A 136,625-nucleotide genomic window follows, 5' to 3' on the forward strand; every position below is an offset into this window, starting at 1 on the left:
GCTGATGTAACTTTATCCTTATGTCTGATGCACACTGGGACAGGAATTTGTCCTTTAAAATCACCTGGCCCTCGTAAGAGTCTAAGTCCAGATTGGTAAACTTTTGGAGGGCCTATAGTGTTCAGAAAGGCAATAGTGTTCTGGTTGGGCTCATGAGTTATTGCTGAGACCCGGGCACAGCACCATAACTAATACATTTCCTAATAGGGTGGATTTCCTTAGGATGCGTCTTACTGAAGCCGATCCAACCCAGTACTGTTGCCTCCTGGGAGCCAGACGTCCCCAGGTCAGGGTGAAGATCCCCAAGGAGACTGTGGCCTATCAACCTCCTGGAGATCAAATCCTCAAGCTGGTCAAGGTAGGTCGGCCTCCCAGGAATTGAGTCCCTGGGCAGGTCGAGGTATGTTGACCTCCTGGGACCCCCGGACTGGTGGATCCCTGAGCAGGTTGAGGCATGGCAACCTCCCAGGGACCAGATCCCTGGGCATGTTGCAGCAGGTCGACCTCCTGGGATCCTCGGGCTGGTGTTGGGCATCCCCAAGATCTCCAGCATGACTAGTGTTGGGAAGGATGAAGGGGTTATAATCAGAGTCAGGCATCCCAGGTCAGGAACTGGGTGTCCCCAGGGATTCCAGCAGAGGGGTGTTGGATGGGCCTGACTCTTTGCTGGTTTGTCCACCTGGATGGGAATAAATAGCATGATGCAAAGCAATCTAAGCTTGTGGCCTGAGACTGGGAACCTGGCAAAACATCCACAAGACTAATTCTCTTATCACCTTGAAGGAATGTATGTCTCTGACTTCCTCCCATAGTCCTCCATAAGGTCAGTTTAGGGTGGAGATTTCATCCAGGGGGTTCGTTCACAGCTTTAGGAGAAGAGTGGTTTGGGTGCAAATGGCCTGCAGAGATAACTCCTACAGCAGCAAACATTGTTTCTGGAAGCTCAATTGCCCTTGAAGGGATGTCACCAACAGGTGGACTTCTAGCAGGCATTGGGTGCCTGCCACCTGCCCAGCGGTTCCACTGAGAGATGCTGTTTTCATACATGTTGTAGGGAACCTGGACGTGAAGGCCTGAATCTCTAGAGAGATTGGGTACTATACAATATTTCCCTTCCAAGGGCCAACCATTTTCTGGTTGTCCTGCCAGAAAGTTGCAGAGGCAACAGCGTGGGCCAGACAGGGCTCACGAAAAGAGCACACCTTCCAGAAATAGAAAGCTGATAACCCTCCCAATGCTTTGCAGAGAGTGGCATTGATGGAGGGAAGAGCTGGAGGACAGGAGGAGAAAGCAGCGGAAGACCGTGCTGAGGAATCCCCTTCACAACCTGCTGGGAAAGCGGCTAAATGACTGACCTGTGCCCACACAGTTTTCATTGGCCTGAACCTCGGCACAGGGGAGACTAAGGACAGAAGAACCCTCATCCACTTGGGCAACAGCTACTGGGGTGCAACAGACAGTGGGGCCTTCAGGTCATGCTGGGGAGTAGCCTAGCCAGAGTCCCTCAGTTCCATCCACAGCTGCTCGCCTGCTCGCTGACTGTTGAGGAGACAAGAAATGAGCAATTGTAAAGGAATTACGATTTTGTTAGCCATATGGTCCTTCCAGCCATGGAGGCGAGGCCCTCCTATCTTAACCAGAGGTTTTCTGGAATCTGAGACTGAGCTGCAGGAGCCTTCCGCAGAGTACGTTTTTGCTCTGCCAGTTCCTGCCACATTCTGCTTCCCGTCACTTCCGATGCCCTTGGCTTCCTCTGCACTGGGTTTCCGCCGCTTTCGGCCACGTTGGACTTCTGCTGCAGTTTGTTCCTACTGTGTGAGCTTTCGTTTCATTGGGCGGGCTGAGACAGAGAACATCATGTAAAGTAGAGAGTGTAACTGTCTAAGTGGAAGGGATTGAGAACCAGTGTACAAATGTTAGCAGACAGGATCATGGTTAGTTCAATCCCAGTAACACGAAGGAAGAGAGAATATATACATAGGACAGGTTAGTTGACATGGTGGTAGCAGAACAGCGGAGATATCTGTTAATTGTTCTAGATTACAACCAAGGACCTGAGTAGCTGAAGTAGAATGGAAGTGAGAAATGGAATATTTCCTGCCATATCAATAAACAAAACATGTTGCTGTCATCAACAATTGCAACCACCATCAGTAGCAGCCAACACCGAGGGTGAGTTGGTGAGCCCTAAGGGAACTTAGGAGGGAAAGAATAACTGCCATTTAGCAGCCATCAGACTTCAGTCGCTTCCTGTGTACATTAATTGCTCATTTGTGTTCGACTCTTTGCGACCCCATGGACTGTAGTCCACCAGTCTCCTCTGTCCGTGGAATTATCCAGGCAAGAATACTGGAGCGGGTTGCCATTTCCTTTTCCAGGAGATCTTCCTGACCCAGGGATCGAACCTGGGTCTCCCACATTGCAGGCAGATTCTTTATGATCTGAGCCAACCAGAGAAGACTTCCTACAGTGTGCCCTGAGGAAATTCAGGATGTGAGAACACAGGATACTGGTCCCAGAAAGCTTATCTGCATATCAAAAGAAAGATTTCAGTGAGCCCAGACTCTTGCATCTTCCCACACAGAGAAAGGATTGATGCTGAAGCTGAAATTCCAATACTTTGGGCACCTGATGCGAAAAGCTGACTCATTAGAAAAGACCCTGATGTTGGGAAAGATTGAGGGCAGGAGGAGAAGGGGACTACAGAGAATGAGATGATTGGATGGTATCACCAACTCAATGGACATGAGTTTGGGCAAGCTCCAGGAGATGCTGAAGAACAGGGAAGCCTGGTGTGCTGCAGTCTATGAGATCTCAAAGAGTCAGACATGACTGAGTGACCGAACACTGCAATACACAGATGGAAAACCATGAAATATTTTGACTTGAGATATCTGGTTTTCCTTTAATAAACAATAATCTTTTGACATTCATACTACCGGACCTCTGTTGCAAAACTTCTATATAACCTGAGTCCCCACTTCCCCTCACCTCCACCTCCTCAGAGCAGTTCTCTCAAGTTTGCTTGAGATGCTGCCTCCCGGGCTTGAAGTCCTAAAAATTCCCACCGAATAAAACAGAACTCTCAACAGTTAGGTTGTGAGTATTTTTTTAAGTTGACAGAAGTTCTCTGAAGAGGTCAGGATTTTGGAAATTTAATCCATGGACATTAATCCAGATTTATGACAGGAGTGTTGCAAAAACTGATATGACACACAGGAGTGTTGTAAAGACACACATGATACAATCCTGAAGTAATAAAGAAAAGCAAAAGTAATAAAATCTGATGATATGAGCGAGCATCATGCTGGGGGATTTTTAAGACAGACAGAATGAAAATGATCTGGAAGGGTCCAGTAGGAGAAAGAAGGACAGATAACGTCTCCACGTCTAGGTCCAATGACAGATGAGGCAGGGGAAACAGAGACCCCTTGAGAGCATGTGTGCCCTAAATTGGTTATTGATACTTTTATAACTGCAAGCGTTACTGCCCAAGCTGTCTTTGGTCAGTGCACAACAGGCCAATAAATCAGAGATGAGGTGTTGAGACAAGAAATAATGACTTTATTTGGAAAGCCAGCAAACTGAGAAGATGGTAGAAGAAAATCTCCAAAAGACCATCTGGGAGTCTGGATGCCAGTATCTTTTACAGAACAGAGAGAGGTGGAGGTGAGAAAGTAAAGTAAAAAGGCCATTAATCTTGCAAATCTCTCCTTGAATGGTCAGCCCCAAGGAGGGGATGTGTTCAGGCAGAGAGGCAGAGTCCCAGGAGGCAGACCGTTATGTATAGACAGCATTCTTTTTGAAAACAAAAGCAACGGGAAACAGAAGTTAAAGAAACAGATCCAACACAGAGTCAGATTTTGTTCTTCCTTGTGACACAGATATTTATTAGAATGCTGAATACATCCATGTCAATAAAATGAGGGGTACGTACATAAGGGTTTCAGCATTGTTTGCTCCTGCATTTAACGTTTCACTCTATTCATATCTGTTGGAATCTAGTGTGTTTCACAGAAGAAAGACACTCACATCCCTGCGTTCTAGTGAATTTTCAACTCAGGAAACCATATTGTGCTTCTCTACATGTCTTTCTGCTATTTCAATGGAAAGAAAACCTCTTCTCTGCTTCCTCTTTGGCGCTCAGCAGAAGGAATGCTGCCTGCGTGTTTCCAGAGAGGGAGGCTCTAATCAAATGGAGCTTTATGTTGTCTCCTAATGGTGACGCAGTCTTTTCAAAGTGCTTTCAGAGTCTGTAGAGGAATAGTACCCAGCAGACATAAAACCTGCTAGGAACTTAATCATGCACTCTGAGCAGCAGATCACTCAAATATAATTGGCCTGAGATTTTATTTAAGCTCGTTTTGTTGGACACATATAACCATCCCTGTATCCCACGCCTTCTCTCTCCCAGATGTACAAATAGTGTTTTCTTGAATATATTCTCTTTTCCAATTCAAACAATTCTAATGATTCTTCTTTGACAAGAGTCTTTCACTTTGACAGTTCAATTCAATACATCCACATGGTTATTATGAGCAAGATCTCAGGTCCTAGGGGAAAAAGGAATGAAAAGATGAATGAATTCTGGTCCCTGCAGGCCAAGGCTTGCTGTGAAGAAGTAAATGTAGTTCACACTGCTTCACTAATCTCTTGGCTAAGTGAGAACAGAATATTGTCTCAAGCCTCCTCACAGCAACAATTCCCTGGGTAGTGACTGGAAATAGGAATTATTAACAGACTCCTCAGATGCTTCCTGTGCACGTTAAGCCATTCTAATACACCTGTATTTCTCATCTGGATCTTCCTTTTATTAAGGCCTAAGGGATTTTATCTTTTTTGGGAGAGTCCCTTGGACTGCAAGGAGATCCAACTAGTCCATTCTAAAGGAGATCGATCCTGGGTGTTCATTGGAAGGACTGATGCTAAAGCTGAAACTCCAATACTTTGGGCACCTCATGCGACGAGTTGACTCACTAGAAAAGAGTCTGATGCTGGGAGGGATTGGGGGTGGGAGGAGAAGGGGACGACAGAGAATGAGATGGCTGGATGGCATCACCGACTCGATGGACATGAGTTTGAGTGAACTCCAGGAGTTGGTGATGGACAGGGAGGCCTGGCGTGCTGTGATTCACGGGGTTGCGAAGAGTTGGACACGACTGGATGACTGAACTGAACTGAAGGGATTTTATACTCCTCAATTTATTCCTGCCTCAGTGTTTTAGGATGTACATCATTTGGCCACCTGATGCGAAAAACTGACTCATTGGAAAAGACCCTGAAGCTGTGAAAGATTGAAGGCAGAAGGAGAATGGGGTGGGGGAGGGGAGGATGAGATAGTTAGATGGCATCACAGACTTAATGGACATGAATTTGAGCAAACACTGGGAGACAGTGAAGGACAGGGAAGCCTGGCATGCTGAAGTCCATGGGGTTGCAAAGAGTCAGATGCGACTTAGTGACTGAAAAACAAAATTACCAAATCACTTTAAAGGTCATGTTATCATTTTGCCAAAGTTCTATTTCTCCCTTTGTTTACTCTAAAGTAAACTTTACAGTCTTTATCTAGGAATAAAAAGTATTCTGAAAATCTGCTTGCAACCTATCCTCTGACTATATGGCAGGGAGCAGAGGGAACCGCCCTCTTTCAGGAATAAACAGTGCATTGGAATTAGAGACCTCCTTCCAAATCATAGTTATTCCTTTGAATCAGTCTTGATGACATGTAGTGTGGTATAAAGATGTTGCTGAGAAACCTGACCTCTATTCACCAGTGCCAAATAGAAGTACGGAGACAGAACTTTGGAGGAGTAGAAAGGAGTAGCTTCATTACTTTGCAGGCAAAGTGGCCATAGCAAGCTAATGTGCCCTCTTCCCTGGGAAGCTAGGAGAGACCTTATAGTTTTACGATGTGAAATAGGGCTGTAGATAAGGATCAGGGCTGATGTTGTCTTGCACATTTCTTCTCCTTCTAGAGGCATTGAGACCATTAGGGTTGGTGTCTTGTGATTCTGGTGGTCCTTGGGTTACCATCCCATGACATTCCTTCTAGAATGAAGAGTGCTCCTAAAAAATTTCCTAAAAAACAACTAGAAATAAAACTACCATGTGACACAGCAATCCCACTTCTGGGCATATACCGTGAGAAAATCATAATTAAAAAAGACACAAATACTCCAATGTTCATAGCATCATAATTTACAATAGTTATGACATGTACGCAATCTAGATATCCATTGACTGATGAATGGATAAAGAAGTTGTGATATATATGTACAATGAAATATTATTCAACCATGAAAAGGAACAAATTTGAGTCAGTTCTAATGAGGTGGGTGAACCTAGAACCTGTTACACAGAGTGAAGTAAGCCAGAAAGAGACAAACAAATATCATACATTAATGGAATGAAAGGAATCTAGAAGAATAGTACTGACGGACCAATCTGCAGAGCAGGAATAGAGATGCAGACACAGAGAACAGAGTGGTGGACACAGTGGGGGGAGGAGAGGGTATGAGGAATTGAGAGGGTAGCTTCGAAACACATACATTAATGTATGCAAAATAGATAGCTAGTGGGAAGTTGCCCTGTAACACAGGGAGTTCATCCCAGTGCTCTGTGACAATCTAGAGGGGTGGGATGGAGTCGGGGTGTGGGAGGGAGGTTCAAGAGGGATGGGATATACATTTACTTATGGCTGATTCATGTTATTGTAGGGCAGAAACCAACACAACATTGTAAAGCAATTATCCTCCAATTAAAAATTAAAAATAAAAGAAAGAATGCTCCCAGAGGAAAGGAGTGTTAGGGAATGCTGTCTTGGACGAGGTAAACATCAGGCTCACGGTACGACTTTAACTGGAGGGCAAGCATTTTCACGGTCTGTAGTTTGAATGGATGGAGAGAATAAAGGCTGAATAAAGGGTAACATGGGCTTCCCAGGTGGAGTAGATGGTAAAGAATCCACCTGCAATGCAGGAGACCTGGGTTCAATCCCTGAGTCAGGAAGATTCCCTAGAGAAGGGAATGGCTACCCACTCTAGTATTCTTGCCTGGAGAGTTCCATGGACAGAGGAGTCTGATGAGTACATGAGACTGCAAAGACTCATGAAATATATATATATATATACACACACACATACAAAGATATATATATATATATATATATACACACACACAAAGATAGACGACTGAGCAAAGGTCAGATATGACTGAGTGACTAACAGTATTCAACAACAAGGGCTAACATAATGGGGTGCCTCAAATAGTTTCTTCTACAATAACATGAGATTAAAGCAATGTTTGAGCAGTCTTCAACATCCTTATCTGTAAATTGAGACAACTATCAGTCAGTTCAGTTCAGTCGCTCAGTTGTGTCCGACTCTCTGCGACCCCATGAATCACAGCACGCCAGGCCTCCCTGTCCATCACCAACTCCCGGAGTACACTCAAACTCATGTCCACAGAGTCGGTGATGCCATCCAGCCATCTCATTCTCTGTCGTCCCCTTCTCCTCCCACCCCCAATCCTTCCCAGCATCAGAGTCTTTTCCAGTGAGTCAACTCGTCGCACTATAGGACATGTCAAAAGAATGTGAAAGTAAATAACATAATATAAACCTTTATTTAAGTTCCTGGCACTTCAGGTCAGTGGCTCAGTCAAGTCCAATTCTTTGTGACCCCATGGACTACAGCACGCCAGGCTTCCCTGTCCATCACCAACTCCCAGAACTTGCTCAAACTCATGTCCATCTCATTCTCTGTCATCCCCTTCTCCTCCTGCCTTCAATCTTTCCCAGCATCAGGGTCTTTTCCAATGAGTCAGTTCTTCACATCAGGTGGCCAAAGTATTGGAGTTTTAGCTACAGCATCAGTCCTTCCAATTAATATTCAGGGCTGATTTCCTTTAGGATTGACTGGTTTGATCTCCTTCCAGTGCAAGGGACTCTCAAGACCACAGCTCAAAATGACCAATACTTCAGTGCTGAGCTTTCTTTATTGTCCACCTCTTACATCCATACATGACTACTGGAAAAACCAGAGCTTTGACTATGTGGACCTTTGTTGGCAAAGTAATGTCTCTGCTTTTTAATAAGCTGTCTAGGTTGGTCATAGATTTTCTTACAAGGAGCAAGTGTCTTTTAATTTCATGGCTACTGTCACCAATTGCAGTGATTTTGGAGCTCAAGAAAATAAAGTCTGTCACTGTTTCCATTGTTTCCCCATCTATTTGCCATGAAGTGATGGGACCAGATGCCATGATTTTCATTTTTTGAATGTTGAGTTTTAAGCCAAATTTTTCACTCTCCTCTTTCACTTTCATCAAGAGGCTCTTCTGTTCCTCTTCACTTTCTGGCATAAGGGTGGTGTCATCTGCATATCTGAGATTATTGATATTTCTCCCATCAATCTCAATTCCAGCTTGATTCCAGCTTGTGCTTCATCCTGCCTGGCAATTTGCATCATGTATTCTGCATAGAAGTTAAATAAGTAGAGTGACATATAAAATTTTTTATTTCATAAGATATATATATATTAAAAATTTTAAATCTAAATTTTATAATTTTATTTTATATAATAAAAATATAAAATTTATAAAAGTTTTTATTTTATATTTTAATCTGTAACCAAACTAAATATTGTCATACATATTCAGAATGTTGCTCACTTAACATTTCAGTTGTTTTCAATTATCCATGTCAGTGATTTATTGCAATCCCAGACACATAGAAAATAAGCAATAACTGTTATAACATCTTTATTTCTGCTATTCAAAAAAAACTATCGTTACTATATGCTGTTTTATTTTCAAAGATTATATCAGAATTTTTACAGTAGCTATTACAGCTTGTTAAGCAAATAATTAAGAATGAAAGTACCAAGAAGTTTTAAGTAATTTTAAAAGCTAAATAGTTATGAAGTGAGAGGAATTGACATTCTATTACCACTTCTTTTAAGCCACAGCTCTTGATTCTTGATCTGGTGTTCTTTTCATTAAACAGCAAAGTCCAGTTAGTTGGCCTAATTCTTCAACCATTCAAGAGAATGTCACCTCGAAACGTCACTTTCAAGTCTTTGTCACACTCCCCACTGCTCCCCCTGCTCCTATGACTCACTTGCTATGAAAAGGAAAAGTTAGGACAGAAGAACAGATTAAGTTCCTCATCAGAAAAAGCAAAAGACAATGATCTGAATTATAAAAATTGCATCAATATCACTTCATATGATCATGTTAGAGCCACAGGTGGATGAGCCAATGCTGAGGAACAGCTTGATTTCCCTGCCACTTCTGAAAGATAAAGAGATCTTTCTCCTCCAAAGCTAGTCTAGGTAGTAAACTTACATTGCACAAAGAACACTTTTTTTAAGCATATTATTGACCAATAGCTCAAAACACATCTTGTTTGGTTCAGTTGCTGGAGGAAAAAAAGCATGGAAATTCATAAAATTTCTTAACTGAGATATAGTACATTTTGGAAATGGACTCAATCATAGTTTCTGAAGAAAATAACAAGTATTCTAGTACCCCACTATATCAGAAAAGTGTGAAACAGCTCACAAACCACCTCTTCTAAGCCCTCAAAGGGTTGCTTGATAAACTACTACTCCAACGACAACGACAAAGTCCTTATAAGCCTAAATAACTTGCATTAGAGATATCATTGGCAAGGGACCCTTGCCTGATACTGACTTGACTTACAATAAAATCCAAAATCCTGAACAGATAAATGAGCAGTGTTAAATATATTAAGCCAGAAAGCCATTAGACTTCGTGACCCTATTTCATAGTGGCCCGTGTAAGCAAACCCAAATCTAGCCCTATACATGCTTCAATCAAAATGCTAAGCACAACCAGTCATAAGCAGGGAACAAACCTCAACCTATACCCAAGAAGTAATCTTCTTACTTCACTTCCACCTTTTCTCTAGAAAAGCATCTTCCTGCACTCCTGTCTGTGGAGCATTCCTAACCACTTCTGGTTTGGTGCTGCCAGATTCCATTTGATTTTTGCTTGAATTAACTCTTAAAAATTTTAATATACTTGAGTTTATCTTTTAATGGTTCTGGTATCAGAAGAGGGAAGCAAAGGAGATTCCCTTCAGCTAAAGCTCCCAGGAGCAAGAAGCAACCAACCAATCAAGGTAACTGCTGAGACCCCTGAACTCTCTGCTTTCTCAGTGCCTCTGTAGATGGTGAGTTGTTGTTGCATAGTCGCGAAGTCATGTCCAACTCTTTGTGACCCCATGGACTGTAGCCATGTCAGCCTCCTCTGTCTATGGGATTTCCCAGGCAAGAATAATGAAATGATTTGCTATTTCCTTCTTCAGGGGATCTTCTAGACCCAAGGATCGAACTCTCATCTCCTACACTGGCAGCCAGATTCTTTACCACTGAGCCACCTGGGAAGCTGGAGATGATAGTTACCTCCTCTTTAATCCTAGCTCTGTGGCTTTTGTATAATTAGCTTCCAGACTTTATCTGTGCACTTCTTTTTCCAGATCAGGTCCAGAAATTGGCCAGAGTCAGATTGGGTTTGACCAACTGGACTGCATCTGGAGTTGGGCTGGGTCTGAGTTAAGTCATGGATAAGTAAATTTTGTCTTAAGGCTTAACAAGCAGTTGAGCTTACCAAAGAAACTTCTGAAGTAGAGTGACCATAGTGGAGTAACTTTAATTTAGATAAACTTATCTATTTATGAGGTGTCTTAGAGAAAAAGAGGTATCAGCCAAGAACTCATCATAAAGGATCAGTTCAGTTCAGTTCATTTCAGTCACTCAGTCGTGTCCGACTCTTTGTGACCCCATGAATCACAGCACGCCAGGCCTCCCTGTCCATCACCAACTTCCGGAGTTCACTCAAACTTATGTCCATCGAGTCTGTGATGCCATTCAGTCATCTCATTCTCTGTCATCCCCTTCTCCTCCCGCCCCAAATCCCTCCCAGCATCAGACTCTTTTCCAGTGAGTCAACTCGTCGCATGAGGTGGCCAAAGTATTGGAGTTTCAGCTTTAGCATCAGTCCTTCCAATGAACACCCAGGATTGATCTCCTTTAGAATGGACTGGTTGGATCTCCTTGCAGTATAAGGGACTCTCAAGAGGCTTCTCCAACACCACAGTTCAAAAGCACCAAATCTTCGGCGATCAGCTTTCTTCACAGTCCAATTCTCACATCCATACATGACCACAGGAAAAACCATAGCCTTGACTAGATGGACCTTGGTTGGCAAAGTAACGTCTCTGCTTTTTCATATGCTATCTAGGTTGGTTATAACTTTCCTTCCAAGGAGTAAGTGTCTTTTAATTTCCTGGCTGCAATCAGCATCTTCAGTGATTTTGGAGCCCAAAATAAAAAAGTCTGACACTGCTTCCACTGTTTCTCCATATATTTCTCATGAAGTGATGGGACCAGTTGCCATGATCTTTGTTTTCTGAATGTTGAGCTTCAAGCCAACATTTTCACTCTCCTCTTTCACTTTCCTCAAGAGGCTTTTGAGTTCCTCTTCACTTTCTGCCATAAAGGTGGTGTCATCTGCATATCTGAGGTTATTCAGATTTCTCCCATCAATTTTGATTCCAGCTTGTGCTTCTTCCAGCCCAGTGTTCCTCATGATGTACTCTGCATAGAAGTTAAATAAGCAGGGTGACAATATACAACCTTGATGTACTCCTTTTGCTATTTGGGACCAGTTTGTTGTTCCATGTCCAACTCTAACTGTTGCTTCGGGAAAATTTTTATTTCTGTTACCCTTTCTGGTGACCAAGATGGGACCTGCTAGGATGTCCTATTATTTCCAGAGCCTGCAGATGGGATCTTAGGAAAACTGTCAGAAGCCAGCAAAGAGTGAGAATTCTTACCTAAGTCAGCTCTCTCATAGCTCTGTCTGTGGTGCTTAGTAGAAAGAAAAGTAAATTTTATATTGTTACTTCCTTTTCAAATTCAGATTTGAAGGAAAAAAAATGGTAAGAATTAGATCTTTGAATTTTGATTCATGAATTTGCTTTCAGATACTCACTGGTTGTCAGGCCTTTCTTTCCCAGGAAGAGCTATTACCTTTCTCTGTCTTGTCTTGTGTCCTGAGAACTTGGCTTGACAACTGTCAGGTTGGGCCCCACAAATATGGCCAGAAAGAAATATGAGTTACACCTTATTTGTGACTGGATATAGAGGAACAGCCTGGAGCAGGGCATGGCAACCCACTCCAGTATTCTTGCCTGGAGAATCCCATGGACAGAGGAGCCTGGTGGGCTACAGTCCATGGGGTCACAAAGAGTCGTACAGGGCTGAGCAACTAAGCATAACACAGCATAGAAGAACAGAAATGTGGGTTGCACTTCATTTGTAGCTAAGGTCCTACCATTGTGAAGAGGAACTCAAAAGCCTCTTGAGGAAAGTGAAAGAGGAGAGTGAAAAGGTTGGCTTGAAGCTCAACATTCAGAAAACAAAGATCATGGCATTTGGTCCCATCACGGGAAATAGATGGGGAAACAGTGGAAGCAGTGTCAGACTTTATTGTTTTGGGCTCCAAAATCACTGCAGATAGTGATTGCAGCCATGAAATTAAAAGATGCTTACTCCTTGAAAGGAAAGTTATGACCAACCTAGATAGCATATGAAAAAACAGAGACATTACTTTGCCAACAAAGGTCCATCTAGTCAAGGCTATGGTTTTTCCCGTGGTCATGTATGGATGTGAGAGTTGGCCTGTGAAGAAAGCTGATAGCCGAAGTATTGATGTTTTTGAACTGTGGTGCTGGAGAAGCCTCTTGAGAGTCCCTTGGACTGCAAGGAGATCCAAACAGTCCATTCTAAAGGAGATCAATCCTGGGTGTTCATTGGAAGGACTGATGCTAAAGCTGAAACTCCAAAACTTTGGCCACCTCATGCGACGAGTTGACTCACTGGAAAAGACTCTGATGCTGGGAGGGATTGGGGGCAGGAGGAGAAGGGGATGACAGAGAATGAGATGGCTGGATGGTATCACCAACTCGATGGACGTGGGTTTGAGTGAACTCTGGAAGTTGGTGATGGACAGGGAGGCCTGGCGTGCTGTGATTCATGGAGTTGCAAAGAGTTGGACATGACTGAGCGATTGAACTGAACTGAACCTGAATTTTGTTCCAATCAATAGGCTTAAGAAAAGCTACTCTAAGAGCTGTATCGATTTCTTAGAAAATGTCCTAGCTTCTTGCCAAATGTTAGGAGTTTGTTTTTCTAAATCTTTTTCAGGAAGTTCTCACTGGACAAATTTCGTGCAATGTTTAGCTTGATTCTCACCAACAAGCATGTAAAGTAACAGACGTAGATCAGAAAAACAAACAAACAGACAAAGAATCATGTTGGAAAGTTTGACAACCAAGTTCAGTTCTTCAGCAAACCTGTGCAGAGGGGGTGGTCCTTAGTTACTTTAGGAAACTCTTTAATTATGGCTCACAATTTCGCATTAGTCCAGGGAACATAAAAACTTGGGGTTTGTTTCACTTCTCAGAAGACTTAACTTTATTTATTTATTTTGAATAGACAATTCACCATTTAATTTATTTATTTTAAAATTTATTTATTTTAATTGGAGGCTAATTACTTTACATTATTGTATTGGTTTTGCCATACACTGACATGAATCCACCCCAGGTGTACATGTGTTCCCCATCTTGAACCCCCCTCCCACCTCCGTCCCTCCAAATATGGAACTCTTCATGAATTTGTGTGTCATCCTTGCGCAGGGGCCATGCTAATCTTCTCTGTATCGTTCCAATTTTAGTATATGTGTTGCCGAAGCGAGCACTGACTTCTCAGAAGACTCAACTTTAAAGGACAGGTTCCAATCAGTCCATAGGAGCAGAAAGTGGGGAAAGGTTTAGGGAAGAAAAGGGAAATTTGGTGAGAGAATTGGAATGAAGAAGTAGAAGTTATAGAGAAGGTGGAGACAGTGCAGGACAAAAAGAGAAAGATGGCCCTGGAGGGGGGCCTGAGCACAAAGATGGCGGCCATGCATCTGGATAAAAAGATCTGGAGCGTTGGAGGGAGAGAGAGGCCTCAGAAGCCATCTTGTCTTCAACTATTTGTTTGCCTCAGTTAATGTAAAACTTGTATTTTGCATAGAGACTATTTTAGATGTCTGATAAGACATGGAAGTCTTGAAATACCAATTGAAATAAGCATCCCATTCATTTCTGACAATTTCAGAGCCATGGCTGTCCAATTTAGGTTTAAGAAAAGTATGTTTGGGGAGTTAAAAAAAGTTCCCCATAATCGAGATCAATGTTCTACATTACTTTTGGTTAAGCAGGTCCATTTAGATAGAAATTTGCATGAGGAGGGACTATTGTTTTTATTCATAAAACGAGCTGGAGTCTCTGAAATGAGAGGGCGAGCTGAAACCTTTAAGATAACTTGGATTCCATTTCTTGGAGGTTTTACTCTAGAGAAAAGGAAAGAAAAATCCTAAGCTGCATAGTTTCAATAGGAACAGCCTGGTTCCAAAGGAATCCGACTAAAGGCTTAGCACACATTTTCAACAGAAGCAGCCCAGTTTCAAAAGAGTCAGGTCAAAGTGCCAAATGAGTACTCACAAAAAAGGCAAAGCCTTTAACAGAAAGAACAAAGCCTTAAAAAAAAAAAAATCAGGTCCCTTGAATAAAGACTGAAAAGTTTTAAAATGCAAATAGAGCAGAGCTCCAGGGTCTGCAAAAAAAAAAAAAACACCAATGAGTTAAAACACAATTTGGATCCAACTACAACTCTTTCCTAAACTTGTGAGTGTTGTATTATTATACTGTTACCAAAAGTTAGGATTCGCCTCCTGGTGGGTGTAAGGTTGCGGAAACGGGCATCTCAAGCTGTAAGGAAATAACTCAGACACCAGGCTTTATTGGCAGTGCGCTCCCGGGCAGAACCCACTGACCGCAAGAATGGCCACAAGGAGTTCTGCCCCAACAAAGGCAGGGTGCGATTTTTATGCCTTCGGGGCAGGAAGTGGTATCATATAACCTGGACAGGCCTAAGATAAGGTAAAGCTCAGGAATGCGAGATTGTGAGTGGTCAGCTAGACCGGGTTGGTCACTCTGGAGGTCAGGAAGCGGGGGATAGATCTCGGCAGAGGGTTATTACGTCAGAAATTCCTCAGCGGTTTGGCGGGACTTTTTCCCTCAGGCGGGGGATGGAGAGGGGAAGAAGGAGACAAAATAGCCACCGGGAAAGGAAAGCCAAGAAGGCCACCAGGGTCCGACCTTACAGTGGGTGTCAGCCAAATGGCACAACCAAGTGAAGGGTGGGGAGAAGGAAGTATTTAATACTAGCAGCAAGTACAGAGAATGCTGGGGATCTTTCTCGCAAGGACGTTTCTTTCTGAACAGCAAAATAGGGCAAATTTTAAACTAAGGGTACATACATACTCATGAAGGGATTTGAGCAGAGGAGAATTCAGTATAGATTTGGGGCAAAGTTTGACAGAATCCAAGTTGTAGTTGATGTAGTTCAGAAAGGGTCAACATCATCATTTCCTAGGTTCCAGCTGATTAAGTGGTTGGGACCTCAAGGGGGTTTGAATTCTGTAAAAGAGCTAAAAAATGTGTTTCTGGTTAATGTTTACCATTGTGACAGTCTTTACAACTGATTTATTTTCTTTGTTATTGTTACATCTCTTGCCTGATAACAATCATTTGTTCCTGAATTAGTTTGTTCTTATAAGATCATTAATTACTGAGACCTGTCCAAGAACAAGCATTGTGGCCAAGCTTTGATCACAAAAATGGCTTTTCTTACACCAAGAAATCCTTGTCCGGTTTTCTTTCTTCAGGGACCCCTACCCTATCTGCTTCTTGGCTAAAAGTTTAGAACTATAAGGTCTCTGTGTCTGTCTGTATATTTATGTATGTCTATGTATGTATAAGTATGTGATATTTTTCTACTTCCAATGATATTGCCAAAGTTAATTTTTAAAGAACTCTATTTGATTGGCTTAAAGACAAGCATTTCCACACATTGGAAATACTCTCAGAAATATAGAGACTAACTCAAATGGTTTCCAGAATTAAAGGCCATTCCTGCACTTGAGTTAGTCTAATATGGAAGAAAAGCTTTCTAGAGTGATTTTGTTTCCTTCACACTGTAACAGATATGTAGATGGAGTACTATAGCAACACAGAAAACGAAAACATCTTCTTACCAAAGTCCAGAAAAAGTGAAAAGCAAAGATGGTATTTGACAAGAACCTTAATACATAACCAGAACACTCCCAGAAAGTTAAGTGGTAATGGACATTTGAGGCAAATGAGACAAATTTTACAAAGTTTGGTGCCACAAAACAGCCAAGGATGTTTCAGAAACCACTTACAATTCTGTGTGACAAGTTTTTTATGATAGGTGATAGCAGAAGAGAATGGGGGAGTAGTGCTGAATAAGAGATGTGGCTGGAGAGCTTAATTATTGAGGGTTAAATGTTGCAAATAAAATAAACTAAAGTTAGTTTCACAAAAAGGGAGCGTGGGCAAAAGGGCAGGTGTTTATCACAAGGATAAAACAAGATTATCTCGGAACCCAAAGGCGGGAACAACACTGGGTCTCAATAAAACCTGGAATAAAGATCTTGAAGGTCAGGTGTTAAGGGAATACTCCATTTCTAATACTATTTATGCTCCTCCCTGGTCATGTGCTTTATTCTACTTTCTAGTTAACCTGAGTTCTCTGTGAACTAACCTTAGTTCTCTGTGAACATGTGGTAGCCGGAAGCTGACTGGTCACACACATAACACTTCCAGCCACCTCAATCTCCAATTCAACAACACAGCAAAGAAAGACCTTCCTCTAAGCTGAATTAGGTATCTATTCTTCATTTAACTATTAATAACTGCACCCATAAGCATGAGGTTTTCAAGGTGTCCACTATAAGAATAGATTTGTATAAGGTCTTGGGAAAAAATTACATATATATCTTGATGATAAAAATTACACTTTATTTTGTAGGGAAAAAAGAGTAAAGGTGAAGATTTTCAAGCAAGAAATCAAATGTGAAGGACTTCCCTGGTGGTCCAGTGGCTAAGACTCTGAGCTCCCAATACAGGCAGCCCAAGTTCAATCCTCAGGCAGGGAACTAGATCCCATGCACTGCAAATAGAAATCCCATGTGCTGCAATCAGGACCCAGCAAAATAAAATAAAATAAATAAATAAAACAAATATTTTTTAAAAAATCAAATGTGATTGTATTTATCTTTCAGGAGGACCCTGTTGGTGGTTGGGTTTGACTGAAAGAGAGAAAAACAACCCGGTTTGCTTTGTTTACTGTTGTATATGCTGTACCTGGGGTACTTCCTGATGCAGAGGAGACTCTCAATAAATATGTCATAAGTAAGTGGATAAAGAATGACTTCGACGTTTATCCTGAGCAACAATGGAGAATGGTGTCATTTATTCAGATAGAGCAGACAGAGAAGTCTGGCTAGAGATGGGGTGATGTTGGAGAGTGGAAAGTGAAGGTGTTGGGGGTGGTGGTGAAGTGACTAAGGGATGCCCACAGAGCTGCAGAACATTAGTACTGGTTGTATTTGTGAAGGTGTCTCTGGAAGAGACTAGCATCAGTTCAGTTCAGTCGCTCAGTTGTGTCCGACTCTTTGAGATCCCATGAATCACAGCACGCCAGGCCTCCCTGTCCATCACCAGCTCCCAGAGTTCAACAGACTGGTTCCAAACAGAAAAGGAGTACGTCAAGGTTGTATATTGTCACCCTGCTTATTTAACTTATATGCAGAGTACATCATGAGGAACGCTGGGCTGGAAGAAGCACAAGCTGGAATCAAGATGGCTGGAAGAAATATCAATAACCTCAGATATGCAGATGACACCACCCTTATGACAGAAAGTGAAGAGGAACACAAAAGCTTCTTGATGAAAGTGAAAGCGGAGAGTGAAAAGGTTGGCTTGAAGCTCAACATTCAGAAAACAAAGATCATGGCATCTGGTCCCATCACTTCATTGGCAATAGATGGGAAAACAGGGGAAACAGTGTCAGAGACTAGCATCTTATCCAGTAAACTGAGTAAAGATTCACCTGTGATCGGGGTCTTAATTGAACAAGCAGGTGAAGTAATGGTGAATTTCTTCTTGTTCTTCTTTTCCTGATCTCAGACATCAGAGGAAATGGTTTCTGGGCCTCAGACTTGAAGACTAGAAACACACACCCCCTACACACCCCTTCTCAGGCTCTCAGACCAGGACTAGATTTTACCATCAGCTCTCCTAGCTCTCTAGCATTCAGACAGCAGACTGTGGAACTTCTTGGCCTCCATAACCATATGAGCCAATTCCCATGATAAATCTCCTCTTCCGAATATTTCTACATAGCCTATCAGCTTTGCTTCTCTGTAGAGCCCCTACTAACACTGGTTGTCAGTCACTCAGCTACTCTCTGTTCATGTGAAGTTTGAGTGGCCTGGTAGACACTCAGGTGGAGATCTCAATTCAACAATGGAACGTTTAATTCTGGATCTTGGGAGTAAAGTCTCGGCAGGCAACAAATGTGAAAAACTAGAGGATTCTATCGAGATAAGTGATGTTTAGTGACACTGACTTCTGTGATGTATCTGTTGGTTTAAAAAATTAGAAGGTTTTTTTTTTTTTTTTCATAAAGTCCAGTGGACATTCTTGATTGCTGGTCATTCCTCCAGTGATTCAGAAATTGATGCTTTTTGTGTCTTGAGGCTATACCATTCCCTAAAGCCTCTGATATCTCTGCTAGATCTTGTGTACTCAACCACATAATTGAGGTGAATAGAAAGAGGATTATGTAGGAAGTATTAAGGGCTAGGCTTGGCAGTGGTATATAACACTTCCTTCTACATTTTATTAACTCTTACACATTAATATAGGCCTACTTGACTTCAAGGGAGAATGAGACTTGTGATCTAAGCTGTATGCCTAGGAAATAGGAAATATGTGTGGTGAACAATTTCTGCCAGGGCATGATGGTGCTGGGAGTTTAAAATCACCTCAAGGGATGCTACAGAAAGAAGAGAATCCAGAGCCAAAGGCAGAGGTTTCAGACAGCCTAACAGTTAAAGGGCTGATAAAGGAGGAGCTCGGAGAAGGAAATGACAACCCACTCCAGTACTCCTGCCTGGAAAATCCCATGGACGGAGGAGCCTGGTAGGCTGCAGTCCATGGGGTCACAAAGAGTCCTACACAACTAAGCGACTTCACTTTAACTTTTCACTTTCATGCACTGGAGAAGGAAATGGCAACCCACTCCAGTGTTCTTGCCTGGAGAATCCCAGGGACGGGGGAGACTGGTGGGCTGCCGTCTATGGGGTCACACAGAGTCAGACATGACTGAAGTGACTTAGCAGCACCAGCAGCAGCAAAGGAGGAGCTGGCAAAGGAAGCTGAGAAGGAATACCAGACAGTTTAAGAGAAGTGATGTCATCTAGTCCAGAAGAGAAAGTGTTCATTGGGGAACTAGCATTTCACACCTTACTAAACTCTCTGAGGATCTGTGTTGCAATATTTTAAAAATCTTTTTAAATGTCCTTAAGGGCAGGTTTTATGTATATATAAAAATCTATTCAGAATTTTACTTTAACTTTTATAATCATTCAGTTGATTAAAATTAGAAATTAAAAAAAAACTTGTTCTTTAACTTCTTTAATTTCTGCATATCTATCTTATTCAATTTATAAATCTAATAAATTTTAACAATAACTCTGGGATCTTTTATAATTTTAGTATTATGTTTACACAATTAATTAAATACTCTTAAACATTTAAACAGCATTTATACATGTAATGATTCTGTTAATTTTTAGGTAATTCAATCATCTAACAAATCTTATCTAGTACTTAAAATTAATTCTCATCAGTCTAAAATTTAAATTTATAATTATGGAGGGAGGGAAGAAGATGGTGGAGGAATAGAACGGGGAGACCACTTTCTACCCCACAAAGTCATCAAAAGAACATTTGAATGCTGAGTAAATTCCACAAAACAACTTCTGAATGTCAGCAGAGGACATCAGACACCCAGAAAAGCAGCCCATTGTCTTCAAAAGGAAAAAAAAAATAACAGATAAAAAGAGGGACAAAAGAGGTAGGGACAGAGCTCTGTCCCGGAAAGGGAGGCTTAAAAAAGAGAGAAGTTTCCAAACACCAAGAAACACTCTCACTGGCAAGTCTGTGGCGAGCCTTAGAACCTCAGAGGGCAACATAACTGGGAGAAAAAAGAAATAAATAATTAAAACCCACAGATTACGTGCCCAATGGTAACTCTCAGCAGAGAAGCAGTGCAGATGCCCACATCCGCCATCAGCAAGCAGAGTCTGGGCAGGGAGGCGCAGGCTGCATTGAGGACCGGGCCTGAATGCCACGAGGGCACTCTGAGTGAGCTAACTGGAGATAGCAAAGCAGACTGTGGGAGAGCTACCCCACGAAAAGGAGAAAAGCCCTAACCTAAGACTCCAACAGACCCATTCACAGAACAAAGGACTGAGCAGAGCTTGCCGGATGCGGATGGCCCATTTCCCACCGAGACAGGTAGGGGAGGGCAGCCAGAGCTGGAAGGGAACAACTGTGGCCCCAGAGAGGCAGCTGATACCAAACTGCAAGCAGTCTTCGTTGCTAACCAGGACTTCTTGGGTTTCTGGCCAGTCGACATCCACCTGAGAAGGTGCGCTGGTTGTACACCCAGAAAACCGAGTAGCAAGGACTAGGGAGGCGATAAGTTGCAGCGACCGCACTTGCCAAACACCTGGTCACCTGAGCTGCTCAGACCGGGGAAGGGCACAAATGCAGGCCCAACCAAGTCTGCGCCTTTGTGGAGTACTCGAGTACCCGGAACTGAGCGGCTTAGACCTGGGATGTGCATGCAACCCAGCGCCAGCCTCAGACAGTTCCTGGCAGAGCAACCTACAGCCTGTGCAGTGTAGACTGGGACAGCACACACGCCGTAAGCAGGGGCAAACCCAGTGTGGCCGAGACACTGCGAGCACTCCCCACAGACGCCAGTGATCTTTGTCTGCAGTGTTCCTCCCTTCCCACAGCACGAATGGACAAGTGAAACTTTAAAAGTGCCCACCACCGCCCCCTAGTGTCAGGGCGGAAATTAGACACTGAAGAGACCAGCAAACAGAAGAAGCTAAAACAGAGGGAACCACCTTGGAAGTGACAGATGGAGAAGTCTTGAGGCTACTGCAAAAATAAGACTGAAAACCAGAGGCAGGAGGCGTAAGTCCAAATCCTGAGAACACCAGAGAACTCCTGACTCCAGGGAACATTAATCAATAGGAGCTCATCAAACGCCTCCATACCTACACTGAAACCAAGTTCCACCCAAGGGTCAACAAGTTCCAGAGCAAGACATACCATGCAAATTCTCCAGCAACACAAGAAAATAGCCCTGAGCTTCAATATACAGGCTGCCCAAAGTGACTCCAAACCCATTGACATCTCATAACTCATTACTGGACACTTCATTGCACTCCAGAGAGAAGAAATCCAGCTCCAACCACCAGAACACTGACACAAGCTTCCTAACCAGGGAACCTTGACAAGCAACCCATCCAACCTTATCCAGAGCGAGGAAACTCCACAATAAAGAGAACTCCACAAACTGCCAGAAGATGGAAAGGCCACCCCAAATACAGCAATATAAGCAAGATGAAGAGGCAGCTCAATCCTGGGTGTTCATTGGAAGGACTGATGCTAAAGTTGAAACTCCAATACTTTGGCCACCTGATGTGACGAGTTGACTCACTGGAAAAGACTCTGATGCTGGGAGGGATTGGGGGCAGGAGGAGAAGGGGATGACAGAGAATGAGATGGCTGGATGGCATCACCGACTCGATGGACATGAGTTTGAGTGAACTCTGGGAGTTGGTGATGGACAGGGAGGCCTGGCATGCTGTGATTCACAGGGTCGCAAAGAGTCGGACATGACTGAGCGACTGAACTGAACTGAAGAAGCAGAGAAATACCCAGCAAATCAAGGAAAAGGATAAATGCCCACCAACCCAAACAAAAGAGGAAGAGATAGGGAACCTACCTGATAAGGAATTCGGAATAATTATAGTGAAAATGATCCAAAATCTTGAAAACAAATTGGAGTTACAGATAAATAACCTGGAGACAAAGATCGAGAAGATGCAAGAAAGGTTTAAAAAGGATGTAGAAGAAATAAAAAAGAGTCAATATACAATGAATAATGCAATGGATGAGATCAAAAACACTCTGGAGGAAACCAACAGTAGAATAATGAAGGCAGAAGATAGAATAAGTGAGTTAGAAGATAGAATGGTAGAAATCAATGAAACAGAGAGGAAAAAAGAAAAACGAATTAAAAGAAATGAGGATAATCTCAGAGACCTCTGGGAATCATAGGAGACATCTGAATCATAGGAGTCCCAGAAGAAGAAGACAAAAAGAAAGACCATGAGAAAATACTTGAGGAGATAATAGTTGAAAAATTCCCTAAATTAGGAAGGAAATAATCACCCAAGTCCAAGAATCCGAGAGTCCCAAACAGGATAAACCCAAGGCAAAACACCCCAAGACAAATATTAATCAAATTAACAAAGATCAAACACAAAGAACAAATATTAAAAGCAGCAAGGGAAAAGCAACAAATAACACACAAGGGGATCCCCATAAGGATAACAGCAGATCTTTCAATAGAAACTCTTCAGGCCAGGAGGGAATGGCAGGGGATACTTAAAGTGTTGAAAGAAAATAACCTACAGCCCAGATTACTGTACCCAGCAAGGATCTCATTCAAATATGAAGGAGAAATCAAAAGCTTTACAGACAAGCAAAAGCTGAGAGAATTCAGCATCACCAAACCAGCTCTCCAACAAATGCTAAAGGACCTACTCTAGACAGGAAACACAGAAAGAGTGTATAAATTCGAACCCAAAACAAGAAAGTAAATGGCAACGGGATCATTTCAATTTCAATTCAGTTGCTCAGTCGTGTCCAACTCATTGCGACCATATGAATCACAGCACGCCAGGCCTCTCTGTCCATCATCAACTCCCAGAGTTCACTCAAACTCATGTCCATCGAGTCGGTGATGCCATCCAGCCATCTCATTCTCTGTCATCCCCTTTTCCTCCTGCCCCCAATCCCTCCCAGCATCAGAGTCTTTTCCAGTGAGTCAACTCGTCGCATGAGGTGGCCAAAGTATTGGAGTTTCAGCTTTAGCATCAGTCCTACCAATGAACACCCAGGACTGATCTCCTTTAGAATGGACTGGTTGGATCTCCTTGCAGTCCAAGGGACTCTCAAAAGTCTTCTCCAACACCACAGTTCAAAAGAATCAGTTCTTCGGAGATCAGCTTTCTTCACCGTCCAACTCTCACATTCATACATGACCACGGGAAAAACCATAGCCTTGACTAGACGGACATTTGTGGGCAAAGTAATGTCTCTGCTTTTTAATATGCTATCTAGGTTGGTCATAATATAAAAAACTATAAAACACTGGTGAAAGAAATCAGAGAGGAAACTAATAGATGGAGAAATATATCATATTCATGGATTGGAAGAATAAATATTGTGAAAATGAATATATCATCCAAAGTAATTTATATGCTCAATGCAATATCTATCAAACTACCAATGGTATTTTTACAGAGCTAGAACAAATAATTTCACAATTTGTATGGAAATACATAAAACCTTGAATAGCCAAAGCAATCTTGAGAAAGAAGAATGTAATTGGGGGAATCAACCTGCCAGACTTCAGGCTCTACTACAAAGCCACAGTCATCAAGACAATATGATACTGTCATAAAGACAGAAATATAGATCAATGGAAAAAAATAGAAAGCCCAGAGATAAATCCATGCGCTTATGGACACCTTATCTTTGACAAAGGAGGCTAGAATATTCAATGGAGAAAAGACAATCTCTTTAACAAGTGGTGCTGGGAAAACTGGTCAACCACTTGTAAAACAATGAAACTCGAACACTCCCTAACACCTTGCACAAAAATAAACTGAAAATGGATTAAAGATCTAAATGTAAGACCAGAAACTATAAAACTCCTAGAGGAGAACATAGGCAAAACACTCTCTGACATAAATCACAGCAGGATCCTCCATGACCCACCTCCCAGAATATTGGAAATAAGAGCAAAAATAAACAAATGGGACCTAATTAAAATCAAAAGTTTCTGCACAGCAAAGGAAACTATAAGCAATGTGAAGAGACAGTTTTCAGAATGGGAGAAAATAATAGCAAATGAAGCAACTGACAAAGAATTAATCTCAAAAATATACAAGCGACTCCTGCAGCTCAATTCCAGAAAAATAAACGACCCAATCAAAAAATGGGCCAAAGAACTAAACAGACATTTCTCCAAAGAAGACATACAGATGGCTAACAAACACATGGAAAGATGCTCAACATCCCTCATAATCAGAGAAATGCAAATCAAAACCACAATGAGATAGCATTTCACACCAGTCAGAATGGCTGCTATCCAAAAGTCTACATGCAATAAATGCTGGAGAGGGTGTGGAGAAAAGGGAACGCTCTTACACTGTTGGTGGGAATGCAAACTAGTACAGCCACTATGGAGAACAGTGTGGAGATTCCTCAGAAAACTGGAAATAGAACTGCCATATGACCCAGCAATCGCACTCCTGGGCATACACACCGAGGAAACCAGAATTGAAAGAGACACATGTACTCCAATGTTCATCGCAGCACTGTTTATAACTGCCAGAACATGGAAGCAACCTAGATGTCCATCTGCAGATGAATGGATAAGAAAACTGTGGTATATATACACAATGGAGTATTACTCAGCCATTAAAAAGAATACATTTGAATCAGTTCTAATGAGGTGGATGAAACTGGAGCCTATTATACATAGTGAAGTAAGCCAGAAAGAAAAACACCAATACAGTATACTAACACATATATATGGTATTTAGAAAGATGATAATGATAACCCTGTATATGAGCCAGTAAAAGAGAGACATATGTATAGAACAATCTTTTGGACTCTGTGGGAGAGGGCGAGGGTGGGATGATTTGGGAGAATGGCATTGAAACATGTATATTATCATATGTGAAACGAATTGCCAGTCCAGGTTCGATGCATGATACAGGATGCTCGTAGCTGGTGCACTGCGATGAACCAGAGGGATGGGATGGGGAGGGAGGGGGAGGGGGGTTCAAGATGGGGAACACATATGCACCCGTGGCAGATTCATGTCAATGTATGGCAAAACCAATGCAATAATGTAAAGTAATTAGCCTCCAATTAAAATTAATTAATTAAAAAAATTAAAAAAAAGACAAAAAATTAAAAAATTGTAATTTTGGAGAATATTACATATTTTACATATGTAATATGTAAAATTTTACATATTTTAGAAAAGCTGCATATAAAGATAGTAGGTAACTGAGTTATTCAATTATATAGCTTATATTAGAATCAAGTCTAATTTAATAGACCAAATTCTCTTAAATATCTCAAAGCATGGTTTTGAAGTACTAAATAGTTACTGGAATAATACATAATCTGATTGCCTAAACGTTTCTATGTTTAAATATAAATATTCTAGAGTTTAAAATCTACTTTCTCACAAATGAAACATTGGTGCCATTTCAAAGATTCTTCAAGGATACGCTCTTCCGTGTTTGGCGTATTTACCTGAAATACTGACCAGAGACACTGTGCTTATAAAGCTCTATGTATAGTCACTATATCAACTCACTTAACAGTCTTGTAGATCTAATAACCAACAGAGATTACATACTTGGGTTTAGATTTTACTTAATTTTTCTTCTCACAAGACTTCGCAACCTGTTTTTACCAAAGTTCCAGGAGTAAGAAATCCCAAATGAAGCAAAGAAAAATCTTATTAGTTTGGTGTTTCTGTGACCCAGGCCAGTTATTGGCAGTTTGTGATAATTTTAAGAAATGTTTTTCAGATTGAATAAAATACCTTTATGAGCATATATTAGTAAAGGACAAAAAGGCTTTTTCTCATTACTGAATTAAATACTTGTGTTTTGCACCATACTGTTTATTGTTTAATAGAGTTTTGTAACTAGGTGATAACTACTCATCATCTAGTAGTTGCTATATAGTTCATTCATTTAAAAGCTTTTATCGTGTAAGTATTATGTGACAAAGCCTTCCCAAGTGGCGCTAGTAGTAAAGAACCTGGCTGCCAGTGAAGGAGACATAAAGAGACCCAGGTTCAATCACTGGGTCAGGAAGATCCCCTGGAGGAGGTCAAGGCAACCCACTCTGGTATTCTTATCTGGAGAATCCCATGGACAGAGGAGCCTGGTGGGTTAAAGTCGATAGGACATAGGGTTGCAGAGATGGAAATGACTGAAGTGATTTAGCATGCATGCATTATGTGAGAAGCACTCTGCCAGGACTAGCAGGCAGAGTTTTCAGTCTAGAGATGCTGTAAGAGTTGGTGACTAGTACAGATGCAAATACTACGCGTGCATGTACAAACAACATACTTGCATGTGCTGTGCTTCCTTCATTTAATATTTCTATTCTAAATATATTACTTCATGCACTGGGAGATGAAGAGGATGGTCAGGTCACATTTTAGCTTATCTTGTCCACCTACCTACAAAGTAATGCCACACAATTTTTGTGTGTATGGATGGGCATATGACACTATGAAATATTTCAAGGTATTCTTCAGACAAACACTAATGAGGTTAATATGAATCATTAGGTATAAATGTGAGCCCATAATGTTTTCTGAACAGCAGCTATTGCTATTCTTTTTGCCTCGTAATCTCTGCTTTCTTGTATTATTATTTTTCTTTCTTTTTAGGCCCTATCTTCCCCCTTTGAATAAAGTTCTTCAGTAATAGAAATCATCTCTTATATCTCGTAATTGCTTCAACTCTTAGTATAATGTCATCCAATCATTCAAAAGGATGTTTCTATATATGAAGCATTGTGATAACTCTGGAAAATCGATGGGAACATGATATTGTTCCTGGTACCAAGTAGCTTAAAATCTGAAAGGGATAAGAGAGTAAAATGTGCAACAAAAGGCTAATACATAAAATTAAGGAAAACTAGAGATCAGCGTGTTAGTAGCAAACGTCTATGAATATCAAGAATGCAACATAAGTGTTTTTAAGCAGGCGCTTTAAAGAGAGAATATACAAATAAAAGTGGAAATAAGATATCGAAATAGAGGAGTACATTTGCAATTTTGAACACTTTCAAATAAAGCATTGTTAAAAATTTTTATATTTGTTTTTCCTTGGGAATTTGTGAATCATAATAAATGTGTGGAGGAAGTAAGTGATTCAGGGTTGGGGAGAGTATTGTATGAAATCAGTGCTTTTGAAAACTCAAATAGGCACTTAGCGAAGTGTAGAGATGACAGAGTCTTCATTTGTCATTAGATCATGGCATCTGGTCCCATCACTTTATGGCAAATAGATGGGGAGACAGGGGAAACAGTGTCAGACTTTATTTTGGGGGGGCTCCAAAATCACTGCAGATGGTGATTGCAGCCATGAAATTAAAAGACGCTTACTCCTTGGAAGGAAAGTTATGACCAACCTAGATAGCATATTAAAAGCCAGAGACATTACTTTGTCAATCAAGGTCCGTCTAGTCAAGACTATGGTTTTTCCCGTGGTCATGTATGGATGTGAGAGTCGGACGGTGAAGAAAGCTGATCACCAAAGAATTGATGCTTTTGAACTGTGGTGCTGGAGAAGACTCTTGAGAGTCCCTTGGACTGCAAGGAGATCCAACCAGTCCATTCTGGAGGAGACCAGTCCTGGGTGTTCATTGGAAGGACTGATGCTAAAGCTGAAACTCCAATACTTTGGCCACCTCCTGCGAAGAGTTGACTCACTGGAAAAAACTCTGATGCTGGGAGGGATTGGGGGCAGGAGGAGACGGGGACGACAGAGAATGAGATGACTGGATGGCATCATGGACATGATGGCATCATGGACATGAGTTTGAGTGAACTCTGGGAGTTGGTGATGGACAGGGAGGCCTGGCGTGCTGTGATTCATGGGGTCGCAAAGAGTCGGACATGAATGAGCGACTGAACTGAACTGAACCCTAACCTGTCCTAGGTCATCTGGTAGTTAACTTGGTTCACTGTTGACATTTTAATTCTCCCATATGTCTTCACTTAGTTCAGAAATTCTTCATATAATGTACCTGAGATTCTCTACCATATAGCCCTGTCTCTCCTCACTCTCTCCCTGTCCTCTGCCTTTCCCAAAGGAACCTATCTGCCTTTCCTTGACTACCCCTCCAGCAGCTTCCAGGGCCCAAAGTTTCATGTTATCTTCAGCAGGTTCAAGCTCTGCTATTTCCTGGATTTGTTAAATACAATGTTCCCATTAAGTGCTCCTAGCTAAAGGCCATGCATGCAGTTTCCCTTACATATTTTAAGAACATCATTGATTTTATAAAGCCTGTGGTTACTGTCATCCTTTAGATACCATTGTTATAATTTTTTAAGAATTTATAACAAGGGTAGAATTATGTGCTATTGACTCCTCGGGTTAATTCGACAAAGACTGATTTCACGCCCACAGTGTAATAGAGTGCCAAGTGCATATGAAACGAGATAAAGTTTCTGCCTTCCGCAAATTCCAGTATCATTTCTTGAAAAATGGTTGTGTAATGTAAAGGCAGGAATAATTTCCTAATAGTTTATTAATATCAGTGATCTTCATTAGGAAAAACTGCACAGTGGTAATTCACATTGACATCGAAATTCACTCTTTGAATCCAAATCAGTGCCAAAATAGGGCACCACCGTTTTCTACTCGATTTTCCTCATTACAGGGCTGTATAGTATTTAATGGGGCTTCCCTGATGGCTCAGTTGGTAAAGAATCCTCCTGCAATTCAGGAGACTCTGGTTCCATCTCTGGGTTGGGAAGATCCCCTGGAGAAGGGACCGGCTTCCCACTCCAGTATTCTGGCCTGGAGAATCCCATGGAGTATACAGTTCACGGGGTCGCAAAGAGTTGAATGGGATCTCAGGTTCAAGAAAAAGTTATTGAGAAATAATTTAGTCTACCAACTAGCCTGGAATATGTATTTTCCTAGACAGAAAATAATAGATGACCCTTTCATTGAATTCCGCGGGAAGCAGTTTTCTTTCTGTCCATAGGACTGTGGCCTGGGAGTGCAGAAAGGAGAAGCGTTTGTCCTCCGCTTCCTCCTTCCCTTTGTTCATCCTTTTCCCTTCATCTTAAAATAAGGCCTAGAAATCTTCAAGCTAAACCTTTTTTTTTAAGCACTTCGCGGAGTCGGGGTTTGCTCCGGGTCGGCTCCGCCTCTCGCTCGCCCGGATTGGTTGAGAGTCGAGCGGGCCGAGTCTCGGGGCGGAGTCCGCGGAGCCGGGCGGGGAGCGCAGTCCCGGCGGCCAGGCTGATCCGCGCAGCGCTGGGGAAAGGGACCCTTTCCCCGCCTCCCACGAGGCTGCAGCGGGGCCGCCGCCGCGCGCCGAGATGTGGAACCCGCTTCACGAAACCGACTCGGCCTCGGTGGCCTGGCCCCGTCCGCGTCGGCTGTGCGCGGGGGCCCTGGTGCTGGGCGCCGGCCTCTTCGTCCTCGGCTTCCTCTTCGGTACGAGGGGGAGGACGGGGGTCCGCGCCACGCTCGGCCCCCAGCCCGTCCGGCAGCCCCGCGACCCGTGGGGCTCCGGAGCCCCCTGCCCAGGGGGGTCCTGCTGCTGGGCTCCGGGACGGGGGTCGGGCTGAGGGGCGTGCGGACCAGCTACCGCGAGTTAGGTGGGACTTAGTTGCCGGGGACGGTGCACATTTGCGTTCTGGACCGGCTGCTTGTAGGACAGGCACCCAGGGTCAGGAGGAGAGTGTAGAAACCCTGAAACTGAACTTGAGAAAGTTCCACCGGCTGCAGGCCTGCGAGAAATTGGCAACTTTCCGCGGGATCTCGGGGCATTTGCTAGATCGTCCAAGGAGCTTTGTAAGAAACGACTCTTACCTCTTTGGGGTCTTTATCTAGTCTTATGCCTGAGACTGCTTCATGTGTGCGGTGGGGGGAGCGCTAGGCATTGCTTCTCGGGAGCCCCTTTCTCTCTTTTTGGAATTGAGCGACTGAACTGAATACAGGAACAGTTAGTAACTGGCTGACCTTATTGTCAGTGCTCTGAACAGAACTTTAACAGCAGTGCTTTCAAGTTTTCCCCTGTGTACTAATTTGCAGACTTAACCCAACTCTCCAAGGTAATCAGGGAGCAACGCGATTTTTCTTAAAGACTCTGCAACTTCTTCCTGACCTTGAGCAAGTGAGGGAATCTCTTAGCCGCAGTTTGTCAGTCTTTGTAAGAATAATAGGCTGTAACTTACTGGGAATAGTAGATTGGCATTTTATTCTTTCCTGGTGAGATGCCTCTAATTGGACTTTAATGCGTAAGGTATCGCCAGGTAGTTTACCCCTACTATGAATTCTGGGCTCCCTTTCTGGGATTTAGAAGACCAGGGCATAAACTTGCTAGGAATAGTAGTTTAGTCGCTAAGTCGTGTCGGACTCTTGCAACCCCATGGACAGAGGAGCCTGCCATGGGATTCTCCAGCATAGAATACTAGAGTGGGCTGCCATTTCCTTCTCCAATAAGCCTGCTGCTGCTGCTGCTAAGTCACTTCAATCGTGTCCGACTCTGTGTGACCCCATAGATGGAAGCCCACCAGGCTCCCCCGTCCCTGGGATTCTCCAGGCAAGAACACTGGAGTGGGTTGCCACTTCCTTCTCCAATGCATGAAAGTGAAAAGTGAAAGTGAAGTCGCTCAGTCGTGTCCAACTCTTAGCGACCCCATGGACTGCAGCCTACCAGGCTCCTCCATCCATGGGATTTTCTAGGCAAGAGTACTGGAGTGGCTTGCCATTGCCTTCTCCGAATAAGCCTGCTAGGTTGGCTCAAACTCAGTCTCTTTTTGCTTGCTTTGTGCCCTTTGAACCACTTTCTGCTCATAACTAGTGTGGATATCAGGGTTGCTGTGGGGCTTAGGTGAGATAAGTGTGCTCATTAAGGACACCCGCCAACTTGAGTTTCAGTTGTCTCAACTGAAAATGTGGGGAATTCACTTGGCAAGGTTAGCACAAAGATTAGGATCTTATGTGTCTTTTTTTCTTTTTTCTTTTTGGCCACGCTGGGTCTTGCTGTGCTCGAGCTTTCTAGTTGCCAGGAGTGGGGGCCACACTGCTCAACAGTTGGACCTCTTGGCCTCCAGGCTCAACAGTTGTGGCACTGAGGCTTAGTTGCCCCTGGCGTGTACAATCTTCCCGAACCAGGGATCCAGCTTTTGTCCCGTGTGTTGGCAAGTGGATTTGCATCCACTGTACCACTAGGGAAGACTTCTCTGTCTTTTAGAAGCATTTTGTGCTTCTTAGTGTTGTCCTTGGGCTTCCCAGGTGGCTCAGTGGGTACAGAATCAACCTGCAGTGCAGGAGACTCGGGTTAAATCCCTGGGTTGGGAAGATCCCCTGGAGGAGGGCATGTCAGCCCACTCCAGTGTTCTTGCCTGGAGAACCCCGTGGACAGAGGAGACTGGCAGGCTACAGTCCATGGGGTTGTAAACAGTCAAACACGACTGAAGTCACGAAGTGTGTACCCCGTGTTGCCCTCGGCCCCATACAGTGGCTTACATAGAGTGCGTTCTTTATTAATGTTAATTTTTCCCTAGGATTCTCTGCTCCTTCCCTCCCACAGGCCTCCATCCTCTTTATCCAATTCATTTTTCAGATCTCGATTCAAGCATTTCATCCCCCGTGTGCCCTGTTCTTAAAGTCGTTTCCAAGTCCCTTTTTTTTTTTAACATACTGGTGGAACTGTATTTCCATTTGCTGCCAACAATGTGATTAATAATTGGAAAGCTCTATGAAAGCTAGCTGGGTGGTTTTGGTAACCGTTTTATGCACAAACCGTATCATTTAGCTGAAGATCTGTCAGGAAGCCAACTACAAGGGCTCATGGTCCTGGGCTAACTGCCTGCCCCTTGCCTCTAGCCTCTGTCTTGCAGAGATGTTGGGTGTCTTGCAGTTTCATTGTAGTTCTCTGAAGTTGTACTTCTCAAGCCTGCCTTCCACTAGAAGCACAAAATATTTTATCACACTTTGTTTTAGTTTCAGAACCAGAACAAATTACAAGACTGAATTGCCTTCAACTCTTTGAAATGATTTATATACGTGAAATATGTTCATAATTAATTCATTAAACATCTACTAAATGTTTCTTCTGGGTCAGCAGAGGAGTAGTCACTGGGAATAGAAGCTTGAAGGAGAAAGAAGTTGGATCTCCTTTCTGCTTTCCTTTTCCCCATCAGTTGAAGAATATTTAATTTTAGTGCTAATATCATAAAGCATTTCTTAGAATAACAGCAATACAAAATGAAATTGGGTTAAAAATATATTGTGACTGATTTGTAATTGTCTGCATGATTTTTTTTCCGATGGAGGTAGGCAAGAGAAAACTTCAGAAAATCTCAGTTAATGCCAAAGGTCATGGACAATTTGTGTTTTACATATGATAAATAAAATAATAAGGAAAAATAGGCTCTGTCTGTAAGCTCATACCCCATTCCTATATTTGTTTGTCTTTTGCAGGATGGTTTATAAAGTCCTCCAGTGAAGCTACTAACATTTCACAGCGTAATGTAAAGAAAGCGTTTTTGGATGAGTTGAAAGCAGAGAACATCAAGACCTTCTTGTAGTAAGCAGATACTTCAAAGTTTATATCAAGTTGGAAAATTTTGTTATTCTGTTTAGAAGGTTGATCCACTCTTTCATAAACAGAAACTGACTTTAAAAAAAGTCTTATTATTGAAGATCTTGTATCACATTTCATCTCAAAAGGATTGTACCCGCAGCTGAACTTTATCGTGATAGATGTTTTAAAGCAGGTGTCAGCATACTTTTCCTGTAAAAAGCCAGCTTTTGTAGACTGGCTGATCTCTGTCACGACTACTCAACTCTGCTATTGTAGCGCCAAAGAAGTGATAGGAAATACATGTTGGAATAAGGATCAGTTTTGATAAAACTTTATATTATCAAAATAAAATTTGAACTTTGTATAAATATGTCACAAAATATTATTCCTCTTGCTTTTTGTCACCTATCTAAAACATGATAGCCATTTTTAGCTTGTGGGCTGTACAAAAAAAAAGGAAGTGAGCTGGATTTGGTCAGTGAAACATAGTTTGCTGACTCCTATTTTAGAGGAAGATAATGTATTTAAGTCAAAAGAATAAATTTGGACTTTGAAGTTGGACACTGACAAGTTTAAATTCCATCTTTGCCTGTTGATATTAACATAGCTTTGAGTGAATATGTAAACTTCCTGAGCTGTCATTTTCACATCTATAAAATGGGAATAGTGATACTTTGTTATGATGAGCATGGAATTAGAGAGCGTATGTGTGACCTAGTGTAAAAACCTGCTGCCTATTTCCTGAAATAGCTATCCCTGGTATAGAGAAAAAGAGTAAATGAATAAATTTAAAAGGTATTTGCAAGGCAACTAAAAATAAAACAGTTTTATTGAATAATTGATTGGAATACTTAGACTCTCTCAAAGCAAAATACTTGAAGTCCTGATAATGATTAAAGTTATATTATAATTTTATATAAAAACAGGCAAGTGAACAGATAGATAGATAAGCAATGCAGCAGACCCGGGTTCGATCCCTGTGTTGGGAAGAATCCCCTGGAGAAGGGAATGACCACATTTTCCAGTATCTTGCCTAGAGAATTTATGGACAGAAGAGTCTGGTGGGCTACAGTCCATGGGATCTCAAAAAGTTGGGCATAACAAGGCAACTAACACCAGAGAGAACATACACATAGTCTTTAGAATTAAAACTATGAATAAAATGTGCTAGGGCATCTGTCAAGTCTTCATAAGGGCCATTTCTGGTGAGAGATACGGAATTTAAAATTTTTTTTGTGGAAATTTTTCTGCTTCTTGTATGTCTTTTACTGTAGTTATGTATAATAGATGTAATGAAAGTGGAAGTCTGGCTAGACATAATCTTCACTCCTAGACAGGTGCTACCTCTGCTTCCTTTTTCCTTTTCTGACCTGTGACATGTTGTCATTCAGTCGCCAAGTCATGTTCTGACTCTTTGGGACCCCATAGTCAGCAGCACGCCAGGCTTCCTTGTCTTTCACTATCTCCCGGAGTTTGCTCAGACTTATGTCCATTGAGTCGATGATACCATCCAACCATCTCATCCTCTGTGACATGGAGTGACCAGCAAAGGAGAAAAATGAATACCTTCCTCTCTCACTTTCTGGGCCCTCAGCTTTTTGCTTATTCTCCATGGCCTTGACCAAGATCTGTTTATGCTGCCAAAATCTTGGCTCTCTGTGTACCGATGACGAATAGGATATGGAGACAGTAATGGAGGAGGAAAGAGTGACTTTATCTCTTTGGCAGGCAGAGGGGGAGTACCTCAAGAACTGTGCTCCTCTCCCTGGAGAATAGGATAGTGTATAGTGTTAGTTGCTTAGTTGTGTCCGACTCTGTGACCCCATGGACTATGACCTGCTAGGATCCTCTGTCCATGGGCATTCTCCAGGCAAGAATACCAGAGTGGGTAACCATTTCCTCCTCCAGGGGATCTTCCCGACCCAGGAATCGAACCTAGGTCTCCTGCCTGGTAGGCAGACTCTTTACCATCTTAGCTACCAGAAAAGCCCTGGAGAATGGAAGAGGTTAAATAGTCAGATAGGGTTATGTGACAAGGATCAAGGTATTGGCATTCTTCTGCAAAGTGACAAGGTTAGGATGTGTGCAGAGTCTCAGGTGGTTGGGTCTCCTAAACTTGATGAGTTTTTCTGCTTCCTTTAATCTCACCACGTCTCAGGTGGTTTCCTGGCTGTTCCTTTCTTGATTAGCAGCTGTTTGAGTCTAACCTTTGGAACTCAGGGAAGGTCATGAAGGTAGAGTCTTGCCTACAGAAGTGGGGGACATAAAGGCCTCCATGCCTGAAACCCCACAGGGCCCTGCTTGGCATCATTTAGAACTCAAGAATTTTCACAATTAACACAAAAGGAGATGAACAGAATCCCCACTCACCCCTCCAAGGGCCACAGAATCTCCAGAAGCCTCCTGAACTCCCTATAATTCCAGTTTGCCATTTGTCCATTGGAGCTGTTCAGTCTTTTTATACCCTTAGGTCAGGGTCATTAAAGGCTCAGATCTGTCTTCTCCCCTTTTCTAACCCTTTGCTTTACTGCTAAAGATTCTCTACTGTTTCGAAGTTGTGTGACTCTGACTGGGAGGATTTCTGTCTCCCTTACTGTGCAAGGTTGCCCTGTGTTTTGCTTGTAACACTTGGTTAAAGTCTCAGATTTGTTCACTATTTTGCATTCTTCCTCCAGGTGTGCTGAAAGACATGATTATTTTAGAGGAATGTTTTAGAATTTCATTGATCTGCATTTGAATACCAGTTCTACCTTTCACTGGTTGTCTTTAAGTCACCTAATGTCGCTAAGCATTGCTCATTCATAAACCAAATGTAGTGTATTAAAACATACATCAATAGGTCCCTTTATTAATTGAGATGACATAATGATACTTAGGACATATTGAAAGTTTTCCAGCCAGACAGAGATGTATGTGCCTATTTTCTTAAATGCACGATGTTGGCTATTTTGGATAGTTAGTAAATTATTCAAATAAATTAAAAAATAACTTGATATTCTAGTAGATCAAGAAATTGTGACACACTTCTCAATTGATTAAAACAAAAAAATAGGAACTTCTGTTTATTACGAGTTGTCTCATTGAGCCTCAGATCTTTGTGTATTAGTGAGGTAGCAATTTTCTCCTTCTGTATGAATGAGAGGGCTTCTCTGATGGCTCAGAGGGCCAAGAATCCTGTCGTCTGCAATGCAGGAGACACTGGAGCCTTGGGTTCCATCCCTGGGTTTCAAAGTTCCCCTAGAGGAAGAAATGGCAACTGATTCCAGTATTCTTGCCTAGAGAATCCCATGCACAGAGGAGCCTGGTGGGCTATAGTCCATGGGGGTCTTAAAGAGTCAGACATGACTGAGCCACTAAGCACGCACAATGAATGAGAAATTTAAGACATGGCCAGGATCATACAACAAGACGGTGGCAAAACCTGTAGCACACTGATTTTGTGCCAATTGATTTTATTTATCCTTGGAAACAAATCTTTTTTCCTACTCATCATTTTTAGGATCAGCTTTTCTCCAAATGAATGGATTCTAAGGCTGATCATAGCATGCTTGTTGTATGTCAATTGATAACAACAAAACTTTTACCAGGAATTTCACTTATCATGTTACCTGATGAAACTTGGGTCTACTAGCCTGCTGGGCAGCAAAGTCAATCTACTGACACCGGGTTGAGGTGAAGGAGTACAGTGTTTATTATAGGGTGCCAAATAGAGAGAACAGACACCTCATACTCAAGTGACGGCTTTCAAAAGGAGGGTTTTTAAAGACAACATTTGAGATGCTGGTTGCAGCTCATGGACTTTCTTCTGATTGGTTGGTGATGAGGTAACCAAATGATGTTTCAGAAATCTGAATCATCAACTTTGTGGTTCTAAGTAGTCTCAGGTCTATGTCCTAGTGGTCAGTACGTAGTCACCATCCTCCACCTATGTGGGGGTCTCAGTTTCTGCAGAACAGCTCAAAGATATGCATCAAATTGTTATATTGTTTAAACTGTCATTACTTTTCTTGCTTTACTGTTTTTCCTTTGTTTCTGTATTTGCTCACTTCCATAATAGTAATTGCTTGTGTCTGCTCTTTGGAACTCAGGGAAGGTCTAGGAGATTAAAGCCTTTTATTACAAAAAATAAACAGGGGACACTATGGGGCTTTCGTATCCGGGAGGGCCTTTGGAGGTACTGCTTGGTTTCAGTCCCCCTTTTCCTTTGACACTCCTTAATCCTGACAGGAATAGAGACCGAATGGGAAAAAGGAACAAGGCTTTTTGGATAGAGAGGTTCATCATGAACTTAGCAGGGGAACTTAGTTTTAGGGGAGTCATTTCGATAATAAAGTCTAATAATGATCTCGTGTGTGTGTGTGTGTGTGTGTGTGTGTTTGTGTGGGCAGGGTCAAGCCTCCCGTAACAATTCTTTCATGTAAGAACAGAGTTATAGCTATGACTTCAGGAAATTTGCATACTTTGCATCTATTTTAGTTAGTTATGTTACAGTTTGGATTTGTGTAATAGGGAATAAAATAGCAACATGTTGGCTGTTGTTTTCTTTCCAGGTCGATGAGGGATGAGGAAATGCATAGATGCCTCAGCTGTCTCTTAAAATTGTGTTCTTTTCATTACTTTATTTGCAAATACACACTAGAAATCCTATGTGAGGTTTTAAACATTAAATATTTATTGAATGAGCATTGTAATACTGTTTTTGTAAATAACAATTTAAATGACTTTAATTGTAAAATTAATCCCAGGACTCCCCTTCCTCCCTTATTTTTTTTAAGATACACACGTTGATTCAACACTTGAAATTAGGATGACTATAGCTATGTTGGTTATTCGTTTTTTTTGTTTTTTTAAAATCACTGTAAGAATGGAATTAGGTTGAATTTAGAAAAACCTACATAATTAGAATGAGAAATTCATGAAGCTCAAGACATTTATAAGATAGAAATGAATAAATGTCGTTTCACGACACATTATGCTTTGCATATGGGATTTTTTTTCTTGAAACGATTTAAATTGAAAATAACAGTGAACTGAATCTTCAAGTAAACAACAAATTTCCAAGACAGAGAACTTTAAAACAAAAGCCCCAGTATCTGCACATATTAAACGAGAAATTAGTCTATTCTTGAAAATATTTGTGGTAGCTAAAATTTTAGCCACATAGTTTGTTATTTGTTAAAGATATTCTTGGTCAGACTAATTCTCATTGTTGATTTTTAGTATTATACTTAGAATGCATGGTGAATGGAATACAAAAGATTCAGAATGAGCTTGTGTAAATATGTCCAAATTACTTCTTAAAGAAGACAGTTTAAAATGATTGCTAATCAAAAGGTTTCTCACTTGGCTATAATGTTCATTTATTTTAAAATAAATGTGATTATCAGTAGTTCTTGGAATGTCACAGCTTGATCTTTGGCTGAAAATATTTTTATTTTCCAATTATATTTTACAAGGTGAAATAAATAGATAATTCCATGAAAGTTCAAATATGCCTGAGTCTTAAGGAAAGAATAGAACACTTTCCTCATCTACAGGCGTACACATACCAGTTCTCTATGAAGATCAGTTTTTCTGATTTTTCTCTTGAATGAGTACAAATTAGAGCATGAAGATTTAAAAACACACTTTAAAATCTATTTGACATGATAATGGTACCACTTTGCATTTTTAAGGTGTAGCATTTCAAAGTGTGTTTTTTTTAATGTAAATCTGCTTTATTTGGTTGTTGATTTTAGACAAAGGCTGACTAAACAATTTCTAACCACTTTCAATTTTTGTTCAACAGTAATTTTACACGGACACCACATTTAGCTGGAACAGAACAAAACTTCCAGCTTGCAAAGCAAATTCAAGCTCAGTGGAAAGAATTTGGCCTGGATTCTGTTGAGTTAGCCCATTATGATGTCCTGTTGTCCTATCCAAATGAGACTCTTCCCAACTACATCTCAATAATTGATGAAGATGGAAATGAGGTAAAAAGAAAGAAAAAAATCAGCTCCCCCATCTTCTCTTTTGAAATACCTTCTGTAAAAGAATGCCCTGTGCCATCTCCAAACACTGATGGAAATCCGTATTGACACTTGTGAATGATGCCTTTAATGATCTTACTATTGGTGCCAACTCTTAATGATGTTTGAATTTAATGTGATGTTGAAAAGATTCTGAGAAATTGATACTTGATGACAGTTGCTATTTTCTACTTTTTAACTATTATTCACTAACAAAATATTATATGTTAGTAAACAACAGCTAAATTAGATACACTTTTGATTGGTTCAGATGATAGAAGATCATGTATCAATTTAAGGATGCTAGGAAATTGAGAGATGTGTTGTTTGAACCAGTAGGTTTTTATTGGTAATTCATGATTATATTTCCTGTGAACATGTATTCAGCTGTGTACCCAGTACTTGGGTGTGGGCATTTGGAAAAAAAGAGTTTGGAGAGAAACACTAGAGAATTACACCTATGCTAAAAATTTACAATCTTCTTTGCTAGTTAGGGCACATAATTGGAAAAGAAGATGATACAAGTAGTTGAGATATTTCATATCATGATGTATAGTCAGGATGAAAGCTCATAAAATATAACATATATTCATCACTATTTGCCTTAGAGCTACCATATCCATATCTAAAATAGCTCTTTTCCTCTCGATAGCTTTCTTGAGTCCCTTTTGCTGAAGCTTCTAAATTACATATAGCTTCAAATGTATCCAGTTTGATTGGTCAGCCCAAAATGTCATGTGATTTTGGTACATAAAAATTTTTAATCACCTCTTATTGACTAATGAATCAACCTCTTCTTAATGATTAATATGCTATTTTGCCGTCAGTGATATAATCCCATGGTAAATTTCCTAATATGAGTTGAAACTTTCCATATTCACTGTTTTAAAATTATAGGAGTTAATGCAGTTTAACTTTTAAAAATACTCTCAAACTGTTTCACAATTATAAAAATGATTTTAAGGTTGGTATGGGGAATACCGATCTACTCCATAAAATTCCATAGCCTTTATAAGTGGTGACGTTATCTATATAATTATTAAAGAGTCTTTAAAAGTATATTTAGGAAGAGTATTTGATCACATAATAAAATGCCAGTAATACTAAACAATACGTGGAAGCAGTAGGGGAGGGAGAGAGTGAGATGAGTGGAGAAAGTGGCATCAACATATATACACTGTCTGGTGTCAGATGGACAGCTGGTGAGAAGGCCCCGTGTAGCACAGGGAGCCCAGTCTGGTGCTCTGTGATGACGTGTATGTGTAATTAAGACTGATTTGCATTGTTGTATGTCAGAAACCAGTGAAACACTGTGAAAGTAAAACAAAATAAAAAGGTTAAAAAACTACATGGTTAAAAAAAAATACATTAAACCAAATTTGATCTCTCAAATTTGGTGATTGTGTACGATAAGGAAAATAACAAACTTTCATTTTTCTTCTCTTTTTCTTCCTCTTCCCAGTTTCATCCCTACTTTTGTTTTTATTCCATTGCATTATTTGTTTTTGCTATTATAAGCATTTATGAAATGTCTAAAGCCTGCCCCATAATATAAACATATAATGTAGCGGTTTCATTTTGGAGGTTTTGCTGAGTGGGGTTAGCTGCCAAAAGCTTATTAACTTTTTTGAAAGTTATATCATTAATTCAATTTTGTTTTTATTCAAGTTATACCTGCACATGAATATTCACACAGTTCTTCAAAGGGCCTTGCTTCTTCCCTATTTCCCTCTTCCCTGAGGGAATCACTGTTCAGCCCTGAGTTGATTCTTTTGATATTTGGCTCTGTTTCTTTAAATGATGTGCTTGTATTGCTTGTGTTTCAGATTCAGGCATTTTCTTTTGACCCTGTGACAGTTCAGCTCTATTCTTACCCCTCTGCCCCAACTACAGATGCCCTCTTACTGGGCCCCATTTCCCAGATCAATTAATGTGACTGACGGTTCATAGCCAAGCTAGGCGAACTGCGAACTTTACTGTCCCGCACGACATAGACATGTTCCCCTTCCCACAGACAACAAATATGATTAATATTTTATATTCTACCAGAAATGTTTTCAACACATATTATACATTATTTTCTCTTTATTTATATAGGGACAATGTGCCATATAGATTAAACTATATATATATTGCCATATATGCATATTGCCTTTTTATGTTGCAAAAGTTAAATAGAAATAAATAGAAATTTGTAAACCAAAATTATTTTAGTTATACTCAGAATACATAGTTTGAGGCTATGTTAGTGAATGTTGCATAGTGAACATTGCTCACTGGTGTATTGTCTGTCTTTGATGAAGTCACCCAAAAGAGTCATTTCCTTGACTGTAAGGAACTTTTCCCAGTTGTTGGAATAACTCATAAACTTGATGTGAAGTCCACCTGCTCAGTGATGCTGTAAAATTGAAGGTTACCATAAAGGCAAATCAAGTGAGACCAGCTTGAATTCTCCCTTGGCTGAAAGACTTGCTGATGTGATGACTTTGTCTCAAGATGTATTTTTATTGCACTTTAGTATAGTTTTTCTTAGAATTTTCCCCAGTGATTCAGTTCAGTTTGTTCTCCATGTGGACCAGAGAAAAATTACAGGAAAAATGGAAGATGTGGGAGTTTTTGAAGAGTAGTAGTTGATTTGGTTTCATTTTAGATTCTGTCAGCATCTGAAGTAGGTAACTGGTGCTTTAGTATAGTGTCAGCTCAGATTCACTCTCCATCTCCCAGCACCTGCAAATTACTGCACTGGCCAGGACCTATAGTTTAATATTGAAAGGAAGTGAAGACAGCAGGTGTCCTTGACTTGAATGTCTGTAATGTTTCACCTTGATTTTGACATTTATGTCAGGTTACCTTAATTCAGGGCTTTCCAGGTGGCTCTAGTGGTAAAGAACCCACTTTCCAATGCAGGAGACATGAGACGTGGGTTTGATCCCTGGGTTGGGAAGATCCCCTGAAGGAGGGCATGGGAACCCACTCCAGTATGCTCTTCTGTCCGTGGGATCACAGAGATTGGAGACACTGAATCGACTTAACACAGCATGCACTAATTCACTTTTCAAGTTCACTAAGACTTTTTTGTCATGAATTTATATTGAATTTTATCAGAACTTTTTTCTTTTTCTGGGTAACTTTTGAGATGAACATATAAGTTTTCTTTTTCATAAGGATAATTATAATAAATGATATAGTATTAGATTAATTTACATTTTTTAAATGTATAATATTAGTCTGTAGTAGAATTTTCAACTCATATCTGTATACATTTATTATATTGATAACATGTTTGGCCTGTATTTCTGCAATTTGCATATTCAGTTATAATTTCTAGATTATACTTGCCTTATGAATTTTTAATCCCTGAAATAGGTTGTGTTATATTTAAAAAAAATTTTTAGTATTTCCAATCAAAGGAAAACCACTTGGTTTTGATACTTTGTTTTATGAAAGATTTTAAGCTACTGATTCAATTTCTTTTTTGTTGTGGGACTATTTAGATTTGTTTAAAATGCAGTTATGTCAGTTTTAATTTTTTTTAAATGCATGCATTTTTCCATTTCATCTAAGTTTTCGATTATTGGCATAGTTCTTCCTAGCATTTTCTTACTATCTTTTTTGCAAGATCTATATATATGCCTGTTTTTCTACTCCTAATATTAATTATTTGTATTACATTTTTTCCTTAAGTTCCCCTTTTATCTTCCTAGTCTCTATTTTGCTGTTCTTTGTAAATTTTCAATTGAATACTTAATTTATTGATGTTGGACCTTTCTTCTTTTCTGAGTATTTAAAACCATACATTTCCTTCTAAGAACTACTTCAGCTAGATCTCACAGGATCTGATTTTCTAACTACATTGTGATCAAATAATTGCGATTTGTATGACACTAATCCTTTGCAATCATTCCTTTACAGTCTGTTATGTCATCGATTTTTATAAATGTTCTCTTGTTATTTGAAAAAAATATTTTCAGTTGTTGAGTTTAATAATTTTATATTTGTTCATTAGTTAAAATTTGTTGTTTGGCTAAAATATCCTTTATCCTTGATGTGCTCTCATTTTGTCTATTATTATTAATTACTGGGAAAGGAATATTAGATTTTTATCACCATAATGGTGGATTATTTTTATTTCTGTTTTGAATTCTGTCAATTTCTATGTCCTGTAGTTTGGTGCTCTTCCATTAGACATAAGCAGTATTTGCTTAGTGTTTCTTTTCCTACATTGTTACTTTCAGACTTACTGTGATCATATCTTTAAGTCACTTCTTGTAAAATGGTACACAGTTGAGTTTATCTAGTCTGACATACTAAGCTTTTTAAAAAAATTAAACAAAATTTGTTATTACTGACTTACAGTAATAATACTTATATGATTTTTCCTTTTACTTTTCCTCCCTAATGTTCCTTTTTCTCTTTTTTTTTTTTTTCTTCTTTTTGGGGGTGGGGTAATAGTTATTTTATTAATCATATTTCTTTTTTTTTCACTTTTTATTTTTTATTTATTTTTACTTTACAATATTGTATTGGTTTTGCCATACATTGACATGAATCCGCCCTGGGTGTACATGTGTTTAATTATATTTCTTTTAGTAGCTTGGAAAGTAAAACAATGTTGATTCCCACTTAACAGCGTCAGTGATACACTTGAAAAATTATATTATGTTTGGTTAGAATTGAATTTAACCTTTAATTTGTTTATAAGTAATTAGCATTTTTATAAGTGACTAATAACACTGCTGCTGCTAAGTCGCTTCAGTCGTGTCCGACTCTGTGTGACCCCATAGACAGCAGCCCACCAGGCTCCCCCGTCCCTGGGATTCTCCAGGCAAGAACACTGGAGTGGGTTGCCATTTCCTTCCCCAATGCATGAAAGTGAAAAGTGAAAGTGAAGTCGTTCAGTCGTGTCCGACTCTTCGCGACTCCGTGGACTGCAGCCCACCAGGCTCCTCCGTCCATGGGATTTTCTAGGCAAGAGTACTGGAGTGGGTTGCCATTGCCTTCTCCAACTAATAACACTACTTGATGTTATTTTTTTATTTGGAAGGTGAAGTTTTCCTTCTAAATCAAAAGCTGGTGCTTGTAGGCCCTCTAAGGGTCTGTAGTTTATTCACCTCATGAACTCCTCACAGCTTCTAGCACAGGGCTGGCTCTTTGACCTGCATCTTTAAAATACGAAAGTCTTGATTAACCCTCTCCTGGCAAAAGAGATGATACACATTTCTTTGCTCGATTGTAGTAATTAACTTTGCCTGATTTGCTTCTGATTATTATGTTTTGCTTCTCTAGATTTTCAACACATCATTATTTGAACCGCCTCCTCCAGGATATGAAAATGTCTCAGACGTTGTGCCACCGTTTAGTGCTTTTTCTCCACAAGGAATGCCAGAGGTAAAAATGCATGTGATAAAAATAACAAATAGAACTTTCTTGTACATGCAGGCAGTAATTAAAGGGGCATTGAGGAGGTTTTAAATGTAATCCAAATTTATCTTTTTCTACATTTAAGAAATAGAATTTCTTAGTAATAAGAAAGAATATACATTTTGTGTTCATAGTGTTTTTTAGGATAAAATTTACCACATTGAGATGGGGAAATCCAAAGTATACATTTATTTGACAAATGCGTACACCTGTGTAAATAAAGCACCATCTACACGTAGAATATTACTGTCACTTCAGAGTGTACTTCTAAGTCCCTTCTCAGTCAGCCCTACACACTCCCAAGGCAGTCATTCTCCTGATTTTATTTTTTTTGGTCACCTTTGATTAGTTTTGCCTATACTAGAAATTCATATAAATGGAATTGATAGCATTTGTAAGTATAGGACCTGTGAAAATTCACATGTTTTGCACTGATCCATAGATTGTTCCTTTTTTTATTGCCGATTAATTTCCACTATATGAAAATACTACATATTTTGCTATCATTGTAAGCCTTGGATTAATTTTATAAAGAACTTGAATGAGAATTTGAAATTGTTGCCATTTTCAAATGAAGAGTACAGATATCCTTTTTAGAAAATTTGTATAGTTTACTTAATAAGGCAGTGTGCATATTTATTATCTGAGTTTTCACAGTAAATCCCCAGATTCTTGGATAGTACTTTGTTTTTTATAAGAAAGCTAAACTTTAAAGAGTTGAATATAATTTATTAATGTCTTTTAAAAAGTTACCTTTCCTGCTATAGTATTTGACATCAGGTAGATTCAGTTTTGGACATATAGAGTTTGAGGTACCTAGGATATACCAAGAAGTTGGAATATTGAAGAAGTATCACTCAATAGAGAGATAAACACTTGATTATCATCGGAAACATCCATAGTGAAAAATTTACATTTAGAACTGAATTGATATTTAAAGCTCCAGGGAAATAGCAGCCCACTCCAGTGTTCTTACCTGGAGAGTCCCAGGGACGGGGAAGCCTGGTGGGCTGCCATCTATGGGGTCACACAGAGTCGGACACGACTGAAGTGACGCAGCAGCAGCAACAGCAGCAGCAGCTAACGTTCTTGCCTGGAGAATCCCATGGACAGAGGAGCCTGCCAGGCTACAAAGGGGTTGCAGAGTCAGACACAACTGAGCGACTAAAACACTTCACCAGTCAGTTAATGTTTATTGTAAAAACATAGGCATTAAACCTGTGTTTTTAATTAATATTAAACCTATGATTTAATATTAGGCAATGTTATATTTTTTAATATGTAAAGTTAAAAAAATACTATTTTTTATTATTTTCTAATGCATTTGATTAACTTATATTTAAAAACTCTCACAGGTTTAGATTATTTTCTACCGGTTGTATGAAATTTGCATCAAATGAATAGTTAACATTATAGTTAATGGCACAATATTAGAAGACTTCTCCCCCAAATGTGCACATAAATAGGTTGCTTACAGTCATTTTAGTTACTTCATAATTGACATGACATAGAAATAAAAGATATAAAAACTGGGAATGAAGAGATAATATATTTTAGATCTCAGGTATCTAGAGATTACATAGACTTTATCTTCGGGGTAAGGCACATTACTGTCATGGGTCCATGTAAGATTCCTAATTTAATTTCTTTCCTTTCATCTCTTATCCTTATTTTCAATCTGATTCCTTTTCTCCACATCCCCTACACCCTGCCACCATCTGTAGTGTATTTATATCTTTAGGAATGTTTGTATTCTTATAAAAACATGGGCTTATTAGTGATTGGTATATTTTGAATATATGCAAATAATATTATCCCTTAGGTCTTGGTCCATGACTATTTTCAGTTAGCTATTTTTAAAAAATCTATTTTATGTCAGAGTGGTTCATTACTTTCTGCTGTTGTATAGTACCCCATGTTATGTGCACATCACGTGTAGCTTCTCCATTCTCTTAGTGGCAGACAGGTGGCTTGCCTCTGAATCTAAATTACCACAGTGTTGGAGTGCGTGTGCTCATACATGTCCCTGTGTAGGCTTGCAAGGTTTTCTCTGTGCACAGCCAGCCAGTAGTGGGATTGTGGTTTGTAAGGAACACGGCATTTTACAGTGTTCAGACTGTGGCAGTTTATTGCTCCCTGCAACACTATATACGGGTGTTCCTTTTTCCTCCCATTTTCATCAACAATTGCGGTTATATAACTTTCTAAATTTTGCCTATTTAATTGTGTTGTTTTGTTAGTTTGGGCTTCTCAAGGCAAGAATGCTGAAGTGGTTTGCTATTTCCTTCTCCAGTGGCCCACGTTTTGTCAGAATTCTCCACCATGACCCATTCATCTTGGGTGGCCCTACATGGCACGGCTCATAGTTTCATTAAATTAGACAAGGCTGTTACCCATGTGGTTAGTTTGGTTAGTTTTATGTGATTCTATGAACAAAGCTAGTGGAGGTGATGGAATTCCAGTTGAGCTATTTCAAATCCTAAAAGATCATGCTGTTAAAGTGCTGCACTCAAATGCCAGCAGATTTAGAAAACTCAGCAGTGGCCACAGGACTGGAAAAGGTCAGTTTTCACTCCAGTCACAAAGAAAGGCAATGCCAAAGAATGTTCAAACTACTACACAATTGTACTCATCTCACACACTAGCAAAGTAATGCTCAAAATTCTCCAAGCCAGGCATCAACAGTACATGAACTGAGAACTTCCAGATGTTGAAAATGGGTTTAGAAAAGGCAGAGGAACCAGAAATCAAGTTGCCAACATCTGTTGGATCATAGAAAAAGCAAGAGAGTTCCAGAAAAACATCTATTTCTGACTACAGCCAAAGCTGTGCATTGACTTCACCAAAGCCTTTGACTGTGTGGATCACAAAACACTGTGGTAAATTCTGAAAGACATGGAAATACCAGACCACCTTACCTGCCTCCTGAGCAATCTGTATGCAGGTAAAGAAGCCACGCTTAGAACCAGACATGGAACAGCGGACTGGTTCCAAATCGGGAAAGGAGTATGTCAAGGCTCTATATTGTCACCCTGCTTATTTAGCTTCTCTGCAGAGTACATCATGCGAAATGCGGGGCTGGATTAAGCACAAGCTGGAATCAAGATGGCTGGGAGAAACATCAATAACTTCAAATATGAAGATGACACCACCTTCCCCGGTGGCTCAGATGGTAAAGCATCTGCCAGCAATGTGGGAGATCTGGGTTCGATCCCTGGGTCGGGAAGATCCCCTGGAGAAGGAAATGGCAACCCACTCCAGTACTCTTGCCTGGAAAATTCCATGGACAGAGCAGCCTTGTAGGCTACAGTCCATGGGGTCGCAAAGAGTCGGACACGACTGAGCAACTTTACTTTACTTACCACCCTTATGGTAGAAAGTGAAGAGGAACTACAGAGCCTCTTCTTGAAGGTAAAAGAGGAGAGTGAAAAAGCTGGCTTCAAACTCAACTTTCAAAAAACGAAGATCATGGTATTTGGTCCAGTCACTCATGGCAAATAGATGGGGGAAACAATGGAAACGGTGACAGACTTTATTTTCTTGGGCTCCAAAATCACTGCACATGGTGACTGTAGCTATGAAATTAAAAGATGCTTGCTCCTTGGAAGAAAAGCTAAGACAAACCTAGACAGCATGTTAAAAAGCAGAGATGTCACTTTGCCCACAGAGGTCCATATAGTCAAAGCTATGGTTTTTCTAGTAGTCATGTATGGATGTGAGAGTTGGACCATAAAGAAAGCTGAGCACCAAAGAATTGATGCTTTTAAACTGTGATGTTGGAGAAGACTCTTGAGAGTTCCTTGGACAAAAAGGAGATCAAAACAGTTAATCCTAAGATGCTGAAGCTAAAACTCCAATACTTTGGCCACCTCATGGGAAGAGCTGACTCATTGGAAAAGACCCTGATTCTTGGAAAGATTGAGGGCAGGAGGAGAAGGGGACAACAGAGGATGAGATAGTTGGATGGCATCACCGACTCGGTGGACATGAGTTTGAGCAAACTCCAGGAGTTGGTGATGGAAAGGGAAGCCTCGTGTGCTGCAGTCCACTGGGTCGCAAAATGTTGGGCACGCCTGAGCAACTTAACTGAACTGAATTGTGTTATTGTTGTTTTAATTTATTTTGATTCACATTTTTGATTAAAAATGAGATCATACATATCTAAGCATACTTATTTGTTAGCTATTCTGTTTTGTTTTGTTTTTATGCTGTGAAATGATTGCCAGCCATCTTTTCCTGTTGAATTTCTGGCCATTTTCTTGCTAACTTCAGTGGTTTCTTAAATATTTTAGTTATTCATCCCATATTGGTTTAAATACTGCAAACAGCTTCTAATTTTATTCATATTTGTTCATGTTGTCTATAATGCTTTTTACCGCAAAGAATTCTTTTATTGTGACATTGTCCAGTACTCTCTTTATATTTTCACACTTTGGGTCTTTCTTAATTTCCTCATTCTTCATTTACAGTGATACAGTCAGAATATCTCCAAAATACCAATAGCTCTTTATTTAAAAATAGCCTTGATATTACCAATTAAATATGTAATAGCAGAAAATATAACAAATATGTAGTTTAAAATAGCCATCAAATATAAAATGAATTGTAAAAATTATTAAATGAGTGTGAACTGGTTGAAAAACAGTGAAATTTTTTGAGCAGTGAAAATATTATGTATAAAGAAGATCATGTTTCTGGCTGGGAAGACAGAGTTTTATAAGATAAATGCTTATTAGTTTGTGGGTTTACTCTATGATCAATTAAAATTCCCCAATTAGTTTTTGTACATTGTTTTTTGTTTCTTTTTGTTTCTTCATTTGTTCTCTAGTTTTACTGAGGTATAATTGGTATCTCAATAAGACTATAAGTTTGGGGCTTCCCCTGTGGCTCAGTAGTGAAGAATTTGCCTGCAATGCAGAAGACATGGGCTTGATCCCTGTGTCAGGAAGATACCCTGGAGAAGGAAGTCACAACCCACTCCAGTATTCTTGCCTGGAGAATTCCATGGACAGAGGAGCCTGGCAGGATACAGTCCATGGGGTGACAAAAGATTCATACACGACTCAGCAACTAAACAAGAACAAGTGTATGAGCTTAAGATATACAGCATAATGATTAGACTTTACATACATCATGACAAAATTATGACAATAAATTTGTGATAAAGATATAAAATAGAAAAAATTTTTTTTCTTGTGATTAAGACTCTTAGGATTTACTATCTTGACAACTTTCATATATAAGATACAGCAGAATTAATTTTATTTATCAGGTACATTTCAAATCTAGTATTTATTTTTTATCTGGAAGTTTATACCCTTGGACTGCCTTTCTCCAGTTCCCCCTACCCCTCACCCTCCGTCTCTGGTTACCACAGTCTGATCTTTGTGCATTTGTTTTTGAAGTACAGTTGACCCATAACACTCTGTTCGTTTCAGTTATGCAACATGATGCATTATTTTTGTGTACTTCAAAATGACCACCACAGTGAGTCTAGTTACCATTTATCACTACACAAAAATATGATGTATTAATAGTTACTGATTATATTCTCCAGATGGTACAATTCATACCTGTTTCTTTATTGTGTAACTGGAAGTTTATACTTCTCAATCTTCCTCATGTATTCTCTCGTCCTTCCTCTCCCTCCCCTTTGGCAACTACCGGCTTGTCCTCTGCATCTATGACTGTTATTGTTTTGCTTTGTTTATTCATGTGTTTTTTAGATTCCACATATAAGTCATCAGGCATTTGTCTTTCTTACTCTGACTTATTTCACTCAGTCGAATACCCTCTAGGTCCATCCGTGTTGATGCAAATGACAAGATTTCATTCTTCTTATGGCTGAGTAATACTGCATTGTAGATCATATTATATTTACCACATCTTCTTTATCTGTCTTCTCTGATGGGAGTTTAAGTTGCTTCCATTTCTCGACTGTTGTAAATGATGATGCAGTGAACATAGGGTTGCATGTGTCTTTTTGAATTGGTGTTTTTGTTTTCTGATAAATACCCCAGGATTGGATATGCCCCAAGAGTGGAATTCCTGCATTGTATGGCAGTTCTATTTTTAATTTTGGAGGGAACCACCATGCTGTTTTCCATAGCAACTGCCCGTGCCAGGGTGTGTGTGCTCAGTTGTGTCCGACTCTTGGCAGCCCTATGAACTGTAACCCGCCAACCTTCTTTGTCCTTGGGATTTTCCAGGCAAGAATATTGGAGTGGGTTGCCATTTCCTTCTCCAAGGGATCTTCCTGACCCAGTGATCTTTTCTCGCATTTCCTGCATTGGAAGGCAGATTCTTCACCGTGGAGCCTCCTGGGAAGCCCACCAGCTTTGCCAGTGTTCCCTTTTCTCTGCATCCTCACCATCACGTTATTTGTTGTCGTTTTGGTGGTAGCCATTCTGATAGGTATAAAGTGGTATCTCACTGTGTTTTTTCCTTTTTTGGCGGTGCCTCACAACATGTGGGATCTTTGTTCCTCCCTGACCAGGGAGCACACCTGTGCCCCTTCAGTGGGACCACAATGTTACCCACTGGACTGCTTGGGAAGTAAGTCCCTTGTTGTGGTTTTAGTTTTCATTTCTCTGGTGATTAATGATGTTGAACATCTTTTTATGTGCCTGTTGGCTATCTGTATATCTTTTTTGGAAAAATGACTACGTTTTCTGCCCATTTTTTCAATCGGATTATTTGTTTGTTTATATTCTTTGCAAATTTTGGATATCAGCCTCTTATCAGATGTATCATTTGCAAACACATTTCCCCATTCAGTAGGCAGCCCTTTAGTTGTATTGAAAGTTAGTTCCCTTTGTTGTGCAAAACTTTTTTAGTTTGAGGTCGTCCCATTTGTTTACTTTTGCTGTTGTTTCCCTTGCCTGAGGAAACCTATCCAAAAAAAATATATTGCTAAGACAGATGTCAAAGAGTGGCCTGCCTATGTTTTCTTTTAGATGTTTTATGGTTTCAGGTCTTACATTTAACTCTTTAATCCGTTTTGAATTTATCTTTTTTAAATGGTGTGAGAAAGTGGTCCAGTTTGATTCTTTGAAATGCAACTGTCCAGTTATGACAGAATTATTCTGCTCATAAGAAAATTATGTTATAGAGATGATTAACTCATTTCTTTCAAGTAGATTTAAACTCTTCTACATTAATGGGAGGCTGGAAAATGCATGTAATTCTCCAAGGTACATTAATGGGAGGCTGGAAGATGCATGTAATTCTCCAAGGAATTCTCCAAGCACTTGTCTATGTTTAAATACTAAATTGATTTGCTGGCTGGTGTGTTTCATTGGATTACCCATAACCCAGGCAGTGGAATGTTAATTTTGTTTTTTAATTATGTATGTCTGTATGTGTTCTTAGGATATTTCACTGTGAGCGTCTATGGATCTCAGGTAGCTCAGCTGGTAAAGAATCTGTCTGCAATGCAGGAGACCCTGGTTCGATTCCTGGGTGAGAACTTACCCTGGAGAAGGGATAGGCTACCCACTGCGGTATTCTTGCCTGAAAAATCCCTGTGGACAGAAGATCCTGGTCTTAACTAAGTGACTAAGCATTCACAGTCTGTGGATCTACATCTGAATCCTCTGAAAGTGAAAGTCACTCAGTTATGTCCGACTCTTTGCGACCCCATGGACTATACGTTCATGGAATTCTCCAGGCCAGAATACTGGAGAGGATAGCCTTTCCCTTCTCCATGGGATCTTCCCAACCCAGGGATCAAACCCAGGTCTCCCACATTGCAGGCGGATTCTTTACCAGCTGAGCCACAAGGGAAGCTCAAGAATATGGGAGTGGGTAGGAGAAGGAAATGGCAGCCCACTCCAGTGTTCTTGCCTGGAGAATCCCAGAGACGGCGGAGCCTGGTGGGCTGCCGTCTATGGGGTTGCACAGAGTCAGACACGACTGAAGCGACTTAGCAGCAGCAGCAGCAGCAGCCTATCCCTTCTCCAGAGGATCTTCCCAAACCAGGAATTGAACTGGGGTCTTCTGCATTGCAGGCGGATTCTTTACCAACTGAGCTATCAGGGAAGTTTTGCTTTAGGTTATTTGAAATTAGGAATTCAACAATGTCTGTTCAGTTCAGTTCAGTCGCTCAGTCGTGTCCAACTGTTTGCGACCCCATGAATCACAGCAATGTCTGTAATTATAGTTTAATTCAGTGGTTCTCGAACTTAGCTTGTATCACAATAATCTAGAGGGCTTATAAAACACAGATTCTGATTCACACCCCCTAAATTTCACTACTTGCGTGAAGCCTGAGAGTTTCTTTCTGGTAAGGTTCTAGATGGTGTTGACTCTGGGTTCAGGAACCATGCTTTGAGAACCACTGGTCTTATGTCCCAATTCTGTCTCTATTAACAAGAGCAGGAAGATGGAAGCTTGAAAGAAATGGAAAATCCTAACAGTTCAACATTGTTAATTATTTCCAGTTATAGAACAATTGTGCAGTGTAAATTTTATAAGAAGGTCATTGTCTGAAAACAAAGATTTTTTTCTAACTAGCAATGACAGCTTGCATTTGTGAAGTGCCAAGAGGACCTGTCTGCCACACTTGTTTTCATTTTCAAAGTTTTCTGTCATTTTCAAACTAATTTCTTCTCCTATCTCTTCTCCATCCTAATTTGTCTTTTGAGATGTGCAGATTAAAAGATAGCTACAATTTATAGGCATTTAAAGAAGTAGTCAGTTTTCCCAAAGTTGGTGATATTAAATATGAATACATTTCAAGTAGAACATTTATGCTAAACAGAATTCACTGGAACCAAGTTGGTTAGTGGCTGTGTATTCACAGTTGTAATGAACGTGTGCTCTAAAGAGGCTGCTGCTGCTGCTGCTAAGGAGGCTAATGATTATAAAGCAGAAATACAATGCTATCATCAATAGTTTATTAATCTTGCATCGATCTTGGGAAGAAAAATAATAGCTAAAAGTAATCCTTTTCCTGAAGCAAAGATTCAAATGTCACTTTCTCAATAAGCTTTCTTCATTTTTTTTTTTTGGAAATTGCACGCAACTGAGTATAAGGTCCATGTTTGCCTACTATATTTAAACTTAAATTTTTTTCTCTACAGAACTCATCACCTTTTAATATTGTATACAATTTGCTTATTACTTTTATGGTTTATTGTCTCTGCTTTCCACCTGAACATAAATTTCTTCACAGACAGGGATTCACTGTATCTGCAGTTCCTAGAATGATATGTCTTCAATACATTTGTGGAAGGAATCTGAGAGTCAGCTTGGAGACTACCTTATTGCAATATGTTATAAATTTCTTGTGCACATGTTATGAGACATAGTCAAAGAGGAAAACAATAGCCAAAATAAAGTGATGGTATACTAGAAATAGTGTGAGACAGGGATAGGATATTAGAAGGAGTGTAGGAAGGGGACTTCAAGCACTAGGGTATGTAAAGACTTTCCAAAGGCAGATATAGGATCATTTAAAATAAAACAGTTGCATTATTTGTTTCTCAGTGGACTCTTCATGGAATTGAGAAATAGCCTGTGGTAAGGCTCTGCTGGTCCCCTGTTCCCACCTCCCTGATTTATAATTATTTATTTCTTATTTTATGAATGAGAGACATCACTCATCCATCCTGAAACATATCTCTGAGTTGTAAAAAAAAAAAAAAATCTCTAGGCCTCCAAACAAAGAGATGCTAGTGAAAGATTCTAATAGCTAGGTAACAGAAATTCTTCAAGTCAAATGGTTTACAGTTGAACAAAATTAAAGATGAGTATAATTGAGTTTCCAGTTAATACCATTAGACTTAACTTGGATAACAAATCAGTGTGAGAGTTAGGGGTTGTAACTTGGAAAGAGTTAAAATAATTCAGGGGAAATTCCTTAACAACATTTTTTTCATTCATATCCTAAAATTTCTCAAAACATGTCTAAAAATGAGAAATGTGAATAGAACTGAGTCCCGACTTATTCTGGAAATAATTTATTCATCCATAGATCCATGACCAAATGTTTTAACATCCCATAGCACTGAAAGATGTATTTCAAGCAAAATTTTATGCTTGCTGCTGCTGCTGCTAAGTCACTTCAGTCGTGTCCGACTCTGTGTGACCCCATAGACGGAAGCCCACCATGCTCTCCCATCCATGGGATTTTCTAGCAAGAACACTGGAGTGGGTTGCCATTTCCTTCTCCATTATAAGTCTCTACCCAGCCTATTACCTTCTCAATTCAAATTCATTTCTCCCTTGAATCTCTTATCAGAGGCTTTTTTGACCCTCTTACATACTCTTGCTTCTTTCTTCTTTCAAAAACGCGAAACAGTCTTCATGCCGAGAAACCTCTTTTATGAACTCTTTCTTGTACTAAGTCATCTATGTTCTCAACAGGGTGACCTAGTGTATGTTAACTATGCACGAACTGAAGACTTCTTTAAACTGGACCGGGACATGAAAATCAATTGCTCTGGGAAGATTCTGATTGCCAGATATGGGAAAATTTTCAGAGGAAATAAGGTAAAAAAAAAATCTTTTTTTTTTTCTTTTCAATAAAAATTAAAAGTTATATTGTATCTTGGGCTTTCCTGGTGGTTGAGATGGTAAAGAATCTGCCTGCAATGCAGGAGACCTGGGTTCAGTCCCAGGCTTGGGAAGATCCCGTGGAGAAAGGAATGGCTACTCCGGTGTTCTTGCCTAGGGAATCCCACGGACAGAGGAGCCTGGTGGTCTACAGTCCATAGGGTTGCAGAGAGTCAGACATGACTGAGGGACTAATACTTTCTGTTTTTCATAGTGTATCTTACATGGTTAGAACCACATCCTTAAAATTTTTTGATGACCGTGATCTTCCCATACTCTTTACCATGCCCGCCTAATAGGGAGGGTACATGTGCTAGTTTATAGGCAGATTTTAAACTGGGTCATTGGAATTTGGCCAGTGTAGAAGTTCAAGGAGAGCAGCAGAGGTTTTTCCATACCTACATATTGTTGTCCCTGTGGTCTATGAAGTAGCGTGCATTGCATTTGTTGTTAGTCTTTAGTATCTTTAAATATTATCTTTGAAAATATTTACTAAATTAAATTTTGGTGTTAATTCTTTGTTAGAGGTAATGAGACAAGCCAATCTATGCACAGCAGTTTTGAATGTTACCAGCACTTGATGTGGGGCCTCCCAGGCAGTACAGTGATAAAGATTGCCAGTGCAGGAGATGCCAGAGATAAGGGTTCGATCGCTGGGTTGGGAAGATCCCTTGGAGTAGGAAACGCAGCCCACTCCAGGATTCTTACCTGGGAAGTCCCATGGACGGAGGCGCCTGGTGGGTACAGACCATGGGGTCACAAGGAATCAGATACGACTGAGTGACTGAGCACATACGGCACTTGATTTTTTTTTTCCTCTTATGTGGGAAATTAATTTAAAAAATATTCTCTTTCAACCATAGAAGAAATGGGAATCTAGTCTGTGAAATCTACTTGCTTATTGTGCTTCTAGACTAGAGGAAGGAAACAGCAGGTACCTGTTACCACTGATATGTACATTTTTAAAATCTGCTCTGAGGGCTCATCCAGCCCTAGAAACTAGGTTTTAGAGCTTGCATAAGAAAAAGACAAAACCAGTTCTCTGTGAGATGTCCTTTGTTTTAAGCATAAGGAGTAAAGATAAGGACTGAAGATAAGCTTTAGCTTCTTATTTAAGTGTAATTTCAAATAACAATCCTAAAATAAGAAAGACTGTTTTCCAGGTTAAAAATGCCCAGCTAGCTGGGGCCAGAGGGATCATTTTGTACTCAGACCCTGCTGATTACTTTGCTCCCGGGGTGGAGGCCTATCCGCATGGTTGGAATCTTCCTGGAGGTGGTGTTCAGCGTGGAAATATCTTAAATCTTAATGGTGCAGGAGACCCTCTCACACCTGGCTACCCTGCAAATGGTGAGTGATCAGGCTTCAATCATCACAGAAACTTTTAACATTTTGAAGTGATTTTATCAAAAGATTTCATTTGACCAAAGGATAAAGTGTGTCATTTTCTTACTGTCTTTGCATCTAAGAATAAACTAAAGGGTTTTGAAGTCAGAAAATTATTGGTTTGGGTCCCTTATCCCTTGTTTGGAACCATTGCATCTGGTAGGTTTTGAAATGCAGACATTTTCAGATATTTAAAAGTAAGATGTTTTATACATCTGTATAACACAGATGTATAAAACAGTCTTTGGGACTCTGTGGGAGAGGGTGAGGGTGGGATGGTTTGGGAGAATGGCAGTGAAACATGTATATTATCATATGTGAAACGAATCGCCAGTTGAGAGTCGATGCATGTTACAGGATGCTCGGGGCTGGTATGTGGGGATGACCCAGAGGGAGGATAAGGGGAGGAGGGAGGTGGGAGTGGGGTTCGGGAGGGGGAACTCATGTACACCCGGGGCGGATTCATGTCAATGTATGGCAAAACCAACCAATATAATATTGTAAAATAATTAGCCTCCAATGAAAATAAAAATAAATAAATAAATGAAAGTAAGATGGTGCGTATGCCTTACTGCATACATTCACGTAGGCTGGGACAAAATGTGGGAAGCAAGCATGTAAATATTTTACAGTAAAATGTATGAATAATCATTTTAAGCAGAGGGTACATAAATAAATAATATAAATAACCTCATGTCTGCTCAAGTCAGATCTTGCTTCCAAATTAGTTTATATCATATCATGTTTTATTACCAAGTTTTAATAAATGCCCTCTTCCAATTAATGGATTTCACAGTTTTTAAAAATTTCTAATTGTAGATAAGGGACAGCAAAACATTCTATAAATCCCTGAAATGGCATATTTTGAATACAGAGTCTGGAAAATGCATATTGTGTCATTACTGTATAAAGACAATAGTGATCACTTTGGGAGGAGTGTTTGCAAAATACTAGTTTTTTAATGCATTAACGACCCTATAAGCTTTGTTGTATTATTATCTCTACTTGACAGAGGAGGAATGTGAAACCAGAAAGAAGTAAACAGTCTGCCTTGTTCATCGCACCACTAAGTGAGGAGTGGGGATTCAAATTCAGATTATCTGGCTCCAGAGTCCATGTATTTGTCTCATGCTGAAATGCCCTGCTGTATAACAGTAGATCATTAACAAGGGAACTTCGAGCATATTTTTAATGTACTCAGCTATTTGATGACATTTACAAAAATCTGTCATCATTTAGTTTGTGTGGTTTAAAATTAACAAAGGTTTATAACTTGGATAAAGTAGATTACCAAAGTATTGGTGGCATTTCCATATTTATTTTTCATCTTGGGTCCTTCTATCTAATTGTAGACTCCTTTAAAGCTTACGTGTTTGGCTTTGTAAATTTTTGAACATAGTACATTGTCATAGTTTTTTTTTAAGCAATACATATTATCCTGTGATAAAATCATGTGTCTACCTGAACTTTACTAACTTAGCCTTTTTATTCTCAAGTTTTGAAAAATGCAACTTCTCCTAAGCTCTGTTTGTTATGCAAAGCTAAAATTATGAACATAAAATAAGATTAACTGGAATATTTCTGTTTACTATGCTCAGATTTAAAAGATGACATTGTAGAAATGTTATCCCTATGAGGCTTCCATTTGTTGACTTCCCTTTTGTGCCCTATTCTTTCTTATTTTTCTTTTAATGTCACTCTTTATTATGGAATAGTTCTAACACAAAAAAATATAATACCATTTTGTCAGTCTTACTTTACCTATTCATTTCCCTTTTTTGATTATGGCTCTAAATTAAAAAATTCCCATGTAATGTATTATTATGTCATTTTTCCATAAAAAGGCTAGCTTTAACAATCTCCTACACCAAGAGAGTTCCCAAAAAACATTTACTTCTGCTTCACTGACTACACTAAAACCTTTGACTGTGTGGATCACAACAAACTGAGGAAAATTCTGAAGGAGATGGGAATACCAGACGACATTACCTTCCTCCTGAGAAACCTGTATGCAGGGCAAGAAGCAACATTTGGAACCAGACATGGAACAACAGACTGGTTCCAAATCGGGAAAGGAGTACATCAAGGTTGTATGTTGTCACCCTGCTTATTTAACTTATATGCAGAGTAAATCATGTGAAATGCCAGACTAGATGAAGCACAAGTTGGAATCAAGATTTCCAGGAGAAATATCAATAACCTCAGATATGCAGATGACACCACCCTTATGGCAGAAAGCAAAGAGGAACTAAAGAGTTTCTTGATGAAGGTGAAAGAGGAGAGTGACCAGCTGACTTAAAACTCAACTTTCAAAAAGCTAAGATCATGGCATCCGGTCCCATCTCTGCATGGCAAATAGATGGAAATCGAGGCAGATTTTATTTTCTTGGGCTCCAAAATCACTGCAGATGGTGACTGCAGCCATGAAATTAAAAGATGCTTGCTCCTTGGAAGAAAAGCTATGACAAATCTAAACAGCATATTCAAAAGCAGAGAAATTACTTTACCAACTAAGGTCCATCTAGTCAAAGCTCTGGTTTTTCCAGTAGTCACGTATGGCTGTGAGAGCTGGACAGTAAAGAAGACTGAGTGCGGAAGAATTGATGCTTTTGAACTTTAGTGTTGGAGAAGACTCTTGAGAGTCTCTTGGACTGCAAGGAAGTCAAACCAGTCAATCCTACAGGAAATCAACCTTGAATATTCATTGAAAGGACTGTTGATAGAGCTGAAGCTCCAATACTTTGGCCATATCATGTGAGGAGCCAAGTCATTGGAAAAGACTGATGCTGGGAAAGATTAAAGGCAGGAGAAGAAGGGGATGACAGAGGACAAGATGGCTGGATGGCATCACTGACTCAGTGGACATGAGTTTAAGCAAGCTTTGGGAGATGGTGAAGGACAGGGAAACCTGGCATGCTTCAGTCCATGGGGTTGCAAAGAGTTGGACACAATTGAGCAGTTGAACATTAATAATAAATTTCTTGTGATTTGAAATTTTGGAGAAAAAGATGGAAGAATAGCTTTTATTTTTCTTAAATCTGGAGAAATGACAGGATGTGTGTTTTTATTTTGAGGTAGAGTTTACATGTAATAACATGCACAGATCTTAAGTGTTAATTCAATAAAAAAAGGTGTATGTATCTGTGTCACTCAAAATAAGATATAGGGCATTTCTGTGACTTCAGAAAGTTCTCTGGTGCCCATTTTTGGTCAGTTTTTACCATAGCCTCATCCCTAGAAGCAGCTATTTTCTGATATCTTTTATCATTCATTAGTTTGGTTTTGAACTTCTTATAAATTGAATCAGATTATATCTGTTCTTTTGTGTGTTGACAGAAAATCAAGTAACAGTCAAGCTAAAAAGAAAAGAGAATGTTATTTATCCCAAACTGAGGAGTATAACCCAGGGAACAAGTTCTTGAAAGCTCTGAGAACCATTCCACTGGTCGGGAGTTAGAGATGTAATTTTATGTTTTTGAGAAAACAATTTATGTATCATACTGACAGATTAGAGTTGTACATAAAGTTGACCAAAGATATTTTGATCCAGTAATGCATGTATAGAATAAGCCTTTGGTCAATACTACTCCATGTGTGGTGTGAAAAAGAAATATTAACCTTAAAATGACAATACTGACATCATAAGAAAGGATCCATTTTTCTCAGAGGTTGACATTATTCTGCCTTGAGGAGGTCTGGTTGATGGTACAGTGCAGATGCACATCCCACACTTGGAAAGACTGCCACAAACAGAGCATGTTATCCTTTTTCCTTCTTAGTTTAATTGTCTTGTCATAGAAAAATTTGTGATTTTTTTTTCCTCATCATTTGTTTTGCTGCATTCACTCCGTATAACAAGTAGAGATTAGTCATGTTATTGTGTGTATTGATAGTTCCTTCCCTTTAATTGCTGAATAGAATTCTATTATGGGAGTCCTCTATAAATGCTTATCATTTTCCTCTTTATGAACAGCAGGATGGTTCCCAGTATTGGCTACCCAGATTCAGCTGCTATGAGCAGTTTTGTGCAGGTCTTTCTGTGAACATGTGTTTCTGTCTTTCTTGGGTAAATACTAGGAATGTAGTTGTTGTGCCATAGGGTATAATTTTCTACATAACATTAATTTTCAAAGAAGTTGTTTAAAGTGACTGTAAAGAGTATATACACTCTTAGAAGAAATGTATGAGAGTTTCAGTCCACAGTTTTGTTAACATTTGAAGCTGTGTTTTTAATTTTAACAGTTCTAGTATATGCAATTTAAAAGTGTGTTTAGTGTGATTTGGCTCAGCTGGTAAAGAATTCACCTGCAATGTGGGAGACCTGGGTTTGATTCTTGGGTTGGGAAGATCCCCTGGAGAAGGGAAAGGCTACCCACTCCAGTGTCCTGGCCTGGAGAATATCATGGACTGTATAGTCCCTAGGGTTCCAAAGAGTCAGACATGACAGAGACTTTCACGTTAGTGTGATTTACAGAGAACGTTTTGAAAGGGACTCCATTTTTATTAGAAATATGTTCAACTTTTTCAGAATATGCTTATAGACGTGAAATCTCAGAGGCTGTCGGTCTTCCAAACATTCCTGTTCATCCAATTGGATACTATGATGCACAGAAGCTCCTGGGGTAAGTTTGTAAGAAACAAACAGATGGCTATTTGAGTAATTCTCTACTGACATTCTTCAGGTGTCATGCTTTTATCTTCATTATTCCATACTGAAGTTCTCTGTGGTGGGTGGAATATACAATTTTATCACCCTTTTATACAACAGTGATTCTAATCTGGGATTTGCTTTAAATACTGATATTAAACTGAAATACCACCGTGAAAGTGAGTCTTTCCAGATCATCAACTTCAGGGATTGTAACGATCATTTGCTCCACTGTGCTTATTTTTTTTTTAGTTTTTTTTTTAAAGTGAATTTATTTTAATTGGAGGCTAATTACTTTACAGTATTGTAGTGGTTTTTGCCATACACTGACATGAATCAGCCACGGGTGTACATGTGTTCCCCATCCTGAAGCGCCCTCCCACATCCCTCCCCATATCATCCCTCTGGGTTGTCCCAGCCCTGAGCACCCTGTCTCATGCATCGAACCTGAACTGGTGATCCGTTTCACATATGATAATACACATGTTTCAAAGCTATTCTCTCAAATCATCCCACCCTCGCCCTCTCCCACAGACTCCCACAGTCTGTTCTTTATATCTGTGTCTCTTTTGCTGTCTGGCATACAGGGTTATCGTTACCATCTTTCTAAATACGATATATATGCGTTAGTATACTGTATTGGTGGTTTTCTTTCTGACTTACTTCACTCTGTATAATAAGCTCCAGTTTCATCCACTCATTAGTAGTGACTCAAATACATTCTTTTTAATTGCTGAGTAATACTCCATTGTGTATATGTACCAAAGCTTTCTTACCCATTCATCTGCACATGGACATCTAGGTGCTTCCATGTCCTGGCTATTATAAACAGTGCTGTGATGAACATTGGGGTACATGTGTCTCTTTCAATTCTGGTTTCCTCGGTGTGTACGCCCAGGAGTGCGATTGCTAGATCATATGGCAGTTCTATTTCCAGTTTTTTGAGGAATCTCCACACCATTCTCCATAGTGGTTGTACTAGTTTGCATTCCCACCAACAGTGTAAGAGGGTTCCCTTCTCTCCACACCCTCTCCAGCATTTATTGCTTGTAGACTTTTTGATAGCAGCCATTTTGACTGTCATAAGATGGTACCTCATTGTGGTTTTGATTTGCATTTCTCTGATTATGAGTGATGTTGAGCATCTTTTCATGTGTTTGTTAGCCATCTGTATGTCTTTGGAGAAATGTCTGTTTAGTTCTATGGCCCATTTTTTGATTGGGTCGTTTGTTTTTCTGGTATTGAGCTGCATGAGCTGCTTGTATATTTTTAACATTCTTTGTCAGTTGTTTCATTTGCCATTATTTTCTCCCATTCTGAAGGCTGTCTTTTCACCTTGTTTATAGTTTCCTTCATTGTGCAAAAGCTTTTAATTCGGTCCCATTTGTTTATTTTTGCTTTTATTTCCATTACTCTGGGAGGTGGGTCATAAAGATTTATCTGTGATTTATGTCAGAGAGTGTTTTGCCTATGTTTTCCTCTAGGAGTTTTATTTTTTCTGGTTCTACATTTAGATCTTTAATCCATTTTGAGTTTATTTTTGTGTATGGTTAGAAAATGATCTAGTTTCATTCTTTTACAAGTGGTTGACCAGTTTTCCCAGCACCACTTGTTAAAGAGATTGTCTTTTCTCCATTGTATATTCTTGCCTCCCTTGTCAAAGATAAGGTGTCCATAGATGTGTGGATTTATGTCTGGGCTTTCTATTTTGTTCCATTGATCTATATTTCTGTCTTTATGCCAGTACCATACTGTCTTGATGACTGTGGCTTTGTAGTAGAGACTGAAGTCAGGTAGGTTGATTCCTCCAGTTCCATTCTTCTTTCTCAAGATTGCTTTGGCTATTCGAGGCTTTTTGTATTTCCATACAAATTGTGAAATTATTTGTTCTAGTTCTGTGAAAAAATACCATTGGTAGCTTGATAGGGAGTGCATTGAATCTATAGATAGCTTTGGGTAGTATAATCATTTTCACTATATTGATTCTGCAGATCCATGAACATGGTACATTTCTCCATCTATTTGTGTCATCTCTAATTTCTTTCATCAGTGTTTTATAGTTTTCTATATATAGGTCTGTCTTTTGTTTCTTTAGGTAAATTTATACTTAAGTATTTTATTCTTTTCATTGCAATGGTGAATGGAACTGTTACCTTAATTTCTCTTTATGTCTTCTCATTGTTAATGTATAGGAATGTAAAGGATTTCTATGTATTAATTTTATATCCTGAACCTTTACTGTATTCATTGATTAGCTCAGGTAATTTGCTGGTGGTGTCTTTAGGGTTTTCTATGCAGAGGATCATGTCATCTGCAAGTAGTGAGTTTTATTTCTTCTTTTCCAATCTGGATTCCTTTTATTTCTTTTTCTTCTCTAATTGCTGTGGCTAAAACTTCTAAAACCGTGTTGAATAGTAGTGGTGAGAGTGGGCACCCTTGTCTTGTTCCTGATTTTAGGGGAAATGCTTTGAAGTTTTCGCAGTTGAGGATAATGTTTGATGTGGGTTTATCATATATGACTTCTGTTATATTGAGGTATGTTCCTTCTATGCCTACTTTCTGGAGAGTTTCTATCATAAATGGATATTGAATTTTGTCAAAGGTTTTCTCCACGTAGATTGAGATAATCATATGGTTTTTATCTTTCAATTTGCTATGTGGTGTATCATATTGATTGATTTGTGGATAGTGAAGAATCCTTGCATCCCTGGGATAAAGCCCACTTGGTCGTGATGTATGATCTTTTTAATATGTTGTTGGATTCTGTTTGCTAGAATTTTGTTAAGGATTTTTGCATCTATGTTCATCAGTGATATTGGCCTGTAGTTTTCTTTTCTGTGGCATCTTTGTCTGGTTTTGGTATTATGGTGATGGTGGCCTCATAGAATGGGTTTGGGAGTTTACCTTCCTCTGCGATTTTCTGGAAGAGTTTGAGTAGGATAGGTTTTAGCTCTTCTCTAAATTTTGTTAGAATTCACCTGTGAAGCCATCTGGTCCTGGGCTTTTGTTTGTTGGAAGATTTTTTATTTCCGTGCTTGTGATGGGTCTGTTAAGATTTTGTGTTTCTTCCTGGTTCAGTTTTGAATAGTTATACTTTTATAAGAATTCATCCATTTCTTCCAAGTTGTCCATTTCATTGGCATGTAGTTGCTGATAGTAGTCTCTTAGGATCCTTTGTATTTCTTTGTTGTGTGTTGTGATTCCTCCATTTTCATTTCTAATTTTGTTGACTTGATTCCTCTCCCTTTGTTTCTTGATGAGTCTGTCTAATGGTTTGTCTATTTTATTTATCTTCTCAAGGAGCCAGCTTTTAGTTTTGTTGATTTTTTTTCTATAGTCCCCTCTGTTTCTTTCTCATTTATTTATGCTCTGATTTTTATGATTTCTCTCTTTCTACTAACTTTGGGGTTCTTCATTTCTTGTTTTTCTAGTTGTTTTAGGTGTAGAGTTAGGTTATTTGTGTGATTTTTCTCTTTTGTCTTGAGGTAAGCTTGTATTGCTATGAACCTTCCCCTTAGCACTGCTTTTACTGAATCCCAAAGTTTTTTGGGTTGTTGTGTTTTCATTTTCATTTGTTTTCATTAATATTTGTATTTCCTTTTTGATTTTTTTTTGTGATTTGTTGGTTATTCAGAGGTGCGTTGTTTAGCCTCCATATGTTTGTATTTTTAATAGTTTTTTCCTGTAGTTGATATCTAATCTTACTGCGTTATGATCAGAAAACATGCTTGAAATGCTTTCAATTTTTTTGAATTTACCAAGGCTAGATTTATGGCTCAGAATGTGATGTATCCCAGAGAATGTTCTGTGTGCACTTGACAAAACGGTGAAATTCATTGTTTTGGAGTGACATGTCCTATAGATATCAATTAGGTCTAACTAGTCCATTGTGTCATTTAAAGCTGTGTTTCCTTGCTAATTTTTTGTTTGGTTGATCTATCCATAGGTGAAAGTGGGGTATTAACGTCTCCCTATTATTGTGTTACTATTAATTTCCCTTTTCATACTTGTTAGCATTTGCTTTCCGTATTGAGGTGCTCCTATGTTGGGTGCATATATATTTATAATTGTTACATCTTCTTTTGGATCAATCCTTTGATCATTATGTTCTGTCCTTCTTTGTTGCTTTTCAGTCTTTATTTCAAAGTCTATTTTATCTGATATGAGTATTGCTACTCCTGCTTTCTTTTGGTCTCCATTTGTGTGAAATATCTTTTTCCAGCCCTTCACTTTCAGTCTGTATGTGTCCCTTGGTTTGAGGTGGGTCTCTTGTAGACAGGGTATATAGCAGTCTTGTTTTTATATCCATTCAGCCAGTCTTTGTCTTTTGGTTGGGGCATTCAACCCATTTACATTTAAGGTAATTATTGGTAAGTATGATCCCATTGCCATTTACTCTGTTGTTTCAGGTTCAATTTTATAAAACTTTTCTTTGTTTCCTGTCTAGAGAAGATACTTGAGCCTTTGTTGAAGAGCTGGTTTGGTGGTGCAGAATTCTGTCAGCTTTTGCTTGTCTGTAAAGCTTTTGATTTCTCCTTCATATCTGAATGAGATCCTTGCTGGGTATAGTAATCTAGATTGTAGTTTATTCTCTTTCATCACTTTATGTCCTGCCATTCCCATCTGGCCTGAAGAGTTTCTGTTGAAAGATCAGCTGTTATCCTTATGGGGATCCCCTTGTGTGTTATTTATTGCTTTTCCCTTGCTGCTTTTAATATTTGCTCTTTGTGTTTGATCTTCATTAGTTTGACTGTTATGTGTCTTGGGGTGTTTCACCTTGGGTTTATCCTGTTTTGGACTCTCTGGGTTTCTTGGACTTGGGCGGCTATTTCCTTCCACATTTTAGGAAAGTTTTCAACTATTATCTCAAGTATTTTCTCATACCCTTTCTTTTTGTCCCATCTGAGACACCTATGATTTAACATTGTCCCAGAGCTCTCTGAGGTTGTCCTCATTTCTTTTAATTCTTTTTTTCTTTTTTCCTCTCTGCTTCATTTATTTCCACCATTCTATCTTCCATCTCACTTATCCTATCTTCTGCCTCAGTTATTCTGGTTCTGTCCAGAGTCCTGTTGATCTCAGCTATTGCCTTATTCATTATTGATTAACTCTTCTTTATTTCTTCTAGGTCCTTGTTAAACATTTCTTGCGTCTTCTCAATCCTTGTCTTTAGTCTATTTATCTGTAACTCCACTTTGTTTTCAAGATTTTGGATCATCTTTACTATCACTATTCTGAATTCTTTTTCAGGTAGCCTTCCTATCTCCTCCTCTTTGGTTTGGTTTGGTGAACATTTATCATGTTCCTTTACCTACTGAATATTTCTCTGCTTTTTCATTTTGTTTGGACTGCTGTGTTTGGGGTGCCCTTACTGTAGGCTGGAATTCGTGGTTCCTCTTTATTGTGGAGCCTGCTCCCTGTGGGTGGATTGGACTCGTGGCTTGTCAGGGTTTCCTGCTTTGGGGAGTTTGCACCTGTGTTCTGGTGGGTGGAGCTGTATCTCTTCTCCCTAATGTGCAGTGAAGTGTCCAGTAATGAGTTTTAGGGTGTCTATGGATTTGCATGGCTTTGGGCAGCCTGTCTTTTAATGCTTTGCTGGAGAATTAGTGTGGTGTGTTTTGCACTGGAACTTGTTGGCTTTTGGGTGGAGCTTTGTTTCAGTGTAGGTATGGAGACTTTTGGGTGAGTTCTTGTCTATTAATGTTCCCTGGAATCAGGAGTTCTCTGATATTCTTCAGTTTTGGAGTTAAGCCTCTTGCCTCTGACTTCATTCTTTCTCTTACAGTAGCCTCAAGACTTCTCCATCCATACATCACAGATGATAAAACACCTAGGTTAATGGTGAAACAATTCTCCACAGTGAAGGACATCCCAGAGAGGTTCACAGAGTTACATGGAGAGGAGAAGAGGGAGGAGGGAGATGGAGGTGACCAGGAGGACAAGACGGGGAATCAAAGGTGAGAGAGCAGTCTAGCCAGTAATGAGTTCCCTAAGTGCTCTCCACAGTCTGGAATGCCCAGGGAGATTCACAGAGTTAAGCAGAGAAGAGAAGGTGGAGGAAGGAGATAGAGGTGACCTGCAGGAGAAAAGGGCGAGTCAAAACGGGAGAGGGCAATCAAGGCAGTAATAACATCCCTAAGTGAAAATGCATACTGGAGATTAGATTCTTACAGGTACAAAATTGATAACAAATACCAAAAAGCAAAGATTAAAAATGTAGAGTAGAGGTTAGACTCAAAAATACAATATAAAAAATACAAAGCAAAATCAATCACAAAATTTAAAAAACACAATATATGAAATTTGGTTTAAAAATAGTGTCTTCTTTTTGCAAGGTAATAGTAGGTTATAAAAATGAAAATTAAAGGAATAATAAAGAACTTAAATTTAAAAAAATTAAAAAGTGATAGTAGTAAAAATATATCTAGGAATTTCTCTGGAGCTGTGTGGGCAGTGTGGTGTGAGTTCAGTTGCAGATAGTTCCTTGTTCCAGCTTGTACTTCTTCTCAAAGTCTATAGGCCCCTCCAGTGCTTAGTCAGTGTTAGCTACAGGGTTTTAATATGTTGCACCTGTCACTTCCAGAGAAATTACCTCTTCTTTGTTTATTTTGCTTCCTCTGTTTTCAAGTCTCTTCAGTGACTAATTTCCACTCTGACACAAGGCTCACTTGTTCAGTTGTGTTGTGGGGAGGGAGGAACAGTGCAAACAAATATCACTGGTGTGTGTGGGGAGTGCTCACAGTGTGTGGACCACACTGGGTTTGCCCCAGCTCACGGCAGTGTGTGCTTCCCGGGTCTACACTGCTCAGGCTCCAGGGTGCTCTGGAAGGGAACTGTCCAAAGCAGGCCCTGTGTTTCGTGCACTTCCCAGGTCTAAGCCGCTTAGGTTCTTGGGTACTCTGAAGGGCACAGACTCAGTTGGGCTTGCGTTTTGTCCTCTTCCCAGGTTCGAGCAGCTTACCTGACCAGGTGCTTGGGGAGTGCACTGTCCCAGATGGGCTGTGCATGTTAATCACCTTCCTGTTCCTGGCCGCTCTGTTTCCTGGGTGCACTGCGAGAGCACCATCTCAGGTGTGCCATGTGTCTCCTATGGGGAGCTGATCTCAGGCTGCGACCCTCCTGGCAGATGTCAACCGTCCAGGATCTCAGGAAGATGTGGTTAGCAGCTGGGAACCTGCTCACAGTTTGGTGGAGGATGCCGTCTCTGGGGCCGAGATTGCCTCACCTTCCAAGGCTGGCTGTCGCCCACCTGCCTCTCTGCCTCCGGTGGGGGGAGGGCCTGTGTGCAGCTGGCCAGCTCTCTTTGGTGATCGTTCAGTCCTTTGTTCTGTGAGCTAGAGTCTTTTGCAGGAAAATTCTTTTTTCTTTCTGGTGATTCCACAGTTTGGGTTGCTATCTCATGTTAGCTTCCTCAGATTGTCCTCAGGGCATTCGGGCCTGGTCCTTACCCTCAGCATGCAGTCCGTGCCTCCCTGTATGTTGCCTTCTGAGATTCCAAAACTCCCCACAGACCTGCCTGTGAGAGGGTTTCCTACTGTGGCAAAACTTCACAACTCCCTCCCAGGACCAGTCTCCATCCCTAATTCTTTTGCCTCTCCTTTTGTCTTTTATATTTTGTTCTACCTTGCCTTTCTGGGTGCCTGGTGTCCTCTACCAGTGTTCAGAAGTTGTTTTGTGGAACTTGCTCAGCATTTAAATGATCTTTTAATGAATTTGTGGGGAAGAAAGTGGTCTCCCTGTCCTATTCCACCATCTTGGGACTGCCCCTCCACTGCGTTCTTTTTTTAATTAATTTTTGGCTGTGCTGGGTCTTTGTTGCTGCACATGGGCTTTCTCTAGCTGCTACGAGTGGGGGCTACTCTTCATTGAGGTTCATGAGCTTCTCATTGTGGGGGCTTCTCTTGTTGAATAGCACAGGCTCTAGAGTGAGGATCAGTAGCTGTGGCTCATGGGCTTAGTCGCTTGGCTACACGTGGAATCTTTCAGGATAAAAAATCGAACCCACATCCCCTGCATTGGTAGGAGGATTCTTAACCACCCGACCACCAGGGAAGTCTGCTGCACTGTGCTGAAGCATTGTGCTAAATCTATTACCCTATTTATATCAAGTCCATGCTTCCATTAGGTGCTCCCAGTCAGGAACTAGATGCCGCAAGGATATTAAATGAGGCCCATTACTGGGAGACATGGGACTCCTCTGATGGGAGAGTTAAGTTAGAAAGGCTGAGAGCAAGCCTCTTGGGATTCTGCAACCAACACTCTTCTCTCTTTCTCTTTTACTACATATCTGGCTTTCTTGGCCTTTCCTAGCTCCCTTGTTATTTCTTTCACTGGTCTTTCCCCTGATAAATCTCTTACTTACTGAATTCTCTTGTTGACTACTTTTTCATGGACCTAGAATAACACCCTTTGAAAGCGTCTTCCACTGATTATCATTTTAATTCATTCCTCTTCTTCTTCTGCTTTCATCATTGAAGCTTCTCCAAAGTTGCTATTGTTTAACTTGATGTGGGAGCTCTTTCTTTGTCCTGTCCTGCTTTCTACTGTCTTCCTGTCCTTTCTTCCCCACTAATCTTGAGCAGGATTCAAGAAGTCATCACTGATTTCTCTAGTGACTTATCACTAGAGACCAAAGCATTTGGCTAATTTCTTTGAATTCAAGGCAGTCTTAATAACTGCATTTTAGAATGGATGAGAAAACTTATCATGACCTTGTGCAATGCCCTCTTTGCCGGTAAGGAGGCTGTCATCAGACAGCTGGAGGAATTTGTCCAGTTTAATGAGGTTTCCCAGGTGGCGCTAGTGGTAAAGAACTCACCTGCCAAGGCAGGAGACACAAGAGACTTGGGTTCTATCCCTAGGTGTGAAGATCCCCTGGAGGAGGGCATGGCAGCCCACTCCAGTATTCTTGCCTGGAGAATCCCATGGACAGAGGAGCCTGGTGGGCTACAGTCCATAGGGTTGCAAGGAGTTGCATATGACTGAAACGACTTGGCATGCACTCATGCACGTCCCTTTGAAGGGCAGATTAAGGAATAGCACCCTGGTCTGTTTTTCTTTTGAGCTCTGAGCTTTGCCATGTGGGTTGAGATTCAGGATGGAGCACAACTTTTGAGGGCACCATGGACTATGAATTTGTCTAAATATTGAGTCTAAGTATTCATTACGTTTAAAAGATGAGTGTGATTATAGCATTACTTGTAATAGTGGAAAACTGTAAACAATACAGAACTTCATTCATTGATAAGTAGTTAAATACATTACTATGAAGACTCTTGAGAGTCCCTTGTACTGCAAGGAGATCCAACCAGTCCATTCTAAAGGAGATCAATCCTGGGTGTTCATTGGAAGGACTGATGCTAAAGCTGAAACTGCAATACTTTGGCCACCTCATGCGACGAGTTGACTCACTGGAAAAGACTCTGATGCTGGGAGGGATTGGGGGTGGGAGTAGACGGGGATGACAGAGAGAATGAGATGGCTGAATGGCATCACCGACTCTGTGGACATGAGTTTGAGTGAACTCCGGGAGTTGGTGATGGACAGGGAGGCCTGGCGTTCTGTGATTCATGGGGTCGCGGAGAGTTGGACACGACTGAGCGACTGAACTGAACTGATGATAGTACATGAAGCTATTAAAATATATATTGTACAAGAGTATTTAATGTTGTGGCTATATGCTTATAGTATTGAATGGGAAAAACAGTTTTAAAAATATGTATGGTGGTGGTTTTTTGGTGATGTTTTGTCCAACTCTTTTGCGACTACATGGACTGTAGCCTGTCAAGCTCCTCTGTTCATGGGATTCTCCAGGGAGGAAGACTGGAGTGGGTAGCCATTCCCTACTCCAGGGGATCTTCCTGACCCAGGAATCAAACCCCGGTCTCCTGCATTGCAGGCGGATTCTTTACGAGGGAAGTCCATAACCCTAATGCTGTATAAAAGTAAACCTGTATTATCTTTGTAGTTAGAAGAAGAATGCATGGAAGGATTTTACAGAGTTAGACATGAGGTTTGTTTAATCTAGTGTCTACCATTTGACTAGGGTAAACTAGTCAAATTTGGCTGTGCTCTAACTGTGTTACTACAGGAATTACTTGATGAAAAAAAATTACCAAATGTGTTTAAGTCAGCTTTAGTAAGTTATTTTGTAAATGCGGTCATTAATAGCATAAGTTCTATGGAAATATATTTTGCATTCAAGACAGTGATTAAAAATGAATTTTGGAAAGTACAACATAATTTTTGGAAGGAGGCAATGATCTGCATATATGAAAGCAGTAAGGTAGTTTCTATTTCTCCACCCATATCCATACTTTGTAAGGGCTTCCCTGGTGGACAGTAAAAAATCTGAGTCAGACACAACTGAGCGACTAACACTTTATTTTATACTTTGTAAGGTATAATGAAACACTATACATGATTAGAATTTCATCTTGTTAAAAATGTAAGAACATACAATTTGTGAATTTCACTGTGAAAATTTACTCCCTCTGCATAATTAAGGAATGTGCTACTTGTCCCTGATGGTCAATTCTCATATTCCCACAAATGGTTAGCAATGTAATACTATGTATTAATTAGAAAAGACAGTATTTTATAAATTAGATATATCATAAAATGAAAGTATCTTAATAAGTGTTTAAAATGAAAAGAGACATAAAGTTATATAATGGCCCAGGAATGCTGAAACATTATAAAAAGTTGACAAAATTTGAATTATAATTAAATTTTAATTTACATGGGTGGGATGTTCATATTCTTTTTCACTTTTATACTAAAGTAAATGGGATTATATGGCTTCTATTTTCCTCCTTGAGTAACTACCAGGATTATAATGACAGCAGCAACCATCATAATAAAGACAATGACAATAGCATTAACATACATAAAGTACGAATTAGTTTCTAGCACTTACTCTGTGCTAAATGCTTCACATTTTTTTTTATCAATTTACTCATAAAACAACCACATGAGTTAATATTGTGATAACTTATTTTGCAAATAAAGAAATCAAAGTTCAGAGAATATGTGAGATCTGGGATCCAAATTCACATCAGATATAAAAGTCAACTTTGTTCTTGTTATTGTTCAATTGCTCAGTCATGTCTGACCCTTTGCAACCCCATGGACTGCAGTTCACCAGACTTCCCTGTCCTTACCTATCTCCTGGAGCTTGCTCAAATGCATGTCTATTGAGTTGATGATGCCATCCAACCATCTCATCCTCTGTCACCTTCTTCTCTTCCTGCCCTCAGTTTTTCCCAGCATCAGGATCTTTTCCAATAAGTCGACTCTTCCATCAGGTAGCCAAAGTACTGGAGCTTCAACTTTACCTTTCAATGAATATTCAGAGTTGATTTCCTTTAGGATTGACTGTCTTGATCTCCTTACTGTCCGAGGGACTTTCAAGAGTCTTCTCCAGCACCACAGTTTAAAAGCATTAATTCTTTGCCACTTAGGCTTCTTTATGGTCCAGCTCTCACAACCATACATGAGTACTGGAAAAACTGTAGCTTTGACTATACGGACCTTTGTTGGCAAAGTAATGTCTCTGCTTTTTAAGATGCTGTCTAGGTTTGTCATAGCTTTTTTTTCCAAGGAGCAGGCATCTTTTAATTTCACATCTGCAGTCACCATGGTGTAAGGGTTAAATGGTATATCCTATGCAAATTGTACTAGAAGCTATTATAAGCTGGCATTCAAGAAAGCAAGTTCAGGAAACTGCCTGGCAGTCCAGTGGCTAAAGCTTTGCCTTCCAGTGCAAGGGGCTCAGGTTTGATTCCTGGTCAGAGATTAGGATTCCACATGCTGCACAGTATGGCCAAACAAACAAACAAAAACAGAAAGCAATGTCTTTGACATTTTAACTTATAACCTCAGAATTTTCCATTAGCTAATAATATTTTTTATGTTCAACAGAAAAATGGGTGGATTAGCACCCCCAGATGACAGCTGGAAAGGAGGTCTTCAAGTGCCCTACAATGTTGGACCTGGATTTATTGGAAACTTTTCTACACAGTTAAGAGATTATTTTTATTGTAACCCTCTTTAGGGGGAGGAAACCTTTTTTCAAAAAACAATAATAGAAGATGACTGAAAAGTAAAATCTACTATCAGCAGGAGACATAACAGCAGGTTGGAAAGGGTATTACACTTATATCCTCACAGTTGGACAATTCTTGCTTATGTGCATTTAGAAATATTCAAAACAATGGAAGATTTAAAAAATGTGGGTGGCAAGCTGTTAACCAATATTGTTAGCCTGTGTCCTCTGTTTTTGCGTTAGAAAAGTCAAGATGCATATCCATTCCAACAATAAAGTGGAAAGAATTTACAACGTGATTGGAACTCTCAGAGGGGCAGTGGAGCCAGGTAATTTAGTTATTTGTTCAGCAAATACGGATTGGGCAATTCTTTGGTGCCAGATACTGCTCTGAGCTCTGGGAATGTAGAGTGAACAAAGCAAGGCAATTCTTAGTCCTAATGGAACTCATTTAAACACAAAGCAGATCCATAGGAGGTAATTTTGCATTGTGATGCATGTTGTGAATGAAGGTTGGGACTTGATTGGTCAGATGAACAAGGCTGGTGAAAAACTATGCATGCTTCAATTAAAGGAACAAGGGAGGAGGAGCAGGGAGAGATGGTTTCTAGGTGTTTAATCTGAGCATTTTTTCTTTTTAAAGAACTCCAGATTTCTTTACTGCATATTTTACATAGAGAAATATCTTCATAATAATGATAAATAGCACTCTTGGGAAGTTAAGATAACTTCGAGTTAATGAATCCTGTACATGGATTTATTTTTTTTTACACTGAAATTGGTAAAATACATAGACATGTGATTTTCATGATTTCAGATAACCTGCTCAGTGATACATTTGAAAATAATCTTACTTTATTACATTTTGATTCCTTAGGACCTATAGATTTGTAACCAAAATAGAATTAAACTGCATGTCTTTCATACAAGCAGCCAGTATTTTCTTTCAGGGATAAAGAATACTGATATGCCTTCCAGTGAACACTAAGTGATATGCAGCTATTTATTGAACCTCACTGAGTACATGTTTTGTGCCAGCTCTGTGCTAGACTTTGGGGATGGAAGGATTTTTATAAAAGACCCAGACCAGGGACAAGGAGCCCCCTACATTTAAGTGTGGTAAATGCTTTATCAACATGAAAAGACTGCCCTGACAGCAGGGTAGTGGTGTGATTCCCTCTGCTGGTAAAAATGGGAGCAGATTATAGAGAGGTAGAATCTTTGAGCTGTATCTTAAAAACTAAGTAGAAAGAGTAGAACGTAGAGAACTCATTACGTGGCCACTCTATTCTTTTACTCTGAAAATACTGAAAGCAGTGTAAATCGGTAAAAGAGGAGTAACAGAGAATTATATAAAGAAGTGAAAAAGGATACTTTTATGTTTACTTACCATTACTTATTTAGTTATAATCACTATAATTCATTGACGTACTTACATTTGCTTATCGCATGTATATTTTCTTCATACATCAAATTCAGAATAGTGATATTTTTATGTAAGTCTTTAGGAATGTTGCTATCTTGAGTCCTTAGTGCCATGTGTTTAGATGCTATTGAGTCATTTGCAGTTTGCTCTGTTCTTGACCTGGAATGGCAGGTAATTTTGCAATGATGCTTTCTAGACAGATATGTCATTCTTGGAGGTCACCGTGACTCATGGGTGTTTGGTGGCATTGACCCTCAGAGTGGAGCAGCTGTCGTTCATGAAATTGTCAGGAGTTTTGGAAAGCTGAAAAAAGAAGGTAATGTAAGCAAAAAGTAAAAAGACTATTTTTTCTGAATCTTAGTTTGGTCTTCAGTAAAGTGAGTGTAAAATCACCACCTCAGTGGTTTGTGTGAAACAGCAGAGAGGCTGCATGCAAATTAAATCATAGTAGTAGCATATAGTTGGAGGAGTAAATGGCAACCCACTCCAGTGTTCTTGCCTGGAGAATCCCAGGGATGGCGGAGCCTGGTGGGCTGCCATCTATGGGGTCGCACAGAGTCGGACACGACTAAAGCGACTTAGCAGCAGCAGCAGCAGTAGCATATAGTATGTAATAGTGGTTAGGAGTAGAGAGTAGCTTTCAGTAACTAGCAGCTATATTACTTGTGTTCAGTTGCTCAGTCAGGTCCAACTCTTTGTGACCCCATGGACTGGAGCCCACCAGGCTCCTCTGTCCATGGGATTCTCCAGGCAGGAATATTGGAATGAGTTGCCATGTCCTCCTCCAGGATATCTTCCCAACCCAGGGATCGAATCTGCATCTCCTGCATTAGAGGTGGATTCTTTACCAACTGTGCCACCTTATGTTGGTTAATAATATTGTTTATCCCTTTATATATTGATTTGTAATAATTCCTTTATATATAATGTTCATGTTATTTATATTTAGATATTAAATTATAATCTGAAATAAAGGAATTATACTGTTCATGGTTTCTTTTGGCAACAAAGAAGATGGAAATGGGTTTCTTTCCTGGAGAATAGACACCAGAATTAGGTTATAAGCCATTGTGTCCTAGTCTGAGAAATGTGAACAGGAGTTCCTTCGGCTCTTCCAACCTCAGGCTTCAGGTCAAGGGCACTAAGTGACTGAGGAGATGAAAGTTTATTCAGAAAAATGCTGGTCTTCTTACTTAATAGGATGCTGACAAAAGTTTCATATCTGTATTCTCACACTCCAGCTTTGGTTTCTCTCACGGACTTTTGGATTATACTATACTATTAGACTGACCATTACTTCAGTCATTTTAGAACCTTTTTATGAAACCAAAATAAAATTTAGTTCAAATGGTTGTTTTTTAAATGAACATTGCACACTGAGAACAGAAGGTCTACTTTGTTTACTGTTCCTGCAGACAAGGTATCTGTGGCCTTGAAATGTGATCCATGATTCTTCTTTTTTTTTTAGCAATAATGAAAATAGTAAAAATATGTTAATTTTAGTAAAAATATGTTATGTTTGCGTGGAACCTACTTTCTCAGAGAAACAAAGTTATTATGTGTGCTGTCTGTTTTGAACTCATAGAACCAGGGAGATGTTTACCTAGTTATTTTTCATTTCGATTTACAAATATATTAACTGATGGACTTCCCTGGTAGTCTAGTGATTAAGACTCCACGCTTCCAGTGAAGGGGGTACAGATTTGATCCCTGGTTGGAAAGATCCCACATGCTGTGAAGTGTGGCCAAAAACAAACAAAAACCAAAAATAAATTAACCGAAGTGTTTAGGATTCAGTATGGTTTTACCCGTGGTCATGTATGGATGTGAGAGTTGGACTGTGAAGAAAGCTGATCGCTGAAGAATTGATGCTTTTGAACTGTGGTGCTGGAGAAGACTCTTGAGAGTCCCTTGGACTGCAAGGAGATCCAACCAGTCCATTCTAAAGGAGATCAATCCTGGGTGTTCATTGGAAGGACTGATGCTAAAGCTGAAACTTCAAATCTTTGGCCACCTCATGTGATGAGTTGACTCACTGGAAAAGAGTCTGACGCTAGGAGGGATTGGGGGCGGGAGGAGAAGGGGACGACAGAGAATGAGATGGCTGGATGGCATCACTGACTCGATGGACATGAGTTTGAGTGAACTCCGGGAGTTGGTGATGGACAGGGAGGCCTGGCGTGCTGTGATTCATGGGGTTGCAAAGAGTCGGACACGACTGAGCGACTGAACTGACCTGAACTGAAGGTTGTGTAGCAGGTGTGTGACAGAGTCCGGGATTGAAATTCAGATTTCTGGCTCCCAGTCCAAAAAACCGTGACATCTCTCTTTGAAATCAAATCTAAGGGTGCTCTATTCTTTTTACCAGACAGTTTTCTTATTCTTTAAGAAAACAGAATTATGGAAACTAGAATTTACATAGTTTGTGAATTAGGTTGTACTTAATATTATTAAGAAATGTTTCATTATTTTGCAGGAAGGATCCCTGTGGTAAATATAAAACATGAGTATGACAGTTACAGAGTATGCCTACAGACTGCAGTGATGAGAGATAATAATTAATTGGGGATTTGAATAATAACTGTTAATACACTTAACAAAAATGAAGCACTTGACTCAATAGCCAGAGGGATATTCAGTCTTAATAAGCACAAATGAAATATGTACTCAAACAATGAGAACTTGCACTCTTTGGAGCACTTGTTTAGTGCTATCTTTATAACTATTATGCCATTTAATCCTCCCAACAGTCAAAGAGTATCTTTATCTTTTCTCTGCTCTTCCTGGTATACAGATGATGAAACAGGGATTTAGCAAGTTTGAGTAACATTCCTTTGGTCATACTGCTAGTAAGTGAAAGAACCAGGGCTTGAATTAAGATCTTTTAAACTCCAAGGTCAGTGTTTATAAATCCAAGCCATATGACCTTCATACTGAATGGTGTACTTTTTAGCAGCAGCAGACACTGTTGCGAACGGAGCTTCTGTTGACTAATTCTGGCAGAGAATGGAGTGAAGTCACACAACCAGCTGACACTGAGCAATTGTTTTGCCTGATGCCAGGGCAGCTCGGGAGAGTTGTGAAGGATGTTCTCGCAGTTCTATTGGCTATAAGAGCATAGTCTACATCTCGCACTTTCTTTCACTCCAGGCAGCTGCAGACCACAGATGGCTTCCTATTCTTAGCCAGTCATTGTAAACCTATTAGAATGTTTTATGAACTCATAGAATATTTTAAAAAATTATTTATTTAAACTTATTTATTTTTAATTGAAGGATAATCACAATATTGCTTTGGTTTCTGCCATACATCAACATGAATCAGTCATTTGTTTACATATGTCCCCTTCCTCTTAAGCCTCCCTCCCACCTCCCATCCCATCCCATCCCTCTAGGTTGTCACAGAGCCTCTGTTTGAGTTCCCTGGATCTCACAGAATTTTTACCATGTCTACATTCCCCCCTTTTTCAATACAAATGCTCTACTTTATATTGACAGATCAGCTTTAAAATCATTGAGAAGGAAATTAAGATTATCACCATAATTCACCCTTCCAAAACAACCAATGAATTTTTGCTGTTGTTATGCTGTTGGGCATGATGATATCTTGACTATATTATGCATTTTCCAAGCTTTTATCAGTTCAGTTCAGTTGCTCAGTCATGTCCAACTCTTTGCAACCCCACGAACTGCAGTACGCCAGGCTTCCCTGTCCATCACCAACTCCCGGAGTTTACTCAGACTCATGCCCATTGAGTTGGTGATGCCATCCAACCATCTCATCCTCTGTCGTCCCTTTCTCCTCCCGTCTTCAGTCTTCCCCAGCATCAGGGTCTTTTTCTAATGAGTCAGTTCTTCACATCAGGTGGCCAAAGTATTGGAGTTTCAGCTTCAGCATCAGTCCTTCCAATGAATATTCAGAAATGATTTATTTTAGGATGAACTGGTTGGATCTCCTTGCAGTCCAAGGGACTCTGAAGAGTCTTCTCCAACACCATAGTTCAAAAACATCAATTCTTCGGTGCTCAGCTTTCTTTATGGTCCGACTCTCACATCCATACATGACTACTGGAAAAACCATAGCTTTGACTAGATGAACCTTTGTTGGCAAAGTAATGTCTCAGCTTTTTAATATGTTGTCTAGAATGGTCATAACTTTTCTTCCAAGGAGCAAGCGTCTTAATTTTATGGCTGCAGTCACCATCTTAGGTATGCACATATATTTCAGGATGGAGGCCTCGAAGAACAATTCTGTTTGCAAGCTGGGATGCAGAAGAATTTGGTCTTTTTGGTTCCACTGAGTGGGCAGAGGTTAGTTGATAATTCAATGTAAGATACATTTTAATAATAATAAAACAGATAATATTTAATTCACAAGAATGTAAGAATAATGTCAATCCAGCAAGAAAATATTCAAACATTTTTTTCAAGAGTCTGAAACACAATGTATTCATATTCAAAAATCTTGACACGTGAGAACTAAATTGTACTTGAACCTTTAAAGTCACTTAATGTCAATTGTGGAAATAATTTCTGCTTTCTGAGAATGTGCTGGTAGCTAAATAAATCCACTAGAAACTGTACATCATAATAAGATATCAGGTTTCAGGTTTTTCAGGTTAGCTGCTAAAGCTATTCACATTTAAATACTCCTTGAGCTTGTACTGTCTTCCTCATATCATAATGGCCTACTTTAAATCATGCTAAGAATGAGATGGAAAATCTCACCACAGAATATTTATGAGGCTTCCTGTAAAGTAATTTTACCTGCACGCATTGTTGGCTGTGGGTAATAGAAGCATTGCTGGTAAAGTAAATATGTGAAAAATAACACTTATTACATTAACTTCTAGTCATGATATAAAGATTTACTTATCTCCCATTATCTTGAAATTATGAGAAACCATGTGTACTTATATTTTCTTTGAAGTTTATCAAGAAAAAAAATGGTGTTCCTGTAAATGAAGATTTATGCTGGTGTCAAGAAGTGCCGAAATATTTTGATTTGCCTCTTTCATATTATTTTCTTCACTTAGTTTCATGTTTTTCCACTTTATTTTTTATAGTCAGGACACAGAAAATTGCTTGTTTTGGAGGTTCAGAATCCACTTCTATCAAAAAAATTTTTGCTACTCTGTCAGTGTTTTAAAATTGAAAACCAGGTTTTAAAGTTTTGACCAGTAGGTGGTACCATAACACAGGAGAACTTAGCTTTCAGGATTATGTGATTAAGAAGTCAACTTTTCAGTTCACCATATTAAGAATGTGGACAGTTTCATCTCAAATTTTAGTCTTAAAAATGTTTTGCTTGTTATTTCTTGCCAAATTCTTTCAAACATTGAAAATCTTGAAAGTCTTATATGTCAGATTTGGGGTGAACTTGGGCCAGCTTCATTCACAGACCATATAGTAAATGTATATGTGCATTTTTTTTAAAGAAGGGAGTTATGACTATATGTTTATTTATTCATTTATTTAACTTTATTTATTTATTATAGGAAAATTCCAGACTCCTTCAAGAGCGTGGTGTGGCCTATATCAATGCTGATTCTTCTATAGAAGGTGAATATCATCAGTTTCATAGGAAAATATATATGATCTTGGTAGTAGCAGCAGTTTAGTTCATAAATCATGCGCTGACAAGGAATAGAAATCCCGTGACAGGTGGTGAGGGAATCGCCTGCTGGTTTGTTGTGCTCATGGCAACTGTGAGCTCTAGGATGCTAATTTGGACTCTGTTGAAACAGCACCCTTTGATTTGTTTCATCTGGCAGATACCATATCTATGGTAGGAATTCAGTGACTGTCAAATGATTAAATCAGTTATGGAACTAGAGATTTCTATAATTTTGCAGTGGGGTATCAAAAAGCTATGATTTATGTTTAACTCCTGTCATTATCATATCATGCATACAAATTTTGAGGTTACTAAGCACCTCTCTTTGCAATGAACTTTCCAAGATTTCAAAAGAATTAGGGGTTGATAAAGAACATTCTAATACTTGAGAGTTTAAGATTTAGTATGTGCTGTGCTGTGCTTGGAGAAGGAAATGGCAACCCACTCCAGTGTTCTTGCCTGGAGAATCCCAGGGATGGGGGAGCCTGGTGGGCTGCCGTCTGTTGCGTCGCACAGAGTCGGACACGACTGAAGTGACTTAGCAGCAGCAGCAGTGCTGTGCTTAGTCACTGAGTCATGTCAAACTCTTTGCAACTCCATGGACTGCAGCTCACTAGGCTCCTTTGTCCATGGGGATTCTCCAGGTAAGAACACTGGAGTGGTTTGCCATGCCCTCATGCAGGGGATCTTCCCAACCCAGGGATCGAACCCAAGACTCCTGCATTGCAGGCATATTCTTTACCATCTCAGTCACCAGGGAAGCCCAAGATTTAGTATAGATGATAAAGTAAATCAGTCTAGGATTCTGATATATGCAGGTACTCTTAGAAAGATATTATTGTACTGATCTTGGAATTCAGAGGACAGAATGATAGCAACTTCAGGAAAGGCTTGAGAAATGAGATAAGCATTGAAGACATGACTTTTAGAATGGGTTTATTTTGATAAACAGAGATTCAAATGAAGAGACAACCTCAAGTCAGTTTCCAAGAAACCCAAATAGTCCATTGTCACTCACTGCACCGTGGTATTGGTTTAGTCACTAAGTTGTGTGCGACTATTGGGACCCCATGGACTGTAGCCTGCCAGGCTCCTCTGTCCATGGGATTTTCCAGGCAAGAATACTGGAGTGGTTTGCTGTTTCCTTCTCCGGGGGATCTTCCCAACCCAGGGATTGAACCCAGGTCTCCTGCACTGCAGGCAGATTCTTTACTGACTGAGCTACCAGGGAAGCTGGTACGAATCACAGTACACCATAGCCCCGCCCATCTTTCTGTTCCTTGACCACATGCAACTTGTCAGCCACCATGACTGCTGTTCTCTATACTCAGATTTCTATTCAACACACCATCTGTTTAATTCTTAGAGTCTCCTTAGGAATGCCATTTTTTTCCAGGAAACCGTATCTTTGTAATACTCATCACTGCCATTATTAAGTAATGATTTGTTTTACAAACTGCCTTCCTTTCTAGACTATATTCTTCCACCAGGAACAGGTGGAATCATACTTCTTCATCCCTGGATTCTTAATGTCTCATTAAATAAATGTCATTTGCATGGGTGCAGCAAATGAATGGATACATGAATGAAGGGTGGACTATAGAATATTCTCTTTAGTTTATTAGCAAGTCTGCCATGTCGAAAACAGTTGGGACATTGCATATGATGGAGACACACTGGCATTTCCATTTTCTTCTTTGTCCATGTATCTGAGCTGCGTTGTCTCCTAAGTTAGTGCATTTTGGTTATCTTCCCTCCTTCCTCTGACTTTCCTTAGTTAGTGGCTCAGGGGTTGGGCTTATATCTGGCCCTGCTACTTCTTAATTATGACCTCAGGTTGTTGCCTGTGTCTCAGTTTTCTCAGCTCTCAGTAGAGTTACTAAGATCACATATCTCAAAGGTTCTTGTAAGGGCGGAAGAAGTTAATAATTACAAAACTCCCAGAGTTGTCCCTTGCACAGGGTTAATGTTCAGAAATGTTAACTTGGATTATTATCATCCTTGTTTAAACACACATGAAGGTGAAACACCTTGTCCCACAGAATAAGTTTTCCTAACATATATTCTTCAAAAGTAGAATAACGTTCTATTGCTGTTTTTTTAAGACTCGATTTTAATGCATTTTTTTTTAATCTGTGGATTTTGCTGATCATATCGTTCTCTGACTTAATGCTGTTTTGTTGTCTCCCCATCCTTTTTAGGATCAAAAGCAAATAACACCCCCATTAGTCTGTGATTGGAACACAGCTTATCTAACTTTGATTTGTATTTAAAGTTTTATTAACTGTTCCTTTCTCAAATAATACAGTAAATCATGTATTGGCTTCATAATGTTAAGATGCAGAATTTACGAAGAAAAAATTTCTACTGAAACCATTCTGAAATAACTCTCTCTTTAAAGACACTACTATCCTCTGTTTGGGGTGTTTCTATCATGTTGACATTCATATATAAAATTTAGCTCAAAGTGCCAACAACGGCAAATGCTGTTAAATATAAACATTTACTTTAAATATTTTAAAGTAAAGCTTTAAATATAAGCATTTATTTGACACAGTAATCCTGTGAGGGAAGTCTTTATATTATCTCTGTTGTATAGAACGTTTGCTATGGCAGAGTAGAAGGTGAGGATTTGGAAAGGTGAGAGGTGATTGGAGATTGTTTCATGTGTTGCACCAACAGTCAAGATAAGGATGAATTTTATCCAGGGATGACTTGGAGAGTTTTGATCAGATTTGAATTCTATTTAATCATTTTTGGCTGCACCTCAGGGCTCGTGGGATCTTAGTTTCTGGTCAGAGATCAAACCCGTGCCTCCTGCAGTGGAAAGGCAGTGTCCTAACCGTTGGACTGCCACGGAAGTCCCCAGTCAGATTTTAAAAGGGTCATTCTGGCTAAGGAGTTAGGAATGGTCTTTGAATGGAAGAATAAAATAAAGTAATGAAATAGAAAACAATCTTCTCCTTGTCTTTCAGGAAACTACACTCTGAGAGTTGATTGTACCCCACTTATGTACAGCTTGGTATATAACCTAACAAAGGAGGTAAAAATAATTACATGGAATCTTAAGTTCTACGAATGTTTTCCTGAGGTGGCATTATCGTGTTTATTATGTTGAACAACTGTTGTTTTATAACTTTTTTTTTTCACATAGCAGAGATCCACTCCTAGAAATGTTTTATAGATGGTGGATACACGTTATCCTGTTTGTCCCCACACTAGTCTGAGGCAGTCTATGGGGAGCATTGCGTATGCCATATCCATTTGAAAATGAAAAAACAGACCTCAAAAAGCGTTAGCTGTTGAAGTCACACAACTTGTTCAGTAGCTGCGCCATGACTGAGTCCTATGGTTTAACTTCTTAGTTTTAAAACTGATTTTTACTCTTTAATATGATACCAGTTATTTCAGAACTCAGGAAAAGTTGATATTTCTAACTTGTTGAGAAAGAGTAAGTGAATCTCCGCATGCAGAGCCCTGGAACAGAGACTGGAGTACATGAATTGAATGTTCTTATTTCATGATTTCCTGCTGTGGCTTTCAGTCCACTTAGCTAAAGTTGCCTTATTTCTTCTGACAGCAGCATGAGATACTGAACCTGGTGGGGTCTGAATTTCTGCAGGACTGACAGGCAGCTCTTCATTTTAGTTCTCCTGCCCCATCAAGCCTCTGGTCCTAGAGTTAGTCATAATGAATGAGCTTTTGCATGGCAGATTTTTGTTTTTTCTGCTGTTTACCTGCTTTGAACAGAAAAAGGATAAAAAAAAAAAAAAAACTTGCTTACTTAACAGAGGGTTAACAGAATTACCAACTGAAAGTATTTACTAAGAAAAATATTTGTTTCCTTCAAGTAGGGATTTTAAATAGATCCTAAACATATGGTTAAGCTTTGGTTTAACATGCATGGAATTTAATTTATTGGTATCTCCAATAGGAGTGGAAAAGTTTAATTTGGCACTTATCTATTCATATGTTACTTAAGAGTTCCTTCAGGATCTGCAGTTTTTAATCAATTCCTGTAATGTGTTTCCAATATTAAATATTGGAAACGTTGCATCTCAGAGAATTCCCACCATTTATGGAATTTAAAGTCAATGCTAAGGAAGCATGACAGTTATATTTGCTTACCAGGTGGATTGGTGGTTCTCTGTGACAAATGTAAAAACACTACTTCTAGATTAGGTTTGAAATTATGTGATACTTGGTAATTTTGGATTTTTAAAAATTATGTTTTGTTTATTTTGAGATGATGATTTGCAGCATTTCAAATTTTAGTGGTAAACTAAGCAATCTAGTGATATTATTGATATGATTGATACCTTATTGATACATTATTGATATTGATTATTGATATGATTGATACATTATTCAAAATTCATATTTCCTAAAATAAATGGAATGTTTCTGCCATTTGTAGCAAAAAGTTTTGGGTCAATTTATAACTTGAGTGAAGTTATTTTGTTGCTTTACATGCTGACATGTTACCTCATGCTTATGTAAATTTGCTTGTGTCCCCATTGACCATCGCACACCCCTGTTATTGCACCTAGCACGTGCAGTCCACACATTTACAGTTCCCGCTAGTAGATGACATGTGATGTGTTATTACACTTTGTATTGCTAGCATCTACAAAAAGTCTTCCACAGCATAAGTAGTCTAAAAAATTTTTTTTAGTTGAATTTGTTAAAAAAAATAGATCATAGGTCTTTCATTAAATATAAAATAAAAACTTTTTTATACCATATGTAGTCAATTACCAATAGTAGTGGAATATTCGGAGAAGGCAATGGCAAGCCACTCCAGTACTCTTGCCTAGAAAATCCCATGGATGGAGGAGCCTGGTGGGCTGAAGTCCATGGGGTCGCTAGGGGTCGGATGCGACTGAGCGACTTCACTTTCACTTTTCACTTTCACACATTGGAGAAGGAAATGGCAACCCACTCCGGTGTTCTTGCCTGGAGAATCTCAGGGACGGGAGAGCTTTGTGGGCTTCCGTCTATGGGGTCACACAGAGTCGGACACGACTGAAGTGACTTAGCAGCAGCAGCAGCAGCAGCAGCAGTGGAATATTAGTTACAATTTAATGTGTTAAATGTTTTGGCATAACATTTAATGCTCTGAAACTCACATTCAGTAGTAGGGCATGTTTTACTCCCTTAGTTTTCTTACCTGTAAAATCTAAAAGTTCATTAAAAGCCCTGTTTTTAACAGAAATACAATATACACTCAACTAAGTAAAATATTAGTGCATTTATTTTCTTATGTATCATTTAATGACTTTGACAACCTAGTTGGCACAAAGCAATATTAAAACAAAAGTTTTCCCTTAACCAGCTTGTTCCTTTTCATTTTATTTTTTAAGAGGAGAAGGAATGGATCTTTGAAAGTAGCCTCCTTTAATTCAGAAGAATAGATTGAAAAAATCTTACAATATGACCATTCATCTGAATTACTGACTTGGTAATAATTTGGTGTTCCCTTTCTTTCCATACATTCCATGCGTTTTTTGTATAATATTTGTATTATATGTAGTAACATTTTCCCATATCGTCAGAAACTCAGTGCTGTAATTCTTCATGACTGCTAATGTATGAATTGCTTTTCATATTTTCCTTAATATGATTTAACTACTCATTCCCTGGTTAATAGATATTTAGATTTTGAAACATCTGATTTATAAGTATACTCTCTTTTTTCCCTGTTTAACTCACGTAGCTCCAAAGTCCTGATGAAGGTTTTGAAGGCAAGTCTCTTTTTGAGAGCTGGAATGAAAAAAGTCCTTCCCCTGAATTCAGTGACTTGCCAAGGTAAACAAACAGAACTCTGTACAGAATTTAGTAAGGAATTGTGTCAAAAATAAAGGATAGCTTCTTTTAATAAATAATAAAAGTTTAAAATTCTCTAACATCTGATAACGATTAAGCAATGCGTAGGTTCACAAATAAAAACCCAGGAAACTGGGTTTGCCTCTCAAGGGGTGTAGAGCCAAAAGGCACAATCAAGTCAAAGAACTGGAGATGGAAGGAAGAATTACTGGCAGCAAGTTTGGAAAACATTGGGTGTGCTTGGTCAGCCCTGTGTGACTCTTTGTGACCCACTGTGGGTGTAGTCCACCAGGCTTCTTTGTGCATGGGATTTCCCAGACAAGAATATCAGAATGGGTTGCTGTTTCCTTCCTTAGGGGTTATTCCCAACCCAGGGGTCAAATCTGCATCTCCTATGTCTCCTGCATTGCAGGCAGATTCTTTACTTGCTGAGCAATAATGGTAGCCTGGAAAACACTGGGGATCTTTCCCAAAGCAGTATCTCCCTGAACAGTAAAATCATAGATGTTTTAAGCTAAGTTATTCATAAAAGGGCTTAAACAGAGTATAATTCATAATAAAATTGGGACAAAATTTGAAAAAGTCCAACCTTTAGTTGACTGAGTTCAGAAAAGGGTAACATCATCATTCCCAGCTGATCTGGTGGTTGAGCACACATAGGGGTCTACGTTCTGCAGAACAGCTCAAAGATGTTCTTTAGGCTAATATTTACCATTGTAACTGAACTGAAAGTCAACGGGTTTATTATCTTTGCTGTTGTTACTTCTCTTGCCTAAGTCATTTGTTCCTAAATTTTCTTGTTGCCTTAAAATCATTTATTACTGAGACCTGTTCAGGGATAAACATTGTGACCAGGGCTTTATCACAAAATGGCTTAGATCAAAAGTGAGTTGTCTTATGTCAAGAAAGCCAAACCTAGTTCTCTTTTTCTGGGGACCCCCTACCCTGTCTGCTTACAAAGTATTGGTATGTGTTTTGAAATTAAATCTGTAAGCCATCAAAATGTGGTTCTCTTTTGAATAGATTATGCACATGGAGCCTAAGTCTGTCCTCTTGCTGCTTAATACATTTCCTTTTTTCTGAATATCATGTAATATTTTGGTTACTCTGAGAAGAATATAGGCATCATATCAGGTTTAGCCATATCTTCACAAGCAAGGGGTGAGGAATAAATATCTCAGTAGTTTGAGATTAAGATAATGGTATGAATAATTTAAGGATAGGATTTAAATCTGAGTTATCTGAAAATTTTCTGATTCTTTTAACTGTATCATGTACAACAAATATAGATAATAAAATAAGTCAGTGAAGGCAAATACTTTCCAACTTCAAGAATCTTTTTTTTTTAAATCGTGAAATACAATTGTGATTCATAGTAAGTGCATATTTCGGCTTCTTGATTCTCTTAAAGAGCTCCTAAAATCCCTGGAATTTTCTAAGAGGTGAGAGGGACAAAGGTATCTTTTGTTTTGTTAATGAGGTAGCATGGACCCACACCTAAAGTGGGGACTGGTTGCCAGGAGAACCAATCTGGTGTTTTGAGGGTTGTAACTCTCAATCTGGCCCTCAACCTCCCTGGAAGGGAGGCAGCCTGAGGTTGACTCAGTCACCAGTGTCCAATAACTACTGATTATGACCATGTCCTGAGGTTTTCATAAAGCCTCAAAACTCTAGAGTTTGGGGGAGCTCCCTGGCTGGTGAACATGTGGAGGTGTTGGAAGAGTGGTGAGCCTGGACAAGGTTGGGAGTTCTGACCCCTTTCCCGTACCTCATCCTGTGCATCTCTTGCATCTGGCTGTTCCTGAGTTATAATCTTCCACAGTAAATTGGTAATCTAGTAAGTAAATGCTTCTGTTGGTTCTATGAGCTGCTCTAGCCAATCCAAGGAGGGGCTTGTGGGACCCTTCTATCTGTAGTGGTTGGTCAGAAGCACAGGATTCTGAGTTGGAGGGTGGGACAGTCTCTGGTGGCAAGCCCTTCATGTCTGGGACCTGACTCCAGGTGGGCAGTGTCAGAACTGAGTTGAATTGTAGAACATTCAGCTGGTGTTTTGGAGAATTGTGCTGTTGGTGTGGGAAACCCTCCCCTCCCCACATAAACAGGTTGAAATTGGGTCCAGAAACTCAAAAGAACAATGATCATCCCTCCCCAAAATAGTCTTCTAGAAGTAGATATTTTGTGATAAAAAATGACATTCCTTTTTTTTTTTTCCTGCTTCTCTAAAGGCAATATATCTAAAAATTGTATTTATAGTACTGAGTGGAGATTTAGTTTAATTCATTTTGATCTGTATTCAATGAAGAAGTTACTCAAATAATCCTGTATTTTATCTCTAAAAGGATTAGCAAATTAGGATCTGGAAATGATTTTGAAGTGTTCTTCCAAAGACTTGGAATTGCCTCAGGCAGAGCAAGGTATACTAAAGATTGGGTAAGTCTATTAATAAGTTCTTCAGGATTAATTATGGATATATTTTAGTTAAATAATTCTGGATCAAAAAAGTGACTTAAGCACCATGCTCGCTCCATCCCTGATTTTGTTCAGCAACTTAGAATTCTTCCCATTTTTAATTGGTTTCTTCAGATGTCTGTCTGCATGTTTGTAATCATGTACTTCTGCTGTTTCTTTTCTTTTCAGTTTTAGGTATTATCCGTTTACTTCTTTCTGGGGAAGCTAGGCATTCAGTTCTCTTATGTCACGTCCTCTCCCAATCCCCACTTTCCTTCATGGCATTGTTTTCAATATATTAGTGCTATGTTTATTGATTAGAAGACATTTTTTTTTCCTCCATGTATCTACAAACTTTTAGTATATTCAAACTCATCAGGTGATCTTGCAGAGTTCATTTTCCCAGTTGGGGCTCTTCTGCTCTTCTGGGTTCTCTGGTTATTCTTTCTGCCTGTGGCACAGTTCTTGCCTAAATTTTAAAAGAAAGCTGAGAACATCTTCATTTCACTCATACTTTGGATTTTCTGTTCCCCATTTATGTCTTCCTTTTTCTTATTTACTCACCATTTTTTTTCTGGATCACATCTTTCAGGCACTTCATGAAAAGAGTGAACAAAAGCTAAATACCTTGCATGGCTGTTATACTACACAAAATTCTTCAATAATTTGACTGGGAAGAAAAGTTTTGTTGCAAATCCTGTACCCTTAGAATTTTGATCTTATTGGTTTATTGTCTCCCAGCCTATTGAGAGATGTTATTTGTTCCCTGATCTGTTGTTTCTTGCTTTTTATTTTTAAAGGAAAATTTTAGTATCTTACTCTTTATGACTGTGCTGTCCTTGGTGAACAAATGCATTTTATGTCATATTTTAATATGCTGAACTGGGCACAAGTTATACCTTTGTTCTAGAAACCTATGGATTGTAGTTGGAGGAAATGTTTTTTCTTTGATTATTCCCTTTTCTCTTTCTCAAATTATTATGAATTTGTTTAGCCTCTGGGGTATTCTTTTCCAATGCCTTTTTCTGTTCTCTTGCATTCCTCTCTGTGTCTTTTTTTACATTCTGCAATGTTTTCTTCAACTCTGCCATTCATTTGTTCTTTTTTATTAAGTTTTCCTCCATTCCCTGTAGTACCTCCTTACTCTGAGATGATTTTATTCTAGTTTGCAGGCTGGATCTATAACTTTCAAGTTAAAAGCTGTTTTCAAATGCCTGGCCGTCTTTGGCAGTCTGTCTTACTTGGGAGCGAGACTAGAGAAAGCTCCTTTGCAGGGGTGGTGCGTGTTGAAGGGGAAGCTTCACAAGAGAGGGACTGAGAGTGGCTGTTTAGTTGCTTCTTTGTGAGACAGCTAACACTGAGGATCTGTAGTCTTTTGTCTTGGGTTGGTTATTCTGCCCAGACAGAAAATCTCTCACTACTGGGGTTGGTGATGAGGGTAAGATGTTAATATCATCTACATTTTCTTATGAGAAAACTGAAGCAAGCAAAGGTTAGTAAACTTTGGGGTTAATAAACTCCCAGAGTTATTTGGGGTAGTAAGTTCTGAAGCCTGGATTCAGACTCAGGCAGGCTAATTCCAGAGTCCCACTCTCAACACACCTCTATGTGAAGTGTTCTATTGTATCAGTAAAAAAAAAAGCAAGCATCTTTAAAAAATGAGCAAAAGGCATAAATCAGCAACTCAGAATTTGAAAAGTTGTTCCCTCTTGCCTTTTGTGTATGTTCTTGTATTCTTATAACCATCTGAGTGTTACTTCTCTCTTCAGTGAGATTTCGGATCTACTACTGAACCCTCACTGTTTAGACTCTCACTCATCAGCACACTGCTTGTGAGAAAATTACTCATTCATGGAATTTCAGTCAGTAAACAATTTGCACCATTGCGCTATATAATATATCATGTTTATTTTCTTGCTTCTAACAAGTCTCTGTCTTCTTAAATTATTTTCACACAAATTTAGCATTATCTTGTCTTTATTTGAGGAAGATTTTTACATCTTCTGTTTTCTTAAAGGCAAGAATGTTAGGTTTCTTCCAAGATCATTTTTACAGTATTGCTTATGTTATATACACATACTTTTTTACTAGTGAAAACCTGGGGCAGGTTTTAATAATATAATAATAAACATTTAGTAAGTGGCTTATTGAAGTACTTAGATACTTCCTTTATTCATTACTGACAAAAACAGTCTTACTAACAGTTACTGTGATACTATGCATTTTATATAACTTATCTTACAAGGGATATATTTTGGACTTTTTTTTTTTTAGGAAACAAGCAAATTCAGCAGCTATCCACTGTATCATAGTATCTATGAAACGTATGAATTAGTGGAAAAATTTTACGATCCAGCATTTAAGTATCACCTCGCTGTGGCCCAGGTTCGAGGTGGAATCATCTTTGAAATAGCCAATTCCATAGTGCTGCCCTTTGACTGTCGAGATTATGCTACTGTTTTAAGAAAGTATGCTGATAAAATCTACAATATTTCAATGAAGCATCCACAAGAAATGAAAACATACAGTGTGTCATTTGGTATGCTACCTTTCCTCTTTCAAAACTCTCAATCTGTAATCTCTAAAATGTAATGACTTACCTTAGGCCCATTTATTATTTATTGCTATTCCACATGATCAAATATTTTATGCATATAAATGTTTCCTCTGTCTCACTGATGAGTATCTTGCAATATACAAAATATAAATACCTTGTTAAAGACAAAAGGGAACAGCTTCCTTTATGGTTCCCCTGGTTTAAACTATAGAGCAATGCCATTTCATTAGGTTCTAATTTCTCTTTTAGATTCACTCTTTTCTGCAGTGAAGAATTTTACAGAGATTGCTTCTAATTTCAGTGAGAGACTGCAAGACTTGGATAAAAACAAGTATGTTCTGCATATATACAGAGAGACAGATAGATATGCTATGCATGCACTGTGACGTCTTGTTGTTGAACTGTCTTTGGAAAGTGTTTTTCTGCTGTCTTTCTAGTCTAACACACCCTATATAGAGCTACCATATCTCTTAAAAATATATTTTTGACATTCAGGTGACATGTGCTGTTGAGAAATGCTGGTGCCTCCATTACTATGGACTAAGTAGTAGTAACAAAATTTCCACCTTAATGTTGAAGGGTCCTTCACCATATGTCCCCATCCTTGTTTTTTTCTTGTTGTTTCAACATCTTTATATCATATTTCAACCAAACTCTTCTTTTCCCAAAACATACCTTCTTCTTCCCTCTTCTTAATGTCATTACTCCCACAAACACTTCATAATCTCCACTGCCACCTGGAAAAATTCTCTATATTCAGAATAGCAAATAAGATAAAGCCATTATTTTTTGTCCAAAAAGTAGAATTTTGAGAGTGAATATCAATTAAATATATAATGATGACACAAATATCAAATCCTTAGGGACTGATGCAAGAATACATGGAAAGAGAGAGTGCAGACAGATCAAAAGTTAGACCAATGACATATAAGGAAGTATTTGTAATGAAGGATACATTAAAATCAAATGAGAAAAGTATTTAATAATAATAATATTGTATAAGCTCTTTCAGGAATTGGTAAAAAAAAAAAAAAGTGAATCTAAAATCTCACTTTACATTCTATGCAAAGATAAAAAACAGGTATAGAAAAATTTTTTAATAAAAATTAAAATATCTTAGAAATGAGATTCAAAGTTTATAAATGACAATGTAGTCAGATTTGAGAATATTAAAATGGTTAATAATATGGAAACTAATAATCCAAATCAAAGATAAAAGACTGGAAAATTTGGATGGTGGGTAATAAAGACCCAGAAAATATGAACAGGGATAATACAGATATAAAAATTCATTTCTGAAAACTGATAAGAGAATCCAAAAGACAAAGTGGGAAATATTGACACTAGAAAGAGAATTCAAAAATAACATATCTGTACAGAAACAGAAAAAAATATTCAAATTTACTAGCAGTTCCAAAACCACAAATGAAAATATATTATTTTCATATCAAGTGAGTAGCGATTTAAAATTTGTGCAAATTGCTGTAGGCATGAAGCTGATGCTCCTGTGTTTTATTTTTTCTGACAGCATTGAAATTGCTATTGCTTTAAGCTATTAAGAAACTTAAATATGTATTGCTACAGTTTCTAGAGCAATGACAGTGTTCTTACACCCTGCCATAGTATTTCTATTTCTTGAAATTTTTTCCTTCAGGAAAGGGTCTCAAGTTTGAGGGAATGAAATGGCTTCTCAGAGAAAGATTCAACTTATAACATCAAATAACTCAAAGCAGCCTTAGTACCTATGAGGACAGAAATTACTAAACAATCAGATGTCCACTAATTGAAACATTTTGTAAACATTAACATTGATAATTATAAAAGAAGTTTATTAAGATATAATATTATCCAAAAAATTATAAAAGAAGTTTATTAAGATATAATAATATCCAAAAAGGTCATAAAATTGTTCATATACACTGTTTTATTGAAAACAGAGAGAATATTATAAGAAAGCAATTAGTATCATAATCATGTTATCCTTGGGTGAATGTGAAGATTTTTTTCCCTTATACTTTATAATTCTTTTTGAATTTTTATCTAAGTAAAAATAACCAATAATAAATAAATTTTAGAGTAATGTCAAACACTGTATAGTCCAGAAGGTCCCCTGGAGTAGGAAGTGGCAACCCATTTCAGTCTATAAAGCTGATTTTGTGTCATTAAATAAATGCTGTTTCTTCCTTGTGGGGGAACTGCCTGATGGCATAGTATGGTAATCTAGGACACTGGGCTTCACTTCCTTATTTCTGAATTTGTCTTACCATCTCTAAATGATAGTTAAGGTAGAGTTACATACACTAAAACACCTGGAGCCATGGTTTGTAGATAATAAGAGTAAGTGCTGGCTAAAATAAATTAAGGTGGATGTAGAATTTCTCAACCAAACTTTGAAATCTGTGGAAGAGAATCTTCTTGAATCGTACTTTTTTTCAATCAGTGTCTTAACCCATGGAAGAAAACAGACTGTTGACTTTTTGTTACCTTTATGGTGACATAGTTTTCAACCTCAAGACCTAGCCTCCTCCAGTCTCTGTAGGGAGGCCAGCATACTTCTGGTGGAAATAGATCCTGTTTATATAAGTCTGGTGCTCTGAGCATTTACCTCCCAGGGATGTTTTAGTTTGAACCTTACAAGGTGGTGCTAGTGGTAAAGAATCTGTCAACGCAGGAGACTTGGGTTTGATCCCTGAGTCAGGAAGTTTACCTAGAGTAGGAAGTGGCAACCCACTCCTGTATTCTTGCCTGGAAAATCCCATGGACAGAAGAGCCTAGCGGGATACAATCCATAGGGTCGCACAGAGTAAGACACGACTCAAGCGACTTACTGCGCTGAACAAGGAACATCTGAATGGGGTGTGTGTGTATCCACATGAGTTTCTGTGTTCTTAGCAATGCTTTATGAATTTGGTTCAGCAACTTGTGATACCTTATTGAGATTATGGTTTATTCAATTTTCCTCTTTGTTAATGCGGACTGTTCACAGGTAAAGTCTGTGCCCACAGTTCACCTTTATACTATCACTCAACCTGAGTTCTTGATGCTAAATAAATGAATGTTGAAAGTAGCTCATGTTCAGATTCTGTGGCCCTTACTTATTCGATTTGCCTTTTGTTGACATACTGCAGTTGAAGGAATAGTACTGACCTCCTATTGCTGCTGCTGCTGGGTTGCTTAAGTTGGGTCCAACTCTGTGTGACTCCATGGACTGTAGCCCACCAGGCTCCTCTGTCCATGGGGATTCTCCAGGCAAGAATACTGGAGTGGGTTGCTACACCCTTCTCCAGGGACTCTTCCTGACCCGGGGATAGAACCCATGTCTCTTACATCTCCAGCATTGGTAGGTGGGTTCTTTACCACTTCCACCACCTGGGAAGCCCACTGAGCTCCTATTTCACTCTAAAACTTTCTAGACGTGAACTTGGGCAAGTTATTTCTCTACTGAATCTGAATATCTCATCTATGGAATGGGGCTGTTATCCGTGTATAACTTGAAGGATTGCTCAGACGATTAAAAGGAATATATTTTATAAACATTCAGAGTAGTAATGGGCACATAGTATTGTTATTAAAACTAAGACATAACAAAGCTAGAGATAATTCAATTTTTATATAAAGTAATTTGATTCCTTATGGTAATGATTATTTTTCATTAGTTAATTAAATTATGACAATATATTGAATTTAACAGCATAGTGCTGCCCTACTCCAGGGTTGCTGGTAAATTTTCAGTTGTATTGAGGCATTTTTATTACAGCAGCACTCTCCCGCATACTTTGGAATGTGAACTCTGTAAGCAGGAAGAATCTGATACCTACCAGGCATTCAAATATTGTTGAAAGAATGAAAAATAAGCAACATCCCTGTGTTCATGTAGGTCTGTCTTTAAAAACAATAAAACATTATTAGCCATCATTTGGTAAATATAATTCTCTAGGCACCCTGCTAAACATTAATATGCTAATCCATTTCAGTATTTAAATGACTTCTATGAACAGATTATTAGGATACTTAAAATGAAAAAGTCTTGCCCATTATTTGAATACCTAGGTTTATAGTTAGTTATTTCAGTGTAAATAAAAATTACTATAATTTTTTCCATTGGCACATTGAACATTTTCAGTGGTGTTTTTTGGTTTGTGTTTTAAATTGGGGTATAGTTGCTTTACAATTTTGTGTTGTGTTAGTTTCTGCTGTACAAAGGAATGGATCAGCTATATGTATACATATATCCCTGCTCCCGTCCCACCCATCTGGGTCAGCAGAGAGCACTGAACTGCACTTTCTGTGCTTTGTAGCTATCCCCAGTAGCTGTCTGTTTCATCCACGGTGGTGTCTCTGCATCAGTCCTAGTCTCCCAGTTCATCCGTGCCTTCCTGCCCATGCCCCTGTGTCCACACTGATCCCCTGCACTCTATCACTGCCCTGCACATATGTTCGTCTGTCCCATTTCTCTAGTTTCCGCAGATATGCATTCATATATGATATTCGCTTCTTTCTTCTTGACCTAATTATAAGCCTCAGCAGAATATTACTTTATGGGATTTAAAGAAATATAATTTGCATGTTATAGGAGTTTAAAATTAGCTGTGTTTAGTTTTGTTTTGAATGTTTAGTTTGCTGGGTAGTACACATATTTTCATGAAGCTGCAACTTATGCCTTTCCTTTTCTAGCCCAATATTATTAAGAATTATGAATGATCAACTGATGTTTTTGGAACGAGCATTTACTGATCCTTTAGGATTACCAGACAGGCCTTTCTATAGGTAAGGATGAAAATATGGCTCTTCATTTTAATAAAATTTTTTCTTATTATTTGAATTGTGGCAAAAATGTATTTGATTTCTCTCAAACAAAAAATTCAAAAACATATGTAGTAAATGGTAAATATTTATATAAAATGATTGCTACAGGTCTTTATTATCTATTTTTTGTTTGTTTGTTTCTGTATATAAAAGAGTATATGCTCATTGTCAGAAATTTAGAAGACCAAGGAAGTCAGAAGTACAAAATAAAATCTCCCCTTTGCTGTACATAAACTTTAGCTCCGTTTTATTTTATTTTAAATGTGTATTTATGCATATACATAAGGCATAATAAATATATACTTATTTACTGTCTCAATGTTGATACTCAGTTTTTTTCCCTAATTTTTGATAATCATTAATTATTTCTGATAACCATCAACTGTCCCCAGGTTGATCTTGCTAAGAATTCAGAAAGAATTAGGTCATTGACCACCCAGGAATGATCCCATCTTTCTGTGCAGGGATTATTTGTGAAGAATTGGAACTGAGACTAAGGGTGTCATCCAAACAGAGTGAATGGTCCCCCCCTGGCGGCAGCATGTGCCCCTTTCCTTCTTTGTCTTCTTATGTGGAACTTGTCCTCCTCTTCCAGGGTTATGTGCATTTCCCTCGTAGCTCAGTTGGTAAAGAATCTGCCTGCAATGCCGGAGACTCCGGTTCAATCCCTGGGTTGGGAAGATCCCCTGGAGAAGGGCTAGGCTACTCACTCCAGTATTCTTGGGCTTCTCTTGTGGCTCAGCTGGAAGAAGATCCCCTGGAGAAGGGAAAGGCTACCCACTCCAGTATTCTGACCTGGAGAATTCCATGGACTGCATAGTCCATGGGGTTGCAGAGAGTTGGACACGACTGAGCGACCTTCGCTTTCACTTTCACTAGCTTCTTCAATCGGAGAAGGCGATGGCACCCCACTCCAGTACTCTTGCCTGGAAAATCCCATGGACGGAGGAGCCTGGTGGGCTGCAGTCCATGGGGTCTCTAGGAGTCGGACACAACTGAGCGACTTCACTTTCACTTTTCACTTTCATGCATTGGAGAAGGAAATGGCAGCCCACTCCAGTGTTCTTGCCTGGAGAATCCCAGAGACAGGGGAGCCTGGTGGGTTTCCGTCTATGGGGTCGCACAGAGTCAGACACGACTGAAGCGACTTAGCAGCAGCAGAAGCTCCTTCAGTAAAACAGCACCTTCTTCCGAGGTCATGTTAAATGTTATAAAACTGTTTTTAATGATTCTCTCTTGATGCTAGGTATTGCAGCATGATTTCTTTTTTAAGTAGGAGAAAAACATAGTGACAGGTTGTCATTACTGTTGTTAGTCATTAAGTCGTGTCCAACTCTTTGCAGCCCCATAGTCTCCTCTGTCCACAGATTTTCCAGGCAGGAATATGGAGTGGGTTGCCATGCCCTCCTCCAGGGGATCTTCCCAATCCAGGGATAGAACCCATGTCTCCTGAAATGGCAGGCAGATTCTTTACCTCTGAGCCACCAGGGAAGCCCATACAGTAATTGATTGGCTGGGTCACAAATGAGACCCTATTTTACTGCATTTCAGAAGATAGAATGGTATTTTGAAGTCATCCTTCTTTACAGTATACACTGAGACTTGTCACTTCATCTCCCAGACCTCAATTTCCTCCTCTTTAAGATGCTAATATTGATTTTGTAGACTTTATTTTCAAGAATTAGAAAACTCATGGTGGTTTACTCACTAAGTCATGTCTGACTCTTGCGACCCCATGGACTGTAGCCTGCCAGCCTCCTCTGTCAGTGGCATTTCCCAGGCAAGAATACTGGAGTCCATTGCCATTTCCTTCTCCAGGGGATCTTCCCGACACAGGGATCAAACCTGGGGCTGCTATGTTGCAGGCAGTGTCCTGCATTGCAGGTGGATTCTTTACCCACTGAGCCACCAGGGAAGCCCTTTAGAAAAATTATAGGTTAATAATTTAATGCCAAGTGTGATACATAGTAGGTGCTGTTGCTATCATTGTCATCATTTTTGTTGCTCTGAACCACTTTAAGTCATTGTCTAAAGTCAAAATATAGTTAATTACCACATACTTCATAGTCTTTGGAGATTGAACTTGGAAGTCTAGTTGACAAGTGGCAATTAGAATTATACAATCCATGAATTTTAGAGCGCCCTTGTTTTTTCCCTTGTATGTGTAATTTGAGCAACTGATAGCAAACTATTTCTATCAACAGGCATGTCATCTATGCTCCAAGCAGCCACAACAAGTACGTGGGGGAGTCATTCCCAGGGATCTACGATGCTCTCTTTGATATTGAAAACAGAGTAGACCCATCCGAGGCCTGGGAAGAAGTGAAAAGACAGATTTCTATTGCAGCCTTCACAGTGCAGGCTGCAGCAGGGACTCTGAGAGAAGTTGCCTAAGAAATTTCTTCATAAAACACATACTGAATTGGTATGATGTATCAGAAAGAATCATGTTGGATGTATTGATAAACTGAAAAGTAAAGTTGTGTACATATGTATGCATAGGTATAGATAAATACATCTACCTTGGCATTTCTTTTCTTCTTATAGATCAATAAGAAAGATGGATATTTTTCTTCTAAAATTATAGAAAGTTATTCTGAAGTTGAACTAAATGATGAAAGTAAGAAGTGCCTAAAATTTTAATACACTTAGGTGGCATTATCAGAGAATCAGGTCTCCTTCAGCACTTCCAGATCTATTCCTGTCACTGCACACGTAGAAAGCATCAGTTTGTTACAGAACACAGGGGAAAATCCACAGGGCTTCTTCAAGCCCAGGACCTTGGTCTGCCTGGCCTCCCAGGGCTGAGAGGATTGCTGTATTAGCTCACTAGTTGGGCAACTGTGGTCTAGTCACCCTGAAGGTAAATGTTTTGTTTTATTGTTGTTATTTAGTCGCTAAGTTGTGTCTGACTCTTAGCAACCCCATGGATTTTAGCCTGCCAAGTTCCTCTGTCCGTGGGATTTCCCAGGCAGGAATACTGCAGTGGGTTGCCATTTTCTTCTCCAGCAGATCTTCCCAACCCAGGGATCAAACCCATGTCTTCTGCGTCTCTTGCATTGGCAGGTGGATTCTTTACTGCTGAGATGCTAGGGAAGCCCTGAAGGTAAATATGTGTGCTTAGTTGCTCAGTCATATCCAACTCTTTGCAACAGGAGCCTGCCAGGCTCCTCTGTCCATGGGGATTCTCCAGGGAAGCATATTGGAGTGGGTTGCCATGCCCTTCTCCAGGGGATCTTCCCAACCCAGGTCTCCTGCATTGTTGGTAGATTCTTTACTGTCTGAGCCACCAGGGAAACCCGAAAGTAAATATAGTTCCTCTATAAAAATAAGGGATAATTGTTTTTTTAAAAAGTTAGCATATGTGTTGTTTATACCAAAGGATATATGTAACATATATGTACAGTACAAAGTAAGCATTTGTAAACCTACTCCAGTAACCAGGTTAAGAAAAGGAACGTTAACAACATCTTTGGATCCCCATGTACTGCTGACCATATGCTTTCCCCTTCTTTCAGAGATACTCACTTTCTTGAATTTTATGCTTTACCATACCCTGCTTTATCCCATACATCCCGACTTTGTGTATTTTTAGAATTTTTGAAAACTAAAATTGTACCCCATGTATTTCACTATCACTTGGTTTTATACTCACCCTTGACGTTTCATCCATCCATGTATTATTGTGGCTGTAGGTCATCAGACTTCACTGACACAGAGCACTCCCTTGCATGGATATATCACTTATCCATTAAATGCACTCAGTCAAGAGAAACCACACAGAAATGTAAACGAGGAACGTTAACATAAAGAATGATTAATTATAATAGCACTGGAGCTATGAAGTATTGTCTGGTATAAGATAAAGAGAGGCTTAAAGAATGTAAGAACTACAGATATACAAAGCAATCACTGTTCTTGGGTTGAGGACTGCAGGAAGAGGTAGCTATTTCCTTAAATTAGGTCATTGTATAAATCAGAAAGATTTCAGCTTGTGGTTATACCTACGATAACCTAATCGTCTTTAAAGGTATAGTATAATACCATAAGAAGAGTGTAGTCTGGAACTTCTACAAAAGGGCTAAAAAATACAATTCACATTATCCAGCAGATAAAGATCCTCCCTGGTGGACATTAGGATGCCAAGTACAGTCACCAGTGAGGTCTCTCTTATAAAGCAAACAGCCTAGCAGTCTTTACTTTTTGCCTAAAACTATCACATGAAAATGTTTATAATGCTCATTTATTGGTATGGAGTTGGAGATAGTGGGGTGTAGTCCATTCTGTCTTCCTGAGACAACTTTAAATTGTTCTGTCAACTGACGGTTTGAAAATAAGGTATCTCCCATGTAACAAATGGTTTGTCTAATTCTATCACTTTGGTGACAAAGGTCCCTATAGTCAAAGCTATGGTTTTTCCAGTAGTCATGTACAGATGTGACCATAAAGAAGGCTGGACCATAAAGAAGACTGAGTGCCAAAGAATTGGTGCTTTCCAATTGAGTTGCTGGAGAAGACTCTTGAGAGTCCTTTAGATTACAAGGAGATAACACCAGTCAAGCCTAAAGGAAATCAACCCTGGATATTGATTGGAAGTACTGATGCTGAAGTTCCAATACTTTGACCACCTGTTGTGAAGAGCTGATTTATTGGAAAAGACCCTGATGCTGGGAAAGATTGAAAGCAAAAGGAGAAAGGGAGAGAAGAGGATGAGATGGTTGGATAATATCACTAACTCGATATGAATGTGAGGAAACTCCAGAAGATGGTGGAGGACAGGGAAGCTTGACGTGCTGCAGGCCATAGGGTCCCAAAGAGTCAGACACGGCTTAGTTGCTGAACAACAACAGTAATGTCTAACAGGGTAGCCACATTTGGGTTTCAGGCACTTGAAATGTAACTAGTCTGAATTAAACTGAGTTGTTAGTATAAAATGCATGTTGTACATCAAAAACTTAGTATAAAAAAAGAATGTAAAATAGTTCATTAGTATTTTCAATATTATGTTTTAATGATAATTTTTGAATATATTGATTTAATACATTGTTGAAATTCATTTCAAATATTTTAAATACTTTTTATAATGTGGACACTAAGAATTACTTTAAAAATACATATGTGACTGATTTTATTTCTATAAAATTATTATTGCATAATTCTAAATCTTTTTTGCATTAAGCATTTCAGTTGTATTTTATTAAATCTTGGATTAATTTAAGCCTGTTTCCAAAAATTGTTTTGTGTTTTCCTTTATCTAACTGAGGGGCTTCCCAGGTGGCAATAGTGGTAAAGAACTCACCTGCTCATGCAGGAGACATAAGAGATGCGGGTTCAATCCCTGAGTCGGGAGGATACCCTGGAGCAGGGCACAGCAACCCACCCCAGTATTCTTGCCTGGAGAATCCCCTGGACAGAGAAGCCTGGCGGGCTACAGTCCGTGGGGTCTCAGAGAAGGACACAACTGAAGCGACTTACACACAACTGTGTGGTATGTTTTCTGGGGACAAGGCTGACTGTCTTGTTTGGTTCACCCACCATACCTGAAAGGCAAAGGTAAGTGTTTCATATAAACTGGATGACTGAGTTGAATCAATAGGAAATACAGGTAGTGAAATGCAATACTTCATATGTCTTTAACATGTTTAATTTACAGATGTACCTTTACATAAATTTTAGCTAGTTTAAACAAATATTTAAACTTGCTGATTGACAGCTCTGAAAAGTGAAAGTGTTAGTTGCTCACTCCTGTCCAACTCTGCTAGTCCGTGGGCTGTAGCCTGCCAGGTGCCTCCATCCATGGGATTTTTCCAGGCAAGAATACTGGAGTGGGTTGCCATTTCCTTCTCCAGGGGCTCTTCCTGACCCAGGGATTGAACCTGGGACTCCTGCATTGTAGACTGATTCTTCACAGTCTGAGCCACCCAGGAAGACACCAGAGACAGTTCTGAGTTATATGTAAATCAAAACTTCTGGAACAAAAAAGAGACAAAAGATTATGCTGTCCTCTGAGAAACACAAATAGGGCAAACTTAGTCCATTTTAGAAGAGATTACTTCTCTTACATTTACTTCATTTCATAAGGAATAATTTGTTACCTGGAACTGATTAGCATTTTAAAAAAAATTTATTTATTGGCTGCATTGAATCTTAGTTGTTCTGTGGAATGTGGGATCTTAGTTTTCCAACTGGGGATCCTCTGATTGGATTAAGGTGGATTCTTAACCACTGGACCACCAGCAAAGTCCCTGCTTCATATTTTAACTTGTGGTCTTGACACTTTAAAATATGAAATGCAAATGGATCGGTAAGACTGAAAAAAAGTCTGGGCATTTAAAAAAGAAGGAATGTAACGCAAGGGATTGGTTAAACTTGTGAAATAAGAGGGGACAATAGGAACAAGAGATAGTGGAACTACCCGGAGATTAGCATCAGCAAGAAAGCCATCACCAAAGTAGGCTGAGGAGACAGGGTGGTAGTGATATTAATTATCCTTAGAGTCAGAGTCAGAGTCAGTTCCAGGCTGGAACCATGAGGGAGATGGTGCCTGAGGCAGAGAGGAAGAGAAGAAATACAGCGACTTCTCTCTTTCTTACCCTCTAATGTCCTTCCAGAGCCTGCTGGAAACCAGGTTGTATAAAAGTTTTTGAATCTCAGGCTATAGTGTCTGGCTGCCCGAGATAAAGAACAAAGTATGGAGAAGATGTACAAAGATTCTGAACACATTCAAGTCCCAGCCTTGACAGTTTATTCTTTTTGGCACTCAACATCTATTTTCCTCCTCCTATGCATTTCTTTAAAAAAGTTATTTTCCCTAATTTTACTTACCTATTTTTGGTTGCGCTGAGTCTTCATTGCTGCACGGGCTTTTCTCTATTTGTGGCAAGTGGGGGCACTCTGCACTGTGGTGCACAGGCTACTCATTGCTGTGACTTGTTTCAGAACACAAGCTCTAGGCATGTAGTCAGTCGTTGCAGCATGCAGGCTTAGTAGTTGTGGCTCCTGGGTTCTAGAGCTGGGGCTCAGTAGTTGTGGTATATGGGCTTTAGTCACTCTGACACATGTGGAAACTTCCAGGAACCATCGACCTGTGTCCCTTGCATTGGAGCGTTGATTCTTATCCACTGCACCACCAAGGTAGTCTCCACTATGTATTTTTTATACAACTGCACAAATTAAAAAAAACAGTGATTCAGTATTTTAGTTGAATAATATTAAGGATTTTTGTTCAGTTACTCAGGTGTGTCTGACTCTTTGTGACCCCGTGGACTGCAGAACAACAGGCTTCCCTGTCCTTCACTGTCGGAGTTTGCTCAAACTCATGTCCATTGACTTGGTAATGCCATCCAAACAGCTCATCTTCTGTTGCCCCCTTCTCCTGCCTCCAGCATCAGGGTATTTTCTGAGTCAGCTCTTTGCATCAGGTGACCGAAATACTGGACCTTCAGCTTCAGCATCAGTCCCTTCAATGAATATTCAGTGTTGATTTCCTTTAGGAGTGACTGGTTTGATCTCCTTGCTGCCAAGGGACTCTCGAGAGTCTTCTCCAGTACCACAGTTCAAAAGCATAAATTCTTCAGCACTCAGCCTTCTTTATGGTCCAGCTCTCACGTTAGATCCATATCAGATCTAATCCCTTGAATCTATTTGTCACTTTCCCTGTATAATCATGAAGGATTTGATTTATGTCATATCTGAATGGCCTAGTGGTTTTCCCTACTTTCTTCAATTTAAGTCTGAATTTTGCAATAAAGAGTTCATGATCTGAGCCAAAGTCAGCTCCAGTCTTGTTTTTGCAAACTGTATAGAGCTTCTCCATCTTTAGCTGCAAAGAATATAATCAGTTTGATTTTGGTATTGACCATCTGGTGATGTTCATGTGTAGAGTCATCTCTTGTATTGTTGGAAGATGGTGGAAGACCAGTGCGTTCTCTTGGCAAAACTCTGTTAGCCTTTCCCGTGAAAGCCTTTACAGCCTTTCATTTTGTACTCCAAGATCAAACTTACCTATTACTCCAGGTATCTCTTGACTTCCTACTTTTGCATTCCACTCCCCTATGATGAAAAGGACATCTATTTTTTTGTGTGTTGGTTCTAAAAGGCCTTGTAGGTCATCATAGAACCATTCAACGTCAGCTTCTTCAGCATTATTGGTCAGGGCATAGACTTAGATTACTGTGATATTGAATGGTTTGCCTAGGAAACGAACAGAGATCATTCTGTCATTTTTGAGATTGCATCCAAGTACTGCATTTCAGACTCTTCTGTTGACTATGAAGGCTACTCCATTTCTTCGAAGAGATTCTTACCTACCGTAGTAGATATAATGGTCGTCTGAATTAAATTTGCCCATTCCAGTCCCTTTAGGAATCACTGATTCCTAAAATGTCAGTGTTCACTCTTGCCATCTCCTGTTTGACCACTTCCAATGTACCTCGATTTATGGACCTAACATTCCAGGTTTCTATGCAGTATTGTTCTTTACAGCATCAGATTTTACTTTCACCACCAGACACATCCACAACTGGGCTCTGTTTCCATTTTGACTCAGCCTCCTCATTCATTCTGGAATTCCTTCTCTGCTCCTCTCCAGTAGCATATTGGACACCTACTGACCTGAAGGTTCATTTTTCAGTGTTCTAACTTTTTGGCTTTTCATGAATGGATAAAGATGATGTCGATGTCACACATATGTACAATGTAATATTACCCATAAAAAAGAACAAAATGCCATTTGCAGCAACATGGATGGACCTGGATATTGTCAGAAAAAGGAAGGAAAGAAGTCAGAAAAAAAAAATCATATGACATTACTTATATGTGGAATCTTAAGAAAATGGTACAAATGAAGTTACTTAAAAAAGAGACACATGTCGAAAACAAATGTATGATTAGCAACTTATAAGAGGGGGCAGAAAAATTGAGAGATTGACTTATATCCATTATAATATATAGAATAGATAATAAATAAGGGCCCACTGTATCACATAGGGAACTTTACTCATTACTCTGTATTGATATGTATGGAAAAATTTCTTTAAAAAAACAATAGCTATATGTATACAGTGCACTTCACTGTACATCTCAAACTAAAACAACATTGTAAATCAATGATTTTTCAATAAAAATTTTAAAGTAAATAAAGAAATTTTCATGCCTACCTCCTTCCTTGAGTGAAGCACTATGACCCATTTTGGGTTAAAGTAAGAAAATGTTTTTGAAGGCTAGAAGGAAAACACAGTAAAAAATAAAGAGCTGCCCATACTTAACAGTCAAGATCATATTTCTTCCTCAAATTGTCTAGGACTTTTTTAGTCAATCATATAGTATACAACTATGATGTAATCAATAATTTTGCAACATATTAATATTTCTATTTTTGAATGAGTGGGAATGAATGAGATCATATGCAGGGGGGAAGAAAAGGGACAGTTTTAGAAAGCAGTCATTAACAGCTATTGTGTGTGCAGTTTTGAACAGGAAAAAGGCACTAGTGTGTAACCAAACACGCACATACAAAACAAACAAAAAAGCCCAAATCTTAGAGGAAAGAATTTCATGGTGGACTGAATGAAAATAATAAAATTTGAGAGAATTTTAGTTCAGATGAGGTTGAGAATAGTCATCGTCACCAAAGAGTAGAAGGTTATAAGGACCAGAGCAGTGGTGTTATTGAGGAGCTTGGGGGTTGAAAAATGGTATGTGAAGGATTCCACTTTCTGGAGAATTGTCACCGAAGGAATGCAGGCAAAATCAGACAGATGAATAAATCTTGTGGGTGATGAGTCAATGCAATTAGGACTATAATATAGTTCATTAAATGGAGAGATGAAATTCATCTTTGGGGAGTTCATTTATTTTCCAAACAACAACTTCATGATTACAAGTGTAAACTAATGCCATTACGTTTTACCAGAGCTTGGATCATGGGGATTGGATTAAGTAGGTTTCAAAGGTTCGACTTCAATCAATGGCACCCAAAATCTAATCAATCAATTTTCCCAAATCTAATCATGTGCACCTACACCTTTTTATAGGGCTAATAACTAATTTCTTCTTAAGAAATGGGCATGGTCCTCTGAGCATATATAAAGCATCCAGCAAAGATCCAAGCTCTTTTTTTCCAGACATCAGAGCTGTTGTGTTTGGAGTTGGCTGGTCTGTGGATACTTTTGAGTTTCTGCCACAAGGAGGTGAGCACCTAAATTTCATTAACGGAACCCAAAGGAGAGTTTGAGGAAGGTACAATAATTCTATGTTCACTTAAGTAAACTGTAATGGTAATTGTGGACACAAAAGTTTTTTTTTTTTTTTCCAACAGTAATATCTATATGTGAGCACTGAATCAAGCATTTATTCCACGTGAGATTTGTAGACAAATTACTAATTTTACTCTATGTCAAATCACTTCCTTACAGATTGGGGGGTAAAAATAGAAAACTGGTTAGCATTGTTCAGAAGATTAAAATAGTTAATCTATATAACAGGAGCTAATCCAATGCCTAGAAATAGTAAGCAACATATATTAGGTTCTCCTATTATTTTCATATTATCATGATCATTAATGTTATCAGCATAGAAGTGATTATATTCATAATGAATTCTTTGCCAGTTTCTAGCCCATTCTAAACTGAGCTTACTGTATTTCCTCTTCATCAAACTCTGTCCTTATTTGATGGACATTTTAGTCCATGGTGTTAGGTTCTATACTACTGAACATTTTGTGGTCATCGATCAGAATTCTGTAATGGCCCTCTCAATAATTTTTACCCATAAATATAACTGCACACATCACTGCTCATAATTTTTCCAAAGGCATCTTAAACCTGATGTTATAGTTGTTCAATTAAGCAAGGGTTTACTTTCTGTCTCTTTTGACCAGAACTAAATTTTCAGCCTTGGAAAAAAGTAGCCTTTTTCATTCAACTTCTCATAGACAGGGAAGATTACAGAAATCATGTAGTTAAACCAAATACTTAGTCACAATGTATGATAACTGAAATTATATCTTCATGCCCACTTTATCTTATCTAAATATTTTCTATTTAAATATTTGTTTTAATTAAATCTTTAATTAAGGTTAGATTGGCTCTTGTTCAAGCAAGTAAGTAGTTTTCTTAGATTTGGAAGATGACACCAATATTGAAAATATCTGCTGCAGACATTTTATCTGTAATATTAAGTTATTTAATCATTTATATTTTCCATTACCTTTTAGGACATTAGATGTGTTTAGGTCTTAAAAGACATTCCTAAAGACATGAGTATTTATAAAACCCATAGAACTCCTAAAAGGTTCAACATGATGTATACATTCCATAGTCTTTACTAAGAAAAGCATGAGTTAAATGGGTGAAATTAATCAGAATACCTTCTTGTTACCTTTTTAAAACCATTATTTTGCAGTCTGGAATTGAAGTTTTCAGAGTGGATCCAGTCAACCAATAGGGATTCCCAAGAAGTGGCATTTGTCAAAGAGAGAAATATTGGAAACAAAGAGGATATGAAATTACTTCCGTTAACTATAACTCTGGAATTTCTAGTGTAGACAGGAAACCTTGTGTACATTCAAATATTTTTCTTTTGTTTTAAAAACCAGCTGATTAAGTGATTATTGTTGTAGCTTGAATGTTCACCAGTTCAAAACATAACCAGCTCTGATGATCTAAACTGACTCCAGGAAAAATAGTTTTCCTGAACTAGAAATAACGTATTTTTTTATTTCTTTTTGTCTTAAAGGAGGGGGTTTTACTATTTAAGTTGGAAGCAAACACTGAAATGTTTGTAGTTTCAGAACTTCAAAGTTAAAGCCAGCATTGATTATATTAAGTTTAAATTATTTGTAAACAATTTTACGTGTCTTTAAAACACATATGACACTTCAAAGCAAAAGAGAACGTTAGCATAGAAATGAAGTGTGTGCAGGTTCAGGATCTTCTCAGTGAGTCATGAAGAACCAGAGAGAAAGAAAGAGGCAGACTGAGAATACATATGTACTTCTACACCAGTAAGCTAATAAAAGTAACTGGAATCATCCTAACATTTACCCTCTGATCTAATCTTTAGCTTTTCCATGTAATTTAGGAATGACTGAGATCATGGTTTATTTTATACAAAAAAAGATGTTAGGGACTCTCTATCTAAAATTTCATCATTTGTATCAAACCATGATCCCAACCTCTCTGTATTCAACATTTCTAGATTTGTTTTTGGGGGTAAGTAAATATGGAAATTAATTAAGCGATCAAGACAGGACTTTGTCCAAAGGATTTATTTTTCCTGATGGGGGCAGAAGAAAGACTTTTTCTCTTACTCTCTCTTATTTCTATCTCTAATTTTCAGAAACATGGATTCAGACACACTGGGAGCCTTCCAGAGTGAACTCACCTGCTCCATCTGCATGAACTGCTTCCTGGACCCTGTCACCATAGACTGCGGGCACAGTTTCTGCCGTCCCTGTCTGAGCCTTTGCTGGGAAGAAGGCCAGACTCCAAGGAGCTGCCCTGAGTGCAGGGGAATATCAGAGTGTCTCGATTTCAAAACCAATATTGTCCTCAAGAGGCTGTCTTCCCTTGCCAGACAGGCCAGAGCTACCCACGACCACAGCTCTGAGGAGCAGATCTGTGTGACACACCAGGAAGCCAAAGGCCTCTTCTGTGAGGTTGACCAGACCCTGCTCTGTGGGCCCTGCTCTGAACACCCCGAGCACGCAGCTCACAGCCACAGTCCAATACACAGGGCTGCTGAGGAGTCCCGGGTAGGTGATGCCTCTACAGCAGTTTGGGATCTAGAGGCTCCTAAGTCAGAGAGGAATATGAGGATGCTAGGATGGTGATGAGGGTGGAGACAGTGGAGGTGGGATTTCTGAGTGTGGATCCTCACATATAATGTGTCCTTTCAGTGTTGTTGCCCAATTGTCCACACGTGTGGAAATGCAGCATCCCGGGGCGGGAGGCACCAGGGACACAGGCTTCTGATGGGAGCTTGAGGCTTTCTTACTCAGGGCTATTAGAGTCTGAGTCTCAGTATCTTGGGAAATGGATTCCATTATCTGTAAAGTTCCCCCAGTTCTCTAACATGCAGTTCTGTCACTTTGACACTGAAATATTCCAATCAAATTAGATTCATCTGGGAAAATAGGACCACAGTACTCTAACTCAAGATTTCTGTGTTAGCAACAACTGCCTTTACTCATGAATAAGGGGATAAAACTTATGATGTCATCTTCCATATTACTAAAGCCCATGGGTATTTTTCAGGAGAAACTTCTGAATAGAATGGATTATTTATGGGAAATGAGAGAAAAATTGCAACTCATTCTGAATCAGGAAGCTAAAAAAGCTTGGTCATTTACGGTAAGAATAAAAATGTTCCTATTTATTTGTATTGATATCAATAGAATGCTAGCTTAGATGTTTAGGTCAATATAAGTTCCCCTTAAAGGATATTGGTCTCTTTCTTGGAAAAGTACTGTTTTCAATGACCTATCAGTAATCACAATCAGAACAGGCCAATGCATTCTAGTTCAAAGAATACTGGTATGTTGGAAAACCAAAGTGTGAAAAGTATGCCTAGGCCACTTCTGAAGGTTTGAATGCATGTTCTCAGACGTGAAGTATAAGACAACATTTCATGCAGTGTGACTGAGGAGAGGCGAGTAGTACCTAGAGGGAGAACAGAGCATGTTTTAAAAACTTTACAAAGTGGGATTTGCCTCATAAAAGAAGACTTAGAAAACCAGGGAAGGAAAAACAAGAAAAACAACATTCAGGTTAGAAAGGAAATAAGTGATAGTGTAAGAACCCTGAGGTTTTGGAGAGACTCTTGAGAGCCCCTTTGACTGCAAGAAGATCCAACCAGTCCATCCTAAAGGAAATCAGTCCTGAATATTCATTGGAAGGACTGATGCTGAAGCTGAAACTCCAATGGTTTGACCACCTGATGGGAAGAACTGACTCACTGGAAAAGACCCTGATGCTGGGAAAGATTGAGGGCAGGAGGAGAAGGGGATGACAGAGGATGAGATGGCTGGATGGCATCACCGACTCGATGGACATGAGTTTGAGCAAATTCTGGGAGTTGGTGGTGGACAGGGAGGCCTGGCGTGCTGTGATTCATGGGGTGGCAAAGAGTCGGACACGACTGAGGGACTGAACTGAAGAATCCTCCTAGGAAGAGAGCCTGGGACCACTCAGTTAGCTTGATTTATACACGAACAGAGACTAAGCACTCAGAGAAAGGATGGAAAGGAAGGACCAACAAATATTCAAGACCTTTTGATGTGTGAGGCAAAAATTTATCAAGACCTTTTTTGATGATATTTAGGAAATAATATTTGAGATTTCCTTTTGAATGTGAACATAATCAGTGCTTTGAATCCTCTATCCCCTCAGAAGTTTGTGGCCTTAAGGAAAGAGATGATCAAACTTGAATATCAGAGGATGCATCCAATGCTCCAGGGGGAGGAGCAACTGCACCTGGAGGCCCTGGAGCAAGAAGCAAAGGAGACTTGTCACCAGCTCAAGGAGAGTGTGTTCAGAATGACTCAACAGAGAGAAAGTCTGAGAGAAAAGTACAGAGAGCTGACCGAGATGTGCCACAAGCCGGACACGGAGCTGCTCCAGGTGAGAAAGGAGGGTCTGTTCTCAGAGAGAGAAACACTTGTCTAGACGAGCTGCTGTGACACCGAAATGTTCCCTGCATATACTGTTACTCTCAGCTGAGGGAGGGTGCTCCCTGACTCCCATTATTGTATTTGTCCAGTCCCTTAGTTCATCATATCCTGGTTATCTTAGCAAGATTTTTGCCCTTTTTCTAGCTAACATAGGGCCTGATATGTTCAGTTTGATCCAGAGTATTATTCAGACAGATGATCCAAAACCAGCAATATTCTGTGACCAGGGGTCAGTTAACTTCTTGGAATAACATCTCAGTAGATGTTATCCTAAATGTCTGTCACTTGCTGTTATCCCAAATTTAGCACAGACATTGAGGTTTGCCCATTTTCAAAGTAAGATTGTCAGAATTGGTCATTAGTTTCAAGGTACTCTAGAGTTAGTTTTATATGGTTCCCTGTTTTGCTTTAATTGTTATCATAGATGGTGAGATCTCTCCTGGGGAGTAGCATGGACAGTGAGTGACATTGGAATCCTGGAGGTGGCTGCATCATTGCACACTCTCTTCCTGGCCTCCTTCCTTCCTTAATGTGCCCTGAGGAAGCCCATCATGTTTTAGTTTAAGCTCTGTTATTAAGATGGCTTCTGATTTTTCCTTAGAAGAGAATTAGAAAAACAATACTTTATTGAACAATCAGGAATAGTACAGAAGATGTGAAAGGACAGAACTCTCATGATTAACATAATCTTTTTTTTTTTTCATTGCAGGCCTTGGGAAATGTATTAGAGATGTGAGTATAAATGAATGATTTTTAATTCTGATCAACTTTGATTGTGTGGATTACACATTTCTTTCTTGGTACCATTGGAAATTGCTTTCAGCTCCTCCTAAATATCTAAATTCAAGAATGCAAAATCTCTTATTGAAAATGTATAGTATTTGCAGATATCTTATAAGCATGCATCCACAAACTTTAAGTCATTTGTGGACTATTTATGTGTGTGTGTTTATGTGTGCTAAGTTGCTTCAGTCCTGCCCAACTCTTTGTGACCCTATGGACTGAAGCCCGCCAGGCTTCTCTGTCCATGGGATTCTCCAGGCAACACCTAATAGATAAATGCAATTTAAATGCTATGCAAATAGTTCACTGTGATTTGGCATTTTCAGGTTTTACCTTTTGGAACTTTCTGGAAGTTTTTTCTAAGCATTTTCCATTCAGAACCAGAGTGGAGGGATGGTTGGAGTGTGATAGATTGAGAATATGGAATTGACACATATATGTTCTTTAGTCACTAAGCCATGTCTGGCTCTTTGTGACCCCATGAACTGAAGCCCTCCAGGCTCCATGGAATTTTCCAGGCAAGAATACTGGAGTAAGTTGGTGTGCCCTACTCCAGAGGATCTTCGTGACCCAGGGACCAAACCCGTGTTTCATGTCTCCTACATTGGCAGGCGGATTCTTTACCACTAGCACCATCTGGGAAGCTCACAGTAAACTTTAGTGAAGGGAATTGTCCAAGCTGTCAAAAAGGAAGCACCTGCCAGAGTGAGCTGGAAGACGAATAAGAGAGTAAAGAGGGAGATTCCCTAAGAATGGGGAAAAGGGCTACGATTTTGTTCCTAGGAGTAGCAGTGACTCAGCCTGTTCCATCATAGCAAGCCCTCTTGTACACAGGACCTCAAAGGGAGGGCTTCCTGGTGTTCTCTGGGATATTAGGCTTCCAGGACCAGGGAAGCCAGGCTTCAGTTGGATTCCCTTGCTGGGCTGACAAGAGCAAAGCAGTCTCGCTCTGAACTCTTCCTTGTATTAATAGAATGTATGCTTGATGACTACTTGCTATCTCAAGTCTCAAAGGAATTTCCTGAATTTTCTGGTCTCTGAACTGCCCAGGGTCTTTGCATTACCTGAGATGGAACAGAGGAAGGAAATGAAGTTCACTGGGTTGAAAACTGAAATCATGTCTTGGAAGAGCGGGGAAGTTGCAGTTAATAAAACCAACACTTAGAAAAGAATATAGTAACATTTTTATATTCCCAAGTGTGTAGAATATAATACATATGCAATTAACCAAAAAATAAGAGAATTCTGACAACATATTCTGGAATAAATTTTTTTTTTAATGTTCATATGATTAGCTTTTGGCCTTGACATGTATCGATGTCATTTGTTACAGGACTGACTTGGTAGAGATGCAGAAGCCTCAGCCAGTGAACCCAGAGCTCACTTGCTGGCCTGTTTCTGGAATCCTAGACATGCTGAACAACTTCAGAGGTAAGAGTCATCCCTGTGGTGATCAGGACTGCATTTCATTAGAGTTTCCTAGGGGGGAACTTTCTTCTGTTATTTTACTTTTTCTGACTCAAGTTAGTACATAACTTTACAAAGTTGCTACATATTTTATGCCTATATTAATAAGATTGCAGTTGAGCTTACTGACAATTTAAAGCCAGACATATATTTATGTCATAAGCAGAGCAAGAAGAGAGCAACCAGGTTGCTCATGTGATTATAAAGAAATAGAATTTAGTTTTGTGAATATCAGTCAATCAAAATATCAATCAATATTTTGTTTACTCAGTTATTTCACTCTTGAAAGTTAAATATGCCCTTGCTGGGTTCTAATATGCTCTATATTATAACTGCCTTTATAAAAAACTGCATTGTAAAAGAATATTTATTATCAGAAAAAAATTGACAAGAAAGACTAAAATGGCTTAAGAAAAATAATTGTATTGCTATTGGATCAGTCTCAAAACAACTGAAGGATATGTGAACATGGTTAGCCAGAACATACTTTTAGAAGCTCCCAAAGTATTCATTTATGCCTTTTCACAAAATTTTGGACCTTTGAAAATAATTCTGGGTACAGAATATACCCCAATAAATGTCCATATGATAGTAACATGTCATCCACATGTTTCACGGTATTAAAGACAAAGGAAATAAAAAATGATTTCTAAACAAAAGAAAAAATAATGTTTAAGTTAGTCCTGAGGCAAAGTATCAAGAGACTGACATTAAATCAGATTTCACACAGTTCTCCATATATGTTCTTTTTTTTTCTTTTGCTAGTTGATTTGAGGTGTTTCTATATGCTGTAGATACTAATAATAATTCTTCTTCACAGAAAACCAGTCTGAACTTCATCTGCTCTTTGTTTTTTGTTTCCTTGGAGGAAGGAAAATGAAAGAATTTATTGAGTAGAGAGATTCTATCTCTCATGACATGGAAATCCCAGTTGCTGACCTGATTTTTGTTCTCTCTGCAGTGGATAACGTTCTGAGTCAGAAAATGACCTTTCATAATGTGAGCCTTTCTGAGGATAATACAAGTCTGTTGTTTGGAGATGATGATCACGGCGTGTCCAGACAGCCCTGGGGTGGGGAGAGTTTCGTGGCCTGGGGAGCTGTGGCCTTCACCTCCGGGAGGCATTACTGGGAGGCGGATGTGACACACTCCTCCAGCTGGATTCTGGGGGTCTGTAAAAACATCTTCACAAGTGATACCAATATCAGCATTGATTCTGAAGAAGCATTTCTTCTCTTTTCTATGAATGTGAACAATCATTATAGTCTCTTCACCAACGCTCAACCCTTAGTTCAGTATGTGAAAAGGCCTCTGGGTAGGATTGGCGTGTTTCTGGATTATGACAATGGAGCTGTGAGCTTCTATGATGTTTTCAGGAGTTCTCTCATATATAGTTTCCTTCCTTCCCCCTTCTCCTCCCCTCTGAAGCCTTTCCTTTGCCTTAGGTCTCCATGAATTGCCCACTTCTGGGACCATTTATTGAAACTACTTCTCTGGAGATATTGCCTCCCTTAACCTCATGTGAGGTCACAGGCTACCTGACTGTGTCCAGGCACATTGTTACTTAATGTAACGTAATGATTTTATGTTTACAAAATGGCATAACCATGCTCTATGCATTAACTTGTTAATTAAATTTTCTTTTAATAAAAGTTTCTTATGGAGTATTTAATAGAATATAATCCATTGCCTTTCTTCCTTTTTAAGTAACAATTCTATTAAACTAAAAATTATATACCATAAAGATCACTGCATTTAAACCACATGATTCAATCTGTGAAACCAGAAATATTTAATTCCAGAACATATCAATCACCCCCCAAATTTCCAATGCCCATTAATGTTTACAAACTCGCTGAGCATATACCTTCTCATCATAACATTCAGCAAACTTTCCTCAAATTAGTAGATAATTTTAGTACTTGATGGAAATTTCCAAGAAAGAAGAGATGGTATTTATCTTTTGTGGTGGTTCACTTTCACACATTGGAGAAGGAAATGGCAACCCACTCTAGTGTTCTTGCCTGGAGAATCCCAGGGACGGGGGAGCCTGGTGGGCTTCCGTCTATGGGGTCACGCAGAGTCGGACACGACTGAAGTGACTTAGCAGCAGCAGCAGCAGCAGTCACTACGTCATGTCTGACTCTTTTGTGACTCCATGGACTGTAGCCCGCCAGGCTACTCTGTCCATGGGATTCCCCAGGCAAGAATACTGGAGTGGGTTGCCATTTCCTTCTCCAGGGGATCTTCCCAACCCAGGATTCAAACTTGGGTCTCCTGCATGCCAGGCAGATTCTTTACCAACTGAGCTATGAGGGAAGCTCCAAAATACTTTACTTATTTGTTTGACTGCTCTGGGTCTTAGTTGTGGCACATGGGCTCCAGAGCAGGCAGGGTCAGTAGCTGCAGCACGCAGGTTTAGTTTCTCCAGGGCAAGTGGGATCCTAGTTCCCTGACCAAGCATTGAACCCGCCTTCGCCTGCATTGCAGGGCAGATTCTTAACCACTGAACCACCAGGGACATCCTAAAATAAAATTATACAGTAGATATTTTAAACCTCAAAATAATTGATTTTTTTGTGAATCTGTAAATCAATTTCCTCTCGTTTGTTGACATCATCCCTAGCATTTTATGTCTATTATGTTATATATTTATCTTTTATACTACTATGTTTTCACTATCCAAGGTAGTATAAAGAATATAAGTATTAGGTGGATCAATGAAAAATGCCCAAATTAAAGAATTCATATAAACAAGTATTATTCCACCATTGATGAGGTTTCCTAAAATGTAGCTAAAGTAATAGACTGAGCTCAACTCTGCACATTTAGTAAGGAAAATAAATGGGCTTCACTGAGTAACAAAGTAATTAGAATAGACCTTTTGAGCACAGGTTAGAAAATGCTGTTCAGTGGTGTAATCCTATCTCCTTTTGTGATGATATGGTGGAAAGAGTGCCCTTAGAAGTCACTGGGATCCAAGCAGAACTGCCATATGACCCAGCAATCCCACTGCTGGGCATACACACCAAGGAAACTAGAATTGAAAAGGCATGTGTACCCTGATGTTCTTCACAGCACTGTTTACAGTAGCCAGGACATGGAAGCGACCTAGATGTCCATCGACAGATGAATAGATGAGAAAGTTGTGGTACATATACACAATGGAATATTACTCAGCTATTAAAAAGAAGGCATTTGAATCAGTTCTAATGAGGTGGATGAAACTGGAGCCTATTATACACAGTGAAGTAAGTCAGAGAGAAAAATACCAATACAGTATATTAAGGTATATATATAGAATTTAGAAAGATGGTAATGATGACCCTATATGCGAGACAGGAAAAGAGACACAGATGTAAAGAACAGGCTTTTGGACTCTGTGAGAGAAGGCGAGGGTGGGATGATTTGAGAGAAATACCATTGACACATGTATATTATCATATGTGAAGTAGATCGCCAGTCCAGGTTCGATGCATGAGACAGGGCACTCAGGGCCGGTGCACTGGGATGACCCTGAGGGATGGGATGGGGAGGGAAGTGGGAGAGGGGTTCAGGATGGGGACACATGTACACCCATGGCTGGTTTCAAGTCAATGTATGGCAAAACCCACCACAATATTATAAAGTCATTAGCCTCCAATTAAAATATATTGATTAATTTAAAAAAAAGTCACTGGAATCCAAAAACCAGGAAACCATATCTGAATACCATATATTTAGAAATGTAATAAAAGTATACAGTTCCTTATTACTGATCCTAAAATATTCCTTCCTTGCGTCAGTTCAGTTCAGTTCAGTTCAGTTCAGTTCAGTCGCTCAGTCGTGTCCGACTCTCCGCGACCCCATGAATTACAGCACGCCAGGCCTCCCTGTCCATCACCAACTCCCGGAGTTCACTCAAACTCATGTCCACAGAGTCGGTGATGCCATCCAGCCATCTCATTCTCCGTCGTCCCCTTCTCCTCCTGCCCCCAACCTTTCCCAGCATCAGAGTCTTTTCCAGTGAGTCAACTCGTCGCATGAGGTAGCCAAAGTATTGCAGTTTCAGCTTTAGCATCAGTCCCTCCAATGAACATCCAGGATTGATCTCCTTTAGAATGGACTGGTTGGATCTCCTTGCGTAGTAGTCTCTAAATATGATAGAATAATGGTGAAGAAGTTGTCAAATGAATGTTCTGTTTCATAACACCAAGTAATCATATTCCCACTTCCAATCCTCTATTGCCAATCCTGACCCAGTTCTAAGCTCTTCTCTCATAAAGGTAATTATACCTTGGTGATTAACATACCCTGACACTACCAATTTTTGAAATTTTTTGTAAGTTAAATCACATATCATATACTCTTCTCTGTGTAGTTTCTTTTCTTTAAAATTATGTGGGTGAGATTCATCCACTTGGTTGCATGCAGCGTTTTTATTGTTTTGTTTTATAATAGTTCATTCTATGAATATACCACGGTTTACTCTCTCAACTGCTGAAGAACATGTTCATTTCCAAATGAGTGAGCATAAATACTGCCTTCATGAAGACATTATACATATCTTTTTATTGAAAGAGAAGTGATACCCAGTGTGTCACTAGGAGTGAAATAGTTGACTTGTAAAGCATATACCTCACATTTTTCCAAAGAGACTACATCAACTTTCATACTTTTAAGCAATCGATGATTACTTTGTTTCCTCCAATTTTTTGATAGCACATGTCATTATCTGTCTTAATTTTTTTGTCATTTTGTGTTTTTGTTGTGGTTTTATTATTTTTTAAAATTAAAAAACTATTTTTTGGCTTTCCTGGGTCTTTGTTGCTGCTGGGTCTTCCTTGCTGCAGGGTTTTTTTTCTCTAGTTGTGGTGGGGGGACGACTCTCAAACTACAGTCTGGGGGCTTCTCATTTCTGTGGATTCTGTTGTTGTGGAGTATGGTCTCGAGGGCACGTGGGCTTCAGTAGTTGCAGCTCACGAGCTCTAGAGCAGGGGCTCAGTAGTTGTGGCAAAAGGGCTTAGTTGCTCCGCGGCATGTGGAATCTTCCTGGATCAGGGAGCAAACGTTGTCTCCTGCATTGACAGACAGAAGCCCTCATTGTGGTTTTAGCTTGAATTGACCTCATGACAAATTCAGTGGAACATTTTTTCATAGGTTTATCAGACATGTGGATATCCCTTTTTGGTGAAATGCTTGCTCAAATCATCCTTCCCTGCATTTTTCTACCAAGTTGACTTTTTTTCATTGACTTTTGGATCTCTTTCTGTATCCTTTATAGAGTCATTTATTGGATAGAGATGTGTCAAATGTCTACTCCCATTCCTGCTTTGCATTTTCAATGGTGTCTCGATACAAAGGATTATGAATCCTAACGCATTCCAATTTATTTCTTTGTTTAGTGACTTGTGAAAATTTAGGAAAACTAGTAAGGAAAATTTTCTCTGAAAATATATACTTCTAAACTTTTCTGAGAGCTTTTTCTTTATTATTCTTTATTATTGTTTTTAAATTATTTTTTTACACAGTAAAAATTGCAGGGATGTGGAATTATTTTATGCTATGATATAAACATTAAAATTTTTTTTGTCTACATTTATAACCATTTACAACTCAAAACTTTTCCTCTTGTAACTTGCAGATTTTTAGAGAACACTGATATAGAATAAATATTTACTCATATTGTTTGAAATGACAAAGAAAATACAGTACCAGTGATCAAAATTACCCTCAAAATGGATCATTAAACTTGAGCATGATGGTGAAGTGGGATGTAGTTGGCAGAACATAAAAAGAAAAATTTCCAGAAAACATAAATTTTGGGGGGAAGAAAAAAATATGCCTTTTTTTGGTATTGGACATTAATCTGCATTAAACCATCAATGATTTTTTTTTTTACTTATTTGTCATTGAGAAGTTAATATGAGAAACACTGTATATTCTGTACTTTATAGCATATTTTTTTCATGATTAATACATAAATATCAAACACATATCATTTACATTAACACTATACTTAATATTAAACTATTTTCACTTCATTTTGAGAACCTGAAGGTAATCAGAGATCATCTATTTGATTCATTCAAGAGTGCACAAGTGAAGGGGTTTCTCAGATTATAGCAATCTCCTGACAGTCACCCTTACTCCTGAATTTGTTCCGTGTCAAATATGACTATAGCAGAAGAAAGGTCTGAGAATTGGAGAAAAGACTGAGAGGGTTGCTATGTATAAGGGATCTTTGGGCAATGTTAGCAAAGCTCACACTGCTGCTTTATAATCCATGCTTTCTAATGCTTTACTGAAGGAAATAGATCTTGTCACCTTTGAATTAAAGTGGGAGTGTTGGAAAAGGATTACAGTGAATGTTCTCCTTAACAACAGGAAGGAGGAGTCCACCCTTTTAACCTATCATGTCCAGTTCCAGGAGACTGCCCTGAACTCCTGATCCAGAATGTCCATGAACTGACATTTGTTTTATGTCCTTAGCCTTGAACTTGGAGAACCCACTCCAGTGTTCTTGCCTAGAGAATCCCAGGGATGACGGAGCCTGGTGGGCTGCCGTCTATGGGGTCGCACAGAGTCGGACACGACTGAAGTGACTTAGCAGCAGCAGCCTTGAACTTACCATCCTATCCTGGAGGTACCAGAGGTGACACTGAGCTGTTATGTGACTGGCACCATGTGATTGTGAGAGTTATGAAGGTTTGGTTTACAGATCACACATAAATCACCTTTTAGTAAAATATCACATTGATTCTACATGCTAAAAACTTGTTCTCATCATCATTTTGTTAGTGCTTAATTTGTTGTTCTTAGCCATAATTACTTAACAAAATACAGTTAGAATTTAAATATATTACAAATGATTTTCAAAAAAGAAACAGAATTTTGGAAGATGATTGAAGGTGATGGTAGAGTGAAGATATTGACATCCGTATTAAATAAAATAGAAGCGAGCAGTCCTTATATAATTAGATGTTGTTAGGGCTTCCCTGGTGCTCAGATGGTAAAGAATCCGCCTGCAAAGCAGGAGGCCTGGATTTGCTCCCTGGGTTGGAAAGATCCCCTGAAGAAGGGAATGGCAACCCACTCCAGTATCTTTGCCTGGGAAATCCCATGGACAGAGGAGCCTGGCAGGATACAGTCCATGGGGTCGCAAGGAGTCAGGCATGACTGAGTGACTATCACTTCCACTTTTGTTGTGGTTCAGTCACTAAGCTGGGTCCAATATTTGCAGCCCTATGAACTGTAGCCCGCCAGTCTCCTTTGTTCATGGGAATTCCCAGGCAAGAACCCACTGGAATGGGTTGCCATTTCCTTCTCCAGGTGAACTTCCCTACCCAGGGATTAAACTCCCATCTCCTGCATTGGCAGGTGGAATCTTTACCACTGAGCCACCAAGAAAGAACATATGCCCTATAGACATTAAAAAATACAAAGTAGGACCATGAGGAATATCTTCTGTTTAGAGATGTGGCTTGGTGAATTACAATGGGATCCATAGGGACGGTGAGGTCATTTGAGGGAGCCATGCAAAGCACACTTAGAGTCACAACACACAGAGGGTGACTGGAAAAGGAGCCAAGATGAAGAAGTGAAAGCAATAATGAGAATGAGGCGGGAGAGGCAGAACAGTGAGACACACAGAGTCGAAGGGGCAGGGCAGCGTACAGACTTCAGGTGCGCGTCCTAGTCCTTCCCTTCCCCGGCTGTGACCCAGTGTTCCCAGTTTCTCCGTCCTGTCTTCTTGAAACTCTTACTGCCAGTTCCCAGAAAAATGACAGCCACCTTAGTGCGGAGACAGAAAATAAATCCCTATTTGTATTTGTCCTTTCTGGATCAATAGGAGGAAATATCTGGTAACACTTACCCTGGAGACTGAAGCTATTCATTACTATCCTCCTTCTTAGTGTTTGCATGCGGTTTGAAAATGTCTAATCTGGCTGTTATATACAATATATAATCTACCACAGGGAATTGTTGAGTTTGATGGCTCTGTCAGGAGTAGACACGGTAGATCACTGGAAATACCTTGTGGTCCCAGACATATCTGGGTCCTTCGTATCACATATTCAACAGAAAAGTATTAAAGCCTAGTGAGAGCTGGGTGTGTGGTCCACAATTAGGAATAAGAAAGCCTGGGCCCTCAGGGGAGGTTTTATGTATGTGTGTGTATATATATATATATTATACTTTTTTTTTCTGTAATGATTTCTTAGAATAGTTTGCTATTACTAAGCCAGGACAAAGTGACTTACAGATGGTTCCTTGAAGGGAGTGACCTCAGGGACTAGAGATGGTGTGTGAACGAGAGGAATATGAAACACTGCAGAACTGACCTTCAGGAACAGCTGGAGGTGGCCCCACATGTGGTGAAGGATCTGGGGAGATGGGGCTGTAGGGCTGTGGGTTTCTGAGGCCGAGGAGCAGAAAGGGCCTCTCAGAGCCACGTTCTCCTGAGATGGGAGGACAAGGTGCAGTCCTCATGGAGGTCTGGCCCGAGGACTCTCCTAGGGACTCTAGAGCCACTTCATGAACAGTAAGTATCAAGTCCTATTTTATTTGGAAGGTACTTTCTTTTCTCTGGACACTTCCTAAAAATGAAGTGAAAAACTTGCTCTTTTGATGGTATATGGCTGGGAAGATCCCCTGGAGGAGGGCATGGCAACTCATTCCAGTATTCTTGCCTGGAGAATCCCGTGAACAGAAGAGCCTGATGGGCTACAGCACATGGGTTTGCAAAGAGTCAGACATGACTGAACGACTAAGCACATATGCTGCTAATTTCCCTGGACTTTTATCAGGTGAACAAGGGTCAAGAGAGCTTTCTTCACTGCATCAGTCTAGGGCTCTCTGTTGTTTGTATAAGGTGTTCAATCATGTAAACTCTTCACTTTTTGCCGTCTCCTGCTTCTTTTCCCACTTCTTTTCCTGAGACATTCTCTTTCTCTGCTTCCACCGCCTCAGTCTTGCTCCCTACATATTCTATTCCCAGTACTTTTTCCCTCAGTATGGAGCTTGATTCTGGAAGAGAGTTTTAGTTGGTTATGTCGGAGACTTATAGGAACTGGGTAGTACCAGCCACTTCACATGTTACTGTGGACTCCTTGTGTATTTCAGCCTCTACTCACCCTACTTGGGTTAATCAGTTGTTCTTAAAGTGACCTGCCAACATGTCAATGTATTTCTGTCGCTAACTTTTGGGGTTCTAAAATTGACCAGTTACTCTATTTCTTCCTTTTGCTTTCTTCTGTACAGAAATTGCTGCCCCATGGATCTTAGATATCCCTGATTTATCTCCACTTATTTTGGGACTTTCAGTCAGTTTTATCGTAGAAAGTATTCAGGAATTTTTATTTTGGATCCCACTTGTTCTTCTATTTTATTTTGAGATTTGGAAATATCCCTATGGTACATAGCCCTACTTGTGTATTGCCAGGATTCCCAAGTGTAGTTTTGGGAAATGCACTCTAGAAGGAAACAAAGAGTGCCTCTATTCCAGATCACTGTGCTGTCAGTAGTTTCTGTATGCTGTATATAAGACAGAAAGAAGACAAAGGAGTCATGGAAGGAGTTCTCCAGGGCATCATGCTATTATTATCAGGCATCTCCTATGATTATTTTGTGGAAATATGTCTACCTAGCACCAGCACTGTTATAAAATTTTCTAGAAGGATGCTGTGAACCAGAGTTAAAACCATATTCTAGCAAGATTGCAGGTCATCATGACATAATTATTGCACAACAATTTCATTAAATGCATTTAACTTTTTAATGTAGTTTGTTTTGTTATCAGGTATGTGTTAATGGTTTCTTGTTGGAATTCAGTAAATGAGAAGTATGGTAGATGGATGAAATAAGGAAATACAGGAAGCTAAGTGCTACAGTGTAAATGTCTAGGTAACCCCCAAACTCATATATTGAACCCTAATGCCTAAAGTGATGGCTTTAGGAAGGGAGGTCATTGAAAGCTGCTTAAGTCATGAGTGTGGAGTATGATGAATGGGATTCAGTTTTCAGTTCAGTTCAGTCGTGTCCAACTCTTTGCGACCCCATGAATCACAGCACGCCAGGCCTCCCTGTCCATCACCAACTCCCAGAGTTCACTCAAACCCACCTCCATCGAGTTGGTGATGCCATCCAGCCATCTCATTCTCTGTCATCCCCGTCTCCTCCTGCCCCCAACCCCTCCCAGCATCAGTCTCTTCCAGTGAGTCAACTCTTCCCATGAGGTGGCCAAAGTATTGGAGTTTCAGCTTTAGCATCAGTCCTTCCAATGAACACCCAGGATTGATCTCCTTTAGGATGGACTGGTTGGATCTCCTTGCAGTCCAAGGGACTCTCAAGAGTCTTCTCCAACAGCACAGTTCAAAAGCATCAATTCTTCAGCGATCAGCTTTCTTCACAGTCCAACTTTCACATCCATACATGACCACGGGAAAAACCATAGCCTTGACTAGACGGACCTTGGTTGGCAAAGTAATGTCTCTGCTTTTTCATATGCTATCTAGGTTGGTCATAACTTTCCTTCCAAGGAGTAAGTGTCTTTTAATTTCATGGCTGCAATCACCAACTGCAGTGATTTTGGAGCTCCCAAAAATAAAGTCTGACACTGTTTCCACTGTTTCCCCATCTATTTCCCATGAAGTGATGGGACCAGATGCCATGGTTTTCTGAATGTTGAGCTTTAAAACAACTTTTTCACTCTCCTCTTTCACGTTCATCAAGAGGCTTTTTAGTTCTTCTTCACTTTCTGCCATATGGGTGGTGTTATCGGCGTATCTGAGGTTATTGATATTTCTCCCGGCAATCTTGATTCCAGCTCGTGCTTCTTCCAGCCCAGCATTCCTCATGATGTACTCTGCATAGAAGTTAAATAAGCAGGGGGACAATATACAGCCTTGACGTACTCCTTTTCCTATTTGGAACCAGTCTGTTGTTTCATGTCCAGTTTTAACTGTTGCTTCCTGACCTGCATATAGGTTTCTCAAGAGACAGGTCAGGTGGTCTGGTATTCCCATCTCTTTCAGAATGTTCCACAGTTTATTGTGATCCACACAGTCAAAGGCTTTGGCATAGTCAATAAAGCAGAAATAGATGTTTTTCTGGAATTTTCTTGCTTTCTCCATGATCCAGCGGATGTTGGCAATTTGATCTCTGGTTCCTCTGCCTTTTCTAAAACCAGCTTGAACATCTGGAAGTTCATATTTCACATATTGCTGAAACCTGGCTTGGAGAATTTTGAGAATGACTTTACTAGCGTGTGAGATAAGGGCAACTGTGTGGTAGTTTGAGCATTCTTTGGCATTGCCTTTCTTTGGGATTGGAATGAAGACTGACCTTTTCCAGTCCTGTGGCCACTGCTGAGTTTTCCAAATTTGCTGGCATATTGAGTGCACACTTTCATAGCATCATCTTTCAGGATTTGAAATGGCTCAACTGGAATTCCATCACCTCCACTAGCTTTGTTCATAGTGATGCTTTCCAAGGCCCACTTGACTTCACATTCCAAGATGTCTGGCTCTAGGTGAGTGATCACATCATCTTGATTACCTTGGTCATGACTTTTTGGTACAGTTCTTTTGTGTATTCTTGCCACCTCTTCTTAATATCTTCCTTTTCTGTTAGGTCCATACCATTTCTGTCCTTTATCGAGCCCATCTTTGCATGAAATATTCCCTTTGTATCTCTAATTTTCTTGAAGAGATCTCTAGTCTTTCCTATTCTGTTGTTTTCCTCTATTGAATGGGATTAGTGCATTATAAATGAGGCTCCAGAAAGATCCCAAGTCTCTTTCACCAAATGAGGATACAAGAAATCTGCCTCCAAAACAGAACCATCAGTCAACCATTGTGGCACCCTGATATGACACTTCTAGCCTCCAGAACTATCAATTTCTGTTGTTTTTCAAGTTTATGATATCTTTGTTATAACAGCCCCAATGGGCTTAACCTAACATATTCTATGAATCTACTGTGAGCCAGGCATTGTATAGACATTAAATTTGACCTTCAATAATATCATATTTCACTGTGATTTTATTCTCATTTCATGAAATAGAGGAGGACACACCTAAACAAAGAATCAAATATTTAAACCCATGTCATCTTACTTTAATAGCAAATTCACAATTTTAATTTCTGTTTGCCCAATTCCAGAATTTTTTGACCAAATAGTGTTTTTTATTACTGATTACACTTACCATTCAGTCTTCAAAGATAGAATGAAATATTTTAAAATCAAGAATTATAACTTGTATCTTTGTATCACGTGCAATAAGACGGCTTTGAAAACATTAAGAACTGAATTTATCAGATAATGTATGCTGCAAATTCACAAGAAGAGCCCCCACTTGACTGGATGTCTCACTATCCTGGGTTATAAGCAATTACTAGTATGTCATTGGGGCTTCCCTGGTAGCTCAGTTGACAAACAAGCTGCCTGCAATGCAGGAGACCCTGGTTTAATTCCTGGATTGGGTAGATCTCCTGGAGAAGTAGGCTACCCACTCCAGTGTTCTTGCCAGAAGAATCCCTACGGACAGAGGAGCCTGGCGGAGTACAATCCGTGGAGTTGCAAAGAGTCAGACTAAACACAGCATAACACTTCATTGCAAAAATGACATGGGAAAATCTCCTGATTCTCAGGTAAAAAGAATCATACCTTAGGACTAATTTTGCAGATTTAAAATTGAGGGAAACAAGTGACACAAACTGCTAAAGGATTTTCCAAAGAAATTCAACATGTTCACCATCTAGAGAGGGCTCCCCTGGTGGCTCAGATGAAAAATAATCAACTGCAATGTGATTCAATCCCTGGGTCTGGAAGATCCCCTGGAGAAACAGATGGCAACCGACTCCAGTATTCTTGCCTGGAGAATTCCATGGACAGAGGAGTCTGATGGGTCACAGTCCATGAAGCTGCGAAGAGTTAGACACAACTGAGCAACTAACAAACAACCATCTAGAAGGCATGTAAAACTGATAAATTACCAGAAACTTGAAGAGACTGAAAGCACATATTTACAGAGCATCAGTTCAGTTCAGTTCAGTCGCTCAGTCGTGTCCGACTCTTTGCGACCCCATGAATCACAGCACACCAGACCTCCCTGTCCATCACCAACTCCCGGAGTTCACTCAAACCCACCTCCATCGAGTCGGTGATGCCATCCAGCCATCTCATTCTCTGTCATCCCCGTCTCCTCCCACCCCCAATCCCTCCCAGCATCAGAGTCTTTTCCAGTGAGTCAATTCGTCGCATGAGGTGGCCAAAGTATTGGAGTTTCAGCTTTAGCATCAGTCCTTCCAATGAACTCCCAGGATTGATCTCCTTTAGAATGGACTGGTTGGATCTCCTTGCAGTCCAAGGGACTCTCAAGAGTCTTCTCCAGCACCACAGTTCAAAAGCATCAATTCTTCAGCAATCAGCTTTTTCCACAGTCCAACTCTCACATCCATACATGACCACGGGAAAAACCATAGCCTTGACTAGATGGACCTTTGTTGGCAAAGTAATGTCTCTGCTTTTTAATATGCTGTCTAGGTTGGTCACAACTTTCCTTCCAAGGAGCAAGCGTCTTTTAATTTCATGGCTGCAATCAGCATCTGCAGTGATTTTGGAGCCCCCAAAAATAAAGTCTGACACTGTTTCCACCGTTTCCCCATCAATTTCCCATGAAGTGATGGGACCAGACGCCATGATCTTTGTTTTCTGAATGTTGAGCTTCAAGCCAACCTTTTCACTCTCCTCTTTCACTTTCATCAACAGGCTTTTTAGTTCCTCCTCACTTTCTGCCATAAGGGTGGTGTCATATGCATATCTGAGGTTATTGATATTTTCCCGGCAGTCTTAATTCCAGCTTGTGCTTCTTCCAGCCCAGCGTTCCTCATGATGCACTCTGCATATAAGTTAAGTAAGCAGGGTGATAATACACAGCCTTGACGTACTCCTTTTCCTATTTACCTGTGTATATAATTGCATACCCAAGACTCTATGGGGAATACATGTATTAGCCATTTTTTGAATGCCCAATGCCTTGTACACTATTTGTTTGTGTTTTTTCAATGAAAACTCAAAATCGGCTTTAATAAATATTGGCTTTCATAAAATAAAAATAAATTAAGTACCTGCACTATATTTTTATCTGTTTATCTATCTGCTTCATAGACTTTTATGTCTTAAGATAAAAATATTTTCATATACCAATAATGAAAGCTATGGACTTCGGTGACAATGATATGTCGATGTGCATTCATCAGTTGTCAAAAATATATGGTGCATACAGAGAGACTACATGTACTAAGCTTAAGAACATGAGCATGAGGGAATCCTTAAACCCTAAGATCAAACAAACAGATCCCAGTCCCCATCAACAGCATATTCTTCAGGAAACAGATTTGAGTCAGTGATCCAGGTCCACCTTGTAGTGCTTCTGCACCTACTCAGCTCTTTTCAGGTAAACCTCCTTCTGACTCTTCAGAGGCCTTGCGAGGACCTGCCAATCTCCACCACACCATCTTTCAGGGGCATATCTTGCAACTCTTGGACTGACCACAAGTCCTGGTGGAACAATGAGATCTGCCCTTGGAGGGTTTTTTAGATTCTCCATGGAAGTTAATCTTCATGAAAAAAAAGTTTTCTGGGTGAAAACTTTATTTCCTTCATATTTTCCTGAAATTTCTTTTGGGCTTTGGTATAAATTCCTTTGGAGACACTCAATTTCTTGGAATATTGGACTGGATCAGACTAATACTCCCTAAATTGATCCATTTTCATCACAATAAGAGCTCCAACTTCATCACACTCAAGACTCATTAGGTGAATTATTTCTTGAGGCTCTGGGTGATGTGCTTGTGATGCTGTTTCTGCTGGGAAAAGGAAGGAACGTTCCTTTCCTTCTATGCCTTAAATGGAATAATCACACCTCATCTGTTGTATGTCAATTCTAGAAGTTAACTGATCCTTAAAAATAAAATGAAAACTGCACCAAAATCTAATGTGCAATTTACGTTTGATTTTCAGTGCATCATCTGTCCTCTTTACCATCCCCCTTGCCTCTCCAGCTTGCATTTCATCCAATTTTATAGAGCTTATCCTAAATGGAATTTAACCAAAAAGTGAGCCATTCAATGGAGAGGTTTAGGATAAGGGAGGTAGTCCAGGGACTTCCCTGGTGGCGCTGTGGGTAGGAATCTGCTCACAATTGCAGGGGACGCAGGTTCGATCCCTGGTCTGGGAAGATGCCGCTTGCCATGGAGGAACAAGGCCTGTGCACCACCGCTACTGAGCTCTGCTTGCCGCAACTAGAGAAAGTCTGCAAAATGCAAGAAGACCCAGTACAGCTCCAAAACAAACAATTTGTATTGTGTGTGTGTTTCAAAAAGGAGAGGTGCAATCTTGGAAAGTGGAGTAAAAAGATCAAACAGAGAAAAATGGCTGAGAGGAAAGGTCTTTCACTCCCATACTGCTCTGAATGGCTTCCTTTGAACTATAGAACGGAAGGTACAATGGAGGATTTGGGGATAAAAATGAGATAAAATGGAGATGCTCTCTTTGCACTTGGTAAAAAATAAAAAACAGCAAACACAGCTTTTCATGTTTTTTTAAACTTTATTTTTGATTGGAGGATAATTGCAACATTGTGAACCAGTCATAAATATGCATGTATCTCTTCTCTTGAACCTCCCTGTCCCACCCCTGCTAGGTTGTTACAGAGCACCTTCTCCCTTTGTTAAACAGCAACTTCCCGCTAGCTAGCTGTTTTTTTTTTTTTTTTTTTTAACTAGATACTAGGCAATACTTATATTTCAATGCTACATGATGGCGTGATCACTCACCTGGAACCAGACATCTTGGAATGTGAAGTCAAGTGGACCTTAGAGAGCATCACTATGAACACAGCTAGTGGAAGTGATGGAATTCCAATTGAGCTATTTCAAATCCTGAAAGATGATGCTGTGAAAGTGCTGCACTCAATATGCCAGCAAATTTGGAAAACTCAGCAATGGCCACAGGACTGGAAAAGGTCAGTCTTCATTCCAATCCCAAAGAAAGGCAATGCCAAAGAATGCTCAAACTACCGCGCAATTGCACTCATCTCACACGCTAGTAAAGTCATGCTCAACATTCTCCAGGGCAGGCTTCAGCAATATGTGAACCGTGAACTTCCAGATGTTCAAGCAGGTTTTAGAAAAGGCAGAGGAACCAGAGATCAAATTGGCAACATCCGCTGGATCATGGAGAAAGCAAGAGAGTTCCAGGAAAACATCTATTTCTGCTTCATTGACTATGCCAAAGCCTTTGACTGTGTGGATCACAATAAACTGTGGAAAATTCTGACCTGCCTCCTGAGAAACCTGTATGCAGGTCAGGAAGCAACAGTTAGAACTGGACATAGAACAACAGACTGGTTCCAAATAGAAAAAGGAGTACCTCAAGGTTGTATATTGTCACCCTGCTTATTTAACTTCTATGCAGGAATGCTGGGATGGAAGAAGCACAGGCTGGAATCAAGATTGCTGGGAGAAATATCAATAACCTCAGATATGCAGATGACACTACCCTTATGGCAGAAAGTGAAGAGGAATGAAAAAGCCTCTTGATGAAAGTGAAAGAGGAGAGTGAAAAGTTTGGCTTAAAACTCAACATTCAGAAAACAAAGATCATGGCATCTGGTCCCATCACTTCATGGGAAATAGATGGAAAAACAGTGGAAACAGTGTCAGACTTTATTTTGAGGGGCTCCAAAAATCACTGCAGATGCTGATTGCAGCCATGAAATTAAAAGACACTTACTCCTTGGAAGGAAAGTTATGACCAACCTAGATAGCATATTAAAAAGCAGAGACATTACTTTGCCAACCAAAATCCGTCTAGTCAAGGCTATGGTTTTTCCTGTGGTCATGTGTGGATGTGAGAGTTGGACTGTGAAGAAAGCTGAGCGCCGAAGAATTGATGCTTTTGAACTGTGGTGCTGGAGAAGACTCTTGAGAGTCCCTTGGACTGCAAGGAGATTCAACCAGTCCATTCTAAAGGAGATCAATCCTGGGAGTTCATTGGAAGGACTGATGCTAAAGCTGAAACTCCAATACTTTGGCCACCTCATGTGACGAGTTGACTCAATGGAAAAGAGTCTGATGCTGGGAAGGATTGGGGGTGGGAGGAGACGCGGACGACAGAGAATGAGATGGCTGGATGGCATCACCGACTCGATGGACATGAGTTTGAGTGAACTCTGGGAGTTGGTGATGGACAGAGAGGCCTAGCGTGCCGTGATTCATGGGGTCGCAGGGAGTCGGACACGACTGAGCGACTGAACTGAACTGAACTCTGTCAACTCATCCTACCCTCTGCATCCCCAGATGAATCCACAAGTCTGTTCTTTATGTCTATGTCTCCATTCCTGCCCTGCAACTGGTTCATCCATAACATTTTTTAAATCCCATATATAAGTGTCAATATATGACATTTGGTTTCTGCTTTCTGACTCACTCTGTGTCCCAGGCTCTAGGTTCATCAGCCTCACTACAACTGACACAAATTGAGTTTCTTTACTGTTGAGTAATATTCTGTTGTATACAAGTACCACGAAACTTCTTTATCCTTTCATCTGTCAGTGGACGTCTAGGTTGCTTCCGTGTTCTAAAAAGTGCTTCAGTGAACATTGGGGTACATTTGTGCTTTTGAACTATGGTTTTATCAGGGTGTACACCCAGTAGTGGGATTGCTGGGTAATATGGTAGCTTGATTCCTAGTTTTTAAAGGAATCTCCATACTATTCTCCATAGTGACTGTACCAATTTACATTCACACCAACAGTGCAAGAGGGTTCCTTTTCTTCACATGCTCTCTGGCATTTTTGTTGGTAGATTTTTTTTTTTGTAGATTTTTAATGATGGCCATCCTGACGGATGTGAGATGATACTTCATTGTGGTTTTGATTTGCATTTCTCTAATAGTTATTATGCTGAACAGCTTTTCCTGTGTTTAGTGGCCATCTGTATGTCTTCATTGAAGAAGGGTCTGTTTAGATCTTATACCCAGTTTTTGATAGGGTTGATTGTTTTCTGATATAGTGCTTCAGTTTTTATGAATTGGATACTGTAAACTGAACTGGAAGAAATTATTGTTTAATATATTGTTGTGAACATGTGCCTAGAATGGATGTTCTCTAATGAGCCATACAATTTCTGTTTTCAAATGGCCAGAGGATAATGAGCATTATAGAACAATTATAATATTTATTAGGCATAATATTATATTACAGAATTATATATTTGTGTCATCTGAATTAATCTTTCCAATTTAAATTGGTTTTGGCTTTCCTAGTGCTAACGAAATTATATCACCTTACGGTTAGTAGTAATTTATACATCAATTTTAATATTGACAGTCAGGCATCATGTGAAGTTCTGTTTTCTGTTTCCATGTCACTTTATGTAAGGTCTTCAAATTCCATTAGATTATACTGGTCATCTTAGGGAAATCTCAAAATAAACACCATTAAGAAAAACATGCCATAGTTACTTTAAACCCCAAAATAAGGGATTTTTCTTCAGTTGTGAGTCAGCAAATCAATTTCCTCTCTTTTATTGACATCATCCTTCAGCATTTTGTGTATATTATGTTAGCTACATTTTGGAAAACTTTATCAATGATGGAATGATGTTTATTTGCACGAATCCTTTCATTCATGTACTGGTCCACTGATTCACCTTACACATGAACATGTTCTAAGACTGCACTGGATAGTGGGAATATAGTAATAAGTAAAATGAATACTGTTTGAATTTTCCATTAAGGAGTAAAAGTCTACTAATTTGAGGAAAGTTTATTGAATACTATGATGTGTTTTTATATGCTCAGAGAGTATGAAATAAGAGGAAATACACTGGTCTGTATAGTCATGAAAAACTTCCCAAGAAAACTGATTTTGAGTTGAGATGTGCCGAATGACTAAGGTTTTGAAAAATGATAAAATCTGTCAAACAATTGGATCTAATCATCTAAGTCAGCTTTAAAGTGTATACTAAACACCATTACTTGTGTTTACTATGATATATATACAACTTCATTCTTTTATATAGTTCATTTATGCAAGTAAAGCACATTGTTTACAATCTATATGAACCCTGAAAGCATTAAGTGAAAGTAACCAGGTATAAAAAGTCACAAGTTGTGTGATACCCTTTAATTGAAATTATATAGTAGAAAAATCCATAAAGAGAGGCTTCCGGTTCAAGATGGTGGGATAGAAGGACATGTGCTCATCTCCTCCTCTGAAAGCACCAAAATCACAAATAGCTGTTGAACAACCATCAATAGGAGAATTCTGGAACCCATCCAAAAAAGATCCCCCCTGTCCAATGACAAAATAGTTGCAGGAGGGGCACCATCATGATAAAATCCAATCCCATACCCACCAGGCAGGTGACCCACAAACTGGAGAGCAATAATAACAAAGAGGTTCTCCCAGTGTTGCGAAGGTTGGTTCTGAACCTGTCAGGTTTCCCAGCCTGGGGATCCGATCTGACAAAGGGACAGGAAGTCCCCATGGAATCTGACCTTGAAGGACAGTGGGACTTTATTACAGGACTTCCACAGGACTGGCTGCAACGAAGACTCCAGTCTTGCTTGTGCCCACCAAGATGAAGAGGGAAGGAGCAGTGACCCCACTGGAGACTGAACCCAAACTATCTGCTAGTATTGGAGGGGCTCCTGTGGAGGCGTGGGCTGGCAGGGGTTCAGCTCAGGCAGGGATGGGGGCACTGGCAGCAGCAATCTTAAAAGGCCCCCTTTGGTGTAAGCCCTCTAGGAGATTGCCAGGTGAACAGCTGAGTCATTGGAAAATCCCTGATGCTGGGAAAGATTGAGGACAGAAGGAGAGAAGGGCATTAGAGGATGGGATGGCTGGATGGCAACACTGACGCAATGGACATGAACTTGGGCAAACTTCTGGTGATGGTGAGGGACAGAAAGTCCTGCCATGCTGCAGTCCATGGGCTCCCAAAGGGTCAGACTGAACAGCAACAGCAGAGCCTGTAGACCTCAGGGCTGGGTCACCTTAGGGCAAACAACTAACAGGGGGTGAGAGCAACCCCACCCATCAGCAGATAATTGGATCAAAGTTTTACTGAGCAAGGCCCTGACCATCAAAGCAACACCCAGTTTTCCCCACCACTAAAACCAGCCCATTCTAAAGGAGATCAGTCCTGGGTGTTCTTGGAAGGACTGATGCTAAAGCTGAAACTGCAATACTTTGGCCACCTCCTGCGAAGAGTGGACTCACTGGAAAAGACTCTGATGCTAGGAGGGATTGGGGGCAGGAGGAGAAGGGGATGACAGAGAATGAGATGGCTGGATGGCATCACCGACTCAATGGAGGTGAGTTTGAGTGAACTCCAGGAGTTGGTGATGGACAGGGAGGCCTGGCATGCTGTGATTCATGGGGCCGCAAAGAGTTGGACACGACTGAATGACTGAATTGAACTGAACTGAGTCCCTCCATCACAAACTTACCCAAACTTCTTAGCCCTTTCCATCAGAGGGTAGAGAAATGAAGCAGGAAGAAACATAATCCCACAGCGACTAGAAGAAAACCCACATTACAGAAAGTTCATTATGATGAAAAAATAGAAAGTTATGTTCCAAATGAAGGGACAAGATAAAAGTCCAGAAAAATACTAAATGAAGTGGAGATAGACAACTTTCCAGAAAAAGAATTCAGATAGTGAAGATGATTCAGGATCTCAGGAAAACAATGGAGAAGATGTAAGAAATGTTTATTAAAGACCTACAAGAACTAAAGAGCAAGTCAACAGAGATGAATAATATACTAGAAGGAAATCAATAGCAGAATAACCGAAGCAAAAGAATGGATAAATGACCTGGAAGACATGTGGTGGAAATCATTGCCACAGAACAGAATTTAGAAAAAAGAATGAAAAAAAAAATGAAGAAACACCTCTGGGACAACATTAAACACACCAACATTCACATTATAGTGGTCCCAGAAGGAGAAGAAGGAGAGAAAGGACCTGAGAAAATATTTAAAGAGATAATAGCTGAAAACTTCCCTAACATGGGAAAGGAAATAGTCAACCAAGTCCAGGAAGCACAGAGAATCCCAGGCAGGATAAACCCAAGGAGTAATATAACAAGATGCATAATGCTTGAACTGACAAAAATTAGAGACCAAGATAAAATATCAAAAGCAACAAGGGGAAAATGACAAATAACATACAAGGGAACTCCCATCAGGTTATCAGCTGATTTCTCAACAGAAACCGTACAAGCCAGAAGGGACTGGCACCACGCACATATTTAAGGCGATGAAAGGGAAGGACCTACAACCAAGAACACTCTATTCAGTAAGATTCATTCATATTTGATGGAGAAATCAAAAGCTTCCCAGACAAGCAATAGTTAAGAAAATTCAGCACCACCAAAGCAGTTTTACAACAAATTCTAAAAGGACATCTCTAAGCAGGAAACACAAGAGAAGGAAAAGACCTACAGAAAGTAAACCCAAAACAATGAGGAAAATGGTAATAAGATCATATACACCATTAATTATCTTAAATGTAAATGGACTAAATGCACCAACAGAAAGACATAGAATGGCTAGGCTGTTAAAAACATGCGCATGTATGCACTTCCACTTACCACATCACTGTGCTTGACCCCCCAAAATTGCATGTAATTATTTTGGTGCCAACATCTGCTGGATCATGGAGAAAGCAAGAGAGTTCCAGAAAAACATCTATTTCTGCTTCTTTGACTATGCCAAAGCCTTTGACTGTGTGGATCACAATAAACTGTGGAACATTCTGAAAGAGATGGGAATACCAGACCACCTGACCTGCCTCTTGAGAAACCTGTATGCAGGTCAGGAAGCAACAGTTAAAACTGGACATGGAACAACAGACTGGTTCCAAATAGGAAAAGGAGTGCGTCAAGGCTGTATATTGTCACCCTGCTTATTTAACTTCTATGCAGAGTACATCATGAGGAACGCTGGGCTGGAAGAAGCACAGACTGGAATCAAGATTGATGGGAGAAATCTCAATAAACTCAGATATGCAGATGACACCACCCTTATGGCAGAAAGTGAAGAGGAACTCAAAAGCCTCCTGATGAGAGTGAAAGAGGAGAGTGAAAAGTTTGGCTTGAAGCTCAACATTCAGAAAACAAAGATCATGGCATCTGGTCCCATCACTTCATGGGAAATATATGGAGAAACAGTGGAAACAGTGTCAGACTTGATTTTCTGGGGCTCCAAAATCACTGCAGATGCTGATTGCAGCCATGAAATTAAAAGATGCTTACTCCTTGGAAGGAAAGTTATGACCAACCTAGATAGTATATTAAAAAGCAGAGACATTACTTTCCCAACCAAGGTCCGTCTAGTTAAGGCTATGGTTTTTCCCATGGTCATGTATGGATGTGAGAGTTGGACTGTGAAGAAAGCTGATCGCCGAAGAATTGATGCTTTTGAACTGTGGTGCTGGAGATGACTCTTGAGAGTCCCTTGGACTGCAAGGAGATCCAACCTATCCATTTTAAAGGAGATCAATCCTGGGTGTTCATTGGATGGTCTGATGCTAAAGCTGAAACTGCAATACTTTGGCCACCTCATGCGATGAGTTGACTCACTGGAAAAGACTCTGATGCTGGGATAGGTTGGGGGCAGGAGGAGAAGGGGATGACAGAGAATGAGATGGTTGGATGGCATCGCCAACTCTATGGACATGAGTTTGATTCAACTGCGGGAGTTGGTGATGGACAGGGAGGCCTGGCATACTGTGATTCATGGGGTCGCAGAGAGTCGGACACGACTGAGTAACTGAACTGAACTGAACTGACTGATTTTGGTGTTGATTTAGTTGGTAAGTCATGTCTGACTCTTGCAATCCCATGGACGGTAGCCTATCAGTCTCCTCTGTCCGTGGGATTTTCCAGGTAAGAGTACTGGACTGGGTTTCCATTTCCTTCTTCAGGGGATCTTCCCGATCCAGGGGTCAAGCCCGGGTCTACTGTGCTGCAGGCAGTCTCCTGCATTGCAGGTGGATTCTTTACCAACTGAGCCACCAGGGAATTTCTCTTTGTAATTATTTTACATACAGAAACAAGCCATTCTAGTTCTAACACTCCTGTTTAATTTACAAGGCAGGGCAAGGTTGAATGGTCACCTATACTCTGCTGGTAGATATCATCCATAATAAAAGTGAAAGTCACTCAGTTGTATCTGACTTTGTGATCCCATGGACTATACAGCCCATTGAATTCTCCAGGCCAGAATACTGGAGTGGGTAGCTATTCTCTTCTCCAGGGGATTTTCCCAACCCAGGGATCAAACCCAGGTCTCAAAGTTTCTCAGATTTTTTTTTTTTTTATCTCACATGTCCTGTGATATGACAGCATGAACCACAAATACCCAAGATGGTGTTTCTCAAAGTTACTTCTAGATTAATTTGATTAACTTGAGGTACATTTCAATAGGCTTCCCAGGTAACTCAGTGGTAAAGAATCCTCCTGACAAGCAGTAGACATGGAGATGTGGATTTGATCCCTGGGTCAGGAAGATTCTCCGGAGGAGGAAAAGTCAACCCTCTCCTGTATTCTTGCCTGAAAAATCCCATGGTAAAGGAGCCTGGTGGGCTAGGCTGGACTGTATGATGATATTTTACTTTTATCTAGTTTGTTTCACTTTTTCTATTTCATTTGGTTTACATTTTCCAATTTCTCCATCTCTTCTTTTTTTTTTTTTTTGATGTTCTTTCTCAAGACTTTATCAAGTGCAGTCAAAAAGCTTTTGGATTCATATATATATATGTATATACATAAACAGCATGCATAATATACATATTTTAGAAAAAATATGTTTTGCTTAACTAAAAAAATTATATTTTGATTTCATTTATTTGACAATATGAATAAAATTCTAGATTTCTAATTTAAAATATAGATTTTACACAAGCAACAAAGGCTTAGTGTATAGCACAGAGACATTGTAGTCAATACCTTATAATAATATATAATGGAAAATAGTCTGAAAAATAATATTTGTATATATGTATAACTGAATCATGTTGCTATGTACCTGAAAGACTGTAAGTCAACTATATTTCAATAATATATATATTATATAATTATATTATATATATTATATATATATTTCTTTATATATATATATATATAAATCCATGAGGAATAAAACTAGATTGAAGGTGACATCAGAAGGGGGAGGGGCAATGGGGAATAAACGTTAATGGGCATTGATT

General features: G+C 39.5%; 2 protein-coding genes and 1 non-coding gene across 4 annotated transcripts; 2 read left to right on the forward strand and 1 right to left on the reverse strand.

Moving 5' to 3' along the window:
* Nucleotides 1–13,678: 13,678 nt before the first annotated feature.
* On the reverse strand, nt 13,679–13,785 carry LOC129549112 (U6 spliceosomal RNA). The gene has a single exon (XR_008684475.2). It is a non-coding gene; the product is annotated as a U6 spliceosomal RNA (small nuclear RNA).
* Nucleotides 13,786–29,362: 15,577 nt separating this feature from the next.
* Nucleotides 29,363–100,555, forward strand: FOLH1 (folate hydrolase 1). The gene is made up of 19 exons (XM_055416180.2): nt 29,363–29,590; nt 32,588–32,693; nt 38,479–38,665; nt 43,988–44,089; nt 54,491–54,616; nt 55,843–56,029; nt 60,594–60,687; nt 72,636–72,734; nt 73,003–73,088; nt 74,382–74,501; nt 78,413–78,495; nt 79,683–79,746; nt 82,777–82,844; nt 85,518–85,609; nt 87,967–88,057; nt 90,350–90,614; nt 90,882–90,963; nt 95,307–95,399; nt 97,643–100,555. The coding sequence occupies exons 1-19, from the start codon at nt 29,473–29,475 to the stop codon at nt 97,830–97,832; spliced, it is 2,253 nt and encodes a 750-aa protein (XP_055272155.2). The 5' UTR covers nt 29,363–29,472; the 3' UTR covers nt 97,833–100,555.
* Nucleotides 100,556–107,781: 7,226 nt separating this feature from the next.
* Nucleotides 107,782–113,905, forward strand: LOC129548380 (tripartite motif-containing protein 64-like). 2 transcript variants are annotated; one of them, XM_088832403.1, is made up of 6 exons: nt 107,782–108,192; nt 108,695–108,790; nt 109,829–110,072; nt 110,369–110,376; nt 112,224–112,323; nt 113,321–113,905. In XM_088832403.1, exons 1-6 carry the CDS (start codon nt 107,782–107,784, stop codon nt 113,812–113,814), a joined length of 1,353 nt encoding a protein of 450 aa, XP_088688529.1. In that variant the 3' UTR covers nt 113,815–113,905. The 2 variants fall into 2 exon arrangements, with proteins under 2 accessions (XP_088688529.1, XP_088688528.1); XM_088832402.1 differs by lacking the exon at nt 110,369–110,376 and having other exon boundaries at nt 109,829–110,059; nt 112,188–112,323.
* Nucleotides 113,906–136,625: the final 22,720 nt, after the last annotated feature.

Source organism: Moschus berezovskii, chromosome 25, assembly GCF_049115385.1.
Source record: "Moschus berezovskii isolate FMDL1 chromosome 25, NW_MosBer_1.0, whole genome shotgun sequence".
In the NCBI taxonomy this organism is placed as follows: domain Eukaryota; kingdom Metazoa; phylum Chordata; class Mammalia; order Artiodactyla; family Moschidae; genus Moschus; species Moschus berezovskii.

Coding starts and splice junctions, on each gene's coding strand:
- FOLH1 (XM_055416180.2), top strand. CDS start 29,473: ATGTGGAACCCGCTTCACGAAACCGACTCGGCCTCGGTGGCCTGGCCC. Junction 74,502..78,412: donor TGGAAAGCTGAAAAAAGAAG/GTAATGTAAGCA, acceptor CATATATTTCAG/GATGGAGGCCTCGAAGAACA. Junction 88,058..90,349: donor CAAGGTATACTAAAGATTGG/GTAAGTCTATTA, acceptor TTTTTTTTTTAG/GAAACAAGCAAATTCAGCAG.
- LOC129548380 (XM_088832402.1), top strand. CDS start 107,782: ATGGATTCAGACACACTGGGAGCCTTCCAGAGTGAACTCACCTGCTCC. Junction 110,060..112,187: donor CGGACACGGAGCTGCTCCAG/GTGAGAAAGGAG, acceptor TCATATGATTAG/CTTTTGGCCTTGACATGTAT. Junction 112,324..113,320: donor CATGCTGAACAACTTCAGAG/GTAAGAGTCATC, acceptor TTCTCTCTGCAG/TGGATAACGTTCTGAGTCAG.